Consider the following 141,462-nt stretch of genomic DNA (forward strand, 5'->3'; position numbering starts at 1 on the left):
CGATGTCTTATATACTTCGCCCAAGTGTTACATATCACAGTAAGTTTTGTTTTAAAATTGAAAGAAAGCAACAAAATATAGGACTAAGGGAAAAAAGTCTACCCATTCATTATTTGGTTGTCTTAATTCCTCCAACGTTACTTATTAAATCAGCAAAACGGTCTCCACGATTCCAACTTAACACTCTCAGTGCTGCCTCGTCCTTGAGAGCGGTAGTGGTTGCAGCCGACCCTCTGGGATCATTTGAGGGCGAAGATAAACGGGCTTTGGGGACCCATGGGGAAGTGTGAACCAAGTGAGCACACGCAGAGGGAAGACGGTGAGACGGTCATCGTCGCAGGACTTATTTTTAAAGAAATGTTGAGAGGGAGAACTGAAAACAGAAAGGAGGCATATGGGAGGGTGGCCAGGCCAGAAAGCACGGTGTCACCCCAGGGGCCAGTGTGGGCACGAGTCCGCCACAGAGACCTCGAGAGGACCCACAGCGGAGACCAGGCCTGCAGGCGGGGACGGGCGCAGCCCCCATGCACGCCTCCCGCTCGGGAAGCGGACATCTGCGGGACGGTGACGAAGATGGGACCGACTGCTGTTTCAAGCAGCGGCGCTCAATGTTGTCAAAGGACGGAGAAACGTGAGCGACCGCCTTCCGTCCATCCCTGGTGCCAGGCCCCAGCTGCTTCCCAGCGTGGCGAGGGGTGGGCATCGTCAGTGACCTCCACTGCCCGGGGCGGCCACGCCGGACAAGGACGCCGCGGACTGGGAAGTGCGGGCTCTGGAGAGGGGCCGAGCAAAGCTGAGGTCCTTCTCGCCGACCCCGCACTCTCCGGCAACCGCTGGGAGGTCCTGCGCGAGGTGCGAGGGGCGGTCGGAGGGCCCCCCTCCCCGCCCCGGCCCGCCTCCGCGACGGCCCCGCCCCGGCCCGCCCCGGGCTGCCCGAAGGCGCCCTCATTCCCAGCCCCTAGCTGCGGCCGCGCAGGTCGCACCCGCGCCGCAGCGGCCGGAGATGCCGCGGGGCGCCGCGCCGGGCCTGTTCCTCTGGCTCTGCCTCGGATTCCTCGACGGTGAGCGCGGGACTGGAGGTGAAGGGGGTACGCGCGGCGCGGACGGGCAGGAATCCGCGGGCCCGGAGCGCGGCGAGGAGGAAGAGTCTGCGGGACTTTTGTCCCGGCGCCGGAGAGGCCAGCGGGCTGCGCCTTGGGTGCCCGACCGGTTCCTGCGTCCAGTGTTCTCGGAGCGAGCTCCGTCGGGCTGCAGCCGTAGCCCGGATCTTGCGTTTCCCCTCTCCTTGTTCCCTGGGTCCCGGCGCAGTACGGCCCGGCCCGCAATCCCCGGGGGCGTCGCAGGGAGCCGGAGCGACCGACCTGGCCTGGCCCAGGCTTGAGCTCGCTTCTCGTGGGCTCTGGAAATCATTCCTCCAGCCGGGAGGCGCGATGCAGGCGCAGGGGCTCTGGACCTCCGCGGCGCAACCTCGGTCGCGAGGGCGCAGGTGCCGGCACGGACTTAAGGCGAATCCAAGGTCCGCTTCTCGTGGGCGACCAGCGCTGCAGAAAGGGCAGAAACGTAGGACTCTTCGGATTTGAGGGGACAGGAGGAAGGAGGACCAAGGAGCCTGGACTAGAAGGCAGAGTCTGCCACCAAGCAGAGGAGAAGCGGGGTTGGGTTTGTGCCCTTGGGGGGAGAGCGCAGGTGTGTTGGGAAAGGGGGCTGTGGAGATTGAGGCCGAGGGTCGAGGGTCGGAGGAGAGAGTTCAGGTGTGGGCGGGAGTGGAGATTTGGATGGGACCGCAGAGGAGATGGCGTGGCTCTGGGAATCACCAGGCACGGGGCCTCTTGGGTGCCCCAGGTGCAGGGAGGCGTGAAGAGGCCTGAAGGGAGAGATATGCGGATGGAGGTGGCTTTGTTGCTTCCTCTGGTCCAGGTCTCTAGGACCACACAGCTCTGCTCTCTCTGTCCCCTCCTCCCCCAGGTCGGAGGACCCAGGACAGGGGAGGAGAGGGAGGCGTGGCTGAGCCTGGGGGAGGAGGGTCTCCCAGGACCCTTGCACCCATCCCATGGCCAGGCTCTCCCAGGTGCTCTGGCTGTGTGTGTTGAGTGACTGAGTGAGTGTGAGTGGAGGAGTGAATGGGGCCCTGGTTGGACCGCCTGGGTGTGGAATGGGAGCTGTCCCCCCCCCCCCACCTTCAGGCTACATTAACTGAGACTTGGGAGAGAGGCTGGACTGAGACGTTGGACAGGAAGCAGAGGCAAGGGTCTAAGAGAGGACACTAAGGTCAGGAGGCCCGGGGGGAGGGGAGCTTCCAGAGAAATGAGGAAGATTCCACAGGAGGAGGAAAGAACCTGGGGAGGCCAGAGGGTGTGGGAGGTGGAGGCGCATCAAGAGGCAAGGCCATGTCACGCAGTCCGTGCAGGTGACTGATCAAATCGACCAGCAAAGGACAGACAAGGAGACACCCAGGAAAGGAGGTGTCCCAGGCTGGCAGGGAAATGACAAGAGACAGAGACTCACCTCCCTCCAGCCCCAGCTGCGCTAAGCAGAACCCTAAAAGCCCTGAGTCTTAAGGGGTGCTGTGTCCTGTACCCCCAAGTACTGTCAAGTGTCAGGATAGCCAGAGCAGGAGGCAGGCGAGCAGCCTGATAACCCTAAGCTGACCCTCCAAGGTATAAGAATGGTCATAGAAGTGAACTCTGGCCCCTGCTGTGTCCCAAAGTGCCTTGCTCTGTGGCCTCAGTTCCTTTTCCTCTCCCTGCACCTGCACCTCCACCTCCCTGCGAACAGCAGTGGAGCAGGCTGGCAGCCCCCAAGGGCTGTGCATGCCAGGGCTGCACTGCCAGGTTCACAACCCAGCCAGGTCCACAGTCCCATCCCAGCAGAGTCCCTGCAGAGAGAGGGCTGTGTGCACTGCCGGTCAGTTCAGGGATGTGTACAGGAGGCTGAGGACACTGGCTACTGCTGTGGCCTGAGTCATGCAGGAGCCAGTCCCTGCCCCTCAGCCCTACCGCAGGCCCAAGGTGGACAGCAGTGTAAGGGGATGAGGCAGGATGCAGGCGCCCAAGTGCTCTGCAGACTCCAGTGCAGACCTGAGGCTGGGACTGCGGCTGAGGGGCCCTGCTGCCTCCCCAGTGCACAGCATCCCCAGGACCAGGCCCAAGACGATGAACTATCTGGCTTACTCCTCAGCATGCCCTCCCCACCCTGACCCCAAGCAGTGGCTCACTGGCCCAGGAAGGAGATTGCAATTCATACAAGCCATGAACCACGGTGCCTGCTCAGGGTGGCTGAGGGAGGATTTGGACCTGCACCCATTCTGCAGGGGTTTCCCGATGCCAGACTGGCAGGGACACAGACATGGCAACAGACATCCGTGGCTCAGAGATGAAAGTATTCAGCAGCCTCTGTGCGGCCAGCAGGTGACTGTAAGACTGCACAGGAAGGCGATGTCACTTCCAGCCACCGGCTTCCTGCAGAACTCCAGGAAAGGGAACCCCAGGCAGGGCAACGACCGTCTCAAAGTGCCACAAGCAGGAAAGTAGATCTGGTGAATGAGACAAGAGGACAGTCAGACACACAGGGGACAGTGACAGGAGCCAGCAAGGCAGCAGCAGCAAGGAAGCCGTTTTCTCTGCAAGGCAGGTGGAAGGGAAGAGCACCAGGGGGGTCCTGAGATTGTGCAACAGGTGGGGACCCTGGAAGGAGGAAGGAACCCATGGCCTCCCCGTAGAGTGTCCATCGGGCTGTCCTGCAGATCCCAGGTCACGTGACTAGGCCAGACAAGGAGGGAGGAAGGCTGGGAGCACGCAGGTGTGATGGGGCAGAGTGGAATGAGGTTATCCAGGAAAATGAGTGAGGTCCAAGTGTGAGGAGGAAGGTTCTTCTCTGTGCTGGCTTGTATCCCTCCTGCTGGCATTTGGGCGGATTTCCTGTTGCCTAGGCCTAGCCTCAGCCCCATGGCCCTCTGAGACTCCCCTTGCAGGTGGGGGAGTGGGCAGGCAGAGGGCTCCAGAGGACCCTCACTCTCCCTGGCTCGGCATCTGAGTGAGACCCAGGCGACAGGTCCCGGCTGGAGCCAGGGATTCCTGAGTTTCGATCTTTTTCAGACACTGGCTTCCTCTGAGATCTCAGTTTTCCGGTCACGCCGAGGGGACAGTGTGGGAGCAGGAAAGTGTGGGCATTCGTCACCGAGGCACTCCGGGGGAGTGCTCTGGTGGAGAGCGGGGGGCAGGGCAAACCTCAGGCCCAGCCCCACCATGGTCCGTGGCTGGCCAGGTCGGGGTGGCAGATGGGGGAGCCCCGCCACGTGGCCCACAGGGTCAGCAGGGGTTCATGGGAAAGGACTTGTCGGCCACAGAAGAGGACATCCTGCCTGCGTTTCCCTCTTCCTGCGGCAGGAGCCGGTGGCCCCGATTTAGCAGCAGTGGGGGCCACCTCTGAGCCAGCTGGGCTGTCTGATAACACAGCTCGTCCTGCTGGCTGCCAGCAGAGCCCTGACCCCAGGGAGACCAGGGCAGCTGCTCCGCGCTGGGCACTCAGCATCTGCTCAGGCCCCTTCCCCCTTGCCACCTGCATGGGGTGTGCAGGTACCCCAGCTCCCCGGCAGGTCCAGTCCTGGCTCAGCCTTCCCACTGTTCCCTGGCTGCCCCCAAGGGACCGTCTGCATCACAGGTGTGGTCCCCAAAAGATTAGCAGTGGCAGCCACTGCACATCCTGACCCCAGCACCATGGCTTTTCCCAAGCCCCACAGATGCCCTGCAGGGGGGCAGCTAAGAAGCCAGGCAGAAGGTGCTGCACACACACACACACATACACACACACACACCACCCCCAGAGGTCTGCCAGGCCTGGAAGGGGCTTCATTCCCACGTGCTCTGCATCCCGCTCTCTATGTAAAACCCAGGCTTTCGGATGGGCTTAGGGAAGACTTTATTCTCTCTCAGACCAAGGTTGCCCTCAGTTCTATAAAACGGAAGAGACTACTTTGATGAGGCAGGGCCCACGCCTGCCACACCCATGCTTGAATTTCTAACAGTAAACACGCCTCGGTGTCGAAATGGTTAAACAAACTGCCTCCCACTAGGGCTAGTTGGACCCAACCTAGAAGCTGGGAAATTGAGATGAAAGGAGCCAGTAGCTCACTAGATGCTAGTGGCAAAGTGGCTCAGGTCACGGAGGTGGCCGATGTCTGGTGTCTGGCCCAAATGCCATGGGGATCAAGGGATAAGAAGGGAGTGGCAGGGCAGGTAGCTGGCTGCATTCCTCAAGGAAATCCCTCGAGTGGTGGATGGATGCCACCTCTCGGACATTGGACCCTGATGCCCTAGAGACCTTTTGTAAGATCGGCTGCCCCCCAGGTCCACTGCTCGCTTGATGTGCCCCTCCCCCAGTACCTGGCAGCTGCACCTTTCCTGGCACTGCCTCCCTCACCTTCTATACCTACCCATATTTTAGGTACTTTCTGTCCCTTGGGTCCTCCGGGCCAGTCCTGGGCCAATCACCAGCCAAGCCCAATGCTGGCTGTGCGAGGGTGAGAAGGCACAGGAACTCAGGCAGCTGCTACAAGGAGGAGAGGAGCCTCCCTAGGGGCTCTGAGAAGGGGGGCAGCTGTGACGTCATGGATGTCACATGGATGGTGAAGTCTTCTGGGGTGGGCAGGGCACTGAGTGAGGGGCAAGGAGACCAAGAGGTGTTCAGATTCCAGCCACAAACAGCTGGGAAGCTGGGAATGGTTTTAGGCCGGACAGGGATCAGTGTTCTAGAAAGTACGTCAGGTAAGGACGGGACCATTGGGGCCACACCAGGGGTTGGTCCATGGGAGGGACACTGAAGCTGGACAGATGGTGGGGACAGGGGGAGAAGAGGGGAGAGAGATCACCCTGTGGCCAGGACAGTGTACGTGTCTGAACACTATGACTGCCAAGTGCTTCTTTAGCCCAGCCAGCGGAGGGGAGGGGCAGGAGCCTGGCATTCCCAGCCACCCCACCACCGATGCCACCTCCTGGGCCAGCAAGCTCCTAATCCACCTACAAAGCCCTAGGTTACAAAGACCACATCTGTGCCAGCAAGGTGTTCCCTGACCCCCATGCCTCTGCTCCGACCTCACACTCAGCAGGTGGTGACAGCAAAGGCTCAGTGTGCAAAAGCTGGTAGCACTCTGCTCGCGGGGCTTCTTGAGGTGCTGTTGTGCTCTCTGCAGCCTGTGGGTCCTAGCAAGCCCTGTTTCACAGTGGGGAAACAGGCTTGGAGAGAAGAAGCAACTTGCCTAAAGCCCTGCAGCCAGAGAGAGGGGCATCATGGGATCCAGCCACAGCCCCTCCCACTGCAGCCATCCCAGGCCTACAGGGTGAAGTGGGAGGCTGGTGGCCTCCTGGCCTTCACACTGCAGGTTTGGAGGCACAGGGACTGCCCGCGAATTAGGGGGGAACCCCACCCTGCCAGGACTCTGCATATGGCTGACCCAGAGAAGAGACAGAGCTGGCACAGGTCTCTCCACTCTGCCCAGACCAAGAACCAATGCACAGAGACCTCAAGCCCAGCTATGCCTGGCCAGCTGTCCCCTTGTTCCTGCTCATACTCTCAGCCAGAGTGACCTCCAAGCTCACAGAGGATCCTGGTGTCGTTGTGTGCAGGACCTGGGGAGGCAGTCATGGCCCATGCCATCATAGCCTGGGAACTACCTAGAGACACAAACCCTCCTTGCTGCAGATCATAGCTGAGAGGGGTTGGATGCTCTTGACCTCATCACCAGGGATAGGTGCACAGGCCTTGGAGCACACTGACTGGGCCCGGGCAGCAGAGGAGGGCAGAGGGCACAAGGCAAACCCAGGCAGGGCAGTGGGCGAGGTCCTGATGTGGCAGGACTGAGAGATGCAGCCAGCCAGGATGGTGGGGGCTGCCAGGAGGCCATATCGAGGGCATCTCTGGGTTCAGATGGCTTTGAAGAGCCGGTGAAGGCACCCTCAGGTCCTGATATCCTGCTGGGCTGAGGTGGGGGACGGAGCCCAGGCAGCAGGCTGAGTTCAGGGAAGCTGTGGGAGAGATGTTGCTGTGACCCCAGCCCTCTCCCTCTTCACTGCCCTGTGGACTCAGCTATGCACCTGCAGGCAGCTCCCAGGAGCAGCTCCTAGGAACAGCTCCCAGGAGCAGCTCGGAGCAGTGCTGTCCCCAACACTGCAGAGAGAACCAGGCCCTGTCTCACTAGACCATGTCCCCAAATCTCATAGAGGTGGACGCAGAGGAAAATAGGAATTCTGTGTGGGATGGAGGGCAGAGGGGATGGCAGTTCCCCAGGGCCACACCGAGATGTCCATGAAGTGAAAGTCAGCCTCACTCTCTTGCTTCAGTTCTGCCTGTGCCACAGTTTCCCAGGAGAGATCTTTCTGAAGCCTGGCATTGGTGCTTTAAAGGGCCTTGTCTGCAGGGACCAGGCCATGCAGGGAACAGACCCCAGAAGGGGGGAGTGCAGTGACCAGGGCCCAGGTGGCCATGTGCTCTCCTGCGGAGGAGGAGCGGCTCTGGGGCTTCAGATTGGAGGAGCTGAGGCCCACAGGGGCCAGATTCTTGTCTGAGCCCTTCCAGCCTGTGCCTGTGGAAAGGAGGCTGGGGCGCCCCCTGCAGGGACGGGCCTGTTACTGCACAGCTGCGGAGCTGCCCGCTGCTGCCAGGGCTGGAGCCTGTTTCCTCACATTTGTAGACTTCCTGTGATCCCTACCAGCCCCGCTCCCAGGCTTTGGGAAGACCAGATGAGACAGCAACAGCCAGCCACTGCCTGGCTCATGACCAGCGCATACCCACAGGACTTCCCACCCACCCCGTCCCTCGCCGAGGGGTGGTGCTGCCGCAGGAGGCAGCAGGACACCCATTGTCCACTGTTCCTGTGGCTGACACACAGGTCCCCATGGCCCCAGGCCAAAGGGTGTCCCAGGGCTGCTGACAGCACAGAGAAGAGGAGGCGTGCGCTCTGGCCCGCTGACCCCAGCCGGCGCCTTCCCCGGGCCCCTCTGCTGCAGGCCTTGGGGCCAGGGCCATGCTGGCGGGGGGAAGGAAGAAGCCAGTTCCCAGGCCAGGAACAGGAAGGCAGGGGGAGTGTGGTAGAGGCCGGGATGACAGCACTTCCTGCTGCGGGAAGGGAAGGCCAGCGGAGACAGACAACAGCCAGGCAGGAAGGATGCACCTTCTTCAGAGCTGCAGGTGGGGGCTGGGCCGCCCCAGAGCCTGTGGACACAGCAGTGTTAGGCCCAAATCTGGCCCGCCGCTGAGTGGCCAGGGGCGTGCAGTCACCAGGGACTATCTTTCCCACGGGAATGACGGGGTCTGGCACGCTTCCAGCCGGAAGAAAGATGGATGGTGGAGGTTCTGTTGGATGTCCCCTCCTCTGTCCATCCTCCTACCTGTCCATCCTCCCTTCCTCCCATCTGTCCCTCCATCCACCCAACCATGCACTCAGTCATTCAACAAACATTTATTTGTTGTGCCAGCCTGTGCCAGCCATGGGGTGGGCTAGAAAAGGGAGCTGTCTTGGTTCCTGCCCTACTGAAACTGCTCTGAGGACGGCATAGAAGCACACAATTAGACACACAAAGAAGTTCATGAGAGCACCACAAGTCATGGTCAGAGGACCGAGTAAGCACCAGGAAGCTGAAGGGAGCTGGTTTTTGTAGGATGTGAGGAGGTTGTATCTAAGCTGAGGCCTCAGGTGAGAGGAGGCCACAGTGCAGGAAGAGGAGAGGAGATGGGAGCAGAGGTGTGTGCAAAGGCCCTGAGGTAGGAAAGGGCAGCCGATGTGTTGAGAACAGTCTGGAGGCTATGGTGGCTGAAGGACATGAATATTAGGTGGCAGGTAGAAAGGCTAGGCCCCAGTCTGCAGTTTGGATTTTGGGAGAGTGCAGTGGGAAGTCCACAGTGGGGTAAAGTAAGCCTGATGTAGCCCATTTGTGTTTTTAAAATACCACAGATAACGGTGTGGAAGAGGGCAGGTGGGCTCCAGCTGCTGCAGGGGGTGGGTGCAACTGCGCAGACCCCAGCAGGACAGCAGGAGCTGGCTCTGGGATGCCTCTGGCCCAACAGGTGCTGGTGGTAGACAGATGGGCAGGGGGAGGAGAGGTGGCCGTCCACAGCGTGTCCCAAGGGAGGAGATGGATACTGTCAAGGGAAGAGCTTTTGGCAGGAAGGTGGTGGGGGTCTGAGTCTGGGGATTCCCCTCAGGGCACAATTCAACTGTGGGGCCATGGATCTCCATGGACCAGGACAGGGCCACGTGGGTGGGAGGAAGGAGCATGGGCTTCTGATGAGGCTGAAGGGCTGAGTGGCAGTGGAACAGGGGCGTTGAGCCAGGAGGAAAGAGAGAAGATGGGCCCCAGTGCGGGATTGAAGGTGGGGAGGATTCAGAACATGCCTATGAGTGTGCGTGGCCAGGGGAGAGGCTAGGGTGCTGGTGAGTCATCGGTGGATGATGACATCATGTAGAATGGGCTGAGTTGGGCCAGGAGGGGATGGTGAGCTACGGTCTACAGAGAATAAGGGGAAGTGAGCAGCACAGCCACTGCTGAAGGGTTTAGAGGGGGAGAGGGTGGTGCCATCAGGTGTGTACAGGAATCGTCCCCTCAGGCATGTGGGTGATAGCAGCAACTGCCCCAGGGCAGTGATGTCCCCAGAAAGCCAGGCTCTAGATAAGATGAGAGGAGCCATCAGAGGACATTAGGGTCTGCAGCAAAGTCTGGTGATCACAGAGGGCACTGTGGAAGGTTGGTGAAAGCAAAGGCGAGCTTGCGGGGATGGGAGGAAAGGGTCGGCAAGAACTATGGATGGTCCTGTTCAGCACAGTGGTGTGGATGCTTCCTCTATTGGTGTACTGTCCCTAAGGCTCCCTCCCCTATCCATCCACACACACACACCACTCATCCATCCATCCATCCATCTACTCACCCATTCATCCATCCATTCACCCTCCTACACATTCACATACCCACCACCCATCCATGAATCCATACACACACACACATACACACACTCAGAACTGACCCATCCGTTCATTTGCCCATCCACCTACCCACCCATTCATCAATCATCCATCAGTCTTTTTTTCCCTCCATCATCCATCCAGCCATTCCTGTGTTCACCTGCTGGAACCATATTGCTCATCAGCTTCTGTTTGGGGATTAGTAAGATGTCTTCAGATCTGGCCATCACAGTTCAGTCCATGTGCTCTAACAGCAGGAGCCACAAGGGGCACAGATGAGGTAGGAGCCACCTGAGTAAGAGCAGCTGGTCCCCAAGGCAGGGGTACATGCCCTGGACCCTGTGAAGGAGAGCCTCAGGAAGGGAATACAGGAACCCCAAGGGACCTATGGGACTAGAAATCACTGGAGGCGAGAGACGAGGCTGTGTCTCCCTCCCCCCTCCAGGACAGGGACTTGGGGGAAGGGACAGGACGCAGCTCTGGGCCTCTGGCCACACAGAGTCCTCCCTTCCTGTTGTCTCAGGTTGGCCCTGGCAGGATACATCTGCCAGAGCACCAAGCCCAGACCTCCTGCGGGGCCCGACCCACCCCACCAGAGTCCCACCCCCAACATACATGTACATGTGGGTGCACACACCACTCTGTCACTGATGCATAAATATGCACCCCTGTACATGCATAAAGCCACACACTATGCTCATGGACACACAACAGACTCACACGCAGACCCACAGAAACTAACATGGACCCACACCTGTCAACATGCACAAATGCAGGCAGCAGGCTGGGGTCCCGTGGGACAGAGGGCTGAGTCCCAGTCAGCCTGCACCTGCCAAGGATGGGTTTCAGCCAGGGAGACAGGTTTCTCTGTGCGAGTAAAGAGATGATCTATGGGGAGAATGAGGCGTCGGGGGAGGCCCAGGTCAGGAGCCCATGGAGGAGACTGGGGCAGCCGGTGGGAAGCTGTGCAGGTGCAGAGAAGCTGATTGGGCCAGAGAATCGCCCATGGGGCCTGGGCAAGGGTGGGGTCACAGGTAGGGAACAGAGGGGCAGGCTCTAGAATGTGCAAGACTCACCCATGATCAGGGAGTGTTTGCTTGGGGTTCAAGAAGGAGGGGCCTTCAGGCAGAGCTATGGGATCACAGGGCCAGTGTAGGAGGAGGCTTTCTCCTTGCCAGCACCACAGCTGGCTTGGAGCCAAGTGCCTGGGCTCAGTCCACACTTTGACCACAGTTCCCCTAGGGCAGATCTGCCGTCAAGGCAGTCTCTGGTGGAGGCTGTGGTGTCTTGGAACCGTTCTGCCTCTACTCCAGGTGCACATGGCTAGACCAGGCTGCCCCTGCCCCAGGCTGGGGACTGTTCCCGTGGGCCAAGAAGACCTCACAGCACCTGATGGACATTGTCAGGTGAATCCCAGACTACAAGCCACACTAACCCTGTCTCCCACCTCAGGCCTGGTGAGTGGCTACTCCATGACCCCCCCGACCCTGAACATCACAGACGAGGTGTACATCATTGACACCAGCGACAGCCTGTCCATCTCCTGCAGGTATGTGGGCCCCCTCCCCCATGGCAGGAAGTGATGGCTGAGGATACAGAAGGCAGCCTGTCCCCAGTGTGGGTACCTGGAAGCCCTACAGACATAGGCAGACTGCATTCATCCAGCCTCAACCTCACCCACCCCCAGGGGCTCTGTGTGCCCAGAGATGGTGGCCTCCCTGCAGCCCTAGCTGTGATCCAGACACTGGCTCCCTGGGGCTCGTGACTGCCCTGCCCTGAGTGTGTGCTGTGTGCACCTGACCCCTGCACCATCCAGTCCTCTGCCATAGACAGCGATCTGCAAGGCTTAGCTTTTGAGGGAGGCTCTCTGGGGATTGTCCTCTTCTGACCTCCCCCGGTCCCCCACCAGGGGACAGCACCCCCTCGAGTGGGCCTGGCCAGGGGCTCCGGCAGTGCCAGCCACGGAGGAGAAGGACAGCGAGGACACAGGCGTCATGCGAGACTGCGAGGGCAGTGACACCAGGCCCTACTGCAAGGCACTGCTGCTGCGCGAGGCGCACGCCAACAACACAGGCAGCTACCACTGCTACTACAAGTACATCAAGGCCCGCATCGAGGGCACCACAGCCGCCAGCACCTACGTGTTCGTGAGAGGTGAGGCCGCCAGGCCCCTGCATCCCCTCCCTGCCGGCCTGCTGATCCTGGCACTGGCAGGAGGGAAGGGGGCCTCACCCTGCTCAGGAGGGTGGCATGCGGGCAGCAGCAGCAGCTGCAAGTCCCACGGGTCTGCCTCGCTGCCCCAGTCCTGGCCAGAGTCTCCCCCATCACCCACACCCTCTCCTCAGACTTCGAGCAGCCGTTCATCAACAAGCCCGACACACTCCTGGTCAACAGAAAGGACTCCATGTGGGTGCCCTGCCTGGTGTCCGTCCCTGGCCTCAACGTCACACTGCGCTCGGTACACAGCCTCCAGCTCCCCACCCCTGCCCTGGGATCTGGCCCTCTCGCCCTATCCGGGCAAGGCAGCCACTCTCCTAGCCAGGAGGGAGAGAGGGAGCAACCAGCTGCTGATGATGGCCATGTCCCTGCAGCAAAACTCAGTGTTGCGGCCCGATGGGCAGGAGGTGGTATGGGACGACCGCCAAGGCATGCGGGTGCCAACGCCGCTGCTGCGAGACGCCCTCTACCTGCAATGCGAGACCACGTGGGGCGGCCGGGACTTCCTGTCCAACCCCTTCCTCGTCCACATCACAGGTAGTAACTAACCCAGCCCCATGACTGCTCCAGTGCCTGGGCAGGAGGATGCAGGCCACACCCACCTGGAAGCGTGCTGTCCTTGCCACAGCTGGCATGCTGTGTGCACCGCCCCGCAAGAGCCCTGGGGGATAACTGCTCCTGTGTCACCAGGCAACGAGCTCTACGACATCCAGCTGTTCCCTAAGAAGTCCCTGGAGCTGCTGGTGGGGGAGAAGCTAGTCCTGAACTGCACTGTGTGGGCCGAGTTCAACTCAGGTGTCACCTTTGATTGGGACTACCCAGGCAAGCAGGTGAGCTCAGCAGCTGCCCCCGCCTACCTGTGCCTGGTGCGCTCTGGGCCACTGCGTGGAGGAGGTCGGCCAGCCCCATGTGCCCCAGCGTGATGGGGATGTCTTTCACCCCAAGGAGAAATCTGGGTCTGGGTCTGAGGCTCCCGGAGCCCCCACCGTTGGGACCGGGCCTGTGCCCTCCGTGGGTTAGCCCTGCCGAGGCCCAGCGACTGACCCCGGGCTTCCCCTGGGGCGGGCAGGCAGAGCGGGGTAAGTGGGTACCCGAGCGGCGCTCCCAGCAGACTCACACAGAGCTGTCCAGCATCCTGACCATCCACAACGTCAGCCTGCGTGACCTAGGCCCCTACGTGTGCGAGGCCAACAACGGCGTGCAGCGCTTCCGGGAGAGCACCGAGGTCATCGTGCACGGTATGGCCCAAGCTCAGGGTTCTCGTGCCCCACATTGCCTAGGTTGGGGCAGGCATCAAGGGTGGGGAACCAGGGTCCTTGGGCAGTGGGGCCTGGAGTCAGAGGTCATGTTGCACCTGAGCAGGAGGAAGGGAGGGTGGTGAGCGGAAGGCCCTGCCCAGTTCCCGAGCGCTGGACGGCCCAGCAAGCACCAGTCTGCAGTGTCTGGCTGCTGGGGACGCAGGAGCCGTGCTGCGACTCCCCACCCCCTTTCAGCACTGGTCAGCCCAGGATTTACATTGATGCCTCCTATCTGGCAGAAAAGCCCTTCATCAGCGTGGAGTGGCTCAAAGGACCTGTCCTGGAGGCAACCGCAGGAGACGAGCTGGTGAAGCTGCCCGTGAAGCTGGCAGCGTACCCCCCTCCCGAGTTCCAGTGGTAAGCTCCCCGGCACCTCCCTGCCAAGCCCAGCCCACAGTGGGCCCAGGGATGAGAAAGGCAGTGTCCTTCCTCACCAGAGTCCATGTGCTGAGTCCTGCTGGGGACTTTGTCTTGGGAGACCTCCAATGGGCGTGCACATGAGGCGAGATTCCAACTCCAAGGAGGTGGCCTGCGCTGCTGCCGAGTTGTGAAGAGTTTGAACAACACCCTCAGGCATGGGTGGGTGTGATGGGCACAACATGAGGCGTTGTCTCCTGCTTCCTATGTACCCTAAGCCCACCTGTGCTCTGGGTAACCTGCAGGGCTTGCCCCATGGCAACAGCTTCAGGCTCTCTGGGCCTCTTTCCAGCTCCTGCCTCTCCCAGGAGCCTCCTGTCCAGAAATCTGGAGATGCTATGTGGCTCTGACCCAGTGTCATGCAGCCCAGCCTTGGGCCGAGCTGGGTTGCATGGCAGTGAGCAGGAGAGCATCCAGGAAGCCTGAGGCCAGGCTGCCAGTCTCTGAGCTGAAAGAATGTTGTACCCCCCGAGCAGAGTGTGCCAGAGGCATTGATGGGACTCTTAGTAGTGGCTCTGACCCCACCAGGTGCTCCCCAGAGAGCTCAGGAGGGCATAGCACCACCCCATACACCCTCAGGCCATGTGAGCCATCCTCAGTCCCAATCCTGATACATTGCACTGTAGTCCAAGCCAGGGAAAGGAACAGCAGTCCAACCTGGGCCTGGAGCTCCTCCTAGTCTGTCCTCCTCCTTCTGACCAAGGGAACCACACTCCTCCCAGCCTGGGGCACCACCCTCCCAGCAGGGCAACAACAGGCCCAGGCATCCTGAGCCAATATCCCTTGCTCTGGCCATAGGTGGAAAAGCAAGCTTTTCCTGGGAGGGTCCTGGTCACCCAAGGCCCAGGATGACCCTTCTGAAGCCACAGATCCTGGGGTCCTCTGGAGACACATGGTGCAGTACAGGGGCCCTTGGGCACGGTCCTGAGGACACTGCTGCTGCCTGGAGCCTCACTCACAGGTGCAGCTCCTGGGGACGTGGGGACCCCCAAGCCACTCGCTGTGCCACATCAGTCTCCAGCCCACTCCCCAGGCAATGAGTCTCACATGGCTTTCCTGCGGGAGCATTCGCAGCATGTGCAGCCCTTCTCCTCCGGCTTGGCCAATACCTGCCTCCAGGAAGCGCTCAGCTGCCCCAGGGCACCAGTGGCCAGCATAGCCCCACAGGTGCCATCTTCCAATGAGGACCACACCAGTACATGGAGGGAAGGCCTCCAGGACAGACAGGCAGGCCACACTTAGAAGCCCCACAGCATGCCCAGCACAATAGCAGTGCCACCTACTGACACTGCTGCAGCTGGGCTCCTTGCCCACTGCAAGGTGCATTTGGTTTCCCCAGTTTTTAGGGGAGGACACAGTAGCTTATGGTGGTGAGGGGTTTGCCTGGGGTCGCAGATCTGGCTGGTGACAGACTCAGGATTGCAGCCTTGTTCGCCAGAGCTAGGCAGACAGCACAGCCTCAACTCCACCCATGCTCTGCCTTGCGTTGTGATCCCAGACCAATCACCTGCCTCTAGTCCCAGCCATGGCATCACAGCGGAGAGTCAAAAGCAGATCCCTACACCGCTCTCGCTTCTGGTCTCTGCCAGAGGGGCATTGCGCCCCTTTCCCAGACCCCACCGTAGCACCTCTCTGGCCGACATGTCCCAAGGGGACCATTTCCCAGCACTCAGGTTGCAAAAAGTCTGGCTCAGGACTGGGGAGGAGCCCCCTTGAGATATGAGGCCTCTGACACCCAGACAGCAGGCACCTAGCTGCAAGGGACCTCCGTGTGCTGGGTACAGCGGTGAAGAAACAATCTCCACCCCCAGGGCTCACAGCTCAGTGGAGGTGGGGTGGGAGTGGCAGCCAACAGCTACACACAGGAACCACTGTTTCTGACTAGGGCTGTCTAATCAAGATGGTGAGTAGGGCTACTCTGATGAGCGGAATAGCCAAACCCCAAGGAAGCAGGAGGAAGGAAATGTGCTGATTGCCCCGAATGGAGATTGACACGCAAGCAAGGTGCCCAGCTCTAGAGAAATCAACAACAGGCAGATTCGGGAGGCGGGGGGCAGAAAGCCAGGCAGGGACCGCCCCTCGTGGGCAGGATCTGGGCTGTCTTGCATGGGGACTGAATCTTCTTCCCGGGGTCCTGAAGGAGGACAGGACCAACGGACACCCCTGCAGTTGGTCCCCAAGTCAGTGTGGAAGAGCCGCTGCCAAAGACTTGCAGGGGGCAGGACCCTCCTGACTGGGCCTGGTGACCCTGGCTGCAGAGGGCTGGTCATGGCCACAGGCAGGGCAAGGGAGAAGAAGGAGGCTGCCACACACGAGTCATGGTCTCTTCTCACTGTGTGTGAAAACAGTTTGGAGGCTCTGGAAGTGAGTCCAGACCCAAGCCCAGTGCCTGGTGCGGCTGTGGGAACAGGCAGATCAGGCCTGGGACATCACCTCCGCTGCCGGGCCCTCTCGGCCTGGCCCAGGAACAAGTGTGCAGCAGCCTGGACTGCAGGACAAGCCTCAGGGCTCTTACTTCCTTCCTCCCAGCAGTAAACATGAACCTGCCATGGGTTCCACCTCTATGGATTCCACCCACCAGGGATAGCAAATATTTGGGGAGGAAAAAAATTGTGTCTGTACCGAGTATGTGCAGAATGTTTTATTCTTATTCCCCAAACAATACAGCACAACTTTGCATGGCATTTATATTGTGTTAGGCATTATCAGTCATCCAGTGCTACAATAATTTCACAGGTTCTATGCAGATCCTACATGCCATTGTACATAAGGGACTCAAACAGCAGTAGATTCTGGAATCCAGGAGGGTCCTATGGATTTCAAGGGACAGCTGCATCACAGTTGGAGGGGATGGGACTACCAGCTGGAGCTAAGGCAGGATCCACATGGTCACTGAACTCCCCTCCTGGCCTCTAGGTACAAAGACAGGAAGGCAGTGTCTGGGCGCCACAGTCCACACGCCCTTGTACTCAAAGAGGTGACTGAAGCCAGCGCGGGCATCTACACCCTTGCCCTGTGGAACTCTGCAGCCAGCCTGAGATGCAACATCAGCCTGCAACTGGTGGTGAATGGTACATGGGGCCGTGGCCAGGGCTGGGCCCAGGTGTCTGGGGGCAGGCCAGCTGACCAGCCATCTGCCTGTGCCCTGCAGTGCCCCCCCACATCCATGAGAAGGAGGCCGCCTCCCCCAGCATCTACTCCCGCCACAGTCGCCAGGCCCTCACCTGCACCGCCTCCGGGGTGCCCCCGCCACTCGGTATCCAGTGGCACTGGAGACCTTGGACACCCTGCAAGACGTTTGCCCAGCACAGCCTGTGAGTACGGCCATAGCCCCTCTGCTTCCCAGTCCCGATCCCAGCCCCAACCCCATTCACCCACCGCCCACGGAACCCTGCTCTAAACCTGAACCCCATCTTTGCTTGTGTTGCCTGTGCCTTTGAGGATTTATTCATAAAAATCTCCACCCAGATCGTGTCATGAAACTTTCTCTCTGTTTTCTTCAAGTAGGTTCTAGAAACCTAGTTTTGGTCTCATATTTAAACCTTTTAATCCATTTGGTTTTTGAAAGAGGTGAGAGACAGAGGTCTAATACCTTCTCTCACATGTGGATTTCTGGTTGTCCATGTCCCATGTATAGAACGGACTGTCTTGTCCCCAGGATGGGTTCCCCAGCAGCTTAGTTGAAGACACATCAGCTGCAGATATGTGGGTTTCTTTCAGGGCTCTGTGGCAGGTGTGTGGATTCTGCCTCCAAGGCTGCATGTCTGATTTATGCCAGTGCCAAGCTATCGTGGTTAAGGGAGCTCAGTAGTGAGCTTTGAGGTCAGCTGTCACGTTGCCCCCAGCTTTGTTCTTTCTGTTCAGGATCACTTTGGCTATTCAGGGTCTTCTGTGATTCCACACGAATTTTGTTATAAAGATTTATTTATTTATTGGAAAATCAGAGCTACACAGAGAGAGGAACAGACAGAGAGAGAGAGAGGTCTTCCATCCACTGGTTCACTCCCCAAATGGCCACAATGGCTGGGGCTGGGCCAGGCTGAAGCCAGGAGTCAGGAGCTTCTTGTAGATCTCCCATGCAAGTGCAGGGACTCAAGCACTTGGGCCATCTTCTGCTTTCTCAGGTGCATTAGCAGGGAGCTGGATCTGAAGTGGAACAGATGAGTCTGGAACCAGCACCCACATGGTGGTGGCTTTACCTGCTATGCCACAATGCCAGCCCCTCCACACAAATTTTTAAAATGTTTATCTACTTCCGTGAAGAATGTCTAGGATTGCATTAAATCTGTAGATTTCTTTAGTTAGTATGGGCATTTTAACAATTTCAACTCATCTAACCTGCTGTAGCCAATCTCTGGCCTCACCTCCCGAGCCAGGCTCAGTCTCTCTCTCTGTCAATCCAAGAAGCCTGGCAGGACACTGGAGCTGGGCCAGCTCATACCACCTCCTTTGAGAACAAAGTCCCCAGACCCATAATTGCACCATCAGAAGCAGACAAAAGGGCAGGCCTCTATGCAGCAAGGACAGTGCTTGGCCAAGGGGGCAGACCTGGGTAGAGCCGTGACACCTGCACTGAGCTGTGTGGCACACCAGGCACCTGCACACGCTTTGCTAATCCATGCAACTCATAATCCCCCTTACAGAGGAGGAGACAGGCGACTCTCCCGAGGTCCCAGTTGTGAACCACACAGCGTGCTCCTCTGCTGGGACAGGACCCTCCCGAGCTTGCTGTCAGCACATGGACAGACTGAGGGCTCAGACAAGCAGGGCATGGGGAGCAGGTGCTGAGGTGGCTCAGTGTCTTAAAAAAAAAGAAAAAAAAAAAGATTATTTGAGAGGTGGAGTTACAGAGAGACAGAGAGGTCTTCCACCCGCTGGTTCACCCCTCAGATGGCACAACAGCCACAGCTGAGCCAATCCAAAGCCAAGAACCAGGAGCTTCTTCTGGGTCTCTCACGTAGGTGCAAGGGCCCAAGGACTTGGACCATCTTCTACTGCTTTCCCAGGCTGGATCAGAAGTGGAGCAGGCAGGACTTGAACTGGCGCCCATATGGGATGCTGGCGCTGCAGGCTGGGGCTTTAACCCATTGTGCCACAGCACTGGCCCCAGGCCAGGATCTTGACAGCACCAGGGAACCAGCCAGGGAACTGAGCAGGGGACATGCCAGGGCAGGTGTGCCATGTAGCCAGAGACCCTTGCATCACAGGCCAGAGAAGGACAGAAGCTGGAAACCCAGGCAGGAGGTGAGGACTGCACCTCTGGTGTGGTTGGGGACAGGCTCAGTAGGGGTGACTGTCGGCCTGAAATGTCCAAGGCCCCTAAGGGATTGTGTTGAACCATGTGGGCTGCAGCTTAGCACTGGCCTCTGCAAATGTGCTTCCTTCCAGGGCTCCACTATCATGATCTGTGCCAAGCAAGGGAGGCCTGGGGCCCCCTGCTTGCCTGGTGCTGGCAGACAGGGACCTCTTTTGGGGCCCTGGAATGCCCAACTCATCATAGGAGGAGGCTAGATGTGCAGGGGCTGCACAGCAGCCTGCAGGGGAGCCTGCAGTTCCAAGAAGGGGGAGCGAGGGAGAGCAGGGTGAAATGGTGACTTGGTGAGCTAGGCAGCTCCAAGGTGGAGTGGGCAGGAAGAGGCCAGCAGAAGCAGGATGCAGGGCGCCCACATGAGCACGGGCAGTGCCACAGAAGGGCTGTGTCTGGCATCCTGTGGAGGACAAGGGGCAGGGCACTCCATCCCCCTCACTCACCACGATGGGAGATGAATCTGAAGATGAACCTGACCCCTTTTGTGGGCCTCCCTGCCCATATCCTGCATCCACCCTTGCCTCTCCTGATCCTTGGCAGCCGGCGGCGGCGGCAGCGAGACCGCATGCCACAGTGCCAGGACTGGAGGGAGGTGACCACACAGGACGCTGTAAACCCCATTGAGAGCCTGGACACCTGGTCAGAGTTTGTGGAGGGGAAGAACAAGGTACAGTCAACGGTGCCACCAGGGGGGTGGGAGGAGAGGGGAAAGGGCCTCTTCTGCCTCTCTTGGCTTCTACCTGGCCAGCTAAGGATTAGAGATAGTTCTTGAGGGTCAGGTACCTTTTCTACAACATCTGGGCCTCAGCCCCTCTGCCTGCATGTGGACGGGGCCTGGCCTTGCCTCCAGCTGCTGCCAGCACAAAGATGCTGAGATCCAAGGTGACCCCAGCTACCCACAGGCCCCAGGGCTAGGAAGGGACTGGGTGGGGGCTGGCCAGGTCTCCATAGAAGGGCTGCTGAGCCAGTGGACCAGCCTGGGGGCAATGCTGACAAGCAGCCAGGCGGGGGAGGGGAATGAACAAAGGCACCCACTTCCTACAGTCACTTCCTGTTTTCCTACACACCTCCAGAGCCTTTTCCTGTTCCAGGCCTGGCCAGGAAGTGCCCGGCTTGGGGTGGGGGTGGGGGTCCTAGGACATAGGCAGAGCCTGTGGCCCTCTCTTCCCCACCCCCACCCTTCTCAAGCTTCCTACTCCCTGAGGCCAGAGTCCTTCTGGAATCCTGGGACCACCTTCTCCCCTGGCAAATCCCCAGGACCACAGGAGAGGTGCTGTGGACAGCCCATGGGCCGATGTGGGCACGGCAAGCACAAGGAGCTCACACACTTCGCAGCTGCTGACCCCAGCACAGGAGGGGCTGGACTCTCCGTGCAACCACAGCCTGAAGTGTCGCTCTGGCTTGAGCTGACTCCTTTGGCAAGCAGGCTGCTGACTCCTCCTTAGTGCCAGAGGTCTCTCTGGTCTTCCACGCACTGCCCTCTGACCTCAGCTGCAGCCTGGGCCAGCTATCCATGTGCTGCTCTTGCCTGTGCTGGACAGCCCGAGAGCCTCGTCTTCTCTTCCCAGTCCCGCCTCAGTGCTTCGGTCATCCCTACTCCCAGTGCCTCCACTTCCCCCATTACTCTGGTGGGCACAGCAGGCCCCTGTGCAGACAGGGAGGTCCCGGGAGGGGGACTCAGGAGAAATGGACCCACCTCCTGCCTGTGTTCTGCCCAGACGGTGAGCAAGCTGGTGATCCAAGATGCCAACGTGTCTGCCATGTACAAGTGCGTGGTCTCCAACAAGGTGGGCCGGGACGAGCGGCTCATCTACTTCTACGTGACCAGTGAGTGGCCCGAGAGCCCCCATCCCTTGGGCAGGCCTGGGTGCAGGGTCAGAATCCGGGTGAGGAGGCACTGAGTTTCAAGCAACGGTAGGATGCCCAAGACAGATATCCATGGCCTGCGGGCCCACTGGGTCATCATGGGAGTTGAGATCACCAGCATCTAGACAGGTCCTGGTGCAACAGAGTGGAATGGTACTCTCTGCCCCCCAGCCCTGGAGGCTCTGCCCTCAGGGATGTCCTCCTGCTCCCAGAAGCCCCACCTGGCCCTACCTCCCTGTCACCCAACCCACCCCGACCCCAAGCCCTGGAGCCCTGCAGCCCACTGATGTGTTTTGCTCAGAGGAGAGGAGTTCCAGAGTTGACCCAGATTTTCAAATGTGTTAGTGCCCTCAGGACAGCCAAGAAGCCCAGGAGTAGGCAGTCATGGGCCCAGGAGGGTAGATGAGGGCACCTCCAGAGGCATGGAGCCAGAGAGAAGGGGCCACCAGAACCTGACCAGAAGCAGCCAGAGAGACAAAAGGTCATCAGGACGACAGGGCCAAGCTAGTGGGGAAACCACTGCAAGGAGAGGATGATGGCGCAGGGTGTGGTCAGTAGGGAGAAAGACAGTCAGGTCCCGGATGAGTGTGGTGAGAGGCACTCACAGACATCTGGGCTCCGGGGAGAAATGGGGCTTGTCCAGGAGAGAGATGGCGGCAGGAGGGGAGCTACGGGGCTGATTTCCGAGAGGACACCCTGGAGTGGAGAGGGCCCTGCTCCATGTGGTGCACACTCTCTGCTGAGATCTGAGTGAATTCAAAGGCTGACAGGGAAAAGGAACGAGCTCCCAGCAGAGTCACAGGGGTTCCTCTGCCCTCCATAGCCATCCCTGACGGCTTCAGCATCGAATCGGAGCCGTCCGAGGAGCCCCTGGAAGGCCAAGCGGTGCGCTTGAGCTGCCGCGCCGACAACTTCACCTATGAGCACCTGCGCTGGTACCGCCTCAACCTGTCCACGCTGCACGACGCGCAGGGCAACCCGCTGCTGCTCGACTGCAAAAACGTGCACCTCTTCGCCACGCCGCTGGCCGCCAGCCTAGAGGAGGCGGAGCCCGGGGCGCGCCACGCCACGCTCAGCCTGAGCATCCCCCGCGTGGCCCCCGAGCACGAGGGCGACTACGTGTGCGAGGTGCAGGACCGGCGCAGCCGCGACAAACACTGCCATAAGAAGTACCTGTCGGTGCAGGGTGAGGCGCGGGGCGGGGAGCCCTCCCTCACCAGCTCCACCTCATCCCTGTCTTCCTCCCTTGCCCCTCTTCCGCATCATCTGCGCCCAACCCCAAGGTGCTCTCTTTAGCTCTGCTTAGTTCTCTCTCGACCCCCTGTCCCAGCCCTGGAAGCCCCGCGGCTCACGCAGAACCTGACCGATCTCCTGGTGAACGTGAGCGATTCGCTGGAAATGCGGTGCGCGGTGGCCGGGGCACACGTGCCCAGCATCGTATGGTACAAAGATGAGAGGCTGCTGCAAGAAGAATCTGGTGGGCAGGGTAGCCCCAGGCGGCGGGCAGGGTCTGGCGGTCTGCGAGTCCCACGCGCCAGGACCCGCCTGAGCCCGACCCGCCACTCACCTGCCGCAGGAATCGACCTCGCGGACTCGAACCAGAGGCTGAGCATCCAGCGCGTGCGCGAGGAGGACGCGGGCCGCTATCTGTGCAGCGTGTGCAACGCCAAGGGCTGCGTCAACTCCTCCGCCAGCGTAGCTGTGGGAGGTCCGGCCGCCCCCTCGACCCTCGACCCACGCGCCCTGGTACGGCTCCCCGCGGCCCCTCCTGCGCGCGGCGCGCACCAGAACCTGCCCCTTTCTGCCCATGCAGGCGCCGAAGATAGAGGCAGCATGGAGATCGTGATCCTCGTGGGCACCGGCGTCATTGCCGTGTTCTTTTGGGTCCTCCTCCTGCTCATCTTCTGTAACATGAGGAGGGTGAGTGCTCCTCCCCCAGCTCCTAATACGGTCTCCCTTGCCCCTGCGCCCACTGCTGCCAGCCTTCCAAATAGGGTCCCTACCTTGGTTCACCTGGCAGCCTCGTCTCCCTGGAAACCTCCCCCACCTTTCCATACCAGGCTTTAAAGAGACTGGTCTCTGTCCTCTCGAGTCGATGAGAAACCCCAAGGAAGTGCCATCCACTTTGCCCAAACCGCAGTGGAATGGCCAAAGCAAAGAACTGTCTCACCCCCGTCCCCAGCGAGCCCACGCGGACATCAAGACGGGCTACTTGTCCATCATCATGGATCCCGGGGAGGTGCCTCTGGAGGAGCAATGTGAATACCTGTCCTACGACGCCAGCCAGTGGGAGTTCCCCCGAGAGCGGCTGCACCTGGGTGAGGCCAGCGCCCTGTCTGCCCCCCCCCCTCCCAGCCCCTGCACAGTCGAGCAGGCTGGAGCCAGAAATCCCACCCTTCTCAGAACTCCTGCCAGGAAGGCCCGCCGGACCCTCACCTGGCTGACCTGTTCATCTGGGCGTGCATCCCCAAAGCCACAGAGCCACGGCCAGGGCTCCCAGTTCCCAGGCCCTGGGGTCACTTCCAGCTGCTCTGAGTTGGGTGGGCCTGTCACACCTGCCTGGAGAGGATGCCGGGGGCTTCCTGTCTGCCTGTCCTCTCCCTCTTTTCCCATTGCAGCTGCCCGCGCGCTTCCTGTTTGGCGCAGAGGCTCCTGCCCCGGACCCTTGGGACAGGCTGCCCCTGCCGCCCACCCTCACCCCCCAGACAGTTCACCTGGACCCTCCCCTGCCTCCACAGGGAGAGTCTTGGGCCATGGGGCCTTTGGGAAGGTGGTAGAAGCCTCTGCTTTTGGCATCAATAAGGGCAGCAGCTGCGACACCGTGGCAGTGAAAATGCTCAAAGGTGTGGGAACAGCAGGGGGATGGGAGTCAGCAGGCCTGAGGGGTGGGGGGCCGGGGCTGGGGACTGTGATGCCAGAAGGGAAACTGAGGCTCAGAACTAGAATCTCATCCAAGATTCTACAGAGAGATCTGTGAGAGTACAGCCAAGCTCACCCGCTTCCTCGGAGGGTGGGGGGCGGGGAGCCAGCTGAACATGCTGGGGCCCCAGAAAGAGCCTGACTATGCCTTCAGTAGCGAGGGAGGAGGGGCGTCAGGGATTAGGGCAGAGCCTGGGTCACATGCTAAGGCCCTGTGTTCCCTACAGAGGGCGCCACAGCCAGTGAGCACCGCGCCCTGATGTCGGAGCTCAAAATCTTGATCCACATCGGCAACCACCTCAATGTGGTCAACCTCCTAGGGGCGTGCACCAAACCCAACGGTACGCGTTCCGGCGCCCTGGGAGGAAGCCCAGGCGTCGGGCGCTCGGCGCTCCGAGCGGGAGGAGCCTGCTGGGTTTGAAGGGGCAGGCGGGAATACTGGGTGGGGCATCCTGTCGGGCGAGCGTGTGGCTGCGCACCCGGGGCCCCAGTGCCCTGGGTCACCCAGGGCCGACCCCTCTGCAGGCCCCCTCATGGTGATTGTGGAGTTTTGCAAGTACGGCAACCTCTCCAACTTCCTGCGCGCCAAGCGGGACGCCTTCAGTCCCTTCGCGGTAAGTGGCTCCCCAGTCTGGACGCAGAGCTTCAGGGCGAGCCGGCGGGCGGGGCCCGCGGGTGGCCGGCAACCCTGGGACCCGCCTGGCTTTGTGCACCCGCAGGAGAAGTCTCCGGAGCAACGAAGGCGCTTCCGCGCCATGGTGGAGGGGGCCAAGGCTGATCGAAGGGGGCCGAGAAGCAGCGACAGGGCCGTCCTCGCTAGGCTCCTGATGGGCAAGGGCGGGGCAGGGCGGGCTCCTCCAGTTCAAGAAGGTAAGAGCCTGGCCCGCCCCTCCAGGGGACGCTGGGGTCTGCGGGACTTCCACGGGAGAGCAGGTCCTGGCTTTCTGCCAAGGAAGGGAAGAATCTGCCCTCAGGGACAGATATCACAGATGTTTGACATCCGGCTTGGGATGAATTGACAGAGTAAGGGAGTAGTCCAGGGCCAAGAAGCAGGTGCAAAGGCCGGGAGGTAAGCAGGTGTCCTGGAGAGAGTGGAGGCTGACAGAGTGCTGGGAGCTTCAGGGACCCAGCTAGGAGAGATGCAGTTGGGTGAGCAGATGTCCCCCTTGGGGCTGGATGAGTAGGGAAGCCAGGACAGAGGTGTCTCCTGAGTCCACCTTCCTTCCCTGTGCAGCTGAGGACCTGTGGCTGACCCCACTGACCATGGAAGACCTTGTCTGCTACAGCTTTCAGGTGGCCCGAGGGATGGAGTTCCTGGCCTCCCGGAAAGTGAGCATCCTTCTCCCCACCTCCACAGGCCCTTCAATGGGGAAGAGGGCCCATCCCGCCACCAGCCAGCTGTGCTCTGCCCGCACTTCACCCCACAGTGGTCCTGGGATCCAGCAGGTTTTCACCCATTTTGCAGTGGAGAACTAAGCCCGAAGCCTGGAAATGACTTCCAAGGCCCCCCTGGCGAGTTAGTGCACAGCTGACTGATGGTCTCTGCCGTCCCACACTTTGACACATCCTGGGGGGCACACAGAAGTCTTCACCTGAAAGAGCAAGGCTCAGGCAGGGCACACCCAGGGCTCTGACTGCCTGGGGCACCTGGGAGCTCCACCCTGGCTGACTGCCCCCTCCCACCTCTCTGCACCCCCAGTGCATCCACAGGGACCTGGCTGCTCGGAACATCTTGCTGTCAGAAAGTGACGTGGTGAAGATCTGTGACTTTGGCCTTGCCCGGGACATCTACAAAGACCCTGACTACGTCCGCAAGGGCAGTGTGAGTGCAGGTCACCAGGAGGAGCAGAGATGAGGGCTGGGCAGAGGTGGGGGTAGGGGAGGGGAGGACCACGGTTCTCTTGTCCAGGAGTGGGCAAGAGAGGCTGGCACAGGGTGGCATGTGCTTCTTGGTCTGCCAGGCCACCTGCCCAAATACTGGAGACCCATTGTCCCCCTGGGCCCCAGCAAATTCTGAGAATCTGAGGTCAGGGCACTAACAGTCCTGCCCACTGAGGCATCCTGGGGCAGAGGAGTTGACAAGCATGGAGCACCGTGCTGCACCTGGGGCCTGGTCCATTTGGTGGACACTGACTCCTGCACCTGCCCTGTGGGGTGGTAGAACAGAGACTTTCCACCCAGAGATGGGCAGGCCTGGTGCAGGGCCACCAAAGGAAGTCCATCTGCGCACAAGCTGCAGAGTATCTGCCTGGCAGCCCACTCTCTGATTTGGGGACAGGAAGAAAGGGTAGGACTGGAGGAAAGGAGCAGGCTGGGTACAGGATGTGCAGTGACGGCCGCCCGCCCTACATGGCTGCTGTGTGAGAGGTGTTGGTCCTTCATTCTAACTGTCAAGTGTGGGGGCACCGGGAGGTGATGGTCATGTGTTCGCAGGAGCTCCCCCATAAGCTGTGAAGAGAAGGCAGTGGGGGTGGCTGAGGTGGAGACACAGACCAGTCCATAAGGGCCCCCAGGTGGAGGGTGTGAGAAGGAGAGGGAGAGGTGATGGGAAAGATGCCTAAGGCCCTCAGGAGGAGGAGAGAATGGGTAGAGCGCGTTTGTAGAGGGTGACGGGGCGACAATGTACAGGGGGGAGGCTGGGCTGAGGGCCTGGAGCTGGAGGACTCTGGGGGAGGGGACTTGTGTCCTGGGCCTACAGCAGGAAGCGGGGGCAGAAGGGACCTGCTGTGGGGGGCGGGGGTGCGCTGCAGCCCTGATTTCCCTCTCCCCGTGTGACACACTTGCGTCCCCCAGGCTCGACTGCCCCTGAAGTGGATGGCCCCCGAAAGCATCTTTGACAAGGTGTACACCACTCACAGTGACGTGTGGTCCTTCGGGGTGCTGCTCTGGGAGATCTTCTCTCTGGGTGAGTGCACAGTGAGGTGCCCAGCTGGGGGGCCTGCCCCGCAAGCAAGCAGCCCAGGCCATTCTGAGGCAAGTGAGCTCACAGACCACCAGGAGCACCCACTTCTCCCCAGCCTGGCCCAGGATCCTCCGGGCCTGAGCCTCCAACAGGGGCCACCCTGGCACCACCCCTGGGGGCAGCCTGCAGGAGGTTGTGCCAGGGCAGATCCCAGGTGCACATGGCAGCCCTGGTCACTGCAGGTTCTGGAGGAGCCTCAGTGTTTACTCTAAACACTCCTGCTGATGCAAGTCCCACAAGGGACTCGGGCACCAGGGGAACAGAGAGGGGTCCCCACACCAGGGCAGGGGAGGCAGTAAACACATGGGAAAATTAAAGTCTCCTCATATGGCCATGGCAATGGGCACCATGCCTGAAAGTGAAAGAGCAGCAAGACTTGGAGGGGGGAGCTGCCTGTGAGCCGGAGGGGCCGGGGTCTGGGCTGCTGCAGGAGGCATTGCTAACATGTCTGGAATGTGTGGGTTCTCCCGGCACCCCCAGAAAGCAGGCCATTGTGAGCTGTTAACTACATGGAGAACTTGGAGCTGAAGAAGGGCAGCTGCTTGTGGTTGGGGGTAGCTATCCCCCCAAGAAGGGGGAGCAGACAGGACAGGGGTGATGGGAGGCTGGGCTGAGTAGCTGGCAGCCCACGCCCCACCCCTCCCCTTCCTGCCACCAGGGGCCTCCCCATATCCTGGGGTGCAGATCAATGAGGAGTTCTGCCAGCGGCTGAAAGATGGCACCCGGATGCGGGCCCCAGAGCTGGCCACCCCTGCCATGTGAGTCTCCCCGACTGGCCTGTGGGGGTGGGGAGATGGGTACAGGGAGAGAGGTGTGCCTGTGGGTGGGGGTCTGTGTGCAAGCGTAGAAGAGGGCTGAGGCAGGAGAGGGCTATGCTGCCATGGACAGGTGTGGGAAGGGGCACAGGTCGGGTAGAGCTAGGGACTGGGGACAGCGTGCAGGCCCAGGGCTTCTCACCCAGCAGATGACTTACTCACTGCCTGTGCCTCTGTATCTCTCCTCTACCGGTGCTGTATGCTGACTCCAGGGAGGCTAGAGCCAATAGCACAGGCCTGGCCTCCACCCTAGAGGACAGAGAACTGCATCGTAACTGCGAGGGGCACAAGCCGGGGAGGGGATGGGGGGGACACAGGTGCTCTGAGAACACTGGAGCCGCAGAGTCAGGGGGACCAGGGCAAGCACATCCTAGAAAAAGGAGCCAGAGGCCGCTGGAGACAGAGGGGAGGGTACTCCATGGCAGGAGCCTAAGCCTACAGCAAGGAAGCTGGGGTCTACTGGGATTGGTGGGCAGAGGGTTTGGGACCCCCTCAGACCCCAGTCCAGCAGCCAGCTGTACCCCGCAGTCGCCACATAATGCTGAGCTGCTGGTCCGGAGACCCCAAAGCAAGGCCTGCCTTCTCAGAGCTGGTGGAGATACTGGGGGACCTGCTCCAAGCCGGGGGCCGGCAGGTGAGTCCCCTCTGCCCCTGCCCTGACTTCCCACCCTCGCTGCCCCTCCAAACCCTGCCCACGCTCAGCTATCTGGCAGGGGCAGGCACGTCCAGACCTTGAGCACTGCCCTCTCATGCCCGCTGCCCATGCCCCCATGTCCCTAGAAGTGAAGATCAGAGCTTCTTCCTGCCCCTGGGGAACCGCTGGCTGGTCCTCACCAACCTTCCAGGCAGCCCTCCTCTCACTAACGTATTAATGATTCGTTCCTTCCCCTTGCACCCGTTCTGCCCTCTGCCCCTGCCCAGCACACAGGCCCTGGACTTGTGAGTCCTGCGTTTCTCCATCCATGCTGGAGTGGCACAGGGGTGGGGAACAAAGCAGGCACCCAGGGCTCTGGGACCTGGAGGAGTCACAAGAAAGCCATCTGCAGGCCAGGCCTCAGGGGCTGGTGACAGACAGTGTGGGGCTGTTTTCACGGCAAAAATAAGACAGAAAGGGTGAGCAGTGGATGCTAAGCCTGCAGCAGCAGCCACAGGCTGCCGTCAGGACACCCCAGCAGAGCTCTGTCCCGCCACCTCTCCCACACTTTCTATAAGCAGGGGCTGTGACCAGGGCCTGAGCGGGGCTGTCAGGAGAATTTAACAAGCCTGGCACAGTGAGCAGTCAGTGTGCTTGACACCTCATTGGCCACAAGAGCTGCGTGTGCTGGGGACCTGGCCTGGGCCTCTGTAGCTTCAGCACTTCACTCGCTCCCATTCCAGGGCTTAGGGCTCCACGCAGACCTGCGCTCAGGGCTTGGGGAGGAGGGGCAGTGCAGGTCTGTGACCCTGGCCTCCTCTCCTGTTCCTGCCAGGAGGGAGAAGAAGGCTGCACAGCGCCTCACGCTGGCTCTCGGAGCTCGGAGGAGGAGGGCAGCTTCCTGCAGGCATCCACCACGGCCCTGCACGTCGCCGAGGCTGACACGGATGACAGCCCCCCACGCCTGCACCGCCACAGCCTGGCCGCCAGGTCAGCAGTGCTCCCTGGGCCTGGCAGGCGACAGGGGGAGAGTGCTTCGGACAGGGCATCATGGAGGAAAGGCAAACTACAAACCTGAGAGACCGTGGGACACCGACTCCAAAAGCAGAGCAGCTTTAAATGACAGCATGGGGTCAGGACGCCTGAGGGCCATGTGGCCTACGCTGTGCTTCCCTGCTCGCTGCCTGCCAGTGCCTCAGGTGTTTGGTGTTGCCGTGACCGGATTCCCGAGGCTGGGTGCTTTAACAAGAAAGGACACTCACTCAACTCACTCTTAGAGAGATTCGGGGGCACAGTGCCGGCACCGGCCCAGCTCTGAGGAGGGCCTCACAGCAGAGGGCTCCACAATGGAGCGAGTGCGAGAAGGACCACAAGGCAGGATAGGAAGCCGGGGAGATTCAGGGCCAGCCTGGTTCCTTTATGACAACTCCCTGGGGATTAACTAGGGTCCCGGAGAACTACAGTAGTCCCTTCTGAGGGTGTTGTCCCTATAACCTGATGACTTTCCCCTAGGCCCACCTCTTAGCTTCAACACACTGAGGACCAGACCTTGGGGCCACCCTCCGGTTCCTTGTGCTCCTGGCCCCCTGAAAGCCCCCTCACCCCAACTTTGTGGAACACCCATCCCAGGCACATTTTCTCGCAGCAGGAGAGAGAGTGGAATGGGCTGGGTTTGGGCCAGGATCCCTCCCATGCCTCAGAGGCAAGCTCTGTGGGCCACAGGGGCCCTGTGAGCAGAAAGACCCCTCAGTAACTGTTTTCCAAAGTCAGAACTTAGCCCAAGTCCCCCAGAATTCTGGATCCGAGCTCTCGGGTAAGCGGCCCTCCACGTTCCCACCAGCATGGCTGACAGGCATTGTCCTGAGAGGGCTGTCCTCAGCACAGAACAGGGCCAGACCTGGGCGACACAAACAGGGATCTGCCCTGGCAGGCTCCCTCCACCACCACCACCCCCTACACAGCCCGCCTTCTTGGCATGGCGGCCCATCCTGGGGAGACAGCCCAGCTGGGGACGACCGTTCACCTCCCACAGCTGAGCACCGGCCATGTACTCGCCAAGCTCTGTCCCTCCTCCTGTACAGCAGTGGAAACACAGCTCAGGGTGGGTGTTGTGGGGAGGCACGCAGCCCAGGTCCTTCCCCTAGAGCTTCACGATGGACATTAAGGCAGGTCCCAGACCAGCACTCAGACCCAGGCTGGGGGTCATTCCCAGGAGGGGAGGGGGAAGGAGCTGTCAGAAGGACTCCTGTGTGCATTTGCTCAGCACCTTCCATCTTCTCCCCACAGATACTACAATTGTGTGTCCTTCCCTGGCTGCCTGGTCAGAGGGACTCAGGCCCAAGGTGCCTCCCAGATGAAGACGTTCGAGGAGTTCCCCATGACCCCGACAGCCTACAAAGCCTCCGGGGTAAGGTGGGGCTGGGGGAGGGGAGGAGTTGTGTGCCTCAGGCCCCAGGGCCACTGAACCCCATGGGGAGCAAGGCATGCAGGTGACAGAAACCACCTGGGACAAAGAGAACAGGACAGATTATACCTGGGCGAGGTCAAGGCCGGGTACGCTTAGGTCTGGGTGCTCATGGGATGTGTCTTAGTATGCTTGTACAGCTGCAATACAGTCCCTGAAGAGGGAAAAGAGGTTTACTTGGCTCACCGTGCTGGATGCTGAAAGCCCAAGACCAGGGGCCGCCTCTGTGAGGGCCGCAAAGCAGGTGGCATCCCAGTGGGGGAGTTTATGCCAGAAAGAATCTCACTGCAAGACAGGAAGCCGGAGACAGACTCAGCAGCCAGGCGACCTCTTCTTTAGCTATCTGTTCTCCAGGAAACTAACTGGGGCCTGCAGAGCCACGCTGATCCCTTCCAGAGACCTAATTCCCTGCCCAAGGTACTAAAGCTCTCTCCTAAATCCCCCACGGCCTCTCAGCAGCACCACACAGAGGACCAGGCCTCCAACACAGGTCCTCCAGGGAACAGGCCCTACCGGTGCCCCAGCAAGCTGCTGCCCCCACATGCAGCTTCCCCTGGTCCCCGTGACCCTCCAGCAGCGCAGAAACTCTAGTGCAGAGACAGCTCCTGCCCCAGCAGGTCTCATGGTGTCCACCTGAGTCTTCGGCCCACTTTGGTGGCAGTAGGCACCTCCGAGCCACGTGGCCTGAGAGTGGGAGACAGTGTCACTAGAAGAGGGGGGGCATGGGAAAGCCTTAGGTGTCAGGCAGGGCCGCCCAGCTAAGCTCAGGTGGCCCCATGAGGCTGGAGCGTGTCCATTTGATCAGAGGAAAGACCAAGGCCCCAAGACCTTGTTCTGGGTGCACACAGTCAGGAGACCAGGCAGGACTTCCCTGTCAATCCCCTTTCGGGGCCGCAGAGAGCCTGGGTTGGCGGGGCTGTGGGGGTGGGGTGGGGAGTGGGCATCAGTGGGAGCCCTTGGCCAACAGGCACAGACTAAGGCCAGCAGAAGGCCTGGGGGGCCCCCACGCTCTGAGAAGGCTTCAGCCTTCCCTCCTGCGTGGTTCACAGTGAGGGGGACCAAGCCTGTAAATGACGAGCTGCCAGACGCTGCCATGCTTGCCCCGTCTCTCCCACACCCAGGCTGGCCTCTTGCAGGGCCCCAGCGCACAGTGGCCCACGGACCAAGGAGTTTCCCTTGTCCATGACAGGGACATGTGAGCCTCTGCCATGTGCCCTGGCGATGGACCAAGTTCCCATTTGAGGGACCGTGTTGGGCCTGAGGACACAGGCTCCGGTTGCCCTGTCTCCTAGCTGAGGACAGCTGTCTGCAGCAGGACCCCCCGTGTGGCCCACAGCCTCGCTTTCTCTCTGCATAGGACAACCAGACAGACAGTGGGATGGTGCTGGCCTCAGAGGAGCTGGAGCAGATAGAGGACAGGCATAGACCAGAAGGCGGGCTCAGGTAAGGGCTTGCGGCGCTGCCTCCCCTGCCAAGGTGAATGGTGCCCTCCGGAGAGAAGAAGAAGCAGAGAGGCCCAGGGAGGGAGACTGGGGTTTGGGTGTGCCCTGTCACTCCTACCTGAAACCTTTCACGCATCCCTGTTCCCTGTGTGGGTATTGAAGGTGGGCCTCTCTGAGGCTCAAAACATTCAGCTGTCTAGCCCCACCGCACAATTCCCCATCACCATTTTGACCCGGCAGCATCTGGCTCCTGGTCAACATCTCCCTTTCATTTGACAGATGCTCAGATGCTGAAAGTGTGCATGACCCACCATGCACATGCACCCCCTCCCACAGCCATGGGGGCCACCCCCAGCCTCAAACCTCCAGCACCCCCACAGAACCACCTTCTGTGGCTGGTGACCACAGAAGCCACACAGATCGTTATAACTTTTGCTGGTGTCACGTTTTTGTTCATGGTCTTCTGGCCTTTTGGGAACATCCTTATGGAGTTGTTTTATGATTATGGTTTGATTTTTATTTATTCGTTTGAGAGACAGATCAAGATAGAGAGAGGGGGAGACTTTCCATCCACTGGTTCAGTCCTCAAATGCCTGCAGCAGCCCTGACGGGACCAAGGCTGAAGCCAGGAGCCAGGAACTCTATCTGGGTCTCCTACGTAGGTGGCAGGGACCCATCACCACTGCCTTCTACGGTCTGCATTCACAGAAAGCTGGAGGCAGGAGTTGGAGTTGGGCATTTTAACTACATGACGCCAGTAGCATTTTAACTGCCACACCAAGCGCCAGCCTCTGGCACTGTATTTTGTTAACAGAGGGAGTCTAGATTGAAGATGATCTCTGTGTCCCCAACAAGATAGCCAGGAAAAAAAAAAAAAGAAGTCTGTCAACTTGAATCTGTAGACTTTTTTAGGGTGCAGACAAAAATACTAAATGTCTACTTAAAATATTTATTTTGTCAGTTTACTAACACATACCTGTTTAAATGACAGGACCTGCAATATTTTGTGAAACATTAGTCTTTTCCCCTTTCTTTAGCCATTTTATCCAAATCATTCACCTGCAGCTCTGACATGGGGACCTTTGTCGGGGGCCCACATGGGGGTGTCTGACATCGTTTGCCAGCGACAATTCTTTACTTATACCTGTGCAGTTTTTTTTTAAGACTTATTTACTTATTTGAAACGCAGAGTTACAGAGAGGCATAGGTAGAGAGAGAGAGGACTTCTATCTGATGGTTCACTCCCTAGATGGCCACAACGGCCAGAGCTGCACCGATCCGAAGCCAGGACCAAGAGCTTACCCCGGGTCTCCCATGTGGATGCAGAGGCCCAAGGACTCGGGCCATTTTCTGCTCTCCCAGGCCATAGCAGAGAGCTGGATCAGAGGTGGAGCAGCCAGGACTCGAACCAGTGCCTATATGGGATGCCGGCACTGTAGGCCACCACTTTACCTGCTATGCCATAGCACCAGCCCTGCAGTTTTTGAATCTTTGAATCTTCTACCCTCTGCCTTGAGCATTTGCACTGATCCTAGTTTTGTGTTTGCTGTTTCGACTGTGGTCAATGGCGGCCTGAAAACACTAAGTGAAAACTGCCAGAAATGAAGAGGCAGCCCCTTTTCATGTGCACACCATTTTGAGTTGGATGATGCAATCTGACAGCCTCCACTCGACCCTGCCCTTGTGCAGCGCATCCACACTGCACACACTGCCGCTGCCACTGCCACCACCGCCATGCGCTCACCACTGCTGTGTCCTGGCCCTGGTGTTTACATAACCCTTGAGAATGGCTCAACATGCGGGAGTGGTGATGCTGGCAGTTCCACAGATGCTACAGAGAAGCGGAAAGGTGCCTCCTTGAAGAGACAAGGTGGAAGTTTGCAAGTTCAGATGGAAAGAAAAAAACCCTACGCTGAGGTTACTGTGATGTAAAATAGGAGAAAAAGAATGGGTGCCCTCTTTGCTGTCATACCTCAGACTGCACGAGGTACAGCGTCGGTGTGTGGCAGGTGCTCAGTGAACATGGGAAGGCCCTAAGGGACAGGGCTCCGTGCCATCTGTGGTCTCAGGCTTCCACAGCCAGTCTTGGCTCTCACCCCTGCAGCTGAGGGCTAAGGCCTTTGTCTGACTTTCCGATGGTTGGTGTCTTTTGGTTCTGCTTTTCTCACAGGTGTATTTATGACTTTATAACTAAGCCAACCACTTGCTTGTGTCTTGCTCCAGCCAACAAAGGCTGTGTTGGCGGCATGGCTGGCCCTGGCAATTGTGGGGCCTGCCCAGGAACCACCCCTGCATCTGCATCCTGCACCTTTACCTCCCTGTCTCTTGTCTCGCTGATCAATTCCATCAGGTGACTTCTATTTTCTGTGAGTAACATGGGCTTGGAAAGGCAGCGGCAGTTACACCTGCAGAACTATAAGGGCTGTTTCGTTCCCAAACAGCATGTTAGTGTTCCAAAAAAGCAAGTAAAATGGTAAACTGGAGAGGACTACCATTTAAATGCTGATCTCCTAATCTCGCTCAGAATCAAACAGAGCCACCATTCAGCCCAAGCCTGTGAGGTAGGCAGACAGACTCCGTGTACCATGAGTAGGGCGCTCCACACAGGGACCAGCACATCCAAGCAGGAGCCACAGGAGAAGGGGAGTCAGCTGGGGCAGGAGAGGAACGTGGCAAAGCCCTGGGGACAGGGGCCGCACTGACCGGGGACACAGCGGAAGAGACTGAGGCCCAACAGAGGAGGAGCAGAGCTGTGTTTGTGAACATTTGAGGCACGAGGAGTGGCTGGCTGGGGAGGGCTCTGCTTCCAGAAGAGCGATGAGCAGGCAGGGAGTGCTGCTGGGTGGTCAAAGAAGAAAGTACCAGAAGATTCTGTGGAAGGATGATAGTGTCCAGAATTCAGAAAACAGCATTCTCGCTCTCTCTCTCGCTCTCTCTCTCTCTCTCTCACACACACACACACAGTGCCTGGTTCTCTACCAAAAATGCTCCTCACGACAATGGCAACAGAGGGCACTGTTCTTCCCACAGGTTCCCTTGGGACACAGGTGCAGCAGCTCACTGGGCAGATACATGCCCCTGGAGAGGTCTGTGTGGGAAGAAGGGAGGAGTTTATCTGCCCGGTCCTTTCCTGCTAACCCTTGGTCAGATTCACCCCGTAGGGAGTTAATCTCTCCTCATTTCCAGGTTGCCTCATCTGGCCCTTTCAGCAACCAGGATGCCAGATCCCACTCCCTTCCCTATGGCCTTTTATCTGAATCTACAGGTGGCTGATGGGAGAGCCAGGGAGAGAGCCCTGCGTTCCCTCAGGCACTGGATGACCCTGGCAGCAGTGTGATGCAGGACTTGAAAGGAGCCTTTGAAAGAAGGATGCAGTCAAAGGGATTTGAGTGTCACCAAAGAGGCAGGGTGCTATGTCATTTTTCAGTGGAGGAAAAGCCACCTATCTTCATTCATTTTCTGCTGCTGTAACAAAATACCTGGGCCTTGTGGGGAGCAACTCGGACTAGACTAAGTTACTGGAATTAAGACTTATTCTATGCATCTGCTCTCCCACAATATGGCGCTGGGAGAGGAGGAAACAGCTTCTACACAGCTGCCTCCAGTTCGACCAATAACCTGCAAGAGCTGATCCTGCTCCTGATTGGAGGAGAGCAGCGTACTCGGTGTGTGGGTAGCAGAGTTGGGATTGGTAGAAGAGGACTATAAAGGAGGAGAGAGACAACATGCACAAGGAACATCTAAAGGGAACACCTGAGCAGCCCCCGAGAGAGCCGGCCGGCGGTGTGCCGCTCCCCCGCTGAAGTGGGGAAAGTGGCAGGGGGAGCCGCCCTTCCACGGAGGTGGAAGGATCGGCAGCCAACCCAGGAAGGACCAGCAGCAAACCCGGGAAGGGCCGAGCAGACAAAAGAACAGCGCAGGGTCCTGTGTTGTTCCTCCATGAAGAGGGAGAGCGACAGGCCTGGATAATTTAGAATGAGTAGGAATTTCTTTGACTCACGGTGCTGGAGACTGGGAAGTCCACTTTTCTAACCCACACACTCCCGGGATGACAATGTGAATCTGCTCATGAGAGCACTCGGGATCTAATTACTTCTTCAAGGTCCCAGCTGTCCACACTGTCTGCCCTGGGCACTGGGTTTCCAAACCATGAACTTAGAAGGATGCATTCAAACCACAACACCACCGTGGCTCCTCACGCCTTGCATGGGAGAACCTACCATTTCCGATGTAGGAAATTCCAAAGTGAATAATCATGAATGGAAAAAATAAGCAGTATCCATACAAAGTTCTTGTAAGAATAAAACAGGATATTAGAATCTGAATGTCGCAGTAGCAACTTGCTGAGCAGAGACACTGTAAGGCTACACTACAGGAACTAAATGTGGAATGAAGCAGGAGCTACACACATGCAAACATACAGACAAGATAAAGACATAAAATGACAGCCGACAAAATTCAGGAAAGAAACTGAAGCAAAAGACAAATCCACTCGAAACAAAGAGTAGAGTATGCCAGGGACAGTGCAGCCATCCCCTGCCCTGCAGGGTCCCCTTCCATGCATCTGAAAGTGCAAACATTTGCTGTCACTTTCCAGAGAGAATGCATGCATGGAAACCTTTATTCCAGTCTATCATTATAATAATTTATTATTCGCTGTTCATCTCTTGCCTATGAAAATTAAACTAGAGAATAAAAGTTTACCATAGGCATGTACACATAGGACAAAACCTAGCATATATAGGGTTCAGTACTGTCCGAGGTCTCAGGCAGCTACTGGGGTGATGGATGCATCCCCCTAGAGAAGGGGGATGCTGTATACATGACCAGACTTGCACAGCGGGATGGATGCCAAAGGAGTCAAGACAATGAACCTGAATGAGGTTAAAAAGGGTTAGAGAGAAAGTGGCAGGTTATAGAAGGCATGGAGAGATCCAGTAAAAGTGAAATTGCAGTCCCTGGGGAAGAATATGCAAACAGTGGGATAGACCTAATATTTGAAACCTACAACTCAATTTATTTATTAAATAAATAAATGAAGACCTGACTCTACATGTCGGCAAGAATATCTGGAGAAACTGGCACAGGATGGAAAATTGTGAGAGATATCAGAGCTATTCAACTTTAAAGGTGGACACTTTGGGGCATGTGTTTGGCTTTGCAGCTTAGATTCCAGCTAAGATGATCCATGATCCACATTAGAGTTCCTGGGTTCGATTCCTGGCTCCTACTTTTGACCCCTGGAAGGCAGCACATGGTAGCTCAAGCAGTTGGGTCCCTGCCAAGCACACGGGAGACCTGGATGGAGTTCCCAGCTCCTAGCTTTGGCTGCTGCAGGAATTTGGGGATGGAACCAGTGGATAGGAATGCCTCTCTCTCTCTCTCTCTCTCTCTCTTTCACAGCATACACACAGATATCCATGTGCATGCTGCTTCTTGCTTCTTGAATGAATAAATATAAAAAGAAATGCACTCTGGAAATTCAGACAAAAAGAACAAATCCCAAAGAAAAGAGTCAGGTTGGCCACAGACTTTATCTCAACAGCTCCATGCAAAACAAAGCAATAATTAAACCAATTCTTTCAAAAATCAAAGAAAACGAGAGCCAAGGCTGGAGCTCAGCAGGGCAGAGAGGTGGGTGGCACTGGAACCGGCAGGACCCTGCAGGCCCCAGGGGAGAAGCTCGGGTTTTCTTCCCAGAGCTACAGGAAGCCATTAGAAAGTGTGGCAGGAGACCCTGATGTCACATCTAACCTAAGGAGTCTGGCTGCAGGGGTGAAGACCTGGCAGAGCCTACAGAGACAGCAGCCTGCTCTGCAGTAGGGGCACCAGTAGACAGCTGAGCACAGTGCATTCTGGGTGTACAGTAGACAGGACTTCTGGATGGACTGGGTATGAAGCGGGAGGGAAAGGAAGGACACAGGAATTTTAGGCAGGTGCTTGGCTTGAGTGGCCAACTGAACACTGATGCCATTTACTAAGATGGGCCCGAGAGGTCAAAGGGTTTGTTTGGGGGATGAAGGCAGAGCTTCTCCATGGCTCCTTGTCCAGGCCTGGGACAAATCTGACCGGTGTGGTGTCTGTTTCAGTCAAGGCTGGGCTGTGTGGTTCCCAGAGCCCCTGAGCACACTTCTTGCTCCAGTTGTATCATGATCCTGATCCATCCCCAACCCCGGGTCCAGTTCCCTCTCCTCTTGTCCCGCTAACGCTGCCTTCCTTTGTCTTGACAGCTGTAAAGGACCTGGTCAGGCTGTGGATGTGACCAGGGGGCACCCTGGCCCCCATGGGCGGCGGCGGCGGCCTGACCGGGGAGCGCAAGGAGGCCAGGTGTTTTACAACAGCGAGTATGGAGAGCTGTCACGGCCACGCGACGACAGTGACAGCTCCCCAGGGTCTGCCAGCCCACCCTTCTTCACAGACAGCAGCTACTAAGGCAGCAGCAGGCAAGACCCTCTGCCCTCCTGAGCCTGGGCCCTGACAGTTGGGGGTAGGGAGTGTGGGGCGTGCTGGCAGGGGCGCCCGGCTGGAAATACCTCCTCTTTGATTCTAACCCTGGAGGAGCTTCCTCTCCCTCTGCGGCCTCCAGAGCCAGGAAGAGCAGAACTGGCTCACGGGCTCCCCTGCAGCCTCCCACCATACCTGTCCCCAGCCTCCCCTAGCAGTCCCTCTCCACTAGATGCCAATGCCATTTAGCTCCATGTCTGCAGTTGCAGCCTCTGGGCTGGGTGCTTCCATGAACAGCCCTTGGTCCCCTCCTTGCATCACCAACAGGGGGCGACGTGGTGCCATTTTCTGATGAATCCTACGTGGGTCTGAGAGTCCCTAGTGGCTGAGGCAGAGCTGGACGAGTGCCACCCCTCCCAGCCCCACGAAATCGTCCTCCACCCACACGAAGCCTCTCCTTGTGGGCGGTGACTTCCTTCACCTGCTAGGGGACCAGGTGCCATCTCAGAGCCACAGAGGCCGGCTGTGGAGGCCCCTTCCTGAGCCGAGCCTCGTCGTCTGTCCAGGATGAGCCAGGCACCTCGAGCAATGCAGAGCGGCCGCCCGCGAGGACTGAAAGGACCCATCGACAGTTTTTTCATTGGAACTTCACAGACTCTTTGGCCGCTGTGAAGAATTCACCTTCCAGAACTTCCGCCATGACGGTCCTACCAAATCTAGTCGATTCTGGCCTCAGACCCCCAAGTCAGATTGCCACTTGTCCCTAGAAAAGGCCCCCAGAAGCAGTGGACGAGATGGATGGTCGAGAGCTGCCCCCTTGTTTCTTCCTCTGGTGCCTTGCAATCTGCCACCCAAGACCTGAACATACCTGCACCGCCGTTTTGCCCGTGTCACCCAGCAACCCATCCCTGGGGGTACCCTACCTGTGGCACCCTCCTTGCTTGTCCTGTGGACACCCCAGCAGGCCAAGCCTCTGCCCTCAGAGGGGAGCAGCCCAGAGAACGGCTCTGCCCAGGCCGTCAGCCCAGCTTGCCCTGCCCAACCTCCCCACCAAGAGAACGCCCCCGCCCCCGTGCTAGTTCCTCCCGGAGATCAGCCCCCAGCCACCCAACCCCCACACTGAGACGCTTGCAGGACAGGCGCCAAGCGGGGAGTAGGGTGGAGTCCTCCGCCAGACCTGGGTGTGCATCTGGCCGTGAACCTCGGCGTCCTGTGGCCTCCTTCCTCTCCTGTCCCCTCACCGTGGGCCCAGGCTTCAGGCTTATCTAGTGGCAGTCTGGGCAGGTCCGTGAAACCCCACACCCCACCCCACCACGTGCGCACCACCTGCCCGTGTCACCTGTCCTGCCATGTTACAGCACGCGCAGAGATGTCCTGGGGAGGAAAACCGACCACCTCCTCCCCGTTGACCGCGCTCTCTGAAAAGATCTAAAATATTTAACAAAAGATAATAATAAACCTGATGCCAGTCTTTGAGTTACAGTGAATGGACTCGAAGTAGTCAGCGCTCCGAAAATTCGGGCTTAACCTAGTTCCTGGAGATCTCAAAGGAAGCGATGCTAAGAGGCAGGGACCCTGGCTCGCGCTGCTAAGCCCGAGGTCCCGTCTCTCCCTATGGCGGCTGGGGTGGGGGTTAGGGGCGAGGGTCCTCCAGAGTCGTCCGCAGACAGCGTCGGCAAGGCAGCGGGACGCTGGGAGCGGCCCGGGTCCGAGCGAGCGCACAGTCTGGCTCCGACGCTGGACGCAAACACCTTCCCCGGCGCGTCGCCACCCCGCGTCTGCATCAGCGGTTCGGCGGGAGGTTTGCGTAGCGGCAGCGCAGCCCAGGCCGCTGGCTGCCCCTCTCAGGTGGAGGCGGCGCTCGGGTGTAGACCCGGGTCCTGCGACCACGCACTAAGGCGCTCGCCTGGACTCTGAGGCGTGGAGGCCACGGATCGCGGCGTGACACCCACCGTCTGGAAACGGCCTTAGGGAGAAGGGCCGCAACGACCACGAGCGGCTGCGGCGGACATAGGCCCGCCCGGAAAAGCCGGGTCGCCCACGCAGGCGCAGGCGCTGGGCGGAATCCGAAGGAGCTCCCGCGGCCCGCGCTGCCTCTGGTCGCGTCCTGGCACGCAGCTGTCCTGGGGAGAGCCACCCCCTGGAGGGAAATAAAATGAATCTAAATGGGAATGCAGAAAACACCAGGATGGACTTTGACCAGGGCTTAACCCGGGTACCGTTCAATGGGCTGTCCTCACGGGCCTGCCCGAGTCACCAACCCCAAAATGCCCACCTGCGGTGGGCTCCTGCCCAGCCTTCGCTGCGCCGGCCTCCTGGGGTGCGGCAGGGGCTGCACTCATACTCTGGTCCTACCTGGACTGCAGGCAGCATGAATGGGAACCCCGCTGGCCAGGGAACTGGGCCAGGGGAAGTCACACCAGGCTGCGGGGCACGGGCGCTCACCCTCGAGGGTCTCCCAGCCTCTCCCACCCCTAAGAGCCTTGCCTTCTCCTTCCAGGCTCTAGTCCTCCAGGCAAAACCTGTCCTCTGCTTGTCCCTTCTCAGACCCACTCTCCTGCTCATTTCCGCTAGAGAGCATTAGGCGGGGACCTGGGGCACCCTGGACGGTCCCTTGACGGCCGTGATTCTGTCTTGTGGTCACAGCGTCCCTTGGCCTGGGGCACTACTTAGGCTGGGGGGCCTGCTGGAGGGGTGACTGATGTGTATGAACAGGGAAAGCAGGCACAAAGGTGGTGGCAATGGGCCTGGGACCAGAAGGAAGAGTGGAACCAGAGGACGTGGTCTGAAGTGGGACAGAAGGCCTGTCCCATAGGGCCTGGGAGCTCAGAGTTCCCCATTCTGCTTCTTACTTTAAGGCTACAGGGGCAACATGCTGGGTCAGTGACACTTTGAAAAGAAGGGATCATTTTTAAAAAAAAGATCTATTTACTTATTTGTAAGGCAGAGTTACAGAGAGGGAGAGATAGAGAAGTCTTCCTTCTGATGGCTCACTCCCTAAATGGGTTCAACAGCCAGGGCTGGGCCAGGTCGAAGCCAGGAGCCTAGAATTCCATTCCGGGCTCCCCCACCCACCCCACCGTAGATGGCAGGGGCACAAGTTCTTGGGTCATCTTCTGCTGCTCTCCCTTGTGCATTAGCAGGGATCTGGATCAGAAGCACAGCAGCCAGGACTCAAACAGGATTCAAGTATGCAATGCTGGAGTTGCAACCATCTGCTTGGCCCACTGCACCACAACACTGCCCCCAAAAGAAGGGATCTTGAAGGAGCCCAGCCAGGAAGGATTGGGCTGCATCTGGGCAGCTCCAAAGGCAGGAGCAAGGTCTGCTGCAGAGCTCACATGGGCACGGGGGGGGGGGGGGGGGGGTCCAGTCTCACATGGGTCTGTGGTGTCTGCAGGTATCCAGTCTGGACCTATGGAAAAAAAAAAAATCCTCTTCCAAACTGGTCTTCAACCACATTGGGTCCCTGGACCTGCTCCACCCACACCACCTGAAACCTGGATGCCCTTGACTGAGGAGGAAAGGTGAGGCCATGTGCCAAGGGCAGGCTGGGAGGACAGAAGGAGGTTGGAGATAGAGTCTCACCCCACAGACAGGGACATTGTGGCTTCCTCTGGCCTGGGAAGGTGCCGAGGTCCAAATGGAGTAGAAGGAATCAGAAGAGCAGGCTCAGGAAGGGCTGGGGGCAGGGAGGCAGCTGCTACTCCCCCTGCAGGTGGAAAGACAGCACCTCCAGACCCACAGAGTTCCTGCCTGTGGCGGTCTTTGTGCCTGGGAGGAGGAGATCCAGGGAGCTGCCTCCAGCAGAACCCTGGCTCCACATAGACCACACCCCCAGGCCCTGCAGCCCCACATTGCTCTCAAAGCCATGGGCCCTCCCAGATAATTGGCCACAGAGTGTCCAAGGTGCTGCCCTATGTTTAGGAGAAGACAGAGCATCACTGAGAGAGAGGCCAGCACTGGGACTCCAGGGCAGAGAGCCGTGACTAGGGGCTGCCCAGGGCTGAGCGTGGAGACTGGGGACCCACCCTGGCCCTCAGAGCCTCAGCTTCTCACTTGTAACTTGGCTGCTTGCTTTACAACACCTTGATGGTGACAGTCACAGTGCATTACTGGGGAAATTAGAGTGGCTGCACCCAGTAGGAAGGCCCGGTTCCACCACGTCACATCAGCCATGGCATCTGAACTCCCCCACCCACCAGTGCCCCAATCAACACATGCTCCATCCCCCGCCCCAGGTGCCCACCTGCAATGAGGTGAGTATTCCAGCCTCTCCCTCACTAGATTCCTCTGTTGAAACCCTAGTCCAAGGTGATGGTCTTGGGAGGGAGCCTTGGGCTGATAGTGCCACGAGGGTAGGGCCCTTCCAGAAATCAGCTGGCAGCAAACCAGGAAGTGGCACTCACCAGATGCCAGATCTGCTGGTCCCTTGACCTTGGACTCCAGCCTCCCAGACTGGGAGAAATGGAAGTGTGCAGTGTAAGCCTCCCAGCTAAGACGCCATCCTGCCATCCATCGTCCCAGCTGCCGAGGGGTCACAGAGAATCCTCCGGAGGCTGCAGCTGTGGAGCATGTAGGCAAAGGCATCCTCAGGACGATGTGGGAAGAGCTGGGATCAAGTGAGGCCGGGGAGGAAAGGCATCCATCAGGAGATCAGGCTGGGCAGTGTCCCGGATCAACAAGCCACTGCAGTTCTGCCCCTGGCTGCAGCCATCAAGGCAGAGAGCAAGAACCGTTGGTTCTGGGCCAAGCATGCATACACTTTCCAGCTGGAACCCAGGGCTGCAGCGCGTGCTGTAACCCAGACACGGCTCATCCACAGTGGGGACTGAGTTGGGGTTCAGGGAGGTGCTCAGCGACTAGAGAGCGAGAGAGAGGAAATTCAGGGATTTGGAGCATGTCAGGACACAGCATCCTAGACAGCCCCAGAATTCCCTCTGTGAGATGGGAGGTCAGCAGGTGGGCACAGCCCCGGGCACCTATCTCTGGGTTGCTGTGGGTACTGCAGGAAGCCCCACCAGAGCTGGCTGCCGCACAGCTTAGTAGTCGGGAGTGGCCTTGTCCCCGGACCTCGATGCCCTTGCATCTGACCCCTCCCATGTGCCTGAGAGATGGGAGTGAGAGAGGGATCGCTAGGGCTCTCTGAGGTTCTCAGCTGCTTTGAGGTGGCAGGAGGATGTCTCGGATGAGGGCGGGACCCTCGTCTGAAGTCTGGGATGGGAGTGCTCCCCCTCCCCAGGGTCTGGCCCACCAAGTCACATCCCTTGTGTGGAGGGAGCACAGGGCAGGGCACTGGAACTGGACAGCACGTGACCTGGGCACTGTGCAGAGTCCCCTGCACCTGTAACTGTCCAAGTGTCCCAGGCAGCTCTGTTTCTTCTGGGTCATGAGGGCTGCACTATCCCTACTCCTTGCCCCCACACATTTCACTTAGGGAACCACTGCCGACTTGGCAGAGCTCTGCCTTAGCCTGGGATGAAGCAGGTAGACTGGACCTAATAATGCAATGCTTTTCCTGGCCCCCACTGCCACAGTCAGCACAGCCTCTGAGAGCAGCAGATTTCAGTGAGACCACATAGAAGAACCCTAGGAATGGTGGCAGGTCCTGTTCCCCTGGTCCTGAACCAATGTTTGAGGTTTGGCACTGCCAGCTGCCAGCCTGTCACCCCCAGGGAAGATGGTGACCTGAAAAATGAGAACCGAGAGATGGCAGAGAACAGCAAGGTACTGGTGATATCCCTGGAACCTGGATCAAGTTTTGCCTGAAGGTAGAATGGTCCCTGGAATTTCTGTCTTTGCTTAAACCACATAGGTCAGCTTTTCTGTCACTGTCACTGTCACCAATGCCTGGAGCCCATGCAAGCAGAATCCTCCTGATGGCATCCATTGTCCCTCTCCAGGATGGAGCCCTAAGGGGAGGAGGGCCCCCGACAAGGCAAAGGCAGAGGAAGTGCTTGAGAGAGCCAGGTCAATATTGATCTAAGGGAAGGCACACACACAAGGGGGAGCAGCAGGTGTAGCCAGCACTGCCCAGAGCCCCAGGGCCAGATGACTGAGCTAGGAGGAAGCAAGAAGGAAACTGAGGAGGGCTGGCAGAGATCCTGGGCAGGACACCGACTCCTGGTGCCTCCTGGGTGATCTGGGGAACTGGGAGAGCCCAGGAGCCCCCACTACTCTGGCACTGCCCATGGCCTGGCTGTACCAGATGCTAGTCTGCTCCTCTTCAAGCCCCCCAATGAGGTCCCACTGGTGGCCTCAGTTCAGCTCCCAGTGGAGCCCCGGATATGCCCACCTGACCCCGTGATGAGGGAGAGTCTGCATTGGCTGCTACAGTGGTCCTGACCAGAAAGATGTCCCCAGAGAGAGAGCAGTGTGGCTGAGTTAGCCAGGGGTGCCTGAGGAGGGACCCTGGGGTTGTGGGAAGCAGCAGGGAGCAGACCGAGCCTCTCGGGGTTGCCCACCCATCCCCGCCGTCTCATGGTCAAGGAGCTGGAAGGAGCAGGGAAGGCCACGCAGGGTCTGTTCCCATCTCACTCACACATTGGCTTAGAAATGCAGAGTGTGATAGGAATAGTTTTATAGGAACGCACATGTCCCAGGGCACAGCAGCCACTCAGTGGGCTCTATGACACCACATAGTGGTACCTGGCCCAGAAAATGCGGGCGGTGGGCGTAGAAGACCCCCCACAACAGCTGTGTTCCAACATTCCCAACAATTCGCTTAATAATTTACTTAGCTGGCTGTTAGAGATGGCATCAGAGAGGGCTCCTGGGTGACAACCAAGAAACACAGATGTTTCTCTCTCTCTCTCTCTCTCTCTCTCTCTCTCTCTCTCTCTCTCTCTCTGCCTTTCGGATAAATAAATAAATCTGGAGGGAAAAAATGGGACTAGCATTGCGGTACAGCAGGTTAAGCCACCGCCTGCAACTCTGGTATCCTGGTTCAAGTCCCAGCTGCTCCGCTTTTGATCCAGTTCCCTGATAATGCACCTGGGAAAGCAAGAGAGGATAGCCCAAATGCCTGGGTCCCCACACCTACATGGGAAACCCCAGCTCTGCCCACCACAACCATTTGTGAAGGGAACCAGCAGATGAAGAATGGGAGATTCCTCTCTAGCTCTCTCTCACTCTCTCACTCACTCTCTCTCTCTCTTTCTCTCTTCCTCTCTTCCTCCATTCTTCCCTCTCCATAACTCTGCCTTTGAAATAAATATAAATCTTTCTTTTAAAAAAACAGCAAGAAAGAACCACAGATGCTAGTTTATCATAAAGACAAGAAGAAAAGAATAAGCAGAGCTCCTGGGACCCTGGGGAACGCTTAGGGTGCTGGGGGTGGGGTGGCGTGCCAGCCTGCATGTTGAGGCTCCAGTCCTCACGCCCTCAGCAGCCGCATCTTGGGCCCAACATAGCCCCCATCAGGCCTTGGAAAGAGAAGGGCGGGCTCCAGGAGGTGTCAGCAGCCTGAGGAGCTCCTTGCAAACAGGGGCTCCGGTTGCTGTGTCTCCCAGGAGTGGACAAGTCCTCACAGTCGGCCGAGTCTATGTTAGGGCCCCTTCTTACTAGCGGGCGCCCCAGTGACCAAGTGTGATTTGTTGAGGCCCCAAGCCGCCATGCCAGGGGAGGCAGCTGGCATGGCCCTCTCAGCTCCCACGCTGGAGCACCTGTCGGTGGGGTGCCGGGCCCGAGGCCAGCGTGCTCCTTCCACAGGCCCCAGCTTGGTTCTTGGCCCAGGCCTCAGGGCCACCGAGCTCTTGTTTACTTCGGGCACTTCCTGCATTCCCGGAGCAGTGGTTGAGGTGTGAATGTTTGTCTTGGCTTCAAGGACATCCTGCAGACACTGCCCAGTTCAGGCTGACCCTGTCACCTGCAGAGGATGCCAAGTGCTCCCTCAGAGTTACAGCCAGCTGGAGGCAGGCAGGCAGGCAGGGGCTGGGTGCTGATGGCTGCTACCCACGTGCACCCTCCCTTTGTGCCAGGTGGAGTCTGATGCCCACTCTGGAGACACTCACGTGGCCTGGCAGGCAGGGAGACAGCACAGGGCTTGGAGGGCATGGCCAGCCTGCAAAAGTACCGCGGTGCTGGCTCCTAGAAACTTCTAGTGTTACCTCACTCGGGAGGAGTCTGGCCATCATGAGGTGTGTTCTTAGAGGAAGAAGACTCTTGTGGATGATCCTGGGGGGTCCTACACACAATCATGTGGAATCTTAGAAGGAAGCAGGGCGATTTCACACACGGGCTCATGCACATTACATGCACACACATACACCCATACACCAAGGAGGAGGAGGAGGCAACGTGAGCACAAAGGCGGAGCCGCGAGCAGCGGGGGGGGGGGGGGGGGGGGATGAGGAGCAGGTTGGCCACAGCACTTCCAGGAGAAGCGGAGCTCAGCCCTCGCCTGACTTCTCCACCACCCCCACCCCCATGCTGGGCTCCAGAGCTGTGAGTGAGAACATCAGATGAGCAGCCATTTGTGAGAGCAGCCTCGGGAGACCACAAAGGGGCATCCACCGGCCACCCGAGCAACCTGGGCTCCGGCAGGCCCCAGCTGCCTCCACAGCCACTGATGCAGATGGTTTGCGAGGAGCAGCACTGAGAGCCCATGTTGGGGAAAGAGTAGTCCAGCAGGCAGAGCCTCGCCTTGGCTCAGGAGTCTGCCCTCCCTGGCCCCTCCACGGTGGGATGGGGATGCAATGGAATGTATTTTGCTGGGGCACTGTGCAGCTGTTCTCTGGGGACAAAAACCTTGGGGTACGTGGAAGAGGGCTGTCAGCACTCTGGGCTCCCCAGAAGCACCCCACCCCTGAGCCAGTGCAGCTGCAGCGCTGGAGGGAGGTGATCTCACAGAGGGAGAGAGCCAAGGGGGTGAGGGCGGCCACAGAGACCCATGAGCTGTTGGGAGCCTGTGGGTCCTCAGCCTCCACTCTGCTTGGCCTCTGCAGTCGGCTCCCTCTGTCCTCAAGGCCTCACATTGGGAGAGGCCCAGGGTCAGCTCCCAAATCTACCTGCTTGGGTTCCTTGGGCCACGGCCTCCCTGGCATGGGACAGTGTTGGAGAGGACATAGAGACACTGGCATCCCTGGCCCACTCCTGTCATTGCAGCCATTTGGAGGGTGAGCCAGCTGCTGGAAGATCCATTTCTAACTCTGTTTCTCCCTTTCAATCTGTCACTAAGCTGTTCAGAAGTGGAGGAGGGGCCTGTGCTGTGGTGTAGCGGGTTAAGCCACCGCCTGCAGTGCTAGCATCCCATATGGGCACCAGTTCAAGTCCCGGCTGCTCCACTTCCAATCCAGCTCTCTGCTGTGGCCTGGGAAAGCAGTGGAAGATGGCCCAAGTCCTTGGGCCCCTGCACCCATGTGGGAGACCCAGGAGGAAACTCCTGGATCCCGGCTTTAGATGGGTGCAGCTCCAGACATTGTGGCCAATTGGGGAATGAACCAGAGGATGGATGGAAGACTTCTCTCTCTCTCTCTCTCTCTCTCTCTCTCTCTCTCTATGCCTTTGCCTTTGCCTTTGCCTTTGCCTTTGCCTCTGCCGCTATGTTACTCTGCCTTTCAAATAAATAAATAAATCTTTCTTAAAAAAAAAAAAAAGTGGAGCATGCTGGACTTATACAGGCATCCATATGGGATGCCAGCTGCAGGAATCTGGAAGCCTTGACTGAGCATCAGGGCAGGGCTGGGACTTGCACACCGCCAGCACTTTGCTCCTGCACAGACTCCAGGTGACCTGGCTGCTTGTGCTGGGGTGGTGCCTAGGGGTGAGGGTAGCGTGCTAGGCAGGTGGATTCATCTGATTTTGTTGCTATAGGGAAAAAGTGAGGCAGATTATAGAGAAAAGAGGCTTATTTAGCTCTCCATTTTGCAGGCTGGAAATCCAAACAGCACAGCACAGACAATGGGCAGGGCCTCCATGGCTCTGTCCCTTTGGTGAGCGGCAGCAGCAGGAGCTTGTGTCGGGGGAGAAGTCACAGAACAGGAAGCCAGAGTCATTCCGGGATGTACAGCAAATCCCCGTTGCGAGGAGCTCGGGCCCGGGAGAGAACCTTACTCCCTTTTGAGGGCTCTGCCTCATTTCCGCCCCACCCCTGCTGAGGCCCCACACAAGGAGGACCAAGCTCCCAGTACCTGAACCCTCGAGAGGGGCATGCGCTCAGGCCACAGTCACACCGCAGAGCAAGGAAAGGTCATCACCCTCCACAAGCGATTTCTCCACGTAAAGGACTTGAACAGACGTCTCTCCACGGGGATACACAAACGCCCGACAGGCACAGGAGCGACACTCAGCGACCTTAGTCATGGAGCAAACCCAAACCCAATCGCAGTTAGGTGATTCTGCCCCCTCTTGGAGGGCAAGGTCGTTGTAGTAATACAGAAAATTACAAGAGCACAGGAGAACCCGCATCCATTGGGGTGGGAATGGAGAACGGTGGAGCAACTGTGGAAACATGTTCTGTGGCCCCTCGATAAATGAGACATCCAATTTTCGGAGGGCCCAGCGATTCCACTCCTAAGTGTGCACCCGAAGAAATGAAAGCAGCTGTTCCACGCGACCCGGAGCACAGATGTTCAAAGCAGCACCATTCACAGTGGCTGAGAGGTGCCCATCACCGGGAGAGTGGTGCCATCACACAGCGGGCTATCACTCCGCCACGAAAAGCAGTGCGTGGCTGTGCTTGGAGGATGGGGGTGGGGGCCAGGGACCGGAGGCATTTCCTCTTGGGTTAGGTAAGGGAGGCATTTTGGAACTGAGCAGACTTGGTGACTGCACACCACCATGAATGCACTGACTGCCCCGGCCACTGAATTGCTCACTTTGCAAATGGCTAACGTTCTGTTGTGTTAATCTCAACTCAGTAATAACTTTTTAAAAGATTCATTTTATTTGTTTGAAAGGTAGAGTTAAAGAGAGAAAGGGAGAGAGAGAAAGGTCTTCCATACACTGGTTTATTCCCCAATGGGCCGCCAACAGTCAGGGCTGGGCCAGGCCAAAGCCAGGAGCCTCTGGGTCTCCCACATGAGTGCGGGGGCCCAAGCACCTGAGCCATCTTCCACTGCCTTCCCAGGTGCGTTATCAGGAAGCTGGATCGGAAGTGAAGCAGCTGGGGCTTGAATTGGCGCCCACATGGGATGCCGGCACTGTAGGTGGCAGCTTAACCCGTTACACCACAATGCCAATACCTCAATAATAATATTTTATTTAAAAAATGGATTTATTTATTTGAAAGACCATCATAAAAAGGGTGGCAGTGGGGAGACAGGTATCTTCTGTCTGCTGATTCACTCCCCAAATGTACACAACACCGGGGCAGAAGCCAGGAGCCTGGCACTCCAAGTGAGTCTCCCACATGTGTGGCAAAGGCCCAAGTATTTGGACCATCTTTCACTGCTTTCCCAAGTGCATTAGAAGGAAGCTGGATCAGAAGTGGAGCAGCCAGGACTTGAACTGGCACCCATATAGGATGCCGGCATCCTATATGGCTTTGCCTTCTATGCCCACAGTGATGGCCCCACAGCATGCCATTTTCAACTTGGGAACTGTTTGTTTCTGGAATTTCCCACTATAGAGAATGAAACCAGTGATGGGGTGTCAATAAGGAAGGCCAGCCAGAGCAGAGTCCAGCTGGCATATGTCGCCTTCAGAGAAGGAGGCTTGGGACACACAGGTGATGGCCACAGGACCTGCTGCTTCCATAACAAGGAAGATAGCGTGGCCCCTGCCTGGTGAACATCATCCCTTCCAGAAAATTCCTGGAAGGGGCTGAATCTTCCCAAGCTGAAAATTCATCTCCCATTGAAGTTAACTTCCACAACGACCAACATGCTACGTAACTGCATGCTGGGGTTATGATGCAACAGCCAGCTCCGAGCAGCCACCAGGGGCAAGGGTGCACCTGTGAGGAAACAGGGGAGCGCTTGAATAGCCCTCACAGCTGCTCCCAGGCTGGGCGGCCACGGCAGCAGGGCCTCCCACCCACGAGCCCAGTCCAGGGTAAGCACAGGCTATGCCCTCCGGCTACAGACCTTCTGCAGGTGGCCGGTGACTGAGGATTTGCAAAAGGGGTTCTTAAGTACCCCAGGCCCGCCCCCTAACCACCACCTGACCCAAGTCACAACTGGCTTCAAGGACGGGCAGAGGATCCAGGGCCTTGGTTCACATTAGTGGCTGCCAGTGGCCCAGCCAGAGAGAGCCGATCACCTGCATGGAGAGGCCTCTCTGGTGGCTGCAGCACCCTGGCTTCCCCAGGACCAGGGGGCACAGGAACCCCTACAGGACATCTCCATGGTCTGGGATGGGGGCTCCTCCATGCAGGTAAGGACAGACCTGCCGATCTGAGCGCCTCCCCTGGGCCTCACCATGGGGCAGGGGAGACGAGGTTAGCCCATAAAGGAAAGGGGCAGGGCTGGGAGCCCCTGTGGAGACAAAGCATAGCCTGGGTTTCTGCTCTCAGCTCTGGGCCCCAGGAGGCTGTGCCAAGAGGAAGTCCCCAAGGTCCTGGCAGGTTAGGGGGCACAGGCTTCCCAGGACCCACCCGCCACGCAAGGAAGTTGGCCGGGCTCTGCCTGAGCAAATAGTGCCTACTGGAGAAGATGGGGTGAGGCTCCCGCTAAGGTATATGAGGCCCCTCGGGGCCACTGAGGAAAGCTTATCTTCATTCCCAGGTGGCTCCGTCAAGCCCACACCAGCATGAAGCTCGCCATGGCCAGTCTGGTACTCTGCCTGGTCCTGCTCAGTGACTCTGGTGAGAGCCCTTGGGGCCTTGGCTCCCAACCCTTGCGAGGCTGGGACCTGGCCTTGGTGCCTAATCCTTCCCGGCCCCGACTCCTGCAGCTCCCATACCCAAGGCACAGTGGGGCTCACAGATGCTGGGCAGGTTGTAGGGGCTCCCATGGCACCTCCTGGAGGACACAGGTCCTCCCACGGGTTTCCTCGGGACCCCTGTGTGTAGGTGCTTGACTCTCCCTGCTTCTGTCTGCAGCTGTGGCTTTCTTTATGGACACCGATGCAAAGCCTGTGGCCCAGCCTGCAGCTGCCCTGGCCTCTGCCGTGGAGGCTGGGGCTGGGGCTGTGGGCAGCCCGGCCTTCAGCCGCTTCAGCTTCCTGAAGTTCATCCTGGCCAGCCTGGGCATCCCTGTGGAGCACCTCATCGAGGGCTCCCGCAGGTGTGTGGCTGAGCTGGGTCCCAAGAGCATGGGCGCCGTGAAGACGCTGCTGGTAACTAGGGTCCTGGGCACCTGGTGGATACACCTTGCTCCCCAACCTGTTCTCCAAGCCAGCCCGGAGAGAAGCTCCATGGCCTCCATGTTAACAGTGGGGGCTGTGAAGGGTGCAGGGGCTACTTGGGGGCTCCTTTCCTAGGGTGGTGGCCAGTGAGCTATGCTGCTTGGCCCCAGTGTCCCCTCCCCAAAGAAGGCGGCTGCCCCTTTCTTCCCACATGGGTTTCTCGCCGCCCCGCTGTCCTTGGTGGCTGTGAAAGGCACCCCACCCCCAGCCTGGCTTCTCCTTCCCAGGGGGCCCTGACACTCACAGGGTGAATGGTGTCTGGAGTAGCTCCCACAGGACAAGGTGCTGCCCTTCCAGAGATGGGATCCCTGCTGCTGGGTCCCGAGCAGCCGCCCCTCCCCTGCCTCTTTAATAAACGTGGTCACAGCAGCCTGGAGTAGCGTTTCTTGCCTGCATGTGGCCGCCGTGGGGGGCTGACAATTCCGCAGGCGACAGGGAATGGCAAACATCAGTTACACTGGATTTGGGACCAGAACTACGAAGAATCCTGGTTATGCGCTGTACTCGTTCATGAAGCACAGAAATGATCTGATTGTTGAAAGCTGGTGAGAACGCAGCAAATAAGCAAGGCCGTTTGTCGCTAACCAGAAGGTACCCTGACAAGTTCATGGCATTTGGCACTGGTTAGGATGCTGCTCAGGACCTGCATCCTGTAGCTGAGCACCTGGGTTTGGGTCCTGGCCCTGCTCCTGATTCCAGCTCCCTTCTAATGTGCAGCAGTGAGGGCTCAAGTAGTTGGGTCCCTGCCACCCACATGGGAGACCTGGACTAAGTTCCTGGCTCCCAGCTCAGCCCAGCCCCACTATTGCAGGCATTTGGGGAGTGACTCAGCAGACGGAAGACCTCTCTCAAATAAAAAAAAATAGTCTATATGGGTGCAAAAGGTTTTGAAATCCACGAAGCTTTTCAGATCATGCATTTCCCAAGAAGCAGTTCAAGCCCCCTCCCGTGTGGAAGCCTCTGTTGCTCCCTTGGTGGATGAACTCCTCTGTGGGGTGTGTGTGTCTGTGTATTCTCCCCAGTCCCTGGGGCGCTCCTCCTGGCTCACCCGAAGGACCATCCACCCCCGGTGCTGGCAGGAGGGCACCCCAGAACCAAGACACAATGACCACATGAGGGGCCGGGACCAGGCGGAACCCCTGCAGCTGCTTCATGTCCCCTGGGGCACAGCTGTCCGTCTTCACTATTCACGCGTGCTGGACAAACATAAGCCATCTCCAGCTATTTGAAATTAAAACATGGGTCTGGCCTTTTCTGCCCCTATTTTGACAAAGATATTCAGGGAATTAAATGAGCGTTGAGTTCAGAGTCAACCCAGCGCAGGGAGGAGCCACCTAGATTCAAAGATTCAAATTCAGTTTAAATCTCATTATCAAAGCATTGCCCCTGAGGTGGTCAAGGATCCTGTGTCCATAGAAGGCTCCCCTCTGGACAGTAACAAGCCCCTACCACATCTCTGGTGAGGACACAGACCCCAACATGAACCCCGGCAAACCTCTTCCAGGGTGACAAAGCCAGGCTCTTCGCCGGCCATCTGGTCACAATTCCTTATTAATGAGCTGGATTCAGTGTCCAGGAGAAGCGGTGTAAGGAGTGGACATGAGCAGTGCAAGTGGTGGGGGCAGGGAGGTTGCCTACCCCAGCCCTCTCTGCCACAATGGGGTAAGCGTACCCATGGCGCTCATGGGTGCTGGGAGTTGCCTTCAGAGAAATCCACCTCAGACTGCGCCACTGAGGTCACGCCCCTCGCCCAGTGGCCATCTGCTGGTGAGGGAGGACCTCTGAGAAGGCCTGCCGTCCCAGTCTCTTGAAGGGACGGGTCAGCAGCCAGGCAGCCTGAGGTGGTGCCCAGACGACCAGGAGCTGCCCCTGCAGGAACAGAATACAGTCCTTCAGGGCTGGTGCTGTGGCGCAGGTTAAAGTCACAGCCTGCAATTTAAGCATCCCATATGGGTGCTGGTTCAAGTCCTGGTTGCTCCACTTCCGATCCAGCTCCCCATTAATGCACCTTGGAAAGCAGCAGCAGATGACCCCAGTCCTTGCAGCCCTGCACCCATGTTGGAGATCCAGCAGAAGCTCTTGGCTCCTGGCTTCGGATCAGCTCAGCTCTAGCCATTGTGGCCATCTGGGAGTGAACCAGTGGATGAAGACCTCTCTCTGTTAACTCTTTCAAATAAATGTTTTAAAAAATAGTCCTTCATTTCCCCACCCAATACAGAGTGGCTGCCCACTTAGGGTGTTCTGGAAAGTGACTCCCACCCACACAGGACCTGGACTCCCCGTTCCAGATGGCTCTGCCACACTGCAGGCCAAGCTGAGTCTCAGACAATGCACTACTGTTCAGCTTAAGCATGGTGTTGGTGCATCAGAAACAGGGGCAGGCCTTCCTAGAAATGGTTACTTGGGGCAGGCACACTCACTCTACATCCTCTGTCAGAGTCCCTGGTTTGGTTCCCAGCTCCTAACTCCAGCTTCCTGCTAATGCACACCGTGGGAGGCAGCAGGTGGTGACAGGTCCCCACCATGCGGGAGAGCTGGACGAAGCCTGGGCTCTCAGCCTTGGCCTGACCAGCCCTGGCTGTCAGGCATCTGGGAGTAAATTCAGTCAATGGGAGATGGGAGACATCTCTCTTAAAGAAACAAAAAAAAAACTTTTTTAAATGATGACATGTTGGGGAAAGAGGAAGCAGAAGTAGAAAGCTAGATTTCTTTAAATATATTTTATTTAGCCAATTGGTAACAGGAATATTTTACATTACTTTTTATGGAAGACCTGAAGTTTTTTTAAAGAAACCTCTAAAAATGGAAATTAAAAAAAAAAAAAAAAAAAAAAGCTTTGTTTCTGGTGGTGACATAACCGCCAAAGAGGAATAATTCGATGTAGCATGAAAATATGGAAATTTAACTCCACATCCTGGGGTGGGAACAGTTGTACCCAAAGACAAGAACAGCAGAGAGTCTGACATCTTTCTTGTGCGTGGTGATGCTGCGCTGAAGCCATTCTCTGCGGTAACTCGGGCAGGAGGGCTGATACTAACTCAGTGTCGCTGAAACAAGATTTCTGGCAAAGTCAGGAAATGCTGACATACGATGATTAAGGGTATGAAAAAATGTCACAGCATTTTGTCAATTATATTACAATTGGAAGTGTAATTGCAAATGCCTGACGTACTCTTTTTTGAGGAAAAAACAACCTAAAAAAAACTCTTATCTTTGTCCACTAAGCTGAACTAGAAACTGGCCCACTAAGTAGCAAGAGGTGTCTTTCTGGATTGTGGTCTCTGGATTCCATTCCCACAAACATCCAAAGCTCTTGGGAGAAACTCTCCAGAAATCTGGAGCGGGGAAGATGAAAGGTGAACCTGCAACACCAGTGGAGTCCAGAACAGGAGGCGGGTACCCAAGCCGCCTACGTTCCAAAGAAATGGAGCCAGACAAGGAAACTTTGACCACCAGCAAAGGACACTGTTGGCTAAACTGAAAACCAGCTACTATTCTGTTATGCATCACCTAAAAACTTCCTGGTGACATTTATGACTTCAGGTGACTAATTTATTTTAACCCTGGGAAGGAAGCATTAATTCAGTATACATTTGACAAACAGGGTTTTCTTTTGTTCTGGTGCAGCTATATTCATCCCGAAGCCTGTGGCATACCTTCTGCGGTTTACTGCTCCCACAGGTGGCGCTAGGTTTGCATTTCCACTCAACTTGCACATTTACATTCAGGAACTTGTCCACATTTTTTAAACTAGGGAAGTTAATTATGAATTCTTATTCTTCACTTTATCTGAAAGGCACACAAAGATCTTTCAGCTACTGGCTCACTCCCAAAATGCCCCTGGCCAGGACTGGGCTAAGCTAAGGCCAAGAGTCCAGAACTCCAGCCAAGTCTCCCACATGGACTGGAGGGACACAGGCACTTGGACACTATAAGCTGCCTCCCCAGGAGATGCGTTAGCAGGAAGCTGGAGAGAAGCATAGCAATTGGGACTCCAACCAACACAGACACGGTGTGTGGCATCACAAGCAGTAACTTAAGCTGCTGCGTCAAATGCCCACCCTGGAAAAACTAGTATGACAATTAAATATCAATTTAATTAGCAATTTTAACTTACACAGCTTTAGTAACCCATGCTCTGTGCATCCAGATTTTAGAAATTATTGTGTGATTTTGGCTAGGCGTCTGTTACAATGAAATTTATTTTTTCATCTCACTGCACTATAACCCCTTCTCAGCTCATCATCCCCGTCCACTGAAGTTGATGACTCATCTGACCTGCAAGTCTCCCTCTCTCACCCCGTCTCCACGCCGCCCATAGCTCTGTGACTTTTCCAAACAGAAATCTGGCACACCACCCCACCCCCCCCATTTAAAACTGCGATGGGCCACCATGTGGCTCACTTGGCTAAATCTTCCGCCTACGGCACTGGCACCACAGATTCTGTCCCGGTTGCTCCTCTTCCAGTCCAGCTCTCTGCTGTGGCCCGGGAGTGCAGTGGAGGATGGCCCAAGTGCTTGGGCCCTGCACCCACATGAGAGACTAGGAAGAAGCACCTGGCTTCTGGCTTCAGATCAGCTCGGTGTGCCAGCCGTACCAGCCAGTTTGGGGGGGGGGGGTGAACCAACAGAAAGAAGACCTTTCTCTAACTCTGCCTATCAAAAATAAAACAAACAAAAAAACTGTGCAATGCTCTCTTTACAATTCCTGCCAAGATATTCAAACTTTACCACATGGTTTGGGTTCAGAAGGTGGTGTGTTCCAACCACTCCACAGGTACCCTGCGATCCAGTTCATGTTCTGATCTCATCCAGCTCAATAGCTACACACATATCATAAAGGTTTAAAGATAGCTCTAAATCATCCTGCAAATAAGGTCAAAGGTCACCTTGTAATAATTTATAGACCCAAGTAGGCTTATTTGTTCCACACTTGGTTTACCTTTAAAAATATATTTATACATTTGAAATACAGAGTGACCAAGGCGGAAGGAAAGGAGAGAGAGAGGGATCTTCCACCTTCATTTTCCAAATGATCCTAAAAGTCAGATCTGGGCCAAACTAGGGGCTCCATCCATATGGGTAGCAGACAAGTACTTGCGCCATTTTCCTCTGCCTTCCCAAGGGCATTCATTAGCAGGAAGCCGGACAGGAAACAGAGCAGACGTGACCTGGATGCGGGATGCTGGAGTTGTAAGCAGCAGCTTAACCTGCTGTGCTGCAATGCCAGTATCTTTAGCCCGTACAGCACTAGACTGTAGTGGTCAGCAAGTAACCTGAAGTCAGGGACTGTCCCTGTCAATCTATTATCAAACTAAATACAGCACCTGGCGATTCCAAGTGTCTCAGTGATGAGAATCAATAAGTATGTGACCTAGAAAACTGGGTGAACACCTGTGATTCACCAAAATGAGCCAACCACTTAGTCCTTCTATTCACGGGGTCTATTCAGAAGCTGGCTAAGCTGTCCTTCACTGACTTGAGGGGACTCTGCACACATTAAGGGTCACTTTCTCAATGAGGTTGGAAAGTATTTGGTGTAAGAGCCCTTGCAGATCTTGCTGAAGCAGTTTCTCAAGACAAAAATCCAATATAATTTACTACCTTTTAAAGGAGATTAGACTAATTTGAAGTTTGCAGTTCAAGGAAAATGAGAAAATGGACATCACTTCATTTGATTCCAAATGTTAAACATCCTGGCAGTTTCCTCAGTTCCCAGCCATAGATTAGTTGGGCACTTATTTGGGGAACAATCTATTTAACAAAGTAATCTATTTACCCAAGTAATTCTCAAATTCTAAAATTTTAGCCCAAAATAACCCTTCTAGAAGATTCTTCTTACGCAAAACCTGTTACGTTAAAATCTATCTTTTTGGGGCCAGAGCTGAGGAGTAGCAGGGTAGGTCCACCGCCTGTGATGCTGGCATCCCATTGGGGGTGCTAATTCAGGTCCCGGATGCTCCACTTCCCATCCATCTCCCTGCAAATGCACCTGGGGAAGCAGGGAGGATGGCCTAAGTCCTTGGGCCCCTGTACCCACGTGGGAAACCTAGAGGAAGCTTGTTTATAGGTGAGATTATGACGGATTGGGTAGAGCAGCCTACTTTAAAACATCTCCCAGCTCTCTGCTAATGGCCTTGGAAAAGGAGAAGATGGCCCAAGTGTTTGAGCCCTTGTGTGAAACCCAGATGAAGTTCCTGGCTCCCAGCTTTGGCCTGGCTCAGCGCTGGCTGCTGTAGCCATCTGGCGAGTAAGCCAACAGATGGAAGATCTCTCTCTCACTCTTTTAAATAAATAAATAAAATCTTGGGGGGAAAAAAAGCTGAACATCTCAGCACAATTTCACTTTATCTAAATTGTTTTCTGGTTTTAAATGACTTTTCTCCAGCCCTACAAAAAATTCACATTAATTTGTTAAAGAAGTAGTTTCTAAAAAGCAAACAGACTTGAGGTTTCCTTCTCAATTGTAAGCCAACATCTGAAGACTTGGGAAGCCACGCATTTTAAAAGTTTATGCAAAAAAATACACAGGTAACATGTAAAATACTTAACAAATTGTATAACCCCAACACAATGTTTGCTACTGTATTTAAAAGCATTTATTTAAAATATGTCAACCTTCTTCCAAAAGACAGGAAGACACACGAGCCCATTTCTTATATTATGAGGTATTATGGTAACAACAACAACAAAAATTCTAAATGTAAAAGGACCATCAGTCGTCTAAATATAAAAGTGAACTTTGGCAAAGATATATGAGTGTTATACAGAATAACACAGCCAATAAGGAGATACATAAGTTTACACAATTTCCCCATAACCATGGCCCTGTCCCCATCCACTCTTCCCTTCGAAAGGGTGAGTTATAACCCTGTCCCAGATAACTGAGAATTTTAAATAGGCGGTCTTCTGTCCAACATTATTGTTCTCAAACTTCAGTACTATAGCTATACAAATTACACTTTTAAAATATTTGAAACAGATACTGAATTTATTGGTTGGCTATGAATAGGAAAATACATCAGGTAAAGAAAGAGACCCTGTATATAAATATAATACTAGCTAGTTACAATTTGACCAAGAAGGTTCCAAACCAAAAAGAACAGTAAAAGCCCTTGTTACCACCAGTCCACATGGTATATATTCAGTTTCCCATCCCCCTCCCAAAGAGCTGCCTAGGCAATGTGACATTCTTTGAGCTTAGTGCAGATAACGTGCTGGGTTTTGTTGCATGAATGGTAAACAAGAGTTAGTCCAGTGCATTACACAATATAATGTAATGTTGAGTAAGCACTAGAAACTCTATTTTAGACACTACTTCAACAGAGTAGATATTAAATTTATGTAACTGAAAAGGAGAAAAGTAAACATCTTAAAACACTGCTTATGAATGGGGGAGAAACACCTGCTAAAAGGTGTTTGAATTATTTGCAACTTTTGTACTGAATATTCTTGATAGGTTCATTAAAAGAACTGCTCTAATTGTTTTGGCTAACTTGGCTTTTGTCCATATACAACATGACCCATAACCTTAAAACTTACTATGGAAAATAATTTTGTAAGTTTAAATAGTTAATTAAAAAAAGTGGAACTCTACAAAATTTGAGCATTATTACTAAAAACCTGAATCTTAGAAGAAGAGCTCTGAACTTTTAATTTCAACATTTAGAAGTGCATTCCATTCAAATGAATGATATCTTCGGCTTTCAAAGTGCTAACTCATAATAAATTTTCCTGGTTGTCACTAAATCAAATAATAAAAACAGAAATACATTGCTTGGAAACGTTCATTGTCTATCTTCTTGGACTATTAAAGTTGCAATCAATTTATTTCTATAACTTTAGTTTAAATTATGCCATAAATTAATTTTGATGAACATTATTTAAATTCTCAAAGCATAAATAATTACCAATACGGTAAAATGTTCTTCAAGACAGTACAACAAGGAATTGTGCGCCTCCAGATTTCTGATCTTTAAAAAACATACCCCAAATTTTCTGTAAAAGATTCATAAAGAGGATTTATCCAGCAAGAACACTGAGATTACATTATGGCAACACATTAAATATATTTGTTACATATATTTTGAAAAAAAAAAACTATGCTGTAAAAACACTAGTTTTTATTGCATTTTCAGGAGTGTGGATCATTGAAAATTATTCAGGACACAGAAAATACTTAAAACAGAAAACCTTACTTAACAAAGTATCACAATCTATTTTGGTGTGACCATTTATCCCCCAGAGACCTGTAAGTCTTTCTTTTGAAGGTTAATCTACACTCTTGGTTCATTTTATCACTATCCAAGTAAGGTGGAGAAGCTGTTCAAAGTGATCCACAGAATGCAGTATGCTTGGAAGAAGCAAAAAAAAAAAAAAAAAAAAAAAAAGGTGTTTTGGGACACAACATGCCATTATGCCTTAATATGCTGTCCCCAAATTCAAATTAATTGTAGACAATAACAAATACAAATGAAAACATCTTGTGTAAAGCTCAAACCTTTTAGCATCTAACAAGTGCACTCTCGTTCCAGTATCTATGAAGAAACACACCTTCCATGAACAAGTACAAGATGAGTAAGTGCTCCTCCCTCCTCAGTGAAGCTCTCTGGACCTGAGGCTGCACAGTGCACCTCACAGGAGTGGCTTCCTTGGTCTCGTCATTCCGACCAGCTCTGGCTCACCCTCCCTGGACATTGTCATGATGCACGTTACCAACACAGTGTTTAGGAAAACAATAAGTAAACACATCTTTTATTCACACTTCACCAAAAAAAAAAAAAAGAAAAAGAAAAAAGAAAACCAAAACCAAAAACCCCGTAAAAAGTTATGCACTGGTTCTACATCACTAATGCCAAGGTTTTCAATGTACTGATTATAAACTGGATGTGTCTGATATCAGCATAACTTAAAAAGCAAAAATTTAAAAACGATCACAACAAAATCTTAAAAAAAAAAAAACCCTCAAAGGAAAAATCAGGTCCAAGACAAAGATTCAAGATCAAAACCTTCTGAAGAATTTTTTCAAAGAAAAAAAAAAGAATCATTTATTTAAACAACATGTAATTTTATTTTCTCTTAAAAACAGAATAAGCACATTTGAGTGCTAAACATTTTTCATAAAATTTTAAGTCATTATCCAAAATGACTCATTCTCTGTATAAAAATTGCTAATAACATTCAACATTTTTTTCCTTAATGCTCACATGGTATTCTTTTGCTCCCCTGCCTGCAGTTGAAACAAAAGCAGTTAGACCAGGATCCCTCTAAATTCATTTGATATTCAAGTGAAGAATGAACAAATGAGAACAGAACGTATAAAAGTTAACTTTGCAACGTTAAAGCTGGCTATAATCTCTAATCTACGGCACTAAGGGTGAAATTCAGGGTGCAATACAACTTTTACCTTGGTTGACATATTAAAATGACTTAGTTCAAAATTGATCTGAAGAATTGTCTTAGGGACCTGCTTTAAAAATGCATCTAATTTATACTGCTTCATAAATGGAAAATTACTTTTCTTAAAAAAAGGAATGATTAAAAAAAACACAAAGACTAACGAATACATGGATAACAAAAAGAATTCACATGATAGTAGTATTGTGGGTGACAAACAGCACTGTGCAATGACACCAAGAAGCAGTGCTTGGGTCTGGTGAGCAAAGAAAGACCCAGGGACCCATCCTATGAACATGTTCCGAAACATGGTGTTCAATGCTTCACAATGGGAAAAAAGCCACAGCTCATACAAAAGCATTTTCATAAAATTCTCACAAATGTTAAATAGTATTTAAAAAATAGAAAAGAAGATGCACAGATTTTCTCTGCATGCACAGGCAGTGCTTGGTGAGAATAAATTTAGGCAGGCACAGTGGAGATAGAACAGGAAGTGTCTCAAAAAGGAGTTAAGAAGCTGTACCCAAGCAGCTATAATTGTTTAACTTAAAAAAGTTAAAGATTTAAAAATATCAGAATGTACATATATCAACCATTACATTCAGTCCACAATGTCTACAGATCACACACTGTTCAGCTTATCTGTCCTGGTAGATTGCTTTCATAAAAATTCAGCAATTCATGAATAAGTTGCATCTGGTTCAAGATTTGGATTTAAAGAGCAATGTTCTCAATTTAAAAAGAAAGTAGTATAAAAGGGCTAACAAAACCCTAACAGTGCAAATCATTAGCAGAGAAAGTCTGTTGCAACTTCTTTTACAAGCTGGCCTTTATAATAACACATGAAACATGTAAAAAAAATTTAGCCTTAGGTTACAATACAATCATTTTCAAATCTGATTTTAGTACAAAAATTTCATAAATCAGGTCTTCGTGGATCATATACAATCATAAAGGCTAAATTCAATTCTATATTTTACAAACAAGTCTGAAAAAGGAGGGAGTAAAGTATGGAAGAATGGTCTCTGGATGTTACTACTGGCCTCAAAAAAGTAGTGCTACAGATTTCTGTGCAAAGAGAATATGCTGTTCAAACATTTTCCTATTTCAAGGCATGAAAATATACTGGATAGAAGAAACAGGAAAATTACTTGTAACAAATTAAAGATAGGTGCAAACACACCAATCCCTGTCTAGCAGTATATAAAGCATATTGGGCTCAGAATTTGTCTGTTGCTAGCACCTGGCTTTCATACTAAATCCTTACAAAGTAATCAGATTGAAATTTCAAATCATCATTAAGAAAAAAACCAAAACAATCCCTAGTGGCCATACCTCACTCCCATCATCAGATTTTCACGAGTTTACAAGTAAAACTGAGGTTGTCCTCTGAAGGTACTTGACTACCTCCTGCCAGGAAGGTGAATGCCATTAACTTGGGGCAGGAAAGGCAGTAAGAGCTCCAGTTGTGCAAAAAGTGAGAAGTGGTCAGAGGGGATGAGAGGGTGTGGGCAGCCGCTGATATTATTCTCAGCTAACCAATGGTGGTCCAAAGGTCCCAGGATGCCTAACGTGTTCAGCTGAGGTTTAGAATAGAAGATGTAGTCAATTATACCCTGAAAAACAACAAGAAAAAGACAAAGCCCCACATAGGATTAATACCAAAATACTTAATGTTTTCAAAGACACAGCCTTACCATTATGTTAGGTTGGGTTAATAAAAAGAAAAGTAAAAAGAAACTTACTAGTACTATACAAATGGAATGATCCCTTCAAAGGTCAAATGCAACAAAACAAAGCATTCTTCTTCCCATCTGAATTTTTTTTAAGATTTATATATTTGAAAGACAGAGCTAAAAGAGAGAGAGGGAAAGGGGGACAGAGAGGGAGAGGAGAGCCCAGCCCCACTGTTACAGGCATTTGGAAAGTAAACCAAGGGTCTTCTCTCTCTTGTATGTCTCTTTCCCTCTCCTTTTGAAGTAAATTAAATATTAAAACAATAAAAATCTCTGAATAGCTAAAGAAACCATATGCTATCTTTCAAAGGAGTACAGTTTTGGTTAAATTAAAATATAATAGAAGCAACACCTCACCCCAAATGATACTAAATTAGATAACACTGTACAGCATATCCAACTGCTAGTAAGGTATTCTACAGAAGACTAACAGAAGAATATTGCTGTCGACAAATTTAAGATTGTTTAATTCCAGTCTGAACATATATCCACTGTTTTATTTTTTGAGAAGCAGAGACAGAGCCCCCTGTTTACTCCTATTTTATTGGTTCACTTCCCAAATGCTTATACTAGCCAGTGCCAAAGCAAGGAATTCAATCCAGGTATCCCACATGAGTAGCAAGAAATCAACTACCTGCGCCATCACCACTGCTTTCAAGGGTTTGCATTAGCAGGATCAAAGTTAGGAGCTTGGACTAGAACCCAGTTGCTCTTATGTGCGACACATCATCGTAACTGCTAAGCTAAATGCCCACTCCCATACCCCCATTTTAAAGACATCCAGAAGTTAGAGGGCTTGCTGGTTAGCTGAGGTTTTATAAGCTTGCCAATCTCAGGACACACCTTGAAATCAAATGTGTAATTCGTGTAAGGCATCAGGCCACTCTCATAGGCACTCTTTAACTTGAAACCGTGAGTGATCCTTCCGTTGGTTGTTCCATTCTTCCCATTACAGCTGAAGTTTGTAAGACTTTCATTGTATCTCAGTTCCTTAAAGTCTTTATGATTTGTTTCTACTCCACCAGTGCTCAAATATTCTACAACACCTAAAATAAAAAGAAATATACTTTTTCATTATCAAGTACAATATACAGGGCACAAGATGCAATTTAAAAGATCATGCAATAGTATAAATATTCCCACTTTCTATAATGTTTCTCTTTTTCTTTAGATTTATTGAGAGGCAGTGTTACAGACAGAGGGAAAGACAGAGAAAGAGGTCTTATATCCATACGGCCACAATGGCTGGAGCTAGGCCAGGCCGAAGCCAGGAGCCAGGAGCTTCTTCTGGGTCTCCCATGTGGGTGCAGGGGCACAAGCACTTGGGCCATCTCTATATCAGAAGAGGAGCAGCTGGACACGAACCAGCGCCCATGTGGGACAGCGGTGCCCTTAACCTACCATACCACAGGGCTGGCCCCTACAAGTTTTCTTTTAAAAACTTTGCCAGACTCTGTCTAAACTTGTTTTAGTACACTGAATATTTTATATATATATTTTTTTTTTTTTCATTTAAAACTGTATCACATGAGCAGGTACACTTTCCTATTATTTTTCTTTAATGGCTACATAATAAGGTACAGTGCCTGCTAAACTAGTTCCTTATTTTTGAAAATTCAGGTTGTTTTCACTTTAAACGAATTAAAAGTTATCACCACAATTGTCGTCTTAGTACACAGGTGTCTATTTATACTAAATTATTTACTTGGTATATGGCTCAACACTAGAACTCTGGAAGAGAATGCAGTTAGGGATGGGCATTTGGCTCAGCAATTCAGCCACCACTTGAGATGCCTGCACCCATTTAAGAGTGCCTGGGTTTGAGTTCTGGTTCCACTTCCAATTCCAGCTTCCTGCTAATCTGCACTCTGGAAGGCAGCAGGAATGGCTGAAGTACTTGTGTCTCTTAAACCCACATGGGAATCATAGAATGAGTTCCAGGTTCTTGGCTTCAGCCTGGCCCAGCCCTAGCTGTTACTGACATTTAAGGGTAAACCAGCCAATGAAATACCTCTGTGTGTCTCCATTTCTTTGCCTTTCAAATAAAAGGTTTAAAAAATAAAAAACAGGGCCTGATATTATGTGCATAAAATAGGCTTAAAAATTTATTTATTTATTTACTTGAAAGGCAGAGTTACAGAGAGGGAGGGAGAGACACATCATCCACTGATTCATTCCCCAAATGGCTGCAATAGCCAGAGCAAGGCCAGTCCAAAGCCAGGAGCTTCTTCTGGGTCTTCCACATACATGGGTGCAGAGGCCCAAGCCACTGGACCATCTTCTACTGCTTTCCCAGGCTCATTAGCAGGGAGTTGGATCAGAAGAGCAACAGCTGGGACTTGAACCAGTGCCCATATGGGATGCTGGTGCAGCAGGCGGCAGCTTTACCGGTTTAAATTTTCATTGTATTTTGAGCGGAAGAGTGAGAAAGAGAGGTATCTTCTATCTACTGGTTCACTTTCCCAAATGTTCACAGACCGCCAACAGCTGGGGCTGGACCAGGAGCCATCCAGGCTTCCCATGGGGTAGCATGGACCCAAAAGCCTGAGCATCATCTGCTATCTCCTAGGGTAAATACTAACAGGAAGCTAGTGCATGGATGAAACAGGCACTCCAACATGGGATGTGGGTCTTTATTTATTGAGTTCTAAGCCTCATTTTACCACCAGGCCAAATGTCTGCCCCATATGAAAATATTTTAATTTTAATAATTAGTTAGCAAAAATCAAATATATTTCTCATGGTTGCTATCAAAACACTGTATTTTCTGGCCGGCGCTGCAGCTCATTTGCCTAATCCTCTGCCTGCGGCGCCGGCACACCGGGTTCTAGTCCCAGTTGGGGCGCCGGATTCTGTCCCCATTGTTCCTCTTCCAGTCCAGCTCTCTGCTGTGGCCCGGGAGTGCAGTGGAGGATGGCCCAAGTGCTTGGGCCCTGCATCCACATGGGAGACCAGGAGGAAGCACCTGGCTCCTGGTTTCGGATTGGCGCAGCGCGGTAGCCGCAGCGCGCTAGCTGCAGCAGCCATTTGGGGGTGCACCAACAGAAATGGAAGACCTTTCTCTCTGTCTCTCTCAGTCTGCCTGTCCAAAAAAACAAACAAACAAACAAAAAACTGTATTTTCAAATGGGTCTTAGGTGTACTTAGGTGTATACAGACTGTCTTGTCCCATGGGGCCAGCATGTGGCTCAGTAGGTTAACACCCTGGCCTGAAGCGCAGGCATCCCATAGGGGCACCAGTTCGAGATCTGGCTGCTCCTCTTCGATTCAGCTCTCTGCTTTGGCCTGGAAAAGCAGTACAAGATGGCCCAAGACTTTGGGCCCTTGCACCCGAATGGGAGACCCGGAAGAAGCTCCTGGCTTCAGATCGGCATGGCTCCAGCCGTTGCGGCCAATTGGGGAGTGAGCCAGTGGATGAAAGACCTCTCTCTCTCTGCCTCTCTTCCCTCTGCATGGCTCTTTCAAATAAATAAATAAAATCTTCAAAAAAAAAAAAAAAAAAAAAAAAGATTGTCTTGTCCCTTAGGTATTTTATAGCTATACATAGGTAGAGAAATAGACAAGAGATAATCCTCAATTGTTTCAGTGGCAATAATCTCCAATCTTTCAATGTGATGTGACAGATTATGTAATGTCAGATTTCAGACACTTGTGTTTTCCCTGAAAACAAATTTTGACGTAGTTTTTTCTTTTTAATGGCTTTTATCTATGCCAATTATATGCTATTTATTCCAAACATGAATGTATGTATTTATGCATGCATGCAAGTTCAAGCAAAAGTATTCTTGTGTGAATGAATATAAGCAAGGACTTCATACTAAAATAAAAAAAGAATAATTTGATATTATAAGGACTATGATATATATTCTCTGTACCATCTATGGAACCGTACCAAAATCAGGCTTTTTTATTTTTTAATTCTACTTTGTGATTATAAAGATTCTTGCTCTTTTTTTGGTTAAAATCACTTGACTGACAATTTATATAAATAAACAATCTCAATTTCCCCTTAAGGTGTATTCTAATCAAGTCATCAAACTTATATTTCCACATGCTGAAATTACAAAGAAATAGTCTTAATTTTTTCAGAGTCTGGATTATGTATGATTTACAAAATACAACTCTGTGTTCTTTACCAAGTTATTTCAAATTATCAATGGTGATTAATATCCTTTCTCCTCAGTCTCCATAATGCCATCCCATTTTCAAAGACAGTCTCTACATCCCACATACCAAACATTTTAAAACCTAATCACAGGGCCGGCGCCGCGGCTCACTAGGCTAATCCTCCGCCTAGCGGCGCCGGCACACCGGGTTCTAGTCCCGGTCGGGGCGCCGGATTCTGTCCCGGTTGCCCCTCTTCCAGGCCAGCCCTCTGCCGTGGCCCGGGAGTGCAGTGGAGGATGGCCCAGGTGCTTGGGCCCTGCACCCCATGGGAGACCAGGAAAAGCACCTGGCTCCTGGCTCCTGCCATCGGATCAGCGCGGTGCGCCGGCCGCAGCGCGCCGGCCGCGGCGGCCATTGGAGGGTGAACCAACGGCAAAGGAAGACCTTTCTCTCTGTCTCTCTCTCTCACTGTCCACTCTGCCTGTCAAAAAATAAAAAAAAATAAAAATAAAAAAATAAAAATAAAAAAAACCTAATCACAGCTGCCACTAAAAGTTAAATTTTCATTTTGACTGAACTTGGAATTGTCGGCAATAATGCATTATGAAAACATTGTAAGTCAAAAAAGCATTCATATAAAGTAAGATTCTTTTCTCACCAGAGTCTGGCAAAGAATTAAGGTCTGCACATAACACAAGTGGAATAGTTCCAAATTCTCCCAGTACATTAGATCTCAAGCTTCGAGAGGCTTTATCAATAATGTTCTTCACTTCAGAGAGGAACATCATAGTTTGTACCAACTTCACATCGGAGTACTCTGGATCCCAATGCATATGAGCATTCGCCACAAGAATGAGTTGCTTCTCTGTTCCAAGATGTGCCTTTCCAGCTACATTAGATAAAAAGAAAACAGACAAAACCTGCCCATCAGCCCATATTTTCTTAGAGTCTGAGGAATTGATATCTCAGTCTCAGAACACAAAAGGACCCTCAAATGTACCTAAGAATTTCCCAACTGACAAACGAATATGACCCACCATAAACTTGAGAAACACTCCAAAACCCTTGCTTGACACTTTCAGCACAGGACTCATTCTATTTGGAACAATTCTCGTTTTTTAAACAGTTCTGTCTGCTTAAAACTTTTGGCCTTAGCTCAGATGTCCTAAATCAAGCTTCACAAAAGTAAATCTAAACTCTCTTTCTTAAATGTATTTCAAATAACCATTAAGCTCTTATCTTTCTTATCTTTAAATTAAATATCCCCAGTGAAACTGTTCCTCAAGTGACTACCATTTCAGATATCAAATGATGGTCACTCTAACTGTACTTTTAGTACCTGGTAAGTGGTCCATGTAACCAAAACTAAAACAGTGAATAGATGAGGAGTCAGCTTACACAGTCTCCTTGTTACCAAGGAACTGTGGAAGTATATGGAGCTCTTATCCCTGAGCAGTTATTTAAATCAGCATTTACATCAGTATTTCTTTTATGTGAAAAATTCTTGAAAGCCGGCACCGTGGCTCAATGGACTGATCCTCCGCCTTGCGGTGCCGGCACACCGGGTTCTAGTCCCGGTTGGGGCGCCGGATTCTGTTCCGGTTGCCCCTCTTCCAGGCCAGCTCTCTGCTGTGGCCCGGGAGTGCAGTGGAGGATGGCCCAAGTCCTTGGGCCCTGCACCCACATGGGAGACCAGGAAAAGCGCCTGGCTCCTGGCTTCAGATCGGCGCGCTGCAGCCGGCCTCGGCGGCCGTTGGAGGGTGAACCAACATCAAAAGGAAGACCTTTCTCTCTGTCTCTCTCTCTCTGTCCACTCTGCCTGTCAAAAATAAAAAATAAAAAAATAAATTAAAAAAAATTCTTGAAAGCAAATAATACTTTTCTGTGCAATGCTTCCTCATCTTAAGCTCTGATGCGGAGCAATAGAGGTATGATTTTAAAAAGAATTCTCACTGAGTTTCTTCAGGTGTTATAGAAGACCATTAATGTATAAATAAAACTTCTGTTTTCTATTCATTTTGAAGATGTCTAGTCAAAACTACTAAATTTTGGAGGTCAATTTTCCAGGAAGTGAAAGGATCACTCACATGACATTTCAATCAATTCCTTCCGAAGTTCTAGTAGTACTGCAACTCCAATGTTATCTTTTGTCATGACTCTGTTCAGCATAGCTTCAGACCCTTCTGAATTTGCCATTGCTAGCTGATTAAATTCAACAGTGTGTTTCTGAATCAAGGTAAATCTAAAACAAAAACAAACACACACACACACACACACACACAAACATAAATTGGGATTACCAAAACTATGTGGGAAATGTAGCTACTCAAACTCCCTTAACAGATTACCACTTAAATCAAATTTTGGAAAACCTTCCAAACTATTATCAAGTATCCCACATCCATTTAAAGCTCTTCTCAGTTTGTGACCAACACAAATAACACCTTGAAATATCTTTATAACTTTTTTGGCCGGCGCCGCTGCTCAATAGGCTAATCCTCCACCTTGCGGCACCGGCACACCGGGTTCTAGTACCGTTCGGGGCACCGGATTCTGTCCCGGTTTCCCCTCTTCCAGGCCAGCTCTCTGCTGTGGCCCGGGAGTGCAGTGGAGGATGGCCCAAGTCTTTGGGCCCTGCACCCGCACGGGAGACCAGGAGAAGCACCTGGCTCCTGGCTTCGGATCAGCGCAATGTGCTGGTCGCAGCGCGCCAGCCACGGCGGCCATTGGAGGGTGAACCAACGGGAAAAGGAAGACCTTTCTCTCTGTCTCTCTCTCACACTATCCACTCTGCCTGTCCAAAAAAAAAAAAAAAAAAAAAAAAAAATCTTTATAACTTTTTTAAAATCTTATAAGATAATGTAGTCATCTTCTTTTTAGATTTCAATACTGGTATATCCCATTTTGTAATTTTTAAACAATTGTTTCCCAAAATATGGGTTTAGGAATCCCTCTACCATCCTAGAGGAATGTTAACTACATGGTTAGTTACAATTAACAACTGGAGTTAAATCCTAGTAAACACCTGAAGAAACAGCAGCACTTTAAACATCTCTGCAAAACAAGGTTATTTTTAATACATAAAAACAAACTCAGGGCAAGTGTGGTGGTATGGCAGTATAAACTACCACTTTGGAAGCCTGCATCCAATATCAGATCACCAGTTTAAGTCTGGGCTACTCCACTCTGATTCAGCGTCCTGCTAAAGCACCTGGGATGCAGTGGATGATAGTCCAACTACTTTAGTTCCTGCTACTCAGGTGGGAGAAATGTAGGGATTCCTTGGCTCCTGGCTTTAGCCCAGCCCCAGCTGCTGCAGCCATTTAGGAAGTGAACCAGCAGATGGAAGATCCCTCTCTCTCTCTCACTCCACTCTTCAAATATATAAACAAGTCAATCTTTAAAATAAAATAGACTTATTTATTAGAAAACTTCAGTTGCAGACAGGGAGATACAGAGAGATCTTCCATCTCCTGGTTCACTCCCCAGTTGGCCACAATGGCCAGGACTGGGCCAGACCAAACCCAGGAGCTTCAGTCAGGCCATCTTTTGCTATTTTTCCCAGGCCATTGGCAGGGAGCTGGATGAAGTGAAGCAGCCAGGAAGGACACTAATACACCCATAAGAGATGCTGCCATTGTAGGCAGCAGCTTTACCCACTATGCCACAATGAGGGCCCCAATAAATAAATCTTTTTTAAGAAGGCAAAAAATACACCCCTAAATCAATAGCATTGTTTTCTTGAGTAATAAATTTCTGTTATTTATCAAATAATGACCCTTGAGAACTTTTTTCTTTTTAGAAAACAAGATGAAGGGGCTGACATTGTGGTACAGCAGGTTAAGTTGCTGCTTGCAATGCCATGACCCCATATCAGAGTGCCAAGCTGAGCACCAGCTTCTCTTCTGATCCAGCTTCCTGCTCATGTGCCTGGAAAAGCAACAGATAATGATCAGCTCATGAGGGAGACCAGAATGGAGTTCTAGACTCCTGGCTTCCACCTTGTCTAGTCCCAGCTTTTGCAGGCATTTGGGGAGTGCCTTCTCTGTCACTCTGCCTTTCAAATAAATCAACGGTCTGGCCTACAAAATCATTTGGTCTGACCCTCCCAAGGCAATCATAGGCGGGACTTGAAATTCAGTAAATCTATAGCAGGCTAATTGCTGATATTTTTATGGCCCAGGGGGCCTGCACAGTGGTGTAGCAGGTAAAGCCACCTCCTGCAGTGCCCGCATCCCATATGGGCGCCGACTTGAGTACCAGCTGGTCCACTTAGGATCCAGCTCTCTGCTGTGGCCTGGGAAAAGAGTGGAAAATGGCCCAAGTCCTTGGGTCCCTGCACCTGCTTGGGAGACCCGGAAGAAGCTCCTGGACCCTGCCTTCAGATCAAGTCCACCTCCAGCCGTTGTGGCCATTTGGGAAGTGAACCAGCAGATGGAAGACTTCTGTCTCTCTGCCTTTCAAATAAATAAATCAGTCTTTAATTAAAAAAAAAAATTTTTTTAATGGGCCATGAATGGTACTATAAATATCCAAATGGCCCTTGGCAGAAAAAAGGTTCCCCACCCCAGAAATAAATAAATAAATCTTTATAAAAAAAGTTTTAAGATGACTTACTTTTCTACCTTGAAGAATATTGCACAACCATCAACATGTTTTCTTTCTTGTTCTGACATTGTCCTAGCTCGAGACTTAGGACTAAAGAATCCATTATACCCACGTTCTTTCAGTTCTACCAGAAAGAAACTGTAATACTGTTCCGTTTCAACCTCCTGAAAAATGGTAAATGGCAAAGTTATTACACAAGACAAAAATCAGTTCTAGGTACTAACTTTATATGAATAGTTTGAGAGCCTGAAGTAACTCCAAAGGACAGATCTGTAAACTAAAAAATGTAATATCATTTCAACGAAACTTGAATATCTACTTGTCGTTTTACAGATACTAGTTGCCAGGGTCAATTCCCTACTGTTCAGGAGTAAGGAATGGACAATCATATATGCCTATAAATGTCAAACCAATGTGAACTAAGAATCAAGAGTTGAACAGAGCTTCACAGATCACAACTTCAGATCCATGAGGAGAAAGCGACTTGCCCAGGATTTCACATGTCCTTACGAAAGAAGTAATGGAAACCCAATGATAGCACATGCTAGGTCTGATCCTTTGACCACTATGCCCTAATTATTCTGATGACAAGGCAAAATTATACCTTGGCAATATCACAATTTTAATGACTTTGCCATTCAATTAAAAAAGTGTATAGGGACACTGGAGTGAGACAGAAGGTGAGTATTTAGCTGTCAGAGCAAATGATTATAACCCAGCTTAACCTATTTGCTTTGGCAGTGCTGGGCTACAAACCGAAGCAGGTACAGCTAGTTTGTGTCGAGACTGCTGCTCTTCTAATCCAGCTCTCTGCTAATGGCTTGGGAGAGCAGCAGAAGATGACTCAAGTACTTTGGCCCTCGTATCCACATGGAAGACCTGGAGGCTGCTGGCTTCCAGCTCTGGCTGTTACGGCTATTTGGGGGAATGAAACCAGTGGATGGAAGACCTTTCTGTGTCTCCCTCTCTCTGTCTGTAACTCTGCCTCTCATATAAATCAATAGAATCTTTAAAAAAAAAAAAAGTTCAATAAAAGAAGAAAATAGGCAGTATTTTAAGAACCATTGAAGCTATGACTTCAAATGTGCCCATGTACTTCTACCAGTATACCTGAACCTTGCTTTATTAATGCTGAGGAATTTATGCTATTTATTTATACAACTTCTGTACGACTTACCTGAAGGCTTATGATATCAGCATTGCAGCTCAAGATTTCTTGAATAATGGCCTTTTTCCTGTAGTCCCAATTTAATGCCCATGATGGACAATAGCCGTATAACTGCCGGGTCGCATATTTATCACAAAGAACATTATAGCACATGACAGAAAACAAGGCTGTAGGAAAAATAACTTTACTTATTCACACACGTGACAGAAAACAAAAATGTAATTTCAGTAAAACCTTCATGTAAATATTAAGTTTTACTTTATTATTTAATTTAAGTTCTCTGAACAGTTATCGTATGCCAGACAAGGGGGATAACATAAGGAGGAGAGATGATGAACAAATTAGAATGGTAGGTGCAGAATGTTTGGAAGCTAAAAAGACTAAGATGCTGGGTCCTTTACTCTCTAAGACTAACATTCCTAATTTCCATACCCCCTCCTCCAGGCATTGTGGAAACTTGACACATTATTAAGCTTCCTTAATAGGCATGTCTAGTTTTCTTCCTTAAAGCAACTATGTGATGTTAACTCATACAAAAAAGGAGAATTATCACAGACCAATACTTTATAGACTGCAGGGCTTCAACAGGACTACTTATGTTCTGAGTGGGTGAAGCCTTTGGTGTGGGGAAACTGTGCTGTGCACTAGAGGATGTTGGGTAGCCTCCCTGGCCTTTACCCATCAGATGCCAATGGATTCCTCCAGCTGCGACCACCAAAACTGTCACCTGATATTGCCAGAAGTCCCTTGGGGGACAAAATTACCTCCCTTTGAAAAGTACTGCTTTATAAAATACTTCCCATAACTATATTTAGAGCACAGATGATCTAGAATAAAGTATTATTATCTCCTAGACCAAATCAATCTCAAGCATTCTTTTTTTTTTTTTCTTTTCAACAGGCAGAGTAGACAGTGAGAGAGCAGAAAGGTCTTCCTTTTCCGTTGGTTCACCCTTCAATGGCCGCTGCAGCCGGCGCACCAGCTGATCCGAAGCCAGGAGCTTCTCCTGGTCTCCCATGCGGGTGTAGGGCCCAAGGACATGGGCCATCCTCCACTACTCCCAGGCCACAGCAGAGAGCTGGACAGAAGAAGAACGACCAGGACAGAATCCAGCGCCCCAACTGGGACTAGAACCCAGTGTGCTGGCACCACAGGCAAAAGATTAGCCTATTGAGCCACAACACCGGCCTCAAGCATTCTATTTTAATGTTGCCTATAATTTAAATTTTGCCAAGAATATTAATTAAATAAATTTAAAAATACAGCCAAGGGGCCAGTGCTGTGGCATAGCAGACTAAGCCTCTACCTGCAGTGCTGGCATCCTAGGTGGGTGCTGGTTTAAGTCCTGCCTGCTCCACTTCTGATACAGCTCCCTGTTAACAGCCTGGGAAAGCAGTGGAAGATGGCCAAATTATTTGGGCCCCTGCACCCACGTGGAAGACCTGGAAGAAGCTCTTGGCTCCTAATCTGCCCAGCTCCAGCTTTTGCGACCATTTGGAGTGAACCAGAGAATGGAAGACCTTTCTGTCTCTCCATCTGTCTGTAAATTCTGCATCTCAAATAAATAAAGAAATAATCTTTAAAATAAAATTAAGCTACCAACCAGTTGGCCTTGTTCTGTCTGGTTCTTGTAACATAATCCAAGATCGTGGAGGTGGATGTTCTGCTGAAACTAGTTGAACAGAAAACATAGAATTAAAACAATATTCTTACACGTCTTCCTAATAAAAAGGCTTAAATAAATGACCACTTACTTCTTTTTGCAGTACCTGACAAATTATCAAGCAAATAGTTCAGTAACCTTCTTGTTCCATCAGGTTCTTGATAGAGGTTCAAGATAGCCTGTGTAAGTGGATTTCCTGAAAATATTTTTAAATAGGCAAAATGAAAACCAAGACAAAGTACTAAAATATTTCAAAACTGAAAAATGTACAATTATCAGATCATCTATAACATTACAGAAATTTTTGTTTTTTTGACATGATGAGTAAAATGATTTGTGCCATGTTCCACAGAAGTACCTAAAAACTATTAATAGAGAGCTATCATCTAGAAGTGCCCTGGTAGTGGTGGCCATGAGCCTCACCAACAGTTTCAACAGCACAGATATTTATAATGATCAAAAGCAAGTGAAGAGGCCAGCATTGTAGCATGGCGGCTAAGGCTGCCGCCTGCAACGCCGACATCCCATGTGGTGCTAGTTTGTGTCCCGGCTGCTCCATTTCTTAATACAGCTCCCTGATGATGGCTGGAGAGAAGCAGAAGATGGCCCAAGTGTTTGGGTCCCTGCCACTGTGAGGGAGACTGGGAAGAGGCCACTAGTTCCTGGCTTTGGCCTAGCTCAGGCCATAGCAGCCATCTAGGGAGTGAACCCACAGACAGAGGATCTCTCTCCCTCTTTCCCTCCCTCTCAAAAGAAAAAAAAAAAAAAAAAAAAAAAGCAAGTGAAACTAGACTGGGTCAAGGGGTGGCAAGAGAGATTATAAAAACAGAAAGTATAATGAATCAGAGAATCAAAATTCAAGAATGCTACAAATACTACAGTTGTAGTCTGGCCCTTAAGTTTTTTAAAATCCTTTCTGAATAAAATAACAAGATAGGGCAGGCTTGGTTTAGAAATTAATGTATTAAGGAAGGGGGAAAAAAATCCCAGAGTCACAAAACATCTGTCACTTCAATAACTCTTTTGTAAGTGCCAAAAATAAAAGCAAACTCGGTTATTTATATGTATGGACGAGAGGATTCTCAGGATGATCCCCCGTGTGCAGCAGTGTTCAAACAGAAAAATCCCTACACAAGTGCTGTGCATGTGATTGGGGATGTTACAGCTCCATTTCAAGAAACATCAAATGGGGCCAGTACTGTGGTAAAGTGAGTAAAGCCACCACCAGCGGAGCTGGCATCCCTATGGGTGCCAGTTTGAGTCCCAGCCAATTCACTTTCAACTCAGCTCCTTGCTAATGCACCTGGGAAAGCAACAGAAGATGGCCCAAGAGCTGGGGCTCCTGCTACCTACATGGGAGATCAGGAATAAGCTCTTGGCTCCTGACTTCATATCAGCCCAGCTCTGGCAGCTGCAGCCACTTGGGGAGTGAACCAACGAACGGAAAATCAATCAATATCTCTCCCCCCCACCCCCACCATAACTGTGCCTTTCAAATGAATAATCTTAAAAAAAAAAAAAAAAAAAAAGGAATACCAAATAAATTTTACAGATTAAGGAAGACAGATAAAGTGGTAGAAGACTGTAATCATACAATGAATAAAAATCAGAGTATGGTATATAGTAACAAGTACAGCCCAGGGGAAAAAAGCAGCTTTTTCCTATTCTCTTATGAAAGACTAGACTGAAAGGCAGAATGAGGACAAGGGATAGCAACTCAGGACAGAAAAGGAAGGTGAATCTTAAGAGCTACGGAGGGTAAAATGCCCCATCCAATGAAGTAGCTAAACATTCTTCCAAGCTGCATTACACGGATGGGAAAATCAGCAAAGTTGGTTTGACTTTTACATACTCTTTCAGTTTCAAGATTCTAGACTCTAAGAATTAGAAAGGAAAAACTGTGCTGCTCTAAATGCCAAGTATGTTTTTGCAGACAAGTTCCAAGAGCATCACACAAGCACAGTTCTTTAGTCCGACATAGCCCTTACACTTGTTAGTCACGATCCTGTGAGACAGGCTCACTCGTAACACGGAAGTCACCAGGACCCTTTGTTAAAGCCCATCTCGAGAAAATGGAGTCAAATGAAAGCTTGTCAGCTAGTTAAGCAGCACAATCTGAAGAAACCTCCACAGATGCTGCTGTCCCTACTTCCCAGTGCCAAAGGCATTAGAGATGACTCCTTATGATCCTGTGCTTCTGCTCTCTAAGGTCTTTATACACTGAAAACCATTCCCAAACAGCTTTATGCCCCTTCTCGTAAGTGCATCCAAGCTCAGTGGTGCATTTCTTCCTACATCTGTTTGCTCTCTGAAATTCCCTTTTTTAAAAAAGATTTATTTGAAAGGCAGAGTTAGAGACAGAGGCAGAGAAAGAGAAAGTGAGAGTGAGAGCGAGAGACAGCGGTCCTTCATCTGTTGGTTCACTCCCCAGATGGCTGCAATGACTGGAGCTGTGCCAATCTGAAGCCAGGAGCCAGGAGCTGCTCTCCCACACAGGTGCAGGGGTCCAAACACTTGGGTCATCTTCCACTGCTTTCCCAGGCCACAAACAGAGAGCTGGGTCAGAAGTGAGTTTCTGCCTTTGGCCTAACCCAACCCTGGCTCTTTGGGGTCATTTGGGGGAGTGAACCACTCAACAGAAGATCTTACTATCTCTCCTTCTTTCTGTCACTCTTTTAAAAAAAAATTTACTTCTGATCTTGGATCATTTTCCTAGGACTGGTGTTGTAGTGTACGGGTAAAGTGATCACGAGCAATGCTAGCATTCCATAAAGGCACCAGTTCAGATTTGGGCCGCTCCACTTCTGATCCACCTCTCTGCTAATGTGTTTGGAGAAGCAGCAGAGGATAGTCCAAGTCCTTGTGCTCCTGTACCCACATGGGAGACCCAGAGAAAGCTCCTGGTTCCTGGCTTCAGACTAGCCCAGCTTCAGCTGTTGAGGCCATCTGAGGAGTGAAGCAGCAGATGGAAAATCTGTCTATCCCCCTCTCTATAACTCTGCCTTTCAAATAAATAAATTTTTAAAAATATATTCATATATTTCCTAATATTTTTATTGGATTAATCATGCTCCTAATTTCTAACACATTAATCAAGCCCTCATAAATCAAGTTTTAAAATATTATGTTCAATGTTCTTCATCAACAGGTCCAAAGGAACCAAAAATTTCTATTTCTTGTTTCTACAGTACTGTACTGTACTGTTTTTCAAGAAAAAAGCTGTTTTTAATATGACAAAATAAAGTAAGGCCTCAAAAATGTATCATCAGAACAGAGTTGATGAAAACAGAAGCTAAATAAGCAAGGTTGGTCTAGGAGCAAAAGAATACAAAGAGTAGTATACAGTCTACAGATAAGAAGGAAAACCAATGGACTACATCTAAGAAACTGATTAAAAAATCTGGTTAAAAGTGAGCCTACAGGAAAAACAATCCCCCAAGAAAAGGAGTTTCTAGATTCTTTAAAGACATACATAGTAAGAAGCACAAACATGGAAGCCATACCTTTCAGGCCTAAAGTCTGCAACTGAAACAGTTTTCCCAGCTCAAAAGGTAGAACTCGTAACAGGTTGTTATTTAAATGGAGTTCCCTGTTAATGTAAAAATTCCAGGATGTCAAAAGATATATTAACCTTTAACTAAAATGAACAATATAATTTCTAGGGATATAAGCACCTACAAATGACAAAATCTTGTATTCCAATATCTCGTACAGTGCTTCTCGAACTATAAGTGGTTTTAAAAAAACCAAACTGCCACAGATGAATACTTAGGCTAACTACAAGAAAAAGTGGATTCTTTAAAAATGAAACAAGGGTGGGAAAAAAAGACAAAATACAAGCCCCCATTTTCATAAATTATTAAGAGTGAACAGACATATCAAATCAACTCTCAGTTACTGCACATGTCTCACTGCAGATTGGCATACACACGTGGTACAGACTACACCATTCCTCAAGCCTTGCTGAACAGTACTGGTCTAGTATACCTGGGGTCTACTACCCACATTAGGAAAGCAGAGATGACAAGACAGTCTACCACGTGAGTAGTTAAGACAAGTAAAATCATCAGGTTGTAACTACACAGAAGAGTTTATGATAGCTGCATAATTAAGCCTATGGTTACTATTTCTCCAATATATTGATTTCACCAGCAGATTTCCCATCTGCTGGTTCACTCCTCACATGGCCACAACAGACGGAGCTGAGCCGATCCGAAACCAGGAGCCAGGAGCCAGGAGCTTCTTCTGGACCCCCCACGCAGGTGCAGGGGCCCAAGGACTTGGGCCATCTTCTGCTGCTTTCCTAGGCAGTACGCAGAGAACTGGATTGGAAGAGGAGTGGCTGGGACATGAACCGGAGCCCATATAGGATGCCAGTGTCACAAGTGGAGGCTTAGCTCACTGTACCATAGCGCCAGCCCCAGCATGGCCATCTTAACCAGCACCTTAAGTGCTGGGCCAAATGCCCGACACCAGTGTTTTTAAATTACAGAGGTAACATGTGTTGTGATAGAAAAATTTAAAAATAATGAAAAATATTTTAAAAAATAGAAAAAAAAGTCAGCTATCTTAACTTCTGATTATTTTAATTATTTATTTTGTATAGATAACTGTAATAAAAATATAAAAGGAATTTTCAGTAGCAGTGTTTAAAAAAAAAAAACAAAAAAAAAAAAAAAAAAAAAAAAAAAACAAAAAAAAAACAAACAAACAGAAACCCAGCCCTGACACTAGCAATTCCCTACATTAAGTTTTATTAATCAATGCTTAAGAACTTTGACTACTACTAAGCAGACCAGACCTATGGAGCCACACACTAAGAAAATCTAGTTTTTGGGCTGGAGCTGTGGCAAAGCAGGTTAAAGCCCCAGCCTGCAGTGTCAGCATCCCATATGGGTGCCAGTTTGAGTCCCAGCTACTCCACTTCTGATCCTGCTCCCTACCAATGCATCTGGGAAAGCAATGTAGGATGGTCCAAGTCCTTGGGCCCCTGCACTCAAATAAGAGACCTGAAAGAAGCTCCTGGCTCCAGATCAGCTCAGCTCCAGCCACTGAGGCCACTTGGGAAGTGAACCAGCAAATGGAAGACCTCTCTCTCTTTCTACCTCTCTAACTCTTTCAAATAAACAAAATAAACCTTTAAAAAATAAAAAAGAATATTTAGTTCTGAGTATTGCTTCCTATTTACTTTGAAGTGTGTTACCTAGGAAGGAGGTTCTTTAAGTAAATCTATCTCAGCAAATTAAAAATATAGTATATACTGAATAGTTAAGCCTAGAAAAATGCCAAAACACTGGAAGCTACAGAAACTAAACAATTTTTATGGGGATCCTATTTTTTTTCACTATGTGGCTAATGATTGAATACTACAGAAAAACCACGAAGACAAGGGAGGGTAATATCACGTTAAGGTTAACATAGTAGCTGGAATTTGGCTTTATATTTAATTTGGGTAGATCTTCTCTACCTTATAAAACAGATGCAAATTTTAAAAAAAGCAATTATCATTTGTTAAAAAATAATAGGTACCAGGCAGGGTACAAACAGTTTTTTATTCATTATCTAAAACATCTCTAATGTCAGGCTTTGAAGCTTGCTTGAGATCATGAAACTTGTAAACAGCAGTCAGGATTTTAACCTGAATTCCGTATGACCACAAATTCTACATACCACATTAAAGTCTTCCAAATTTAAGAACTAATTCTAGGATCCTTCAAGTTCAGACTTTACAACTATGATGTATAGCAGTACTGAGATGGCAAAATGGTTTCACCAATAGGCATTGGTTTCCTGGACCCTGTGTTAAGGATGGATGATGCCCCAAATGTCTGTAACAGGTGAGTCTCTGGGATAACACAGTGCCTTACAATGGTTTACCCTCACTCTGATCAAAACTTTCAGTTCAAGAATAAAATACATGACACAAAACACAGTAATTTAAACAAGCTTCAAGCAATGGACCTATTCAATTTATTATTTACTAGTAGACATTTAATTTGCCTTAAATTTTTTCATAAAGAATATATTAATGTTTACTTTTCTTCCAATGTTATTAAATGGATAGTCTACTTCCTAACCAACTGAATGCTGTCTTGTTTTAGGTATACAGTACAGCAGCACTAAGTGGAATCTGCATACCTGAGTGATACCATGTTTCCGAGTTCTGCTGGTAAACTACGGATTTTATTAGAAGACAGGTCCAGATATACCAGATTGTGAAGCTTGGCAATGTCTGAAGGAATGCGGGACAAGGAATTATCACTCAGATGCAAAGCTGTCAAGTGAGTTAGCGTCCACAATGATGAGCTTAAGCTTCTTACTTTACCTGAAAGAGAGGGAAAAAACAGGGGAAGGATTTTAATAGTGTTCTCTACGGTCTGATCAGTTTATTAACGTAACATTTAGGGTTTTTTTGATGAGTAGCTCAAATCATAAAATTCATCTAAAAACTCTGAGAATGGTTTAACAAGAAATGTTATTTATTCTAAAACAACTTACTGTATGATTCAGTTATAAACCTTTTAACATGTTGAAGTTATATTACAGCTCTTCAAAAAGTTCATGGAAAATAAGTATTATGAAAAAATTTATTATGAAAAACTGTGCATGAGTTTCAAAAAAAATTTTTTTAAGATTTATTCATTTACTTGAAAGTCAGAGTTAGAGAGAGGAGGAAAGGCAGAGAGAGAAATCTTCCATCCACTGATTCACTCCCCAGCTGGCCGCAACGGCTGGAGCTGCACCAATCCAAAGCCAGGAGCCAGGAGCTTCTTCCTGTTCTCCCACATGGGTGCAGGGGCCAAGAACTTGGGCCATCTTCTACTGCTTTCCCAGGCCACAGCAGAGAGCTGGATCAGAAGTGAAGCAGCCGGGACACAAACTGGCACCCTTATGGGAATGCCGGCACTGCAGGTGGTGGCTTTATCCCCTACACTACAGCACCCGCCCCTCAAAACTTTTTCATACCCAAATAAACAATGTTTCATTTCACTTTCTGAAGCATCCTTGAATAGCAATACTTAAATTGCATTTTGAAATTCTGCACAATGGGAAAGATTTTATCCTTTAAAATGACTTGTTATATGACAGAAATATAAATGCTTAATAGTGATGACAGATAAAATATTTAGGCATCATAAAACTGATTTGCAAAAACATAAACTCTAGTATCTCAGAGGCTAAAACAAGAAAGTTCTTGAAAAAGAACAAAAATTTTACCTTACAAAAAAAAAAATAGAAAACAAGATAGTCTCAGTTGAGCTCTTAGACCACAGTACAAAATAATAACTGTATCAAGAACTATGTGAGGGACCAGCCAGTGCCAGCATTCCATATGGGCGCTGGTTCATATCGGCGCTGCGCCAATCCGAAGCCAAGAGCCAGATGCTTCTTCCTGGTCTCCCATCCGGGTGCAGGGGTCCAAGGACCTGGGCCATCCTCCACTGCCCTCCCAGGCCACAGCAGAGAACTGGACTGGAAGAGGAGCAACTGGGACTAGAACCAGTGCCCATATGGCATGCCAGCGCTGCAGGTGGAAGGTTAACCAAGTGAACCATGGTGCTGGCCCCACAAACCCAACTTCTTTTAAAAAATTTATGTATTCAGCCGGCGCCGTGGCTCAATAGGCTAATCCTCCACCTTGCGGCGCCGGCACACCGGGTTCTAGTCCCGGTTGGGGCGCCGGATTCTGTCCCGGTCGCCCCTCTTCCAGGCCAGCTCTCTGCTATGGCCAAGGAGTGCAGTGGAGGATGGCCCAGGTGCTTGGGCCCTGCACCCCATGGGAGACCAGGAAAAGCACCTGGCTCCTGGCTCCTGCCAGGATCAGCGCGGTGCGCCGGCTGCAGCGGCGGCCATTGGAGGGTGAACCAACGGCAAAGGAAGACCTTTCTCTCTCTGTCTCTCTCTCACTGTCCACTCTGCCTGTCAAAAAAAAAAAAAAAAAAAAAAAAATTTATGTATTCATTTTTTTAAAAAGATTTATTTATTTATTTGAGAGGCAGAGCTCAGAAAGAGATGGAGAGACAGAACTAGAAGTTTGGTTCACTCCCCAAGTGGCCTTGTCAGCTGGAGCTGGGCCAATCCAAAGCCAGGGGCCATGGCCATGAACTTCTTCTAGGTCTCCAATGTGGACGCAGGGGCCCAAACACTTGGGCTATCTTCCACTGCTTTCCCAGGCCACAGCAGAGAGCTGGATCAGAAGAGGAGCACCTGGGACAGGAACCAGTACCCATATGGGATGCCGGCGCTGCAGCTGGAGACTTATTAGCCCACTATGCCACAGCGCTGGTCCCTCAAATTTTATTCTAAAATTGAATTCAGTGTCTAAAAGAAAAAACAGGATTGGATGGGATTAACAGCAGATTAGACATTGTGGAAGATAAGTGAATTTGAAGACAGCAACAGAAACTATATAAAATGAAACAGAGAAAATACACTGAAAAAAAGAAAAGTAGATCAGTAAAGTCTGGGACAACTTTAACAGCCTATATGTACGTACTTGGAGTTCTTAAAACAGGGATAGAAAGGGGACAGAAAAAATATATTCAGAAAGATAAACAAGAGACAACTGAGTATTTATATACAAAGAATGAAGCTGGGGCCATAATCACACTATTTACAAAAATTAACTCAAGGGGCCGGCGCCGTGGCTCACTTGGTTAATTCTCTGCCTGTGCGCCAGCATCCCATATGGACACCAGGTTCTAGTCCCGGTTGCTCCTCTTCCAGTCCAGCTCTCTACTGTGGCCTGGGAGGGCAGTGGAGGATGGCCCAAGTGTTTGGGCTCCTGCACATGGGAGACCAGGAAGAAGCATCTGGCTCCTGGCTTCGTATCAGCGCAGTGCTGGCTGTAGCGGCCATTTGGGGAGTGCACCAACAGAAGGAAGACCTTTCTGTCTCTCTCTCACACTGTCCAGAACTCTACCTGTAAAATTAAAAAAAAAAAAAATTAACTCAAAAACCCTTGGAAGAAAATATACGCATAAGTCTTCATGGCCTCAAAGATTAGGCAACTGTTAGTTGTGACACTGATAGCAAAAACAACCACCACAAAATTAAATAAAAAGCAAGACTCAACTATATGCTATCTACAAGAAATGTTCTTCATTTGAGAAATAAAAATAAATGAGAACATAAAAAAATAGATTAGGCTGGGGCAGCAGCGTGCTGCAGTTGCTTAAACTGTCATCTCTGATGCAGGTATCGTATATAGAAGTGGTAACTCGAGTCCTGTCTGCTCTGCTTCCAATCCAGCTCCCTGCTAATGAACCTGAAAGTAAGACAATGGCCCCACATCTTGGGGCCCTGCCACTCATACAAGGGATCCAGAAGAAGTAAGTTCTAGGCTTCTGACTTCAGCCTGGCCCAGCCCCTGCCATTGCAGCCATTTGAAGAGTGAACCAGTAGATCAAAGATTTCTCTTTGTCACTCTTTCAAATAAACTTAAAAGAAAAATAAATTTTGCTGATACCAACCAAAACAAAACTGAAGTGGCTATGTTAAAACAGATTTCAGAACAAAGATACTCCCAGAAATGAGGTGAAACCAAGAAGATATGCAATCCTAAATGTTTATACAACTAATAAAGCATCAAAATACTTGGAAAAACAATAGAACTGAGGAAAAAAAAAACAAATACACAGATTTCAGAACATTTTTCTAAATTAGCAACACAAAAAATCAGAGAAGATATAGATGATTTGAACACACCAACAAGCTTGACCTAAATAATAGTTACAGAACACTCTACCTAATAATAGCAGAATACACTTTCTTTTCAAGGGCATAAGGAATATTTACCAAGACAAATGACATTACTGGGTCATAAGTAAAAAAAAGCCTCAATCAATTCAAAGATACTATAATAAAAAGAATGTTTTCTGCATGTTGGAATTAAGTTATCAAAAAAGATATCAGGAGAATTCCTAAACATTGGATATTAAATAAAACACCTGCCATAAGCAATCAAAAGAGTAATTTAATTAGGAAGTATTCTGAATTGAATAAAATGATTCAAATTGAATTCCTGAGTAGATAAAAACCCTCTACCTCCTACCACAACTGCCTGGAAAACACAAATTCATCCCTGAAGAAGAGAACACCAAATTATTCTATTATTTCACATATAATTTCAGGTATTCAAGATAAATGATCAAATTGAAGGACTCAAAAAAAAAAAAATCCCCAAGAGATAGTTATTGAAGTCACCAGAGTCACCAGATACAGTCTTAAAAAAACGATAGACTTAGGCCGGCGCCGCGGCTCAATAGGCTAATCCTCCACCTTGCAGCGCCAGCACACTGGGTTCTAGTCCTGGTGGGGCGCCAGATTCTTTCCCAGTTGCCCCTCTTCCAGGCCAGCTCTCTGCTGTGGCCCGGGAGTACAGTGGAGGATGGCCCAAGTCCTTGGGCCCTGCACCCTATGGGAGACCAGGAGAAGCACCTGGCTCCTGCCTTCGGATCAGCACGGTACGCCGGCTGCAGCGTGCCAGCCGTGGTGGCCATTGGAGGGTGAACCAACGGCAAAAAGGAAGACCTTTCTCTCTGTCTCTCTCTCTCACTATCCACTTTGCTTGTCCAAAAAAAACTGATAGACTTACACAGCCAAGAGATAGTAATAGGGACTAGATTTTCCCTCCCACCCAAAACAACTAAAAATCCAGACAAAATATATGAACTGGACACTGGACACCAGGCAGCACAGTAACAGATGGGAAATAAACAGTGAGAACTGTCCTGCCAGTTTCTTGATGGCAGTGCAGATGGACAGGACCCAGGCAGGGTGGATGGCTGACCTAAGCTGAGATAAAACTGACAGATGCCAAGGTGCCCACAGTTCACAGAGTGCTAACAGGAGAGAACACTGGTAGAAAGCTCTGGTGATCTGAGTATCAATTAGCAAACACATGTGAGGAGTAACTTAAGGCCAGGATAGGGGAGTAGAGACAAACCAAAAACAGCAGAGGGAACAATCTTTGGGGATCACAAGGGTCAGGAACAGTTTGTGTCCAAAAGTCAGGTAGGATTCAGGGAGGACTATTTAAAGTAAACTCCAAGAGAGTCAAACTGTTTCCAAGTAATTAGAATTACCAGGAACACAAAAGTATCTTATGTCATTGTAACACAGCAGGTAAACAGCCACTTGTAATACTGGCCTCCTATATGGGCGCTGGTTCATGTCCTGGCTGCTCCATTTCCAATCCAGCTCCCAGTTAATGGCCTGAGAAAAGCAGTAGAAGATGGACCAAGTGCTTGGGGCCCTGCCACCCACATGAAAGACAGAAAAAAGCTCCTGGCTTCAGCCTGGCCCAGCCCCAGCCATTACAGCCATCTGGGGAAGGAACTAATAGGTGGAAGAGCTCTCTGTATCTCACTCTTTCTCTTTAACTCTTTCAAATAAATACATCTTTAAAAAAAAATAACCAAAAAGGTTTAAGTTTCACAAAGTACTGTGTCCGATCAGAAATTGTCAGCCACACAGAGAAATGAATTAAAACAAATCTAGAAATAAAAAAGATAACAAAATTAATGACATTAAAATTACAGCCATATTATTTATGCCAAAGAAAAAAGGAAAATGTTTTTAAAAAGTACCCATATGTGGGACCAGTGCTGTGGCACAGTGGATAAAATCACCACCTGTAGTGCCAGCATACCATATGGGCGCTGGTTCGAGTCCTGGCTGCTCCACTTCCAGTCTAGCTCTGTGCTATGGCCTGAGAAAGCAACAGAAGATGGCCCAAGCGCTTGGGTCACTGCATCCACGTGGGAGAGCTGGGGAAAGGTCCAGGCTCTTGGCTTCAGATCAGCTCAGCTCTGGCCATTGAGGCCATCTGGAGAATAAACCAGCAAATGGAAGGCCTCTCTCTCTCTGCCTCTTTAACTCAGCCTTTCAAATAAATAAATAAATAAATCTTTTTAAAAAAAATACCCATATTTAACTCCCAGTGATGAAAACACACACTATTACTACTAGAGGGGATTAACAACACATTAGATACTGCAAGAAAAGTATTAGTAAACTTTAAGACACAGTATTAAAACCTGTCCACAATGATAAAAAAAAATAAAAAACCATAGTAAGTTAAACATGGCATCATTAAGCTACAAGACAACTTCAAGTAGTCTTAAATACAAGTAATTATACTTTTCAAAGGACCAGATGAAGAAAAACAAACTCTGAAAAAAGAGGCCTTAACTATAAACCCACAGACCCAAGAAGCTTAACAAAACCTGACCACAACAGAAGTGAAAAAACAAAACTAGAAGTCACATCAAAATCATACTGCTGAAAAGCAATGATAGAGAATTTAAAGGTAGCCACAGAAAAAGGACAAATATATTAACCAGAATGACAGTGGACTTCTTAGAAACAAACAAAAGAGTTAACATATGCCTCCATTTCAAGTCATTCCGATGGAAAAGGCAGTAGCTAACACAGAAACTTACACTCGCATAGCAATGAAGAACTTTGGAAATGCTAAGTAAATCAAAACATAAACATACATTAGCTAATGAAAAAGCAATGACAAAACTAGAGTATCACTATTTGGAAATTTCAAAGAATTAACAATGACAATGAACAGCAAGACAAAGGAAGGCATACAGACCTTAGTGCCTCAGGAAGAAAAAGCCCGAAATGGCCTGCTGTGGTTGGATTTTACCCCTAGGCTTCACCTGCTGAAATTTAATCCCCATTTTGAGGAATTAACAAAGTGGAAACTTAATCCAGCTAAGCAGTTTAGAAGTGAAGTCTCTGGGAAGAGACTAGGGTTAAATAAGGTCATCAGGGTAGCGCCCTAGGATTAAACACTGGTGGCTTTAGAAGAAGAGGGAGAGGGACTGGTACTGTGGTGTAGCACAGAAGGTAAGCAGTGCTGGCATACCATATGGGCTCTGATTCAAGTCCCGGCTGCTCCACTTCCAATCTAGCTCCCTGCTAATGGCCTGGGAAAGCAGTAAAAGATGGCCCAAGAACTTGGACCCCTGCACCCATGTGGGAGACCTCGAGGAGGCCCCTGGCTCCTGGTTTAGGATTGGCCCAGCTCCAGCCATTGCAACCATCTGGGGAGTGAACCAGTGAACAGATCCTCAATCTCCCACCCTCTCTCACTCTCCGCATAACTCTGCATTTCAAATAAATAAATAAATCTTTAAATAAAAAAGGGGACAGGGAGAAGTGGATACAGACACACATGAACTCCTGTTCCTTGCTGTGTGATGTTCTGTGCCACTCTTGGACTCTGGTCAGCAAACATCACCAGATGCAGGCCCTAGCTTGACCTTGGGCCAGAGCCAAAAATCAAAATAAACCTCTTTTCTTTATAAATTACCAGCCTCATATATTTCATTATAGTAACTGAAAATGGACTAATACTTAAAAAAGCTTATTGAAAATCAAATTAAAAACAGGTCAAACTGCCTGGTCTTCATTAGAGAAGCTGCAAGGCCAAAAAAAAAAAAAGGATGGAGAGGGAACTGACAAATTAAGACACACTAAGAAGGGTCAAAGAACTAAAAATGGAATACTTCTTACATATACCTGTATGTCTACCTCTATGGTTTAGGTATACATAATTTGGTGTTAAATGGTTGTGACTGGATGTGGCACATGGAAAAGTTGAAAAATTCTATTGCTTAACCTGGGTGGTGATTTTGTGGTTCCTGATATTTTAATAATTAATACATCAATGACATGGGGGTTTTCTGTCCATTTTATTTTAATAATGATCTTTAAAAACTCTTTCTTTTAAAAGCAAACAATGGTGAGTCATCCAGCTTATCTGTTTACCTCCAAGTGGCACAAAGAAGTCAATACCCATCTCCCTGGAACCAGAACAGCACAAGAGCAAACCACAGGTTTGAATTCAATGACCCAGGATCCCTAGAACTTTATCACAGGATCTAAAGCAACCAGCGCTAAATTATCCACATGAAGTAACTATCTTAGCATGAATAACTCAACCTACATAATTTGTACACATATTAGCTTAGGTATTAGGGCTATGAGAATAAAGTGAGTAACTTTCTATCAACCTGTTTAAACCAATAATTTATCCTCCATGAAGACAGTTGATAAAGACATGACTAAATGTTAAAAATGTTAAAGCTGTCTCCCCTACTCCAAACAAGGGACTTATAATACAACTGCTGGTACAGGCTGAAAATGGAGGAAAAAATACAATATACTAATTCCACATGAATTAAAAAAGTAAAAGTGGGGACAGTAATTGCCCTTCCTTTGAGAGATAACTACTCAATGCAAGACTGTTTCTCTTTTGGGCTCCCCTGACACAAAAAGATCAATTAGACAGAAAGGGGAAAACTCTCCATTACTACATCTACTTTACTGAACTAAACTTGGTTTAACTAATTCCTGCACTCGACGTTATCAGAAGTGGGAAAACAGAAGAGATTCACATGGTACCAACTTCTACTATGGCTGCAGAGGACAAAACGGAAGTATGTTCAACAGTTTAACCAGAAATCCTGAATTATACTGTTACCATGACATCCTCTTTGTTTCCTGTTTAGTCTCTTTTTACCTAGGCATGTTGCTTCTAATTTGTCTCACACTTCTGCACTCCCTTCCTCCCATCTTTTTTTTTTTTAAGATTTTTATTTATTTGAAAGAGTTACAGAAAGAGAGAGAGACAGGTCTTCCATCTGCTGGTTCACTCCCCAAATGGCCGTAGCTGAGCTGATCTAAAGCCAGCAGCCAAGAGCTTCTTCTGGGTTTTTATCAGGTGCAGGGGCCCAAAGACTTGGGCCATCTTCTATTGCTTTCCCATGTGTAGCAACAGAGAGCTGGATTGGAAGTAGAACAGCCGAGACTCGAACTGGCACCCATGTGGGATGCCAGCAATGCAGGCGGCAGCTTTACCCGTTAAGCCACAGCACCAGCCGCTATAGTTTTTTCCGCTATGTATCTTGCGTACGCCTAAGGCAATGCCAGGTAATGTTTTCCACATTAGCATGTGCTTACAACATTAAATTTAAGAAAATCAATAGGTAGAAGAAGAGAAAATTTCTTCTACACTATCCCAGAAGGCAAAACTCAGGACAATCTGGAAGTTTAAGGGAGCATATCAGGCCAACATGAACACAAAACTTATTTAGCACTGCTTGCAAGAAAAAATCATGCCACTTCACTACTTCTGAAATATTTAAAAAGAGCCTGGAGGCCCACTGGCAGGATACTGAAAAGATATCCTTAGTGGCTCATATATTTATTTCAATATGTCTATAGCACATGAATGGTAGGAAGAACCTTAAAGATCTGCTTCAAGCTCAAGATTTTGTTTCTGGGGCCAGTGTTGTGGCACAATGGGTTAAATCACTACCTGCAATGCCAGCATCCCACAAGAGCACAGGTTCATGGGGCCAGAATTGTGGCACAGTGGGTAAAGCCTCTGCTTGTGACGCGGGCATCCCATATGGGCACCGGTTCAAGTCCCAGCTGCTCTGCTTCCCTGGTAATGTGCCTAGGAAGGCAGTGGAAGATGACCTAGTCCTTAGACCCCTGTGCCCACATGAGAGACCCAGATGGGAGTTTCAGCCACTACAGCCATTTGAGAAATGAACCAGCAGATGTCTCCTCTCTGTAACTCTGCCTTTCAAATTAACAAATCTTAAAAACAAACAAAAAAAATCCACAAAAATAAACAAAAAAAGATTGAGTTTCTGAGTAAGGCTATATACTCAGACTAAAAAGCAAATAAAGAAAATGAGAAATGAACCTATCCCAAAACCTATACACAACAGTCATTTCCCAACCCAGTGGATTATCTATTATTTCATAATGTAAAAGAACAATCCCACTTTGAAACTCTACTATCAGAGAATTAAGTATCAGAACAAACTTCTGGGCACTAGGTTATTTCACATGTGTTGTTTTCATTTCATTTTATAACAGGAAACGATACTGAGCATAAGCAATGAATGAGTTTTAAATTTTCAAGCCATGTTCTTTTTCACTGAACCTCCTGTTTCTAAAATAAATTACCATGTATAAAACACAATCATTGCTTCTCTTGTGTATTGGCGTTAGAAAATTTAATTTCCTACCATATTTTAACTTCCATACCATAAACTCACACTTCCATGTCTTACCACTTATTTCAAGCTCTGCCCAATGTGATTTCTTTCCATTTGCTGCTTCCTCAGAGGACATAATCGTGTACATCCTCCGAGGGTCAGGGGGCTCGTATTTTTCTTTGGGCATGCCTGTTGAATTAAGAAAAGAAACCAATCAGCATTCTAAAGAATCAAATAAATAAAAAACAATACTTTTTTTTAAAGTAGACATATATTATGGCCTTTAAATATCATTTCCCACTAGAAATGAACAAGGGGGCTCCTTAGAGAAACAGGTGATTTCAAGTCCAGGACAAGCAGAAACAAACAAGCCTGGATACCAACAAGGGGGTGCCATTTTGCAGGACATGGGAGCCAATGTGAAGAAGCTTCCACCAGCCAAATGTGAGACAATCCGGACATCACAAGAATAATCGTAACTGAATCATTATAAATTACATGAAATAATAATTTTAACTTAACAACACACATCAGAATGTCAGTTTGAATTCTGGCTACTCTAATTCCAAACCAGCTTACTGTTAATGTGCCTGGGAAGGCAGTAGATGACGGATGACCCAAGTGCTTGGGTCCTTGCCATCCACATGGAAAATCAGGATGGAGTTTCTGGCTCCTGGCTTTAGCCTGGTCCAGCTCTGGCTGTTGCAGCCATTTAGGAAATGAACCAACAGATAGAAGATCTTTCTGTCTCAGTCTTTCTCTGCCAAATAAATCAACAAATTCTTAAAAAAACAATAAAACTATTAAAACAAATCAACAAAAAAATGCTGTAAGACCTAAACTCAGTGATGAATCTCATGACAAGCGCAACTGTACTGAATGTGCCTCCTGATGACATACTACAGGGAGCACACAACACTCCTTACGTCCCTTCTCCCTTACCAACAAATTTAAAAAACATGAATAAAGTTAATACTATAGAACTGTATACCTGCTTATGGTGACAAATTTTATTTTATGTGTTTCATCACAGTTAAAATTATATTAAAAAAAAAAAAAGCGGAGCCAGCATTTTGGCAAAATAGATTAAGCTGCTGTTTGCAGCAGAGAGCCTGATCAAGTTCCAGCTGCAGTGATTCTGATTCATCTTCCTCCTTATGTACCTGGGAAGGCAGTGGAGGATGGCCCAGACCAAGATGGAGTTCCTGGCTCCTGGCTTCAGCCTGGCACAGACCAGGCTATTGGGGCATTTGGGGAGAGACCAGCAGATGGAACTTCAGTCTCCCTTCCTCTCTCCCTCTGTTAACCTGCCTCTCAAATACATAAATCTTTTTTTTAAATCACAAAAATACAATCAGATGCAGAATATGGAAAGTTCAGAATGACAACAGACCCAATTTCTTCAACAAAAAAACGTTAAGAGGAAACTGACACAGAATAAGTGATTTAAGAGGCTCAGCAAAAAATGTAACATGTAGATCTTGTTTGGTTCCAATTTGAACAAATTAAGTATAAAATGGCATTTTTTGAGAATCAGAGAAATTTGAAGATCGCATACTATGGTTTGTCTTTCAAAAGTTCATTTGTTGGCCGGCGCCGCGGCTCACTAGGCTAATCCTCCGCCTAGCGGCGCCGGCACACCGGGTTCTAGTCCCGGTCGGGGCGCCGGATTCTGTCCCGGTTGCTCCTCTTTCAGACCAGCCCTCTGCTGTGGCCAGGGAGTGCAGTGGAGGATGGCCCAGGTGCTTGGGCCCTGCACCCCATGGGGAGACCAGGAAAAGCACCTGGCTCCTGGCTCCTGCCATCGGATCAGCGCGGTGCGCCGGCCGCAGCGTGCCGGCCGCGGCGGCCATTGGAGGGTGAACCAACGGCAAAGGAAGACCTTTCTCTCTGTCTCTCTCTCTCTCACTGTCCACTCTGCCTGTCAAAAAAATTAAAAAAAAAAAAAAAAGTTCATTTGTTGAGGGTCTGGTTCTCAGTGTGGTGGTGCTGAGGTAGTGGGACTTTAAGAGGTGGGGCCTAGTGGGAGGTTGTTAGGTTGTTAGCAGGATGCTGGCCTTGGAAGGGATTAACAAAATTCTTATGGGATCTCAGGCAAGAGTGAATTGTGAACCTGAGTTCACAAGAGTGAAAACAGTGAACCTGATCCAGAATTTGTCTTGCTTCCTGTCATGTCTTGTGATGTCACCATGATGCTATTCCACACCTGTGACTCAACCAAGGGACCCTTACCAGGGGTCACATCAATGGGGCTGCCAGATCTTGAAATTCTACCCTCCCAAACTGTGACCTAAACCCTTTCTTTATACATTACCAAAGCCTAATTATTTTGTTATAGCAATGGAAAACTGACCAATAATTGGACTAAATACAAGGGGGCTTGGTTTACTGGTTAACATACAAGTTAAGATGCTTGCATCCCATACCAGAGTACTTGAGTTCAATATCAAGCTCTGGCTCCTGACTCCACATCCTTGCTAAAGCAGTCCCTAGGAGGCAGCAGTGATGGCTCTAGTGATTGAGATCCTGCCACTCACCAAAGAGGGTTGGTCTAAGTCCCCAGCTCTGGCCTGGGCCCAAGCCCAGCCTCAGTAGTTCTGGACAATTAAGTCAGCCAATGGGAGCTTCTCTCTGAAGCTATGCTGCCTCCCCTAATAATCGAAAGCAGAACTAATCTGCAACACAGAAATGGGCTTTGACCATTTAGTCAAAACACAAGAGATAAGTAACTCTAACAAGCTACTTGAAATATGAATATATAAATGGTGAGATTATTTAACTGCATAAGAAACAGCACATCTAAAAACGGTTTTCTGACTTACATGTCAATTGCTTCAGTGTAAAAATACAATAACTAGTTTTCATACTGATACAAAATAGATGATACAGAAAGTTACACAGTAAAGAACTATCCATTCTGTAAGAGGGACAATCTTTCTCAATGACCATATCACTAACCACCTAGGAAACGGGAAATGTTGTGTACCCAACTTGATGATAATATCATCTAAGATTACCCAAATGCCAACATTCCGACCAGATTCTACTTACAGAGCAACCATATGATCTTTCTTAGCTTTCCCAAACAAAATGTTCAAACAGTAAGAAACTGCTCTGACCAGCTGAGATCAATATTTTAGTCCTATTAATCATTCAACTTTTCAGTGAAAGCTTGGAAGTCTGACTTACCAATTCTCATGTTAACTTAATATAAACCCATGTCCAGAAACTGATCACATTTCAAAGAAGTGTCACTGAACTCAGAAACCTTAACACCATGTCCTGGACATGTGGTCACTCTGTCAGTCATGATTTCTTTTAAGTTTTAATTTTATTTGAAAGGCAGAGTGATGGAGAGATCTTCCAGCTGCTGGTTCACTCCCCAGATGGTCAAAACAGCCAAATCTTGGCCAGGCCAGGCCAAAGCCAGGAGCCAGGAACTCCATCCAGGTCTCCCACACAGGTGGCAGGGGCCTGGGCATTTGAGCCATCCTCTGCTGCTTTCCCAGGTGCATTAGCAGGGATCTCGATCTGAAGCAAAGCACGAAAAGCCACTGTGCATCAACAACTGGCTGAACAACGCTTTTTAACCAGGCTGTATTTGCCACACTGTGGCAAATTCACTACTCCGCCATTGGTCACTTAGTAGCTGTCTCTGGGATCAGATGGACTGTTGAGATATCAAATTACTTGTATTCAAGTCATAGTTTACTTAGTAAGTGCCCTAATGTCCAAAAGTAATGATGTTGAAAATTCAGACATGCTGCAAAAAAGCCATAAAGTGCTTCTTTTGAGTGAAAAGATTCTCAACTCAATAAGAAATTCATGCTGTTATACTGTTAATCTATTACTATGACTAATTGACAAATTAACTTTATAACAGTTATATATGTATAGGAAAAAAACATGCATATATAGGACTCAGTACTATTCAGTTTCAGGTATCCACTGGGGGTCTTGCAAAATGTCTCATCAGATATAGGGAAACTCTGGTTTCTCAGATAAGCCATTTGCACAAAGCCACTTTCCTAACAACACATCTCTACCATTGAACTAATGCTAACTCCTACACTAAAGCCCCTGTTACCAATCACCCTTATTTCAAAACTGCTTATCTGGTATCCTTTTAGTCTTTAAAAGCTTCCCCTGTGCCCCAACACCCACCAATACACCTGTGGCCCCCAGCACAGCATGCATATCCTTGATTGCAATCTCAGCTATTTATTTCCAAATAAACTATTTGGTCTCTCTGAAATTAACTTGAGGCTATTAATAGGGACTTATGCTTTTTAATTTATTTCCAACAATTTTTTTAGGTGTACTAGAAGCAATGTTACCTCTGGAATAAAAGCCCTCCAAATCCTCAATTCTGATCTTTACCAGAGAAGTCCCCCATTACCTGCAAGGAGCATATTCCAAGGGCCCCCAGTGGATGCCTGAAACCCTACAACTTATTAAACCCTACAATTTAATGTCTTTTCAATCTTAATTAAGCACTTAATCACAATCTGTGGTCCTAACTTTTGCAGTTTGAGGTGTGGTAGGAAAACTGGCACAAATTCCTCAATTCACACAATTCCACAGATTACTTTCCATCATAGTAGTATCAGCACCCTATTTTTATTTCCTTATTGAGAAATTTCATCTTTCCACTTAAAAGAATCCCTTTACAGCATCTCCTTGGCATATCCAAATTGCCAGTATCATAGTCTTGTGATCTGGAGTCATTATTAAGTAAAATAATGGTCACTTAAACATAGCACTGCGATATTCTAACTTTCAATCTGATATCCCAGATGGCTATTAAGTGACTAATGGATAGGGAGCACATAGCAGGGATACAACAGATAAAGGCATGGTTCATTCACTTCCTGGGATCAGCACATTTTTCTACACTACTCAGAATGGCATGCAAATTAAAATACACAAATTATTTCTGAAATTTTCTACTTAATATTTTCAGACTACAGTTGACTATGGATAACTAAAAACTCTGGAAATCAAAACCACAGATAAAGAGGGACTGTACAAGAAGGCAAAGTTTTTGTAAAATGATCAATTACATGTCGTGGAGAGGAAATGTTTAAGAGGAGCATGGGACATCTTTCAGGGCCCAAAAATTAAGACTAATGAGGGCTGTCATGTCAACATGATACAGGAACCAGCTAGAAGGGTCCCCTTCACCAGCCAATTTAAGCAAACACAATCACAATTATAATAGACTGAAACACACTTAACCAATAACATTTTATGGGTACCTCAAAGAAAATTAAAACAAAGGAAAACATGCTCCTATTTGTGCCTCAGAAAGAGCTGGCAATGATGTAAAAGATGAATTAGCAGCAGAGGAAACTACTATAATCAAACCAAGGAAGCAAGACAAAGAGAGAGAGTATATGCACACACCATATGTGGCAGCTAATGAACTATGAAAACAGGGCCAGCGCCGTGGAACAGTGAGTCAACACCCTGGCCTGAAGTGCCGGCATCCCATATGGGCGCCGGTTCGAGACCCTGTTGCTCCATTTCCGATCCAGCTCTCTGCTGTGGCCTGGGAAAGCAGAAGAAGAATGCCAAAGGGCTTGGGGCCCTACGACTGTGTGGGAGACCTGGAAGGAAAGCTCCTGGCTCCTGGCTTTGGATCAGCGCAGCTCTGGCCATTGCAGCCAACTGGGGAGTGAACCATCGGATGGAAGACCTCTCCCCCACCCCATCCCATCTCCCTCCCTCTCCCTCTCCTTCTCCTCTCTCTGTGTAACTCTTTCAAATAAATAAATCTTAAAAAGAAAAAAACTGTTAACCGAAGAGAATTATTTAAAGTCATTCCCTCAGGAGGAACTACATTCATAGTACTCAAACAGCACCAGTGAAGTGAAGTCCTTCTTTACAAAAGAATGATCACTAATATTGTATGAAAAACAAAAGTTTGAAGGGCCCGGAGTTGTGCTGCCTGAAATGCTGGCATCCCATATGGGCACCTGTTCGTGTCCCAGCTTGGACTTACAATCCAGCTCCCTGCTGATGGCTTGGGAAAACACGGAAGATGGGCCAAGTGTTTGGGCCTGCCACCTACACTGGATACCCAGAAAAAGCTCCTGGTGCCTGGCTTAGCCCTGGCCTTTGTGGCCATTTGGAGAGTGAACCAGCAGATAGAAGCTCGCTCGCTCTCTCTCTCTCTATCTCTCTGTAACTCCACCTAACAAATAGATACATTTTTAAAAAACACAAAAGAAAAAGTTTGAAAACAGCAATATTACAATGTACAAACTACAATCATTTTCTAATCTCTACTGAATATTATTTAGGCAAAGATTATGAACTGGGTTAAAACCATTAGATGAATCACTGGTACTACCTTAATGCTAACATCACACAGACTACTTTCTGATCAGAAAAGTACAGAATGTTCAATGGAGGAATAACCTGTTACCCCCTTCATCAGACCTGGCAACACTAATGGTGAGAGAACCAGATATTGGACCTTTTGATGTGATGGGAATACAAATACACATCAAAAATGCTTCCGTGATTAAAAATTAGAGGAAATGTCCAGATGAGATCAAAAGAGCACTCAGGCAAAATGAGAATGTAGGACTTCCCGCAGGTATATCTGTTTGCAGCTTTCAACAAGCTGTTGTCAGGGCCAGTCTAGATTTGAAGAGAACTAAGGGACATAAACAGATGCTATGAATGGTCCCTACATTGGATCCACAAGTTAACAATAAAGAACATTACAGAAAACATTTAATAGCTACTTCATATTTATAATATTAATAATTATATGATGCTATTTCAGCCATGTAAAATAAACATGGTTTTTTATTAAAGGTTCTCTGAAATTTAATTGGTCAAATTTTCTTCAAGAGAAATGTGATCGAGTTACAGCCAATCTTAATTGACAAGACAAAGAAAATGCTGAACTGCCTTTCTTTTTTTTTGAAGATTTATTTATTTATTTGAAATTCAGAGTTACACAGAAAGAGTAGGAGAAGCAAAGAGAGAGACAGAGAGGTCCTCCATCCGCTGGTTTACTCCCCAATTGGTTGCAACAGCCGGAGCTGCGGCAATCTGAAGCCAGGAGCCAGGAGCTTTTCCCGGGTCTCCTACATGGGTGCAGAGGCCCAAGGACTTGGACCCTCTTTTACTGCTTTCCCAGGCCATAGCTGAGAGCAGGATTGGAAGTGGAGTAGCCGGAACTCAAACTGGCACCCATACAGGATGCCGGCACTGCAGGCGGTGGCTTTACCCACTTCGCCACAGAGCCGGCCCCCCACCATCTTTCCTTTTACAAGTCTTCTCTATTCTTTGTATTTTACTTCATTCCCAATCATAAAGGAGGGGGGGGAAAGCAACACAGGTAGAGAAAAGGAAGGAAGAAAAGCTGCAATAAATAAACTCAAGTGCAAAAGAGCCCTTAATTTGACTGCTCAGGCACTTCTTGGAGCTTCCACCAGTTACATATATAAAATAATAATCATCCTCATATATATGCTGTATATAACTATATATATTATTATCGATGCCAATTTACTTCTTCAACTCCAATTTCTCACTACTTCACATCCAATTTCTTTTAAAAGATTTTTATTTACTTAACAGGCAGAGAGAGAGAGGGACAGAGATCTCCCATCTGCTGGTTGACTCCCCAAATGGCTACAACAGGCAGGTTGAGCCAGGTCAGGCTGAAGACCAGAGCTTCTTCCATCTTGGGCCATCTTCCATTGCCTTTCCAGGCACACTAGCAGGAAGCTGGATAGGAAGTGGAGCAGCCAGATCTCGAACCAATACACACATGGGATGCCGGCGTCATTGGCAGAAGCCTAACCTGCTATTCCACAACGCTAGCCCCTGCATCTAATTTTTCACTAACTTCTATTGATTTGTACTTCTTTAGACAATCTCGTATTCTCCATTTTCACTCATTTTTCAGCTTCAGCTATTAAACAACCTTCTCTACAGTGCTACTGATTATCTTCCAGTTATGTGCTTGCTTACATCACTCTCCTGTTAAGAACCCAAGATGGGTGGATGCTGAGGTGCAGAGGGTTATGTGACACCAGTACCTGATATCAGAGTGCCAGTTTGAATTCTGGTTACTCTACTTCAGTACCAGCTCCCTGCTAATGCACCTGGGAAGCAGCTGATTGTTTCTGCCACCTGCAGAAGAGACCAGAATGGAGCTCGTGGTTTCAGTTGGTTGAGCCATTTGGGAAGGGAATCAGCAAATGAAGATACCTCTCTCAGTCACTCTGCCTTTCAAATAAATCAATCTTTAAAAAGAAAAGAAAGAAAAGAGCCGAAGAAGGCCCTGTCTATCTACAAAATTCCTTCACAATTTGGACTTGGCCATCTTCAACCATATCCACACAGGCCACCCTATAAAGTCTTATATTAATGGGCACAAATCTACTTCTAAGACATAGTCATTCAATACATGTTAATCCCTTTACCAAAGACAATCTTCACTTGAACTCTTAACCCCTTCCCCTTCACAGCAAAGGCAGGCACAAGCTCAAACTACCTCCTTGCACATCAAACATTCATGGGAGCATCTATCACCTCAAATGGTATCTGTTTACATTACACCATATTACACTAATGAACGAGTCTATTCTTTCCTTTATGATCCAGAATTAGGTTTTCAGAGAGAAAAATCCATTATCTAATTAAATTCAGAGTCACAGAGAGAGGTAGAGACAGAGAGAGAGGTCTTCCATCCAGGGTTCACTCCCCAGTTGGCCACAATGGCTGGAGCTGCGCTGATCCAAAGCCAGGAGCTTTCTCCAGGTCTCCCACGCTGGTGCAGGGGCCCAAGGACCTGGGCCATCCTCCACTGCTATCCCAGGCCACAGCAGAGAGCTGGATCGGAAGAGGAGCAACTGGGACTAGAACCAGCACCCATATGGGATGCCGGCGCTTCAGGCCAGGGCTTTAACCCGCTGCACACAGCACTGGCCCCAGCCATGCTTTCTTAAGAGAGTTTTCTTTATAGAATCATTCATTCATTCAACAAATACTGTCTGAGCACTAAGTATTAAGCACTCTACTAGGTGCTAGGAAAAAAGAGTAAGTAAGAAATATATGATCTTAGCGTTTCATCTATTGGAGAAGCCATCAAAAATCTCATCAACACACAATCACACTACAACCCTTTACTTTTACTGACACCACTCTAATTTAGGACTTTGGTTCCCATTTCTTCAACTACTATGATAGTCTCTTATAATTGGTACTTAAGCTATTAAGAGTACAACTAACCTATATATCTATATACTACTCCTAAATTCTTCCCAAACCAAGTTCTAGTCATACTGGAAAGTTCAGTAAAAAGAGCAAAATTTTTTTTCTTAAGAGATTTATTTTGGCCGGCACTGCGGCTCAATAGGCTAATCCTCCACCTTGCGGCGCCGGCACACCGGGTTCTAGTCCCGGTCGGGGCACCGGATTCTGTCCCGGTTGCCCCTCTTCCAGGCCAGCTCTCTGCTGTGGCCAGGGAGTGCAGTGGAGGATGGCCCAAGTCCTTGGGCCCTGCACCCCATGGGAGACCAGGAGAAGTACCTGGCTCCTGCCATCGGATCAGCGCGGTGCGCCGGCCACAGCGAGCTGGCCGCGGCAGCCATTGGAGGGTGAACCAACGGCAAAGGAAGACCTTTCTCTCTGTCTCTCTCTCTCACTGTCCACTCTGCCTGTCAAAAAAAAAAAAAAAAAGAGAGAGAGAGAGAGATTTATTTTATTTATTTGATAGAGTTACAGATCTGAAGCCAGGAGCTTCTTCCAGGTCTCCCACATGGGTGCAAGGAACCAAGGACTTGGGCCATCCTCCACTGCTTCCCTAGGTGCATTAACAGGGAACTGGATTGGAGTGGAGCAGCCAGGACTTGAAACGGTACCCATATGGGAATGCTGGCGCTGCAGGCCAGGACTTTAACCTGCTGTGCCACATTACCAACCCGAAGAACCATCTTTTGTAGAGCAGACTTCAAACTAAAAAATTGAAAAGTTTAACCGGAGTGACTTTGGTCCTATACTAGCTTTAAAAGGATGGTTATATGGCATCAGCTACTCTTCCCTTTAGGATCTCTACAGCAAGCAAGATAAGCATTTGGTCTAGTGGTGAAGTACCAGCATCCCATACTCTTGTAGTGCCTGGATTGGACACCCTGTTCCACTCCTAACTCCAGCTTCCTACTAATAACCCTGGGAGGCAGCAAGTGATGCCTCAAGTAATTGGGTTCCTGCCACTAACAAGAGGCCTGGACTGAGTTCTTACTCTTAGCTTGCTTCAGCCTGACCAAGCCTAGGGCCATTATGGAGTGAACTAGCAAATGGAACACTCTCCTGTCTGCCTCTCGGCTAATTAATTTAAAAGATTCCTACAGCTTAGAAAACAAATTCAAATCCTGTAGTTTAGAATTCAATATACCCTACTTTTCCAGATTTTCATCCCATTACTGCTATGCACCCTGATACAACTAGCCAACAAACTGCCATCCTTCAGCCATGCCCGCATCTCTTCATCTCCAAGCTTTAGACTTGTGATTCTATACATATCTCAAGCATAAATCTTCCTCCCTCCCTATTGTAGCCTCCAAAACGAGGAACTTTCCACGAAGATTAGACAAAATAATAATAGTTTTGTAGAATGCCCTTCAAAGATCACTGTGAAATCTACAGCTTTCGGGACTAGACTAAAACACAAAAAGGAGCAAAGTTTAGCTTAGTGGTTAAGACACCCACATCCCACACTGGAGTACCTGAGTCTGATACCCAGCTTCTAACTTCAGTTTCCTGCCAACGCAGATCCTGAGAGGCAGTGGTGACTACTCAAGTAGTTGGGTCCCTGCCACCTACATGAGACCTGGATTGAATTCTGAGCTCTTGGCTTCACTCCATCGTGTCCCAGTCCCAGCTGTTACAGGTATCTGAGGAGTGAACCAATAGATGGGGGATAGGGGAGCTCACCTGCTCTTTCTCTCTCCTTCAGTGTGTGTGTGTCTTTCAGTGTCTCAAAAATTTTTAAAAATTGGGGCTGGTGCTGTGACGCAGCAGGTTAAAGCCCCGGCCTGAAGCACCAACATGCCATATAGGCGCAGGTTCTGATCCCGGCTGCTCCTCTTCCAATTCGTTGTGGCCATCTGGGGAGTGAACCAGCAGATGAAAGACCTCTCTCTCTGTCTCTACGTCTCTCTGTAACTCTTTCAAATAAATAAAATAAATCTTTAAAAAAATATAAAACACAAAACTCAGGCTTTCAATAATCCTATGACAAATTTATTACAGTCTATTATTTTCAGAACTTATGTGTGGAAAGAAGACTCAATGAAAACTACAATTTTCAAAACAGATTAACAAGAAATGAGCTCCAAGCCATATGACTTACAATTCCTAACACAATGTAAATACTATGTAAGTATTATACTGTATTGTTTATAGAATGACAGGAAAAAAGCCTGCACATGTTTAGTACAGACACATCTATTAAAAAAAATATTTCCAATCCACAGTTGGAGTCCATGTGTGCCGAACTAAACAAAGAAACCCAGGCTCATTCACGAAACAGTGCGCTTACAACCTGCCCCCTCTGTGCTTCTCTCATCTCCCCAGTTCCCATTTAGTTCTCACAAACCTCCATGCCTTAGCCTGTACAATTGGCTCTGCATGAAATGACCCCAAATCATCCTTTAAATGCCAGCTCAAATATCCAATTTCAAAAGAAGCATTACAACCTTCTTCCCTATCCCTCCCAAACAGTGCAATTATTGTTCCCTGCACTGAGCTATTCTAAACTTTGAAAATTTATCTACTATGGCATTAATTAACCCATCTTAATTTTTTTTGTTGTTTTTTAGTATATCTTACCTACTTTAATGTGGGCTCCTTGCACTTACATGACTCCAAGGGGAGAAGCTTTGATAGTTAAAAGGCAAACACTGTTGCCAAAAAAAAAAGCATCAGAGCAACTGCTGCTATGGCCTAGTGGGTAAAGCCACTGCCTGCAGTGCCACCATCCCATCTGGGCACCAGTTCGCGTCCCAGCTGCTCCACTTCTGATCCAGCTCTCTGCTATGGCCTGAGAAAGCAGTAGAAGATGTCCCAAGGGTTTGGGGCCCTGCACCTGTGTGGGAGACCTGGAAAAAGCTCCAGGCTCCTATCTTAGGATCAGCCCAGCTCCAACTGATGTGGCCATCCCGGGAAATGAACAGTGGATGAAAGACCTGTGTACCTGTGTGTCTGTCTTTCTCTCTCTCTCTCTGCCTCTGCCTTTCTGTAACTCTGCCTTTCAAATAAATAAATAATTTTTTTAAAAAAGCAGAGACAGTGCCCATCTCACTATGAATTAAGAAAAATTAGTGTCTAGGCTTCTAACCTTTAAGACAAAATCTAGAGAAACCAGACTAAAAGTACCTCAAAATCCAAGGAAACTGAGAATACCAATTTTAGATAGAGACAACTTAAAGGTTAAATTGTATAAACTTAATCTTAGTGACACCCTGGCAAAACTGTGTTAAGCACCTATTTGCCACACACTGCACTAGGTATGTGGCAGCTGACATCTTGTCAGGCCTATCAGGCACTTTACATGCAGTTAACTCATTTAACCACCAATTCTCTTAAGTAGATACCATAATTCTCCTTACATAAAGAAAGGAAGGTCCAGAGAATGAGGAACTTGACTGAGATCACAGATACTAAAATAGCACAACTGTTACTTTAACCAGAGTCCGGTTCAAGACTGCTTTTAACCACTAAGCAATAATTTGCCTATGTTATCTCAATTCTCCTAGCAACCCCCGAGATGAGGTTTTTTTAGATGAGAAACTGAGACTATAGTTTAATTTGCCCAAGATTACATAGTAAGTAACAGCTGGGACTTGAATGTAGGACAATTTAGCTCCAAAGCTGTAGTCCTCATAACGGTGACTTTACAAGATCAAGATGTCATGTTCATTCTCCAGATATTATGTTGCTGGAACCAAGGTTCTAATTTACATCTCAGTTGTATCATCTTTATCATATTATCTTTACCTGTGCTTTCTACTCCAAGTCTTCCCTAAAACACTGATAAAGCAAATCTCACACAGTATCATTTCCGGATCCTTTCACATTTAAAAATTAAGCAGTACAGGCCGGTGCCGCGGCTCAATAGGCTAACCCTCCGCCTTGTGGCGCCGGCACACCAGGTTCTAGTCCCGGTCGGGGCACCGGATTCTGTCCCGGTTGCCCCTCTTCCAGGCCAGCTCTCTGCTGTGGCCAGGGAGTGCAGTGGAGGATGGCCCAAGTCCTTGGGCCCTGCACCCCATGGGAGACCAGGAGAAGTACCTGGCTCCTGCCATCGGATCAGCGCGGTGCGCCGGCCGCGGCAGCCATTGGAGGGTGAACCAACGGCAAAGGAAGACCTTTCTCTCTGTCTCTCTCTCTCACTGTCCCCTCTGTCAAAAAATAAAAAAAAAAAAAAAAAAAAAAAATTAAGCAGTACCTCAAAGGACTTTCCTTTTTTTGAGTTAAAGCTGTCAATAACAAATGAAATCAGAAATTTCCAACTATTTATGAACTCAATAAAAATAGCAAATCACATTCAAAAGATATGAAAGATAACTACTTTTAAAAACAAAGTAAAATATATTAAGAAGAGTGACATGCATTTTTGAAAATCTTTTTAACATCCACCCACTAATATACAGGGTATGAAGTCAAAATCATGATTTATGTGGACAAAACTCATCAAGATTAAAAGTAAGGAGACGGGGATCTGCATTGTGGCTAGGCGGGTAAAGCCACCCCTTGCAGTGCTGACATCCCATATGAGTGCAAGGGTTCATGTCCCCACCTCTCCAGTTCCAAACCAGCTCTCTAATATGGCCTGGGAAAGCAGCAGAAGATGGTCCAACTCCTTGGGCCCTTGCACTTGCGTGGGAGACCCAGAGGAGGCTCCTGGCTTCAAATCTGCTCAGCTGCAGGCATTGCGATCATTTGGGGAGTGAACCAGTAGATGCAAGACCTCTCTCTCTGTGTGTCTCTACCTCTCTGTAACTCTTTCAAATAAGTAAAATAATTGTTAAAAAAAAAAAAATTGAGAGAGTGGCCATCAATTCTAAATCTGTCTCCTTATCATGAACCAAGCAACAACCATCTAGTTTCTGGCTGCCAACATCATTTCCTTTCCTTACCTTTGGCCAGATTTTCCAACATCTATTTACTTTCCCTTTCTCACTATGAATAACATTCATTCTAGTTACCACCATCTAACAGCAACTGTGGCCTTTTGAGGTAGTCAATGTTAATTTATTCTAGCTGCTAACTCACATATGCAATCACTTAAGAGTTTCTAAATATTAGCAAACACTTTGGACTCGCTACTCCTATTTTCCCCTAAAACTATAAAAGAAAATTACTCATTAAATGCTGACCTTACAAAGCATCAATAACACTAGGGGCAGGTGCATTGGTGCAGCGGATCAGGCTACCCACTTGTGACACTCAAATCATTTATCAGCATGCCTAGATTCTAGTCTTGCCTTTGCTCCTGATCCAGCTTCCTGCTAAGGCACATTATGGGAAGCAGCAGGTGATAGCTCAAGTAACTGGAACTCTGCCATCCACATAAAAGACCCAGATGGAGTCTTTGGCTTCTGGCTTTAGCCTGGTTCAGTCCCAGCTACTGTACACATTTGGGGAGTGAAATCAGAGGATGGAAGATTTCTCTGTCACTCTGCTTTCAAATAAATAAACCTTTAAAAAATAACACAAAAATCTTTTTCCAAAGCGAATGATACAGTTTCAAAAAATTTGACAGGTAATCTAAAGCACTTGTGTTCATGGAGCTCTGCTACACACTGCTTTTTCACTGCAGATGTGTACATTATTGGCTTTTCCAAAATATTGAACATGCTGTGAAACTGGATTTTTGACCGAAGACAGGGATGGAGTTCCTGGCCATTGCAGAGAGCTGGACTGGAAGTGGAACAGCCGGGACTAGAACTGACACTCATATGGGATGCCAATGCCACAGACAATTAACCTACTGTGCCACAGGTCCGGCCCCTACTCTGCCTTTCAAATAAATAACTCTTTAAAAAAAAAAAAAGATACTGCCAATGAGATCTACTATGTCAACATGATCAGCTACTAGGAGAAACAGGGTCTCCCTATATTATCAAACCTATATCAAATGCCCATATGACCTAGGAAATAGTAGATAGAGAAATGAGTACTAAGAACAGTGGTTTGCTTTAAAGCACTAATAACCTCACTCAAGATGTCACATTTTGGGGCCAGCATTGTGGCTTAGTGGGTAAAGCCTCCACCTGCAATGCCAGCATCTCATATGGGTACTGGTTTCAGACTCAGATGCTCTACTTCTGATCAAGCTCCCTGCTAATGTGCCTGAGAAAGCAGTGGAAAATGGCCCAAGTGCTTGATCCGCTGAACCAACATAGGAGACCAGAAGAAGCTCTGGGCTCCTAGCTTCAGCCTGGCCCAGCTGCAGCCATGTAGGGAGTGAACCAGCGAATGGAAGCTCTCTTTCTATAACTCTGCCTTTCAAGTAAATAAATATATATATATGCTACATTTTAGCTTTTAAAAAAAATTTTGGTGCAGTTTTAAATGTAGAATACCAGCAAGGAAGGAACCATCAGATATAGTCATTTGCTACAATAACTTATAGCAAGTTATTTGCTACAAACAGGTAGAAAGGTAACAACTAGGCAATTTAACAGCCATCCTGTGGGTAAATATGGCTAAATGCACCAATATTTAAATGAACTTTGGGCTGTGGAGTACAGCACAAGTACAAACTTGTGAGACTATGAATATTCTTAGTCTTCTAGAAACTGGATTTTAACACTGTGATTTTTATCCCAGATAAGCTTCACCACTAATGGGGAAAGATTTTTTTTATCCTGTTTTGATATATAAAGTCTATAAATAAGATAATTTTATATAATCAAATAAAACCTCAGTCATTGCAGCCTATCTATCAGGGAAAAGCTTGAAAAATACATATGTAACATAGTACACTAAAAATTTATTTCTAGGCCAGCGCCACAGCTCACTAGGCTAATCCTCTGCCTGCAGCACCGGCACCCCGGTTCTAGTCCCGGTCAGGGCACCAGATTCTGTTCCAGTTGTTCCTCTTCCAGTCCAGCTCTCTGCTGTGGCCTGGGAAAGCAGTGGAGGATGGCCCAAGTGCTTGGGCCCTGTACCCACATGGGAGACCAGGAAGAAGCACCTGGTTCTTGACTTTAGATCGGCGCAGCGCGCCAGCTGTGGTGTCCATTTGGGGGGTAAACCAATGGAAAAGAAGACCTTTCTCTCTGTCTCTCTCTCTAACTCTGCCTGTCAAAAACAAAAAAATAAAATAAAATAAAATTTATTTCTAGGGGCGGGCACATGGGTGCAACTCCTGCTCTGCTCCTGATTCCAGTTCCCATACCCTAGGAGACAGCAGTTCATGGCTCAAGTACATGGGTCTTGCCACCCAGGAGGAAGACCTGGATTGATTTCCAAGCTCTCAGCATTGGCCTGGCCCAGCCCTGGCTGTCGTAGACATTTGGGGAGTGAACCAGAAGGTGGAAGATCTCACTCTCCTGGCCTTTTAAATAAATTAAAAAAAAAAAAAAAAAAAAAAAGAAGAAAGAAAGAAAGAAGGAAGGAAGGAAGGAAGGAAGGAAGGAAGGAAGGAAGGAGGAAGAAAGAGAGAAAGGAAGGAGGGAGGGAGGGGAGGGGAGGGAGAGAAGGGAAGGGGGGGAGGGAGGGAGGGAAAGGAGGGAGGGAGGGAGGGAAGGGAGTTTTTTCTTAAGTTTAGACCTAAGGAAACAAAGCTGGTGACTAGGTGCTAGTCTTCTTTCTACACTGCCTCTTCTTTACTAGTACCCTCTTTCCCTTCTCTTCCGTTATAAATATTTCCAAACCGCAGTCTATTACCTTCTTCCTCTTAACCTCCCATTTGCTTGGTAGCTCAGTGTACAATGACTTTTATTTCCTTGATCCCATGAAAAGCTGCTCTGCTTAAATTCACCTGCCTGCCAAATCTCATGGTTAGACCTCATTTTCACCTAAACCCAGGCACCATTTGTCACCACTGAAAACCATCTCTTTCTGGACGCTCTTAGCTCTTCAGGCATCTGTAATCTGTCTTCCTCCCACCTCCTTAAATAACCTTGTCCAAAATTAAATATTGGCTGTTCCTTAGGGTCCCTTGGTCCTCCTCCTTCCTGTATTAACTAATCTGTGGTCCATGAGTGAGTTTCACATTTGTGTACGCACATATTTTCAATCTCTTCACCAATGTCTGTAATTCTCAACTCATCCTCAAGTAAGGACCTTACCTCCCTTCAAAAGGCAAAAAACTTATGTTCATACATGCTTCCTGAATGATTGCCTAACTTCCACTGCCAACTACTACATATCGAATCCTTCACGACTGTTCCAGATGCCTATTAAGACATAGCAACCTAAATAAGAGGTTTGTTAAACTTAACATAATAAATTATCAAACAATTCTAACTTCCCTTACCCAAATCTGCTCTTCTTCCTTTATTTCCCATGTTAAAACATACCAGCAGTTCCCTAAGCTAATTAACCTCTGATTCATGATCAACCCTTTCCTCTTTTTATAGCTCACTGCTTGCCTGTCCCTAACTCTGCTATCTTTCAACATTATTCTAGGTTTTCTACTCCTATGCTGATGTCCATCTTACACGACTTAAAAATGAACTCTTACTCCACTATCTTTTTTTTTTTTTAAAGATTTTATTTATTTATTTGAGAGGCAGAGTCACAGAGACAGAGAGGAAGAGATAGAAAGAGGTCTTCCATCCACTAGTTGGTTCACTTCTCAAATGGTTGCAATGATCGGAGCTGGGCTGATCCAATGCCAGGAGCCAAAAGCTTCCTTCGGGTCTCCCGCATGGGTACAGGGGCCCAAGCACTTGTGCCATCTTGCACTGTTATCCCAGGCCATAAGCAGAGAGCTGGATTGTAAGAGGAGCAGCTGGGACATGCACCAGTGCCCTTATGGGATGCTGACACTGCGGGCAGAGGCCTAACCTCTTATTCCACAGCATTGGCCCTTACCCCACCATCTTGACTCCTTTTATCTAGCTTCTATATTTTCATGTTCCTCCTGAAAAGGGTCTCACACACACCTTTCTCCCAACCCTATTCACCCAAATTCTCAATACATACTCTTCATAAACAAAGGGAAGTCCCAACAGCTTCAAGGAAAAAACTAAAACCAAGCTGTTTCTGACCATTCTTGTCGGCATCCCTGCAGCATTCTATGCTTCACAACCCAGTTGTATATAATTTGATCTGGGACACAATGCTCCTCCCAATCTACTCCACTCAGCCTGACAAACCCCTATTCATCCTTCTTAAACACCCAACTTAAAGGCCTAAAGTTTCCCAGGCAGAATTTAGTTACTCCTTCCTTAGCAATCCCATACCACTCTACATACTCCTAACTACTACTGCATAACCTGAAGGATGCTTTCTTGTTTAATTTGTCTCTCTCTAAACCCACTTGGGATGAAAGACTGAGTCTACACACAGTGCTTCATATATGGGTTGTTCAACAAGTATTTTTGGAACTGATTTATAGCACTATTTTAAAAAGCTATATTCAATTATAACCAATTCTGCTACAATACTTGTTTTAAAAATATTAATTTTTCCAATATGACTAACGTATTAGGGAACAATCTGGGTGTAACAAATTTTTAGGTGCTATTTTGTCTGCAAGCACACACACTGAGGGTAGAAAATCACACCCAACTGAACTGAGCTGTGAAGAATATACAATACACACACACAAACACCACACTCAAATTCTACCAGCTGAGTAAGTTCACTATGTGTTACGAGCTGTATCCACTCACAATTACCCATCTGACTTTGGGTAACTCTTCCTGCTTCACAAAAACTCCAGAACAGCAACCCTCTCAATGTCCATTTTCACAAGCAGCTAAGTCCTTTTCAAGGTAAAGTACCATATTTGACATAATAGTTTAAGACTCGTAGTTTCCACTACACAATTCTACATTAGGTTGGTGATTTTTCAGAACATATGTGACTTTACAACAAAACTGCATAAATTAACAGCTGTATGAGGAGTTCTTAGGTTAAAGAAAGTCTCAATATTCCAATTCCAATAATCTATAGGTCAGGAAATTCTGCCTTCTCAAATTCCAAAAAATCTTTATAGCCCATACCCTAACAGACCCTCATCATGTGTATCTTTAAGCTGTGACTTGTGAGTGCAAGGTTGATTTTTCCAGCTTGAACTCCACAGTCTGCCTAAGTCTACCATCATGTCACTTAAAAGGATTCTGAGGACCAGCATTGTGGCACAGCTGGTTAAAGCCCCAGCCTGCAGTGCCGTCATCCCATATGGGCGCTGGTTCGAGTCCCAGCTGCTCCACTTCCGATCCAGTTCTCTGCTGTGGCCTGGGAAAGCAGTGGAAGATGGTCCAAGTGCTTGGGCCCCCACGCCCGCATGGGAGACCCTGAGGAAGCTCCTGGTTCCTGGCTTCGGATTAGCGGCTATTTGGGGAGTGAACCAGTGATGGAAGACCCCTCTCTCTCTCTCTCTCTCTCCTCTCTGTGTGGCTCTGACTTTCAAATAAAAAAATAAATCTTTAAACAAAATAATTTAAATGACCCTATACTAGAGAGCAACTGGGCAGGGCCCTCAAGCCCACCACAAAAGGGACTACAGATACAAGAGACACCAACACCCAAGTTGGAAATGGACTCCATCATTAACTCTATACTATCTCAAATGTGACTTGAGTTTTACTTGTAGGACCTCCACTCTATTCACAACACAGACCTCAAAATAAACTCTCAATCACCTTGCCCCCTTGCTAAAAATATTTTGTCTCTCCCCTTGGCGATAGAATAAAGGTATAAACTTCACTTTAGCTTGACAAACATGGTCCTTCAAAATCCAGGGTGGAACACACCTTTGCAGGCATCTGAAGTCACTCCCACTGCTCCATAACACCTTATCACTAGCCTTACCCCAACACTGGACACCTGAGTGTTCCCACTGTTCCTTCTATTAAGAAATGACCCCCATCTCTTTAGTCTGCTGAACTCTTGTTCAATGTTATTCTCTGTAAACTGCTCCCATTCCCTCCTCAAATTTAATCCTTCTCTCTTCTGTTCTCTCACAGCATCTGGTGCACCTTCTAAGTCTACACACTCTAAGAAGGCAGAGACTGAGTATTATGTGTTTGAATGTGCAGTGTCCATCACTGTGGCCAACAAGTACTACTTCTTGCCATGTTACTTACTACAAAAATATAAATAAATGAGGGAGAAGAAAAGCCAGGAGAAGGATACAGCTAAAGCAGCCTAAATGAGTCCCCATTTGCACAGATATAACCCTCCTTCTCCTCTTGTTCAAATATCAAAATATAGCACAATCCATTGAACTCTGATACACAGGCTGGGTGTACAGTATGTTTACAGTGTGATAGAGTTTATTAACTGCACTTCACTGTAAAATGGCTCCTTCCTAAAGTGATTAGTGGGTACATCATTTTGTAGAAGTTAGCAATTTTTTTTTTTTTTTTGACAGGCAGAGTGGATAGTGAGAGAGAGAGACAAAGAGAAAGGTCTTCCTTTGCCGTTGGTTCACCCTCCAATGGCCACCAACGCAGCCGGCGCACCGCGCTGATCCGATGGCAGGAGCCAGGTACTTATCCTGGTCTTCCAAGGGGTGCAGGGCCCAAGCACTTGGGCCATTCTCCACTGCACTCCCTGGCCACAGCAGAGAGCTGGCCTGGAAGAGGGGCAACTGGGACAGAATCCGGTGCCCCGACCGGGACTAGAACCCGGTGTGCCGGCGCCGCAAGGCGGAGGATTAGCCTAGTGAGCCGCAGCGCCTGCCAGAAGTTAGGGAATTTTAAAATTAAAATGAAAACTCCTCTAGATAATGTACTAATTTCCAATCACAACAAAAGTGCAAACAGTTCTGCATATACACGAATCAAAATCTTTTCTCCAGTAAAATACATGCTCCTATCTAAACCTACCTGAACTTTTCCAAAGTGATAAATGCTTTAAAAGCAGTGTTTCTCTCCAACAGTTAACCTAGCACATGGAAATGGGTTACAAAAGTGCTGTAAAGGGGCTGATGTGGTGATGCAGTGGGTGAAGCCGCCATCTGCATCCCATACAACCACTGGTTCGAGTCCTCACTGTTCCACTTCCAATCTACCTCTGGCTAATGCACCTGGGAAAGCAGCAAGACAGCCCAAGTGCTTGGGCCCCTACCACCCACAAGTGAGACCCAGACAGATTTCCAGGCTCCTGGCTTCAGCCTGGCCCAGCCCAGCCCCGGTCATTGCAGCCATTTGTGAAGGGAACCAGCAAATAGAAGATTTGCTGTCTCTCCCCCTCTCTGCCTTTCAAATAAAAAAAAAAAAAAAAAAAAAAAAGTATCTTTAAAAAAAAAAACAAAGTGCTTAAGATATTGATAGGGCCAGCGGCGTGGCTCACTTGGTTAATCCTCCACCTGCAGTGCCGGCATACCATATGGGCCCCGGGTTCTAGTCCCAGTTGCTCCTCTTCCAGTCCAGCTCTCTGCTGTGACCTGGGAAGGCAGTGGAGGATGGCCCAAGTGCTTGGCCCTGCACCCGGATGGGAGACCAGGAGGAAGCACCTGGCTCATGGCTTCGGATCGGCGCAGCGTCGGCTGTAGCAGCCATCTGGGGGGTGAACCAACAGAAGAAAGACCTTTCTCTCTGTCTCTCTCTCTCTCTCTCTCTAACTCTATCTGTCAAATAAATTTAAAAAAAAAAAAAAAAAAGATATTGAACTCTCACCCCTCACAGCCCCAAGGTTCCTGCTATAAGCAGCCCTCAACATTTATTCCAGTAGGCCTTAGATAATAATATTCTTTCCTGTTGCACCACTGATATGAAAAGACTATAAGAAGGTTAATATGTGTACAGTGGAATGAATATCTGGGTATCAACCAAAATGTATATTTATATACTACTAGTGGGCAAATTCTTGTAACACTTTTATTTGCAGCCCAAGTTCTTACAAACCACAGCCTTGTCTGTTCAAAAGAAAACAATCTGAAGTTTCCCAGTAATTGTAGTGTGACTTTGCCAACAGGTTAAAAAAAAAAAAAAAAAAGAGTGAAAATACCTTCCAATTGAACAGGCATTCAAACCCAGCTTCTTCAACCACATCACCACTGATGAATACACTTAAAATTATGCCAAGGATAGATTTCACAGAGAATGTGAAGTCTCAAAAGAAAATATATGTCTTAAGTCACAAACTCTTTTTAGCATGTCTTTAAACATCTTGGTCACTTATTGAGAACTGATCAGAGTAAACAACCTTAAGTAACTTCAACCAAACAGCCCCTGCTCTCCCCAAAGAATGTCAGGCAGTGACATCACCCAATCACATCACATGCTCATGCACACAAAACCTGGTCCTTTCCCTTCTGATTGCAGTATCTCGGGCAAGTGGCTTTGACCACTGAGCACTTCACTTTCCTCATCAGCAGCTGTTCAAATAGTTCATTTGAGGCAAGAAGACTGGACTAGATCACTGGTCTAAAGATACTAAGCAGTCTTTAAGACTTCATCACATTCTAAAGACTATGGTGACTGTCTTCACTGCAATTAAAAAAAAAGCCGATTTCTCACAGGCCACATCAGCTCCTACAGCCTTCAGAACTATTTTAGAGCAATGTTAAAGTCTACTGTATTGTGAAAAATACGAAGCGCTACTACACACCAGTTTATTTTTCCCTTATTCATACCCACTGTAAAGTTAAAGCCCCAGACACAAGCAGGCAAGGCGCTCAAGCAGCCAGCGATGAGACAATGTACCTAGAAAACAGGTTTTAAGTACAAGAACTCAAATCCAAGCATTCTATAAACTGTGTCAGTTGAACACATCAACAAATCCGAGGTGGCCGAGCAAGATGACCAGTCACACTGTTGTCATCTGCAGTAAGTTAAATAAAATAAGGTTACAGGTGCTGGATGCAAGGCAGAGGAGGAAAAGAGTCGATGGGGAAAAAGTTTCCAACGAAAATAACGCCGGGTGTTGAAAAATAAAAAAAGAGATGTGCCTGGGGCTACCGGAGAAAACTGCTCGCAGCGACGGGACTGCCCACAGGCGAGTCGTAGCAACACGGTAAAACAGATCTCTTCACCCGGTGCTAGGTGAGCTCTACCCTCGCAACACCCCCTCCCCAAAAGAAAGTCGGCGTCAGACAATGTTAAACAATTCGGGGGGAGGGGTAACAGTCGGCTTCCCGCTCGGCAGTAACTGCGACGTTCCACGCTCCACGGCGCGCCACTTGCGCCTCGGCACTCCGGGCCCGGGACTGCTCCTCGGCTCGGCGGGGCCGGGCCCGCCCCCCTGCGCGCCGCCGCCGTCCAGCAGCGCCCCCAGCCAGCGCTCGGGGGGGGGGGGGGGGGCGGGATCGCGGGCCGCCACAGCCGCCCGCCTGCCCGAGGCAGCGGGCCCGGCGCCCGCGGAACTCCAGCCCGGGCACGACCGAGCGGGCTCCGAGCGCGGCCGGCCCGCGGGCCCGCCTCGCTCACCTCTCGAGGGGCGCCGCCCTCCTCCGCCGCTGCCGCCGCCTCCTCCCTGTGAGTGCAGCGGGGTCTGACCTGTGGAACCACCATACCAGTCCCGCCCGCTGCTGCAGCGCCGCCGCCGCCGCCGCCGCCGCTCGTCTGCCGCCTCAGCCGCCGCTCTTTTGTTCCCCTCCGAGCGCTGCCGCTCCAGCCGCCGGCCTCAGACGCCCCGATGGGCCGCCGCTACACCTTCCTGCTCTCTCGGCTCCCGGCCTCGCCCTCCGCGCTGCGCCCGCCGCCGCCTTCGCTCCCGCGCCGCCGACGCCGCCGCCACCGACGCCGCCGCCTCCTCTTCCGCGCCCCCCTCGTTTTCATTGAAAGCAAACAAGCATCATGGCGGCGGCCGCCGTCCCCCAGCCCGGCCGCCGCCGCCGCTCTAACATCCCGGCTGCCCATTGGCCGACGCCGGCGGGAGATACCATCGGCCTCCCCCGGGAGGGTACCCAGGCCCCGCCCCCTTACCCCCCCCCGCGCAGGAGCGCAGTGAGCCGGCCCGGCGCTCTCCACCCCGCCCGCCCGCCCTCCCGCCCTCTCTTCCCTCTGAGCTCTGAGTCCCTGACCCGCCTCTCTGTTTTCTGCTGTTGTTAAGCCTCTTCCTTTTTCCTTCTTGCTCTTTTCGCCTCAGGTGGTTCTCCTTTATCTCATCTTTTCCCTCTTCTTCCTTGAGTCTCCTCCTTTGCCTTAAGCCTTAGCCTGTCAACACGTGGGAACACAGACAGGCTTGGGACTTTTGACCTTAAACCAGTATCTTAATCTGCCTAAAGGCAATACTTCGGGTGGTCCTGAGCAGCCCTGTAATTCTGCCTGGTCCAGTTATGCAGAAAAAAATACGCACGTGGGCCGTTTCAGTCCTGCAAGTTAATGGATGGTTTTGGTGGCATTGGCCTCGCCTGTGAAACCACCCATAATTGCATTCAAAGACCAAGAGGTTCTATTCAGGGCAGGCCGTGGTGTTTGGTGAACAGAGAAAAGGACACAGGGGTGACTCAGACCTCACCCTGCCCGAACTACTGATAGGGGCAAGACAGCTGGAAAGTCAGAGGTGTATGGTACAAAGGAACTGAAGCCCATCCACCTAAATGACACAACAGGACAGGATCTTGCCTGGAAAGTCAACCCTGAGAGATGAGCGTGAGATGGCTTCCAAGAGCTAACAGGTGAGATCCTCACTCACCCACTGCCTCCAGCTCCAGGGGGTGTGGAAGGAGAGGGGCTGTTGCTTGGGTACAGACTTGGCAGGACAAGCATAGGCCTAAAAGGCAACCACACTTGCTCCTCCCCAGAATTGCCTTGAGATGGGCATTGCCTGCCCTTTGCCAAGACATAAGCAGTGACAGCCTGGAATGGTAGGGTCGGGACACGGGACAGGGCAGGGCACTGGCAGTAAGCCCAACACAGGTAGGGATCAGTAAAAACAAGCAGCCCAGCATGGCCACCAGCCCCTAGGCTGCTGGAGTTGTGTACCAGGCTGAGGGGACAGCAGGGCAGGCACGTGTGCTTGTGCCCCGGCAGCCAGTGCTCTGGCCTGCAGAAAGGGGTGCTTTTCTGTAATTACTCAGCCCACAGTGGGCTATTTACTCATGATTGGCACAGTATGTGTGGTGGACGGCAAGAATGGTTGCATCACAAAATACATGGTAGCACAGAAGTAGCCATGCCACAGACTTGTTTGGAGTCAACTCTGGACTAGCCCCCATGGGGTGGAGGGTGGAAACTGTATCAACCCAACCTGTGCACATTATGTTCTTTGCATAGCTGGGGAGAACTCCGTAAAATGTCTGTTCATCCTTTCAGATCCAGTTGCAGTGTCACTCAAATTGGCTTATGCAAAAAAGAGGTTATTTCTTCATTCAGGTGTTACATAACTAAATCTTGCAGGCACCATAAGAGGATCAATCTCTGGGCTGGCACTGTGGCGAAGCAGGTAAAGCTGCCGCCTGCAGTGCCAGCATCCCATATGGGCACTGGTTCAATTCTCAGCTGCTCCACTTCTGATCCAGCTCTCTGCTATGGCCTGGGAAAAAATGTAGGAGATGGCCCAAGTCCTTGGGCCCCTGCACCCACATGGGAGATCTGGAAGAAGCTCCTGCTCCTGACTCCTGGCTTCAGATCAGTGCAGCTCCGACCGTTGCGGCCAATTGGGGGAGTGAACTAGCGGATGGAAGACCTCTCTCTCTCTCTACCTCTGCCTCTCTGTAACTCTGCCTTTCAAATAAATAAATAAATCTTGAAAAAAAATCAATCTCACTCTGTTCTCCCAGCTGGCCTCCTCACACAGTGGGAGAAATGGCCACCTGCACCTGTGTGTTTAGCTTCTGCCTGCTTCTGCATGTGGATCAAGGGAGTCATTTTTTCCTAAAAGTCCCAGCGGAAGGCCCCAGGCAGGACTGGCCTGGAATGCACCCTGTTTCTCCTCCCGCAGCCAACCGTGAGGTCAGTCCCTCGTGAATCAGAAGTACCGAGAGTGGGAACTGATTCTTCACAGCCGGTGGGGACGGCCAGGAGAAGGGACACAGACCTTCCCTGGCATCTCTCCTGCAGGCTCGCTGCCCACATCCATGGTGGCAGCACTTCCCAAACAGTGTGGCTGCCATTTGTTTACCACTGCCCCTGCCAGGCTGTGAGCTGCTCCATTCCTCTTTGGGCCCGCACACCATCACCTGGGGTGCTTTTGAGGTTTTGCCACTTGGCAGGCTTTTCCCTGTTCCTTCTGTCAAGAGAATCTTGCAGGACCAGTCAGCGATTGATGAGGGGATACTGGAAGAGAGTTCTTGCATTGTGTGTGAATTAGTGGCAGCCAGCACCATTGTCCCTATCACATGGAGTGGACAGAGACTGTTGAAGAGAGACAGCTGTGGTGACATGGAGTCAGTCTCAGGTCCTAACCTATCCCAAGTGTGACCCAAATAATTAAATTTTGCTTAAGGCAGTTTGAGTTGGGCTTCCGTCATGCACAATCAAATTTTAAGTTGATGCTCAAGCAATGCATTGGGTGGGTGAATAACCAAGATGAATAGCCAGGTGGTAGCCACTGTATCAGTCCATTTTCACTACTATGATGAAATAATTGAGGCAGACTAGCTGTAAGGAAAGAAGTTCAGGTTGCTCGCAGTATAGGAGGCTGGAAGTCCAAGGTCAGGTGGACCCACTGGTGTGTTTTTTTTTTTTAAAGATTTATTTATTTATTTATTTTGAAAGTCAGAGTTACACAGAGAGAGAAGGAGAGGCAGAGAGAGAGGTCTTCCATCCGCTGGTTCACTCCCCAATTGGCCACAAAGGCTAGAGCTGAACTGATCCAAAGCCAGGAGCCTGGAGCTTCTTCTGGGTTTCCCACATGGGTGCAGGGGCCTAAGAACTTGGTCCATCTTCTTTCCCAGGCCATAGCAGAGAGCTGGATCAGAAGTGGAGCAGCCAGGGCTTGAACCAGCGCCCATATGGGATGCTGGCACTACAGACTGCGACTTTATCAGCTACACCACAGTGCCGGCCTCCCCCCCGCCCCCACTGGTATGTTCTATGGTGAGGGCCTAATGGCTGATGGCAAACTGGTGGGAGCACCCACAAGAGCAAAAAATAGCATTGCCAGATCAGAAGCCAAGAGGCAGTGTGGGCATTGGGCTCATCCTTACAACTTGCTCTTGTGAGAACTGACTCAAGGTCCCGCAAGAACCACCTTAACCCTTCTGAGGGCAGCCGCCAAACTCAGGACCTCCCACCTACCTCTTAGCATAGCCACACTGCATACCAAGTTCAAAACACATTGAGCCAGCACTGTGGCACAGTTGGTTAATCCTCCACCTGCGGCAAAAGCATCCCATATGGCTGCCGGTTCTAGTCCCAGCTGCTCCACTTCCAATCCAGCTCTCTGCTGTGGCCCGGGAGGGCAGTGGAGGATGGCCCAAGTGCTTGGGCCCCTGCACCCACATGGGAGACCCAGAGGAAGCTCCTGGCTCCTGGCTTTGGATCGGCACAGCTCCAGCCGTTGCAGCCATTTGGGGAGTGAACCAACGGATGGAAGACCTCTCTCTCTCTCTCTCGCTCCCTCTAACTCTACCTCTCAAATAAATAAATAAAATCTTTTTAAAAAAATGAACTCTTCAGGGACAAACCCTTCCAAAACCACTGATGTTGCTGTGGTCTCCAGTACTCAACCATCCTGGAGAATTGCAATACAAACCCAGGCTTGATGCAGGATGTGGCTCTTAACCTTAGGGATCCAGTTTCAGGAGTTGCCAGGATCCTTAGAGACAGGCAGTGTTGATCAGACTGCCTACAGCAACCAAATTTCACAGGAGACTGCTGAGTAAGCCAGGTCCTAAGGTCTATCTGCAACACAAAGTGAACCACTTAGTGAGCAAAATGCTTGACTGGAAGATCCAGGAGCCCTCTTCCTGCAGGGAAGCCTAAGGCATGGACCCATTGCATGGGCTCATTCAGCTCTGATAGTGGGATATTTCTCTAAGGGCTGGAGACCCTGTAGTCAGGGGCCAGCACTGATAACCAAAACTCCTCACCCATGGGGCAGGTGTTGTGGCACAGCAGCTAGGGGCACCTCCTGTGATGCCAGGATCCCATATGGGTGCCGGTTTGAGTCCTGGCTGTTCCACTTCAGATCCAGCTCCCTGCTAATGGTCTGGGAAAGGCAGAAGGTGCCCCAAGTGTTTGAGCCCCTGCTACCTACATGGGAGACCCAGATGAAGCTCCTGGCTTTGGCCTGGTCTTGCAATGGCCATTGTGGCCTTCTGGGGAGAGAACCAGTGGATGAAAGATCTCTCTCTCTCTCTCTCTCTCTCTCTCTCTCAATCTCTAACTCTGATTCTCAAAATAAATCTCAAAAAAGAAAAAAAGGCCTGGCAAGGACATGGGTAGAACCTGGCTGTCTGCCTTGCCTCTGGGCTCAAGGTCTCCGTTCCAGTTTTCCTCAGATTGGGTCTTGTGTACCAGTGAAATCGGACAAGACCCCCTAAAATTTACCCTGAAATGTGGCCCCTTAAAGTTCCATAGAAATGCTATCCGGGGTGCCACATGTGCTACCGGAATTTGGGGTGCCTTACGATTTTACCACGGGGTTATTACTAAATCCCCAATATTAATAAGCCCAAGAGGGTTCTTGTCTAATATTTAGAGAAGAATTCTAAATACCGGCACAGATAAATGAGGCAGCATGGTACGTTTTAAGCTTTTATTTAGTGAGAAAGATGCATAGCAGAGTGAGAGCTTATTTAGGGGAGAGAGGTAAATAAGGGGTTCATACCAAGTACCAGGAACCAGCCATGTGGAGGAGCATCTAGGCCAGGAAGCCTAGAGCACATGGCCTAAAGGCCATGCGCCCTGGAGGCGCGGGGCTACAGCAAACCCCATTCCTAGTAAGAGGCCAGGGAAAAAGAGCAGGGCAGGCCACACCGTGGCCCAGCTTTTAACCCACTTCCAAAGGGGAGTGGTTAATTAACCTGATTGGCTGGTGGGCACCCAGGTGTGGCCAGGTCAGGGAATGAGGCCACACAGGGGCGTGGCAAAGGCATCAGGTAGGGATATGAGGTCACACAGGGGCGTGGTCTTCCAGTTCACAAATCTGATCAATTTTAACCTGTATGCCTGCCTACTTCACCAGGAGAAGGTGTAGATCCCAACTGTATCTCCCACATCTTACTCTTTGTCTCTGGGCACACTGTATTAATCTGCAATTGAGAGAAAGCTTCAAAGGGGGGAAAAAAAGGAATTAGTTGGCCTGAAGAATTTAAAAGGCCAGGAAGAGTTTTCCAGTTTCGGGTGTGGCTCGATCTGGGGGCTAATGTGACTGACTCTGCTCACTCCATGGTGACCTTATCAGATGCCAACTTCTAGGAAAGGCAAGCCCAGCAAAGAGGAGAGCGCTTCCAGCAACAGTTGAACAAACGCCGCAGGCCTGACTCTCTGTCCATTCCTGAACCAAATGCCATGTTTGAGGAATGTTGTGCCCTGGCTGAGAAAGTTGCATGTCCACTCCTACAGGTGGATTGTCTTTGGCACCACCGAGAGCACATGTGGAGGCAGCCAGGAGCTGTTTCAGTCCATGCTGCATTACTATAATGTAACATCTGAGGCTGAGTACTTCAGAAGGAAAAAGGCTTATTTGCCCTCACAGTTCTGGTCCCAGGTTGAGGGCCTATCTCTGGTAAAGGTTTCTTGCTGGCAGGGTCCCAAGGCAGCACAGGATGTCACATAGTGAGAGGGAGCAAGTGTTTGGCTGTGTCCTCTGGTCCCTCTCTCTCTTCTCCCTTTTAAAGTTTATCTATTTATTTGAAAGGCAGAGTGACAGAAGGAGAGATAGAGACAGTGAGATCTTCGGTCTGCTGCTATCTTTCTCCAGATGCCTGCAACAACTGTGGCTGTGCCAGGCCAAAGCCAGGAGCAAGGAACACCATCCGGGTGTCCCGTGTGGGTGGCAGGGACCAAGCACTTGAATCATCACCTGCTGCCACTCAGGCACATTACCTAGAAGCAGAGTCATAAGTGGAAGAAGGACTTATCCCAGGCATTCTAGTGTGGGATACAGGTGTCGCTAGAGACAGCCGAATCTGCTCCATCGCAATACCCTCCCCCTCTCACTCTTCTTAAAAAGCCACTGAAGTGCCCCTGCCATGTGGCCAACTCCAGGAAATCTCCCCAAGAATCCTGTTTGGTAGTACATTCAGCATGTATAATTGTTCTGAATAGCACCTGCAATTATTTTGTAAAACAATAACAGCCAAGTGTTACTCCTCTGTACTTTGCTCCCATTTGTTCCTCCACTAATGCAATTGTGGTTTTCAGCTTTAAAAGACAGACCCTTGCCTCTGCTGGGGGTGGGGGTGGAGTTGGGAAATCTTGAGGCATTGCTCTTAGCCCGGGGCTTAATAAAGGACTCATTCCAAATTCTCAGTGTGTGGCGCTTCCCTGTGACTTGCTTCGGGTGTAAACACCACCAGGATTCAGTCATGGGGGTTCCACCCTGATGACATTATCTACACCTAATCACCTCCCAAAAGCCCCATCTCCAAACATGGTTAGATTAAGTTTCTATTCTCTTAACACCTCACAATGAGTATTACATTTCAACACGTGAATCCTTGGGGGACACTCAAAGCATACCCAAATCACCACAGGGACCAGAGAAGAATAGGGGCTGCCGTTACTGGAAGAAAACAGAAAAGCAGAGGTCCAAGATCCCCTGTGCATCCCCCTTATACATGCATGGGCCTCCCTCAAGCTACTTCTCCAGGCATCTGTTTGATCTGGGCTCACTCCCAGGATGCCTTGATGCCTCAGGTTTGGGAGACCTAGGGGACTGTCCACTGAGGCTCAGGTGCATCTGATGGGAAGAGGAAAAGACAGCAAACCTATTCCTGATTTTTTTAAATTAAGATGTATTTTTCTATTTGAAAGACAAAGTTGCAGAGGGAGAGAGAGAGAGAGAGAGAGAGATCTTCCATCTGCTGGTTCACTCCCCAGTTGGCCCCAACAGCTGGAGCTGGGCAAATCTGAAGCCAGGAGCCTGGGGCTTCTTCTGGGTCTGCCATGTGGGTGCATGGGCCCAAGCACTTGGGCATCCTCTACTACTTTCCTAGGCCATAGCAGAGAGCTGGATTGGAAGTGGAGCAGCCAGGACTCCAACCTGCACCCATATGGGATGCTGGAACTGCAGGCATTGACTTTACAAACTATGCCCAGCAGCGCACCCCCATTCCTGTTTTTAAATATATGTTACTTTTTAAAACATTAAGCCTCCTTTTTTCATTGTTAGAAAAATCATTTGTGGGGGCCAGTGTTGTGGCATAGCAAGTGGGGCTGCCACCTGCAACGCCAGCATCCCACAGCAGGCCTGGTTCAAGTCCTGGCTAATCCATTACCCATCCAGTTCCTTGCTAATGTGCCTGGGAAAGCAGTGGAAGATGACCCAAGTCCTTGGGCCCCTGCACCTATGCGGGAAACCCAGAAGAAGCTCCTAGCTCCTAGCTTTGGCCTGGCCCAGGACTGGCCATTGCGGTCATCTCAGGAGTTAACCAGTAGATGGAAAGAAAATCAATCTCTCTCTCTCACTCTGACTTTCAAAATAAATAATAAACCTTTTTAAAAAATCATTTGTAGGCCTGCGCCGCAGCTCACTAGGCTAATCCTCCGCCTTGCGGCGCCAGCACACCGGGTTCTAGTCCCGGTTGGGGCGCCAGATTCTGTCCCGGTTGCCCCTCTTCCAGACAAGCTCTCTGCTGTGGCCAGGGAGTGCAGTGGAGGATGGCCCAAGTGCTTGGGCCCTGCACCCCATGGGAGACCAGGAAAAGCACCTGGATCCTGGCTCCTGCCATCGGATCAGCGCAGTGCGCCGGCCGCGGCGGCCATTGGAGGGTGAACCAACGGCAAAGGAAGACCTTTCTCTCTGTCTCTCTCTCTCGCTGTCCACTCTGCCTGTCAAAATAAATAAATAAATAAATAAATAATCATTTGTATGGCTGGCGCCGTGGCTCAATAGGCTAATCCTCCACCTTGCGGCGCCGGCACACCGGGTTCTAGTCCCAGTCGGGGCGCCGGATTCTGTCCCAGTTGCCCCTCTTCCAGGCCAGCTCTCTGCTGTGGCCCAGGAGTGCAGTGGAGGATGGTCCAAGTGCTTGGGCCCTGCACCCGCGTGGGAGACCAGGAGAAGTACCTGGCTCCTAGTGGATCAGCGCAGTGCGCTGGCCGCAGAGCACAGGCCGCGGTGGTCATTGGAGGGTGAACCAATGCCAAAAGGAAGACCTTTCTCTCTGTCTCTCTCTCACTGTCCACTCTGCCTGTCAAAAAAAAAAAATCATTTGTGGTCGTTTTTTTTTTTTTTTTTTTTTTTTTTTTTTTTTTTTTAATTAAAACTTGAAAAGCAGAAAGGCATGAACAAAAGAGAGACTTCATTCCTCTCCCTACCCCAGTCTCCAAGACAGGCACCAGAACTGATTGCAATGCTTCAACCTTAAATTGCAAACCAGCCACCACCCTGATACCCTGTGTAGAGCAGCCTTGAGAGTTGCTTGATGCAAGGCTTAATGAAGGTATTGATAAAGTCTAGAAACAGAACAAACTTATTTTTAGATAGTATGTTAGGCATTTTATTTTTTATTAGACAGGCGGAGCCACAGACAGTGAGAGAGAGAGAGAGAGACAGAGAGAAAGGTCTTCCTTCCATTGGCTCACCCCCCAAATGGCCGCTTCCTCTGGAACTGCGCTGATCTGAAGCCAGGAGACAGGAGCTTCTTCTGGGTCTCCCATGCAGGTGCAGGGGCCCAAGCACCTGAGCCATCCTCCACTCCCTTCCCGGGCCACAGCAGACAGCTGGACTGGAAGAGGAACAACTGGGACCAGAACCTGGCGTCCATATGGGATGCTGGGCTGCAGGCAGAGAATTAACCAAGTGAGCCACGGCGCCGTAGGCATATTTTTTTAAATTTACTTTTAAGGAATACAAATTTAATAAGTACAACTTTAGGAATATAGTTATTCTTCCCACCATACCCACCCTCTCACTTAGGTGTATTTCAAATAATATGCCCAATATGCATTTCTTCAACTGCCAGACACCATTGTAGATAAATGAATCTCGACGTGTAAACCAGAGGGTCCATTTGTTAATGGGGGAAAAAGGACCAAACAGAGCTGCTGATTGTGTGCACTGCTCTGTATCAATATTCCCCGTCCTCCTGCCAGGACTCTCTGGCCATCTGGTTGTGTGACGTGAGAGGCAAAGGGGAGTGAGGGATGACCTCAACCAAGGCTTTTGGCGTCAGCAGCCCTGGAGGCAACAGGTAGGCTGTGTGAGGGGCCTGTGAGTTCTTAGGACAGCCTGGTGATTTCTCCCACTCCGGCGTCAACAGATGCCATGGCCCACAGGAAGGTGACTTCCTAACCCTCCCCTGCGACAATCATTTACAGAGATCTTGCTACAAACTCCAGCGTGATGGCCGGAGGTTAGGGAACAGTGACTCTTGTTCCTGGCAGGGAACAAGAGGCTAAGTTTCCAAAAACTGACCTCACCAGCTGACCTCCCAGCCCCCTAGAAGCCACTGTGGGCAGCTGAGGCACGGGGACATCTCCAGGGGTCCTGCTCATGGGACAGATGGCCCCTTTGTGGCGCTTCTGCTTTTGTGGGTAAGGAATTGGTCCAGAACCCTGCAGGGATCTCCCTGGGGGAACCTCAGTAGGGCTGAAGATAAAAATATGAAGATACCCAGAGGATGTGGGTCTTTCCAGAAGTCTCAGGTTTCTTCACACCTAACTTGATTCATGGGCCTCCATCTCAATTTAATGGGGCTCATTCTAGTTCTAGAATAGAAGCCTGATTCAACATAACTTAAGCAGAAATGGGAATTCACTGGCTCTGGGTAATGCCAACCAGATACAGACGTTTCTACAGTTTAACACACTAGCAATTCATTTGCTGCTGACCCTCTGTCGAGGTGTATCTGCTCAGTGGGTGATTTTCTTCTCCACCAACCCAGATCCCTTTCCTACATGGGCCTGTCATCTCCTAGAACAGAGGTTCTGTTCTGGGGTCCATGGAATTCCACGAGATCTGTACAGAGAATTCAGAGAAGGGGAAGAAAGTTAGCATTTCCTGCCATTTTGCATACAGGTAATGCTGTGGTTTGGATATTGTCTCTCCCCTCTGAAACGCACATTGAGAGGCCAGTGCTGCAGTATAGCAGGTAAAGCTGCCACCTGCTGCCCCTGTGAATTCCCATTTCTGTTTAAGTTACGTTGAATCAGGCTTCTATTCTAGAACTAGAATGAGCCCCATTAAATTGAGATGGAGGCCCATGAATCAAGTTAGGCATGAAGAAATCCCATATGGGCACTGGTTCGAGTCCCAGCTGCTCCACTTTCAATCCAGCTCCCTGCTAATGAACCTGGGAAAGCAGCAGAAGATGGCCCAAGTGCTTGGGCCCCTGCACCCAGAAGAGGCTCCTGGCTCCTGGCTTCAGCTTGGCCCAGCCTTAGCTGTTTTGACCATTTGGGGAATGAACCAATGGATGGAAGATCTCTCTCTCATTCTCTTTCTCTGCCTTTAAAGTGAATAAAATAAATCTTTTAAAAGAAAAAAAAAATCCTCACACAGCTGGCTCTGTAGCACAGCAGGTTAAGTCACAGCCTACAATGTCAGCATCCCATATGGGCACTGGTTCAAGTCCCAGCTGCTCCACTTCCCACCCAGCTTCCCGCTAATGGCCTGGGAAGGCAGTTGAGGATGGCCTGGGTGCTTGGGTCCCTGCACCCACATGGGAGATCAGGTGGAAGCTCCTGGCTCCTGGCTATGGCCTGGCCCAGCCCTGGTTGTTGTGGCCACTTGGGGAGTGAACCAATAGATGGAAGATCTCTCTCTCTCTCTCTCTCTCTCTCTCTCTTTCTTTCTGTAACTCTGACTTTCCAAACAAAACAAAACACAGCCTCATGTTGAAATTTACTCCTCATCATGAGATAGGAAGAGATGGGACCAAGTAGGCCTTTTAGAGGTGATATCAGGGCTCTGCCTTCAGGAATGGGTTTGTGTCCCAAGGGTGATTCAGCTGGAAAAGCCAGTGTGCTTGGGTCTCTCATGTGCTCCCTATTTCTCACCATGTGATGCACAGTACTGCCTTGGGTTCTGCCAACAAGAAGGCTGTCACCAGGAGCCACTGTTGTGGCATAGCTTGTTAAGTCATGACTTGCAATGCTGGCATCCCATATCAGAGTACTGGAGTTCTGGCTGCTTCACTTCCGATCTAGCTCTCTGCTAATGTGCCTGAGAAGGCAGCAAAAGGTGACCCAAGTACTTGGGAACCTGTGACCCATATGGGAGACTCAGAGTTCCTGGCACATAGTTATAGTCTGGGATCGATTTGGCTGTTACAGGCGTTTGGGAAGTGAACCAGCAAATAGAAATCCTCTCTCTCTCTCTCACTCTCTCGCTCTCTCGCTCTGTGTGTGTGTGTGTGTGTGTGTGTTCTGCCTTTCAAATACATGAATAATTTTTTAAAAGAATATGTTGTGTGTTGTAGGAATGTGTTTCCCAGTTTTTATTCCAGACTCCTATGTGAGACAAGAATTTAAAACAGAGGCATACATCAAGTGCAATGACAGCAGGATTTATTTAAAGAGAGAGAGTGAGTGTACATTCAGGCATTAGTGTAGGCAAGCCCACAACTAGAGAAGCTCACCTGGAGATGGCCAGAAAGAGAGGGCTGCTATTAAATGCACAAATGTTGTTTGTTTTACCAAAGACATTTTGTTAACTCTATTTCAATGTAACTAATTTCCTTTGTAGTTCTGTGTGTTTTATGTTTATTTTAAAAGAGATTTATTTATTTATTTGAAACCCAGAGTTACAGAGAGCGAGCGAGAGAGGAAGATTTTTATCTGCTGGTTCAATCTCCAAATGACCAAGTGGAAACCAGGAGCCTGGAACTCTAGCCGGGTCTCCCACATGGGTTCAGGGCCAAAGCACCTGGGCCATCTACCACTGCCTTCCTGGGTGCATTGAGGGAGCTGGATAGGAAGTGGAGCAGCCAGGATATAAATGGGTTCCATTATTGGATGCCGGTATCATAGGCAGCAACGTAACCTTCTATGCCACAATGCTGGCCCCTACTTTATACTTTTTTGTTGGTATACAGAAATTCAGTTGGGTTTTGTATGGTAATCCAGGCTCCTGGCATCTTACTGAGAAGTTTTGTTAGCTGTATGACTTTTGCACATTCCTCAGAGTTTTCTTTGCAGACAATCATGTTGTCTGCAAACAGAAGTCATGTTATTTTTTCCTTTCCAGGCTCTGCTTTCCTTTGCTTTTCCTGGCAGTGATTAGTACTTCCAGAACTGTGTTGAATACAGTGGTGAGAGCAGAATCCTTGCCTTGCTCTCAATTTAAGAATCTACAGCACCAAGTCTGATGCTGGCAACACACTTTGTAGATGCTCTTTATAATGTTGGGAAAGCTCCCTTTTATTTTATTTTATTTTATTTTATTTATTTATTTATGTATTTTTTGACAGGCAGAGTGGATAGTGAGAGAGAGAGACAGAGAAAAAGGTCTTCCTTTTGCTGTTGGTTCACCCTCCAATGGCCACCACGGCTGGCGCGCTGCGGCCACACCGCACTGAGCCGAAGGCAGGAGCCAGGTGCTTCTCCTGGTCTCCCATGGGGTGCAGGGCCCAAGCACTTGGGCCATCCTCCACTGCCTTCCCGGGCCACAGCAGAGAGCTTGTCTGGAAGAGGGGCAACCGGGAAAGAATCCGGTGCCCTGATCAGGATTAGAACCCGGTGTGCTGGCGCCACTAGGTGGAGGATTAGCCTATTGAGCCGCGGCGCCGGCAGGGAAAGCTCCCTTTTATTCTAAGTGTACCGAGAATTTTTAGAATTAATGTTTTGTCATAAATGGTTGCTGAATTTAGTGAAATGCTTTTCATGCATACATTTGAAATAATCATATGATTTTCTTCTTAATTTTGAAATATGAGCCAATCTTACATACATGGTATAACTACCTTGGTCATGGTGTGCTTTGTTTTTTAATACTCACGTATCTTTGGATTTGATTTGTTAAAATTTTCCTGAGGGTTTTTACATTTCAATTCAAAAGGGATATCAGTTACAGTTTTGTGTGTGTATGCTGTCTTTGTCTGGTTTTAGTGTCAAAGTAACACTGGCCATACAGTGAGTTGCCAAATGTTCCTCCTATCCTATTTTTGGAAGTAGATTTAATTGATATTAACTATTTGAATAGTGAAATACTCTAGTGAAACTGTTTTGGATTGAAGAGCTTTGCAATTACTCATGTCATTGTGGTTTTCTTTTTTTAAGATTTATTTATTTATTTGAAAATCAGAGTTACAAAAAGAGAAAGTGGGCCAGCGCCGCAGCTCAATAGGCTAATCCTCCACCTAGCAGCGCCAGCACACTAGGTTCTAGTCCTGGTCGGGGCACCGGATTCTTTCCCGGTTGCCCCTCTTCCAGACAAGCTCTCTGCTGTGACCTGGGAAGGCAGTGGAGGATGGCCCAAGTGCTTGGGCCCTGCACCCCATGGGAGACCAGGAGAAGCACCTGGCTCCTGCCTTCGGCTCAGTGCGGTGTGGCCGCAGCGCGCCAGCCGTGGTGGCCATTGGAGGGTGAACCAACAGCAAAAGGAAGACCTTTCTCTCTGTCTCTCTCTCTCACTATCCACTCTGCCTGTCAAGAAAAAAAAAAAAAAAAAGAGAGAGAGAGAGAGAGAGAACTTCCATCAACTGGTTCACTCCCCAAATGGCCACAACGGCCGGAGCTGGGCTGATCTGAAGCCAGGAACCAGAAGCTTCTTCCAGGTTGACCATGAGGGTAGCAGGAGCCTAGGGACTTGGGATATCTGCTGCTGCTTTTCCTAGACCATTAGCGAGGAGCTGGATCTGAAATGGAGCCACCGGGACTTGAACCAGTGCCCATATGGGATGCTAGCGTTGCAGGGGGCAGCTTTACCTGCTAGCCACAATGCAGGCCCCCTGCACTGACAATTTAGTTTTCCAAGTCCTTGCAATACTCTTCCGGTCTGCTTTGTTCTGTGGGGGCTCCTGCTCATTCTCTGCTGGTGCCTTTGTGGGAACAAGAGGCACTTCCCAGGCCTGCTGGTGTTGTCAAGTGACATTTTTTGGAAGAGACAGAAGCTACCAGACCTGGGTTTCCTTAAGGCCCTGGCTGGTGAGCAGGAAGACAGAGGATTTGCTGATGCTGTCACGGCAGGGCCACCAGTGCCCAAGGTAAATAACACTCCAAGACTAGGTCACCCCAAGGCTCCACTGCCACAGTTACACGCAGACAGCCCTGTGGCTGCCATCCTGGCCATGGAGTAGGAGCTGGAGTAGCCCAGGACTTTGCTACTCTATGTCCCAGAAGACTGCACAGCCCAAACTGTGCTGCAGAGGCTACATCTTGAAGTTTTAATCCAGTTCCTCAGCTTTCCTCTCTCCTGGTTGACTTTGTAGAGTCTGGGGTCTAAATCAAGTATCAGAATCAAGCACTGGGGCTAGCACTGTGGCATGGCAGGTATAGCCATATTGGATGCAGTGCTGGCATCCCATATGAGTGCCAGTTTGAGTCCCAGATGCTCCACTTCTGTTCCAGCTCTCTGCTATGGCCTGGGAAAGCAGTAGAAGATGGCCCAAGTCCTTGGCCCCCTGCACCTGTGTGGGAGACCCAGAGGAAGCTCCTGGCTCCTGCTTCAGATCAGCCCAGCTCCTGCCATTGTGGCCCTTGGGGAGTGAACCAGCAGATGGCAACCCCCTCCCCCTATTCTCTCTCTCTCTCTTTGCCTGTGCCTTTTTCAAACTCTGCCTTTCAAATAAATAAATTAAAAAAAAAAAAAGAATCAGACATCTACTTTCTGGTTTCTAAGGTATTATCACTGTTTCCCTCCTTCCTTCTCCCTATTTTTGTTTTGTACGTTTATTTACCTCTCCTCACACCCTTAATACAATTTTTTATTTATTTACATGAATTTCATAAATACAGTTTTAGGAACATAGTAATTCTTCCCACTGTGCCCACCCTCCCACCCACACTCTCACCCCTCTTCCTCTCCCTTCTCCTGTTCCCAGTCATATTTTTTACTAAAATATATTTTCAATTAACTTTATACACAGGGAATTGATTCTACTCTAGGTAAATTGTTCAATGCTTTGTATGAGAAAGAAGAAGAAGATGAAAATGTTTTTCAAAAGTCCAGACAAGGGCTGTTCAAAGTCATTGCATCTCTAAGGTAATTTCACTTTTTTTTTTTTAAAGAAACTTAATTATCTTTAAAGAAAAACCCTAGATTGATACATCTTTAACGAGCACTAAGACATAACTATAACTTATGAGACATAAAATTATCCTCCACTTAACAGACTAAAACAAAGTAATTCTTTGAGAACAAGTTTTACAGTTAACTCTCATAATACAACTCATTGAGGACAGAGGTCCTGTATGGGGAGTTAGTGCACAGTGATTCCTGTTGTTAATTTAACAGTTAATACTCTTATGTATGACATCAATGACCACCCGAGGCTCTTGATATGAGTTGCCTAGGTTATGGAAGCCTTTTGGATCCACAAACTCCTTCAATATTTTGACAAGGCCATAAGCAAAATGGAAGTTCTCTCCTCTCTTCAGAGAAAAGTAAATCCTTCTTTGGTGGCCGCTTCTTTCTGCTGGAGTCTCACTCACAGAGGTCCTTCATGTTGAAATAACACCTTGACAGTAGGAACTCAATTTTGGAGCACCCAAGACTCGATCTGAGAAAGCAGCACCCCCACCATGAGACTCTGGTCTGAAACTATGACCTAAAACACCCAGACAATAGCAGTCCACTATATCACACTTGGCAAAGCATAGAAACCCTCTAGCATGATTGTTCAAGCTTAAAAACAGATAGGCTGCATCTGGGTTAATGATAAGATTGTAATTTGTCTATATCCCATATATGATTTAGGCCACTACCTGGATTAATATAAAGATTATAATTGAAATTGTTAAGATTATAACTGATATTAGTTTCACATAGGCTTTAGGTTAGCTTGGCCCCAGTAACCATGTATTTCCCACGATCCTAGTAACCATGTATTTCACTCCTACCCTGGTTATGTGGTTTTGCCTTTACAAACCTTATTGCTTTGGGATTTGGGGTCCAGAGTTCTTTGGGGCATGAGCCAACTCTTGGTCGCCAGCAATAAAGGACCATCACATTTTATCAATGTGTGGTGCTCCTCTGAACTCACTCAGGTACAGCAATGTAGAACTTTTTTTGCCGCAGTGTCTTGACTTTCCATTCCTGAAATGCTCCCATGGGCTTTTCAGCCAGACCAGAATGCCGTAACAGCTGATTCTGAGGTCAGGGTACTACTTAGGGCAATTGTCATTCTGTGAGTCTGCTGTATGGACTGCTTCCCATGTTGGAGCATTCACACATTTTTAAATTCTATCTATTATTATTATCAAAGACTTAGTCCTTTAACACTTGATCCTATCTATATGATCACTTTAACACTTAATCCTATCCATATGATCTCTATAACACTTAAAATGTTATTTTTACCACTCAGCTTAAGGGGATTTGGATCCACGGCAAGTTTTTAAACTGTGCCCTTAGAATTAAGTCGGTAGGAATGTATGCAGAAGTATACTGATTTAGTTACAAACTTCATACATTTCACAATTACAACTGTAGGATCATGGTGAGTCTTTCCACCATGCCAACCTTCCCATCCACACTCCCATCTCCCTTCCTCTTCCCTCTCTTATTCTCACCCTTATTTTTTCCTAAGATCTATTTTCAATTAACTTTATACACATATGGTTAACTCTATGTTAAATAATGAGTTCAACCATTAGTATGAAAGAAAAAATTAAGTAAAATAAGATAAAAGAAAAGGAAAAAAAAAAAAAAAAACCTGTTCCTCAACAGTCAAGACAAGGGCTGTTCAAAGTCATTGCTTCACAAAGTGTCACTTTCACTTCTACAGGTTGCCTTTAGGTGCTCTATCAGTTATTAAAGGTCAGGGAGAACATATAGTAGTTGTCCTTTTGGGACTGGCTTATTACACTAGACATGATGTTTTCCAGTTTCACCCATTTTGTTGCAAATGGCCAGATTTCTTTTTCTTTTTTTTATACCACTGTGTAGGATTCCATTGCATATGTATCCCATAATTACTTTTTTTTTTAAGATTTATTTTATTTATTTGAAAGACAGAGTTGCAGAGAGAGGTAGAAACTGAGAGGTCCTCCATTCGCTGATCCACCCCCAAGATGGCTGCAATAGCCGAAGCTGCACCAATCTGAAGCCAGGAGTCAGGAGCTTCTTCCGTGTCTCCCATGGGGGTGGGTCATCTTCTACTGCTTTCCCAGGCCACAGCAGAGAGCTGGACCAGAAGAGGAGCAGTCGGGACCAGAACCAGCGCCCATATGGGATGCTAGTGCTTCAGGCCAGGGCTTTAACCCGCTGCACCACAGTGCCGGCCCCTCCCATAATTTGTTTATCCAGTCTTCAGCTGACAGGCATTTGGGTTGATTCCATTTCTTAGCATTGAGTTGCAATAAACATGAGGGTACAGATAACTCTTTCATAAGCTGAATTTATTTCCCATGTATAAATTTCTAAGAGTGGGATGGCTGGGTCACATGGTAGATCTATATTCAGATTTCTGAGGTATCTCCATACTGTCTTCCATAGTGGCTTTACCAGTTTACATTCCCACCAACAGTGGATTAGGGTACCTTTTTCCCCACATCCTCATCAACATTTATTTGTTGATTTCTGTATGAAAGCCATTCTAACTGGGATGAGGTGAAACCTCATTGTGGTTTTGATTTGCATTTCCCTGATGGCTATTTTCTCATGTGTCTGTTGGCTGTTTGGATTTCCTCTCTTGAAAAATGTCTGTTTCAGTTCTTTGCCCATTTCTCAACTGGATTGTTTGGTTTGTTGTTGTTGTTGTTGTTGAGTTTCTTGATCTCTTTATATATTCTGATATTAATCCTCTATCAGTTGTATAGTTTACAAATATTTTCTCCAATTCTGTCAGTTGCCTCTTCACTTCCCTGAGTGTTTCTTTTGCAGTACAGAAGCATCTCAATTTGATGTAATCCCATTTGTTGATTTTGGGCTTGATTGCCTGTGCCTCTGGGATATTTTCCAAGAACACTTTGTCTATGCCAACGTCTTGCAGGATTTCCCCAATGTTCTCTAATAATTTGATTGTATTGGGTTGTGGATTTAGGTCTTTAATACATTTTTTTTAATTTATTTGACAGGTAGAGTTACAGAGAGAGAGAGAGAGAGAGAAAGGTCTTCCTTCCATTGGTTCACTCCCCAAATGGCTGCTATGGCCGAGACTGCGCCGGTCCAAAGCCAGGAGCCAGGTGCTTTCTCCAAGTCTCCCATGCGGGTGCAGGAGCCCAAGCACTTGGGCCATCCTCCACTGCTTTTGGGGCCACAGCAGAGAGCTGGACTGGAAGAGGAGCAACTGGAACTAGAACCCGGCGCCCATATGGGATGCTGGCACTGCAGGCGGAGGATCAACCAAGTGAGCCACAGTGCCTGCCCCGTCTTTAATACATTTTGAGTGGATTTTAGGGAAAGGTGAAAGGTAGGGGTCTTGCTTTATGCTTCTGCAAAACTGGATCTGCATGATCCAGTTTTCCCAGCACCATTTGTTGAAGAGACTGTCCTCGCTCCAGGGATTGATTTTAGCTCTTTTGTCAAAAATAAGTTGGTTATAGATGTGTGGATTGATTTCTGGCATTTCTATTCTGTTCCATTGGTCTAGCTATCACTTATTCATGGTGCTGGATGGTGAGAGTCCCGCAGGTGACAATTCCCCTCTAGGGGCTGCTCCCCTGCCCCTCCCAATGCAGCTGGCATAGAGAGGGAAGGAATTCTTCTGAATTGTTGTGGTCCTCACTGATTGGGTGCGGATTGAGCCCTGTTACTGCCAAGTGCACGCACAGGACAGGGGGCGGCAGCTACCTGCCTGTGTCCAGATAGAATTACCTGAACCCTCCCTCTGTTGGCTGCAGGTCTCTGCTGTAGCTGGGGGTGGGGGGAGACACGCGCCACCCTTTTTCTTCCCACCTCTGCTGTCTTAGGGCGTCCTCAAGCTCTCCCTCCCGCTGGATCAGCAGTGCTGAGGGCCTGGAGATTCCCCTCTCCCTGGTTTGCTGGGACAGGCGTCTTCCTCCATGGATCCAAGCTTTGGTTGCTTTTATGTCGTGAATTTGCTTTTTCGGTGTGGGTCTGGACCTTTCCTATTGTTTTTGTTGCATGTCCTGCTGGGGTTCTCCTGCAGCTCTATCCTACCTTCTCCCTTTTTTAAACATTAATTTCGTCCCACATAAATCGGACCATCCTGGAACCTTCCCCTTAATACAGTTTTAATCGGGTTTGGGGAATGGGTGAAATCAAATGAATATAGTCACTACTCCTTAAAAAGTTCCTTCTCATAATTTTTAATCTCCTATGTGAGAAGATGTTTCAAAAAGTTAATGGAAAATACATATCACAGTAAAATTATGCACAGATTTCAAATTCTCCACACCAAAGTCAACTTATCTTTCAATTGCATTTTCCCATGAATTCGTTTGAAATATCCTTATGTTTATGGTCCCATCCTTACCCTTGTTTCTAATATCGCTTATTTCTGTTCATAACTCATTTCCCCTTGAAGTCAGATGGTTGGAGTTTTCTCTTTCTTTATTTTTGTTTATTAAATATGACATAATCCTTGCCCTCTCAGTTTTTTTAAAAGATTCATTCATTTATTTATTTATTTGAGAAGCAGAGTTACAGATAGAGAGAGGGGGAGAGAGAGAGAACTTCCATCGACTGGTTCACTCCCCAAATGGCCACAACGGCCGGAGCTGGGCTGATCTGAAGCCAGGAACCAGGAGCTTCTTCCAGTTCTCCCATGTGGTTCCAGGGGCCCAAGCCCTTAGGCCATCTTCCACTGCTTTCCCAGGCCATCAGTAGCAGAGTGCTAGATTGGAAGTGGAGCAGCTGCGACTCAAACCAGTGCCCATGTGGGATGCCAGCACCGCAGGTGGAGGCTTAACCTACTACACCACAGGGCAGGACCCCCTTTCTTTATCTCTATTATTACTTTCAAAAGTGGTTCCTTATTGAGGCTACTACTTTTTTTTTTTTTTTTGGTATGTCATTAATTTCTTCATGATTTCCTCCTACTACTCTTTTGCACTGTGGGAAACGACCAGTGTGGGCAGTGAAGGAACTCACCAAAGCAGCCGTAATGAGCAGAGTGAGGTCTGTTGGACATACTGCAAGGAAGCAGTGAGCAGGCGGCACAGACAGAAGCTAACTATTGGGGCACACCTGTAACAGCAGCCTCCTCTGGGTTTGTCTTCTTGCAGTCCAATGGCTCTCCCGGTGAGGCAACTTGCTGTTAGGTAGAACTGGGGAGGTTTTTCTGGGGAGTTTTTCCTGCCTGCAGATGCCGTGGAGCGACCTCCACATTTTGGTGCTTATTGTTATTTATTTTCTTTCTACAAGTGAATGTGCAACTCCTTTGTTTTCAGTTTTCTTTATTTTATAAAATGTTACAAATCTCCTAAGATTTACTTTGTCTGCATTCAACAGTTTTTTTACAGATATAATATTCTCTTGGGGCTAGTACTGTGTAACACAGTAGCTTGCAGCATCATCAGCATCCCATATCTGGTTGTTGGTTTGTTCAAGTCCCAGCTGCTCTGCTTCTGATCCAGCTCCCTGCTAGTGCACCTGGGAGTGCAATAGAAGATGGCCCAGCTGCTTGGGCCCCTGCCACCCATGTGGGAGACCTAGATGGAATTTCTGGTTCCCAGATTTGGCCTGGTTCAGACCTAACTGTCACTGATCTTTGAGGAGTGAGCCAGCAGATGAAAAATTCATTTCTCTCTCTCTCTCTCTCTCTCTCTCTCTCTCTCTCCGCATGTTGTTCTGCCTTTCAAATAAATAAACCTTCAAAAAATAAAATGAAATAAATTGTAGAGTATGTATACAAAGGAATATAGAACAAATTAACTGCTTGATTCATTTGTGATGAATAAATCCTGGAAACAAGACTGAGAGGAAAAGATAAGTTGCAGGAGGCAGAACAGGCAGGCAGCTGAATAAGATCCTGTCTCCATGGGTTGGCTACCCACAGAGATGTCAATTGGTGCAGCTTTTCAAGTATCCACCACCTTTCCAAGAGCTGAAGAAGCCAGGTGAAAGACCACAGTGTCTGGTTTCAGTGTAGTAACAAGAAAAGATGCATTGCAGGGAGGAGTCATCTCTGCTCGGGGGAGGGACCAAGAATCAAGCGCAGGTCCAGATCCCGTCCACCACAGTGAAACCCAGTGCTGGGCAGAGACCTGTGATCTCTGGCCCCAGGCTGGTTCCCACAGACAATGGCACCAAGACCAAAAATCAACAGACATAATGAGAATTTAACTGCACCATGGATCTAATGGACCAAATAGACGTCTGTGCAGCATTCCTCTCACAGCTGCAGCACATGCGATATCCTCCAGCACAGACAATATATTAGGCCACAAAACAGGTCTCAGCAAATTCAAAGAAGTTGAAATCATAGCAGGTGTCTTCTCTGACCACAATGGAATAAAACCAAAAATCACAAGAATCCAAGTATTGCACAAACATTTGGAAATTAAACATTACTTCAAATGATCAATGGGCCCGTGAATAAATCAAAAGAAAGAGTCAAAAATGCCTCGAAACAAATAAAGGTAAAAATACAACATAGTAAAACTATGGGAAACACCAAAAGCAGTAATAAGAGGCAAGTGCCTGCTTCAAAAAATGTAGAAAGATTTCAAATCAAATTACACGAGTAGACTCTCGAATTCTCTGTAGCTAGTTCCACATCATGTGCAAGTTGTGAGCTTTGTTCTGTCCATCTTTTTCTGGTTTTGATGTACAGGTTCTGACCAGTAGTGACTGATGAAGAGAAACTGTGATGGAGATACAGAAAAACAGTGCAGTTGGATAAAACAACAGTGACGGGGAGAAGCAGTGCAAAGACGGGGAGCACTAGTGCAGTGATGACAGAAACAGGGACAGTGGCCCTGCTCTTCCTGTTCCTCATTTCAGAGGAACATCAGCCCCCACAGAGAAAACGTTTTTAGGTAATTTTCTTCTCTTGTACTTTAAAACTATGCTATACTCAAAAAATGAATTTAAGGTGCTGGCATTGTGGTGTAATGTAATAATTGTGTAGCACCAGCAACACATAAGGGGGTCAGTTTGAGTCCTGACTGTTCCACTTCCAATCCAGCTCTCTGCTGGGAAGGCAGCAGCAGATGGCCCAAGTCCTTGGGCCCCTGTACCCATGTACAGGGAGACCTGGATGGAGCTCCTGGATCCTTGCTTCGGTCTGGCCCAGCCCTGGCCATGCAGCCATTTGGAGAGTGAACCAGTGGATGGAAGAGCTCTGTCCCTGTCACTCTGCTGTTCAAATAAAAAGAAAAAAATTTAAGAATAAATTATAAAAGGAAGTGAATGTCTAAAAAAAAAAAAAAAAAGCAAGTTGCCTACACATTTTAGAGAGGATAAAGCATGCAACCTGCCCTGTAATGTCTCTGAGGGCTCTGATCAGTGTCGCTTCTGCAGTTCCTTTTCTGTTTCCAGAGAGATGCTGTGTGCACGGGAGCTGAGGCCCGGGCTCTGCCTCTTGGTCTTTCCTTGTGGGAAGCTGCCTCCCAGCAGGTGTTGGAGCTTCTTGTGTCTATCACCACCGGGCCTGCTTGCCCCTATTCTTCTTTGTCAGTGGAGTAATGAGTTACAGCTCAGCGAGATGAAAGTAGGAAGTTTATTACTGTATATTAAGGAGGGGAACAGGCCAGCAGAGCAAGAATGTGGCCTTGCTTTCCCCTGGCTTTATCCCTGAAGTGTGAAGGGAATTGACTAGTGAGGTAGCCGAGATCCTCACAACTGGCATTTTTGCTTGACATCTGGGAGTTACATACTTTGAATTTTCTGCACATGTAGCTTCCCAGCATGCATGGGGAATGCCCCTGGCGGGGAGGGGTGAAACTGCAGTGCTAATTATATTTTTTCTTTTCTTTTTAAAATTTAATTTAAGAAATACAAACTTCATGCATTTAATATATACAAATTTGGGGACATGGTGATTCTTCCCCCTTCACTTTCCTCCCCCCATATTCCCACCCTTCATCCTCCTCCCTCTCCCTTTCTCATTCTTGTTTTTTACAGAGATCAATTTTCAGTTACTTTTATAATCATAAGATTAACCGTACACTAAGTAGAGAGTATACCTAACAGTATGAAGAAAAAAGAAAAAGAACAACAAAAAAAAAAAAAGCAAGAAAAGCATTGTTCCTCAACAGTCAAGACAAGGACTGTTCAAAATCATCACATCTCAGGGTGTCAGCTTCACTCCCATAGATTACATTTTAAGTACTCTATTAGTCGCCACAGATCAGAAACCACATGGTATTTGTCTTTTTGTGACTGGCTTATTTCACTAAGTGTAATGGCTCCCAGTTGCAACCATTTTGTTGCAAATGACAGAATTTCATTTTTTTTTTTTACCACTGTGAGTTTTCCATAGTGTATATATAGCATAATTTCTTTATCCAGTCTTCAGTTAATGGACATATGGGTTGATTCCATATCTTAGCTATTGTAAATTGAGCTGAAATGAACATATGGGTACAGATCATTCATTCATATGCTGATTTCATTTCCTTTGGATAAATTCCCAGGAGTGGTATGGCTGGGTCATATGGTAGGTCTGTATTTAGATTTCTGAGGTATCTCCATATTGTCTTCTACAGTGGCTGTACCAGTTTACATTTCCACCAACAGTGGATTAGGGCACCCTTCTCCCCACATCCTTGCCAGAATTTGTTGTTTGCTGATTTCTGCATGAAAGCCATTCTAATGGGGGTGAGGTGAACTCATTGTGGTTTTGATTTGCGTTTCCCTGATGACTAGCAATCCTGAGCATTTTTTCATGTGTTTGTTGGCCATTTGGATTTCCTCTCTTGAAAAATGTGTGTTCAGGTCCTTTGCTCATTTCTTAACTAGGTTGTTGTTTTGTAGTTGTTGAGTTTATTGAGCTCTGAATAGCTTCTGGAAATTAATCCTTTATCAGTTGCATAATTTGCAAACATTTTCTCCCATTCTGTCGGTTACCTCTTCACTTTGCTGAGTGTTTCTTTTGCAGTACAGAAGCGTCTCAGTTTGATGTAATCCCATTCGTTAATATTTGCTTTGATTGCTGATGCTTCTAGGGTCTTTTCCAAGAAATCTTTCCCTATGCCAATGTCTTACAGAGTTTCCCCAATGTTCTCTAGTAGATTGATGGCATAGGATTGTAGATTTAGGTCTCTGATCCATTTTGAGTGGATTTTTGTGTAAGGTGTAAGGTAGTGGTCTTGTTTCATACCTCTGCATGTGGAGAAACAGATTTCCCAGCACCATTTGTTGAAGAGAATGTCTTGGCTTCAAGGATTCATTTTTGCTCCTATGTCAAATGTAAGTTGGTTGTAGATGTGTGGATTGATTTCTGAAGTTTCTATTCTGTTCCATTGGTCTACACATCTGTATTTGTGCCAGTACCAGGATGTTTTGATTATAACTGCTCTATAGAAAGTCTTGAGATCTGGTATTGTGATGCATCCAGCTTTACTTTAAATGTTTAAGATTGCTTTAGCTATTTGGGGTCTCTTGTGTTTCTATATGAATTTTAGCATCATTTTTTCTAGATCTAAGAAGAATGTTTTGGTATTTTGATTGAGATCACATTGAATCTATAAATTGCCTTCAGTAGTATGGACATTTTGATGATATTGATTCTTCTAATCCATAAACATGGATGATTTTTTTCACTTTTTATTTTTTTTATTTTTTATTTTTTTTGACAGGCAGAGTGGACAGTGAGAGAGAGACAGAGAGAGAAAGGTCTTCCTTTGCCGTTGGTTCACCCTCCAATGGCCGCCGCTGCAGCCGGCGCACCGCGCTGATCCGATGGCAGGAGCCAGGATCCAGGTGCTTTTCCTGGTCTCCCATGGGGTGCAGGGCCCAAGCACCTGGGCCATCCTCCACTGCACTCCCTGGCCATAGCAGAGAGCTGGCCTGGAAGAGGGGCAACCGGGACAGAATCCGGCGCCCCGACCGGGACTAGAACCCGGTGTGCCGGCGCCGCAAGGTGGAGGATTAGCCTATTGAGCCACGGCGCCGGCCTGATTTTTTTCACTTTTTAAATGTCTTCTTTTACTACTTTATTTTTTAAAAAGATTTATTTATTTATTTATGTGAAAGTCAGAGTTACACAGAAAGAGGAGAGGCAAAGAGAAAGAGAGGTCTTCCATCCAATGGTTCATTCCCCAACCGGCCGCAATGGCTGGAGCTGCGTCGATCCAAAGCCAGAAGCCAGGAGCTTCTTCCTTGTCTCCCACGCAGGTGCAGGGGCCCAAGGACCTGGGCCATCTTCCACTGCTATCCCAGGCCACAGCAGAGAGCTGGATCGGAAGAGGAGCAGCCGGGACCAGAACCGGCCCCCATATGGGATGCCAGCACTCCAGGCCAGGACTTTAACCTACTGCGCCACAGCACTGGTTCCTTCTACTACTTTCTTTAACACTTTATAATTTTCATCGTAGAGATCTTTGACATCTTTGGTTAAATTTATTCCAAGGCATTTATATTTTTTATAGCTATTGTGAGTGGGATTGATCTTAGAACTTCTTTCTCAGCTATGGCATTGTCTGTGAATACAAAGACTATTGATTTTTTGTGTGTTGATTTTAAATTCTACTACTTTACTTTACTTTTATGAGTTCCAACACTTTCTTTGTGGAGTCTTTTGGGTCCCCTATATATAAAATCATGTAATTAGCAAACAGGGATAGTTTGACTTCCTCCTTCCCAACTTGTATTGCTTTGATTTCTCTTTCTTGCCTGATGGCTCTGGTTAAAACTTTCAGGACTACATTAAATAGCAATGCCAAGAGCAGGGATCCTTGTCTGGTCCTGGATCTTAATGGGAATGCCTACAATTTTTCCCCATTCAGCAGGATGCTGGTTGTGGGTTTGTCATAAATTGCCTTGATTGCATTGAGGAATGTTCCTTCTATATCCAATTTGCTTAAGGTTTTCATCATAAAAGGATGTTGAATCTTATCAAATACATTCTCTGCATCTATTGAGATAATCATACGGTTTTGTTTTTCAGTCTGTTAATGTAATGTGTCACACTTATTGATCTCCAATTGTTGAACCACCCTCACTTAGCAGGGATAAATCCCAGTTGGTCCAGGTGAATGATCTTTCTGATGTGTTGTTGGATTTGATTGGTTAGTATTTTATTTAGGATTTTTCCATCTATGTTCATCAGGGAAATTGGTCTATAATTCTCTTTTTGTGTTGTTTCTTTTCTGGTTTAGGAATTAAGGTAATGCTGGCTTCGTGGAAGAAGTTTGGAAGGATACCCTTCCTTTTAATTGTTTTGAATAGTTTGAGAAGAATTGGAGTTAGTTCTTCTTTAAATGTCTGGTAGAATTCAGAAGTGAAGCCAACCAGTCCTGGGCTTTTCTTTGTTGGGAGGGCCTTTATTACTGATTCAATT

General features: G+C 49.1%; 3 protein-coding genes and 1 long non-coding RNA gene across 12 annotated transcripts; 3 read left to right on the forward strand and 1 right to left on the reverse strand.

Moving 5' to 3' along the window:
* Window positions 1-909: 909 nt before the first annotated feature.
* On the forward strand, window positions 910-40,217 carry FLT4 (fms related receptor tyrosine kinase 4). Of its 2 annotated transcripts, none has more exons than XM_051833789.3 (31): window positions 910-1,061; window positions 11,402-11,498; window positions 11,859-12,103; window positions 12,295-12,407; window positions 12,541-12,703; window positions 12,857-12,996; window positions 13,236-13,404; window positions 13,704-13,821; window positions 16,798-16,952; window positions 17,033-17,195; window positions 19,730-19,856; window positions 20,908-21,016; window positions 21,879-22,241; window positions 22,386-22,532; window positions 22,632-22,763; window positions 22,869-22,975; window positions 23,238-23,373; window positions 23,794-23,898; window positions 24,202-24,315; window positions 24,500-24,588; window positions 24,694-24,844; window positions 25,209-25,303; window positions 25,674-25,796; window positions 26,768-26,879; window positions 27,595-27,694; window positions 28,280-28,385; window positions 29,221-29,375; window positions 30,672-30,792; window positions 32,207-32,292; window positions 38,522-38,734; window positions 39,063-40,217. In XM_051833789.3, the coding sequence occupies exons 1-30, from the start codon at window positions 1,004-1,006 to the stop codon at window positions 38,721-38,723; spliced, it is 4,101 nt and encodes a 1,366-aa protein (XP_051689749.3). In that variant the 5' UTR covers window positions 910-1,003; the 3' UTR covers window positions 38,724-38,734; window positions 39,063-40,217. The 2 variants fall into 2 exon arrangements, with proteins under 2 accessions (XP_051689749.3, XP_051689750.3); XM_051833790.3 differs by having other exon boundaries at window positions 39,302-40,217.
* Window positions 40,218-51,341: 11,124 nt separating this feature from the next.
* SCGB3A1 (secretoglobin family 3A member 1) lies at window positions 51,342-60,837 on the forward strand. 2 transcript variants are annotated; one of them, XM_008275004.4, is made up of 3 exons: window positions 51,342-51,480; window positions 51,718-51,953; window positions 52,250-60,837. In XM_008275004.4, the coding sequence occupies exons 1-3, from the start codon at window positions 51,426-51,428 to the stop codon at window positions 52,271-52,273; spliced, it is 315 nt and encodes a 104-aa protein (XP_008273226.1). In that variant the 5' UTR covers window positions 51,342-51,425; the 3' UTR covers window positions 52,274-60,837. The 2 variants fall into 2 exon arrangements, with proteins under 2 accessions (XP_008273226.1, XP_089192355.1); XM_089336229.1 differs by having other exon boundaries at window positions 51,718-51,901.
* Window positions 58,599-114,722, reverse strand: CNOT6 (CCR4-NOT transcription complex subunit 6). Of its 5 annotated transcripts, XM_051833811.3 has the most exons (13): window positions 114,409-114,722; window positions 90,810-90,923; window positions 83,354-83,623; window positions 80,839-81,025; window positions 78,204-78,289; window positions 74,792-74,896; window positions 74,641-74,709; window positions 73,047-73,204; window positions 71,879-72,033; window positions 69,349-69,503; window positions 67,920-68,150; window positions 63,998-64,200; window positions 58,599-63,034 (listed from the first exon to the last, which is right to left on the reverse strand). In XM_051833811.3, the coding sequence occupies exons 4-13, from the start codon at window positions 80,850-80,852 to the stop codon at window positions 62,822-62,824; spliced, it is 1,389 nt and encodes a 462-aa protein (XP_051689771.1). In that variant the 5' UTR covers window positions 80,853-81,025; window positions 83,354-83,623; window positions 90,810-90,923; window positions 114,409-114,722; the 3' UTR covers window positions 58,599-62,821. The 5 variants fall into 5 exon arrangements, 4 of the variants coding, with proteins under 4 accessions (XP_051689771.1, XP_051689770.1, XP_069932601.1 ...); XM_051833810.3 differs by lacking the exon at window positions 83,354-83,623 and having other exon boundaries at window positions 74,807-74,896; window positions 114,323-114,716; XM_070076500.2 differs by lacking the exon at window positions 83,354-83,623 and having other exon boundaries at window positions 114,409-114,690.
* A 204-nt stretch (window positions 114,723-114,926) lies between these two features.
* Window positions 114,927-116,596, forward strand: LOC138850223 (uncharacterized). 3 transcript variants are annotated; one of them, XR_016236472.1, is made up of 2 exons: window positions 114,927-115,515; window positions 116,153-116,596. It is a non-coding gene; the product is annotated as an uncharacterized LOC138850223 (long non-coding RNA). The 3 variants fall into 3 exon arrangements; XR_016236473.1 differs by having other exon boundaries at window positions 116,213-116,596; XR_016236471.1 differs by having other exon boundaries at window positions 116,237-116,596.
* Window positions 116,597-141,462: the final 24,866 nt, after the last annotated feature.

This window comes from Oryctolagus cuniculus, chromosome 6 (assembly GCF_051225735.1).
Source record: "Oryctolagus cuniculus isolate XC-2025 breed Fujian yellow rabbit chromosome 6, ASM5122573v1, whole genome shotgun sequence".
NCBI lineage: Eukaryota > Metazoa > Chordata > Mammalia > Lagomorpha > Leporidae > Oryctolagus > Oryctolagus cuniculus.

Excerpts from the sequence above, each read along its gene's own strand:
- CNOT6 (XM_070076500.2), bottom strand. The coding sequence starts at position 90,921 with ATGCCCAAAGAAAAATACGAGCCCCCTGACCCTCGGAGGATGTACACG. Across the intron at positions 72,034-73,046 it reads CTGATATCATAAGCCTTCAG|GAGGTTGAAACGGAACAGTA; the intron begins GTAAGTCGTACA and ends ACCATTTTTCAG. Across the intron at positions 68,151-69,348 it reads GGAATTGATTGAAATGTCAT|CTGGAAAGGCACATCTTGGA; the intron begins GTGAGTGATCCT and ends TATCTAATGTAG.
- FLT4 (XM_051833789.3), top strand. The coding sequence starts at position 1,004 with ATGCCGCGGGGCGCCGCGCCGGGCCTGTTCCTCTGGCTCTGCCTCGGA. Across the intron at positions 22,242-22,385 it reads GAAGTACCTGTCGGTGCAGG|CCCTGGAAGCCCCGCGGCTC; the intron begins GTGAGGCGCGGG and ends CCCCTGTCCCAG. Across the intron at positions 23,899-24,201 it reads GGCAGTGAAAATGCTCAAAG|AGGGCGCCACAGCCAGTGAG; the intron begins GTGTGGGAACAG and ends TGTTCCCTACAG.
- SCGB3A1 (XM_008275004.4), top strand. The coding sequence starts at position 51,426 with ATGAAGCTCGCCATGGCCAGTCTGGTACTCTGCCTGGTCCTGCTCAGT. Across the intron at positions 51,481-51,717 it reads GGTCCTGCTCAGTGACTCTG|CTGTGGCTTTCTTTATGGAC; the intron begins GTGAGAGCCCTT and ends TTCTGTCTGCAG. Across the intron at positions 51,954-52,249 it reads GCGCCGTGAAGACGCTGCTG|GGGGCCCTGACACTCACAGG; the intron begins GTAACTAGGGTC and ends TCTCCTTCCCAG.